The sequence below is a fragment of the Haemaphysalis longicornis genome, unplaced genomic scaffold (genome assembly GCF_048455015.1).
Source record: "Haemaphysalis longicornis isolate Haplotype H1 unplaced genomic scaffold, Haemaphysalis longicornis Haplotype H1 scaffold_8, whole genome shotgun sequence".
NCBI lineage: Eukaryota > Metazoa > Arthropoda > Arachnida > Ixodida > Ixodidae > Haemaphysalis > Haemaphysalis longicornis.
The window spans coordinates 168,356,308-168,479,717 of NW_027526445.1; the positions used below are offsets into that span (position 1 = coordinate 168,356,308).

Here is a 123,410-nt window from a genome sequence, read left to right on the forward strand (position 1 = left end):
GTTTTTGTCAGCGATGAGAATGCCTCCCCCTCTACGACCGATTCGGCCGCCGTGATGCAGGGTGAAGTAAGCGGTAATATTTCGCGGTCAAGAAAATCGTCATGTAGCCACGTTTCGGTTAGGATGACTATGTCTGCGTTCGCACATGAAACTCTCTAGGCGGTCACGTTTTGGTATTAGGCTGCGTATGTTTGTGAATGCAACACTAAAGTTCAAGTATGGCAAATGCCAGGGTGGTGGGGCGATTTACGTCATTTACTGTTTTCGATCAGGCGAGTAATTCATTCGTCGTATTCTGTTAGATTTTCAAGCGGGCTGGTACATCTTAGGGTGAAGTCGAAGGGGGCACCGTAATAGTAGCATTTTTTCCCGACATGCGGCCTTTCAAGTCGAAGTTTAACTGCACATTGCACCGGCGTGATGAGTTTGATAAGCTTTGAGCGAGCAAGACAAGTGGCAGAAGAAAAGTCCCCTCTTATTGCAAAGTTTTAGTTTAGTTTAGGGCTGCAGGACAGTGTTTCCTCTCGTCTTAAAGTTCATGAATTTAACGATTATGGGTCGCTTTTTGCCAGGGGAAGGTGTTCCGATGCGCTCCCTGGATACTGTTCGGAAATATGTTTAATGTTTATGTTTAACGAAGACTGGTCGTAATGCAAGGAAGATGCGTCTACAATACCTGATGTATTTTGTGTTTTCTACTTACCCCTAGGTGCTGATATACGTGTTTTGTTTTAGTTGCGAATAATTGTCCTGACTTTCTGATTGTTAACCAGTACTGATTAGGTTTCCCTGGTGTTATTAACACTGTTTGTTTGATGAGAATATGGCCAAAATAAAATTTCAGACCTCACTTATCCAATGTTGAAGTTTAATCACGCCGCCAATCGAAGGTTTAAATACACGTTCTGTAATATCCGGCGTAATCAATTATCTCATAAGCCCTCACCTCTAGATGTCTTTTTCAATTAACCACATTTTTAATAATGGAACCACGTGCATTAATTATGTTCCTGTAGAGTATTATTACATTAACGTTATTAAAATTTGAATGTTGCCTTGCAAGCGTATATCCTTTCGGCTGCTGTACTAAGGGTGTATAGTCCCGAAAAATTATGCGATAAATTTATGCAAATGTCTACACCTGACTCTTGTAGTGCCGCAATTAGCTGTGGCGTGTTTGGAGAAGTTTCTCCAGAAATATAACGGGCCACAGCCACGGGAATTACTTAATCAAAACGTTGTTTAGTGCTTGCCTTCCTCAGCCGTAGTTGCTCGAGCAATTCAACCCCGATCAGTATTAGGTTGCGTAATATAACTCTATATGAACGCTCGGTCTAACTTACTCCCACACCATTACATGCAGTTTCGGCAAACGGGCAGCGAGGCCGACACAATGCTCCCGTCACGGCTCATCATCGCTCTCCTCGTGCTTACCACTCTGGCGACGCTTCCGGCGCCGTCGGAGGGCACGCTGGGCGCCCTGCTCGTTCCGGCCGCCCTGTTCGGCTTCCCCATCAGCCAGCTGGCGTTGGGCCTGGGCATCACGGGCGTCAAGATCGCCATCGCCACGCGCATCCTGGGCTTCCTAGCCGGCCTCATCTTCCGCGGCCGCGGCGCCGACCGCGGCATCAGCGTCAAGAAGGAGTTCGTCCACGTCCCGTCGAGACATCTGGAGGCGCCTCCGGTGGTGGCGCCACCTCGCTCTGACACGGCCAGGGTTCTCGTGGCGCCCCCGCCGCCGCTGCAGCCAGGTTTCTTTCGTGCGGCACCCCAGTCCCCCTTCAGCCTACCTCGGCCTTACGCCGCTCCTGGCCGTACTGTGGTGGCTGAGCCACCACCACCGCTACACTTCGTCGCTAGTAGGCCTCAAGTGGCTCCGACAGCCAGCTTCTACGCCCGGAGTCGGTTCCCCCAGTTTCAGGTGTGTCTGTACTGCTGACGACGCAGTCCTGGTTTCTCGGGAACATTTGTGGTTTCGCCGTGACGAGATTCTTTTGCTGGCGCTCTATAGCCTGTGTAATTTAGCAGGCCATTGATTTAGATCTGACGGCGTAACTGAAGTGATATTCAATTCAATTCAATGCTTTATCTGTCTTTCATGAACAATGAAAGAAAGGAAGAACCACATAAGCTACTGCGACCAGTAGCTTGGCGAGGTGACTGTCCCCTTAGGACAGCAACGTTCACTGCGCAGGACGTAGCACATAATTTTTCAAAAAAGTTATCTTGGTAGGTCAGTCGGCATCGAGTTCAGCGATAAAGTAGATGTGGAACTAAAGTAACTTCCATATCTTACCCGCCGCGGTGGCTCAGTGGCTAAGGCGTTGCGCTGCTGAGTACGAGGTCGCGGGTTCGATTCCCGGCCGCGGCGGCCGCTTTTCTGATGGAGGCGCAAAGCAAAAACGCCCGTGTGTACGAGATTTCGGCGCACGATAAAGATCCCCAGGTGGTCAAAATTAATCCGGAGCCCTCCACTACGGCGCGCCTCATCGCCTGCGTTGCGTCGGCGGGTTAAACCCCACAATCAATCAACTTCCATATCTTAAAAGAATCTGTCTATGCCTTACAATCGCGGGGATCACTTTATGGTGAAACTACGAATAGAAGCCAACAGCAATATAAACATCCAGCAATGGAAAGCAAAACACATCACTTAGCGCATATAAGTGATAACAGCAGCAATAACAGTGCTAATGCCGATAGATATCACGACTCCGTGGGCAGTCCACACATGGTCATTTGAAGGGGGTGGGAGGGGGGGGGGTTCAAAATTTTAAATATGCCTGAATGTAGGGTCAGTGGTCGGAAATCGTGTCGTTCAGCGAAGGAGTTTGCGCAGGGCTACCTGCATTTTTTGTATCCGTCAACAAATTTGGGGCGACAGAAACGCCTTGCGGCAACGCCAGCTGCATTGCGAATGCTAATCAAAAAACGTCTGTAGCTCTCGTTTAATCAAAACTTTCCCGAAACAATTGTGACCATTAGCCACTAAGATGACTCCGTCGTTACTACGACTTTCATCAACTTGTAAGAATTAGTTCACAGTATTAGCGTAACCAAATTTTCGCCTGCCTACATGGCCGCCTACGGAGGAAGTATGAATATATAAAACGGCTGTAACTCTTTTTTGCTCGAGCGTGTGAGAAGTTTTTTATGATCTCAAAAGACCTCCGACATCACAACTATGAAGTCAGAGAATATTTGGTTTATTAAGGCGGACACTTTGGGCACTGGGAAACACTGGGCACGGGCTGCCCATATATCACTTGAACCAGGAGCTACCTTTATCAGCACGATTTATGGTTCAAGTGAAGACAATAACGTAAAGTGTGTATTGCTATCATTTGCAATAACAACGAAATTGCACCATTTCGGTTATCTGTCACCAGCCCATTGAGCCGCCCGGGCTCGATGCGAGTAGACACGCGTAGACAATATTTTTTTAGCGCACAGAAATACGTGCTGCCTTCTCTTCTTTAATTTTTGAAGGTTCGGGATACTTTGTCTGTCGATAGATGGGGTTAAATGTCGGAGAAATCACGGAGTGCGAGAGGAGGAGGAGCACGAGGCAAAACGTTTTATTGAGCAAAAAAAAAAAAAAAAAAGAAGAGGGTGGGTGGCATCCTCAGTTCAGGAAGCCGCGCTTCCGCAGCCCGGGTGGCCCGGTTGATCAGGCGTTGCTGGTCCTCCGGGTGCAGGCTGGTCAGGGCGCGTTCCCACCGCTCAGGGGACGGGGACCGGAGGGGATCGGGATGGTGCCGGCAAAACCATACAAGATGGGCTGTTGTGGCGGGCAGGTTGCAGGAATGGCCGAAGTAGGAGAATGTGGTAGGGGAGATGTGCGACAGTACGGTACAGTTGAAGTATGTGCCTAGATTAAAAAAAAAAATATTGTTTCAACCATTCACCCTTGGCAACCCAGGGCATCAAAGGGTTAATGCCGAGTTTAATTTACTTGTAAATATAGTCGAACCTCGATTTAACGAAGTCACCGGGATCCCCGAATTCTTTCGTAAATCGGTAACTTCTTAAAATCGAGAGAAGGACAAATTTATTGCCTAAAGCTCGTGATTTTCGCCTGCGCGCGCTTCGTGAGCAGCGGGAGCACATACTTCTCGTAGCTGGCCAGTGAAGTAAGTGTCCCCGGCACCTAGCGTCACTAAATAAGCAACGCTTAAGAGAACCGCCACTTCGCGCAACCGGAAGCGTCTCGGGTCCATTTTGTTTCTGGCCCGCAGTGTTGCCATCTCTCCCAACGAAGCCGCCGCCGGTTGTGACGGGCAGAGTGCGACCGTCCGCTCCAGCGTCCGCGCGGCAGGGAGAGAGAGAGAGAGGAGATCCGCCCAAAAAAAAAAACAAAATGGCTGCGCCCATATGTAAACAAATATCACGTGGTGCTGACGGACCAATGAAAATCCTGGCGGGCACATAACAATGAGAGAAAATAGTGCCGATACTCTAAAGCTTTTATTTAGTGACGCTTTTCGTGTGCCGAGGGGGCCTGGTGGAACTGACCCAAAGCCTGGAAAGAAATGCGCAGTCTATCGTTCCGTGCAATATCGGTTGGTAGTTTTGTGAGAACCAAAACGACAATGCCTCCGCTGCGTCGATTGTACCGCTCCTACGCTGGCAGCACACTGCCAGACATTCTAGACGCCATTAAGTCGGAAAAACCTCTTTTTATATGCAACTTTTCCCCCTAAATGCTTCGTTAAATCGAGTTTGGCGGCGAAGTTTTTTTCGTTATTTCGAGTTCGTAAAAGCATTAAGCTTATGGGAAACTGCTAGGGGAATATGAATGTGTTCGTCCATAAATTCGTAAAATCGGTTTTCGTAAAATCGAGTTTCAACTAGTTCGTTCCAGGTGAAGCTACCTTATGGAACAGCGTGTGCAACACCTGCACGGGCTTCCACGGGAGGAACACGGACAGCCCCATGTTTGTCTGCTGGGGTAAAACTCCAGTCATTGCAAATTTCATTAAGTAACCACAAAGTTGTGGTCACTACCCGTACAAATTGAGCAGGAAAACGACTACGTGTACAATCTCCAACAGTGTGTGTAATGTGTATTCTACAAAGATTCTCTCGTAATCCACCTCGTAATCCACCTTTGATTGGCTACTATTTTTTTTACTCGCACGTTTGGCTGCATCTGTTATTTTAGTGTTAGGTGATTGTGCCCATCAAGCAATTTCTGTGGCCAGCACGAGTACTTGTCACGCAAGAGCTTGTACATGAATGCTATCAAACCAGGGGCTATAAATGCGTCAATTTTCTCCCGCAGGCGTCTTTCCCGCAGGTTATACCGGAACAAATCCACTTCGTACTGCCACCCCCTCCTGCGTTGGCGATTCCGGCACCCCCCGCATCAGATTCAAAAGCCTCATCCAAGAACCCGCTACCCGGCGCACAGCCGGCCACCGGCGGCACCTTCGACCAGATCCTGCGGATCGCCCAGTCTCCGGCCGTGTCCACCATCGTGAGCAACAACCCCGACCTCATCGTCAGGTTCATCCAGGGCATCGCCGGCGTCAAGCCCCTGCCGCACACTCCCCTCGGGACGGCGCACAGCAATGCGGGGCTCACAGCCGCCAAGGTGGGCAACGGGGACGTCGAGGCCCTCCTCAACTTCGCGCGCCAGGACCCGAACCTGGTGCGCAACATTGTCAGGGCCGACCCCGGCTTCGTACCGAGCATCGTTAACAACATCCTGGGTATTTCCGGCCAGGGTGGCCAACAGCCGACCCCCGCGCCACCCGCCAACTTCTCGGACTTCGACTTCAAGGACAAAGAAAACGACACTGCCGACAAGTCTTCCGACGTTCCAGCTCACGTGCCCATCGACGAGACCTCCGAGACCCCGCCACCGTCTGAACGCAAGCCAACAGTAGCCAATCCACCACCGCAAGCGTACCTTCCACCTGTCGGTAGTCACCCGTTGCTAGGATATCCGTCGACGTTCTACACCATTCGCAACTACCAGCCGTCGCCGTACGAAGCTTACGGGTTCCCAGCCGGGGGCACCGAGACAGCAGAGCGACCAGTTGTTTTCTCGAGCCTGCCTTGGAACACGGCCACGGTTCTCGACGTTCTTAACATGTCTAAGCTTGCGGCCCACCTGAACCGGGGGTCACAAGGCCCGTACACCAGCAATGGTGTGGCCGAGCAGCTTCCAAGTGAGCCGGCTGCACTTCCGGTGAACGTACCGAGTACGAAGGATGAACCACAGCCTTCTTACGGAGCGGATGTCACCAATGAGGCGGCGGAACCCCCGGCAGTCCAGGCGTACGGCCCAAGTATAACAGAGAAGCCGGAGCCTTCCTACGAAAGTGCAAGTGAACAGGGCCCTATACAACCGGAAGTCAGCCAGGACGTCACAGCCGTCGAAGAACCGTTGCTCGAACCAGATTTACCCAACGCAGTGGACGCCGAGGCTGACGTCTACTCATCAGTCCAGCAGCCTTCTCTCTCTGTCGACCAGTCGCAGCACAAAAGTCTGCCCGCCGAAAAGGAAACGGCCGTTCCTCCTCCCGTGAGGTTCGTCTTCAGGCCAGTCACGGGAAAGTTGGATGCTGTTCACGAGAGTGGTCGAGCGGTCAACATGGGCAGCTTCCCCGCCGGCGTGTATGATCCCACAGCTCTGGCCACGGAGATCAAGAAGAGCAAGTGAGTTTGCACATGCTTTTATCGTTAACTATGCATTTATATGTATTGTACCACATGTTGCAGTTGACACTCTATCGATGCAAGGGGCTACTGCCATTAACTTAACGTTTCGCGGAGAACTCGGGTGGCACTTCATTTTTATTAAAGGCGGTATGCTTCTGGTTCAATTTGTCACACTCACCAGATAAAGCAAGCGATTGCCGAATCGCCTCGCGGTCCCTTCACCTTACCCAGGATTCCTTCGCGATGCCGTAAACAAAAATAGTTATCGCTACACCTGGCCGTGTGAGAAGGGTATTTTTTTCTCGCATTCTCTTGCCTTACTGTACATGCTCGAGTCCTTGGCCACCTTCCCTTCCCTTTCTGATCTTTTACAATTCCCCTCTGTCTTTTAGGGGCGAAGGCTGTTTGGGGCTCGGGCTGTCGGCGTCTCCTGTCGTGGTCGTTATGGTCGTAAACGTCGTCTCATGAAGCCACGGTACTAAAACACCGGAACAGTTGTTACGGCTCACGCTAAAACATAGCCCACACTAAAAAAATAAACACCGGGACACTCGTGTAGGCCTCGCGCTGAAACTCTCCGTGCTTCAAAGACACGAGACTTCTGCAGCAACGCTGTATGCCTCTACTCTCAACGGTTTCATCTCCGTTGGCGAAAGCGCCAAGGCGCCAAGAATACACTTATACACTGCATGCTTTCCCCTCCCCAGGTTTCCCGTTATTGGAGATGGCTCGGGATTTTTCATTCATTTTGAGCAACGGCTGTTTTCGCATAGTGTACCGTATACGCAACAAGTGAGATGCAACGATGAGCGTTTATGCAATGTAATATTCTGCTCTTTCCAGTGCAAACAACCAGTTTTAGTCCGGCGCATCATTTTTTTAAACAGAATTGTGTTTTATGCCCGGGTACACCAAGATCTCACCGCTGTCATATCCGTCGCGGAAATGACATCACCACAAAGAGTAGCATTGATGCGGCTCCGACCGGATTCGAACTCCGAACCCGCTCACCGCAACGGGACGTACACCCTTGGTGAAGATTTTGTGGGCCAACCCTAAGCCTCCTCGACCACAGAGAATTCAAAGAATCGGCTTTACCTTGAAATGTGACAAATATCTTAAGGCAGTGAGAAAGAAAGGTGTTTTCTCTAGCTTTCCTGCATAAAACGTTTCAGCCTCGCTCGGGACGTAAGCTTCTACATTGAATTTTTGCAGCCTGCGCGTTTCCGGCTTGGCCCACAAAATTTTGACAAAGACTGAAGATACCGATGTGCCAACTGCTCTATGAATTCAAGCGCAAGAAGGCTTACGAACGCTCCTTATATATTTCCCACTAGCTTGCTTATTCTGATGGTACTGCCGTCTAGGAGAGGCGAAGCGATGTAGTTCACCATGATGCTAACAAGCCCCGACACTTAGCTCCTCGATGCCAGCGTCTTCGTGTACGCGGGACGCGGGTGAACTGAGGCACCCTCCGCCACCTGCTGCTTTCGGTTTCGGTTTTGGTTCCGTTTTGTTCGCATGCTTTTCAAGGGGCTGTGGTTTCACTCGGATTTACGCAATGTTCCGCCGCGTGGAATCCAGTGTAACGTTTATGCGTCTAGGGGTGCCATACCGACGTAATATAAATAGCGATGGGCAAGTTCTTATGGATGAACAATAAACATTTAAATGCTTCTGTGGAGGCACATTTAACTTTCGTGTTTTACCGATTCCTATGAAAGAGGCATATGTCACTTGATGCCCTGTGTGATGTCAGCCTTGATTTGCGTTGCGTATTTGTGTCTGATCTTTTTCTTTGGTTCTGTTTTCGCGTTTTCAGTTCGACCAAAGCTGATGCGCTGGAGCCCATCTTAAGCCGCAGGAGGCGCCGCACTGAGGAGAGCCCGCTGTCCCAGTACCTCAACACCATGCGCACGGTGGACTCCCGCAAGTGCGTCTTCAAGATGGTCTGCTTCATCGGTGCCAACGACCAGTCGTTTGGCCGGTACGGAGAGAACGTCTCCGGCCTCTTCAGGTACCTCGCCCGTTTCTTCTACCGGTATTGACGCTCTCGGAGGCGAAACCAAGCTCCAAGAAAGTGCAGATACATGCTGACATAGATGACAGGGTTCGGCTACGAAAGGGGGATCGACTTGATTGTTGTTCGATGACACCGTGGAAAGGTTGACTCCCTGATGGGTATTTAGCGTCTGTTTTGTTGCTTGTTTTCTGACCGTCCTCGAAGAGTTAGCATGAACATGGGCGTCTTAAAACAGTATCGGAACTAATGTGTGCACAGAATACTATTATTACGATGAAATCGCTGTATTAGATTTCTCGATTTATTCGAATTTCAACTGCGCGGTATGGAAAGTAAATCATCACCTGTTTAAATGAAGCACCGATTATAGCGTAATTAGTCTCTTGACCCAAATTCGTCGTGGCGAGGGTTTACGACACCTGTGAATGTATACAGCTAAGGGGATTTAAGGAGAGCTGCCCAACGCATACCTCTAAGGCGATGGCATGATTTCAAAGTTGTGCATAAAAATATCGCAATATCGCTCGCCATTGCGATACCTAATTCTGTTTCTTCAGAGAGGGTAAACAGTAAAGCAGTTCACTTTGTTTTTTGTCTTGAAGTCTTATTTACATGTGAATGCAAACTCCGTCGCGGATTGGATACCACCACAAGCGTCGGGAAGAGATTTTCCAACTGCGATGACAACTTTCCCCCTCCAGTGTTACTCTCCGCTTCCCATGGGGACTTAAACGAAGCATTTGAGGTGTTTGCATATATCGCGCGACACGAGTGCAAGCTACGAATCTGCACCTGGCCGTTGTGAATCACTATATCGGTGTCGTGTATAATGGAAATAATATAACAGGAAGAGCCAGCAAGGGGAATATGCACGACGAAAAACGTGGCGACAAATGCTGCTTCCAGCTATGGTACAGCGTTATAAAACCACTGCTACACGATAGTTATTGCGCGTGCGAAATTAGCCCATGGTGCCATCTCGATGGGCGGTCATCTTGGTGCCATCATTGTGATAGATGTTGCGCAAGCATTTCTATTCCGGTTGCGTACCACTGGTTACTGAAAGCCTTAAAAAGGACCCTGCAGCAGTTTCGATAAACGCTTTCATCCTTTCCTTCGCGTCTGAGGCCACTGCGAAAGCTGCCGTTATCGCCAGCACGAAGAGGCGCTGCGTGATTTGCTCGTCGCACCAGATACGCCTTCCGTTTCTGCTTTGTTTTGTGGCTTTATTTTTAAAGTATCTATCAAAAAGCGTTCATTGCTGCAACTGAAGGAAAACCATTCATCTGCCGCTACATGGCCTCAGTGACGTAATTCGGGCAGTCGAAGAACGTCAAGACTGGGAAAGAGAGAAAAATTTTTTAGCGAGTTTCCAAGTTATCTGATGAGCGCGGAGCAGTGATTTTTGGCTGAGTTACTTTTCAGCCCCCTAATCTAAGTACTGGGTGTGTTGGGTGACAACGTTCAGCAAGCGTTTAAGATTTTAAAAAAAGTTAAAAAGAGGGCTGCAGGGTGCCTTTACTGTACTTTCCTCACCCTCTTGCACTACCACCCCCAACCTCTCAACCCTATTCAGCTTTTCCTCTTCCCCTCCCTTCAACCACGCCCCACTTCCTCAACTCTCCTCGTAACTGCCATCCTGTAAATATCGCCCTAAGCTTCACACACAACTGCCTCAGCTTATCACGCTGGACGCGCACGTTTCATCCTAGTCCTCTTGTGCTTTCTCGTACCATCCCTCCATTCCCTGAATCCCCTCTGTCCCCTTATCATCGTGTCCACTTTTTTAAACAATGGCGTATGAAACGGCGAGGAAGAAGGAGGCGTACTGAACAATCGCCGACTTACAACTGGTTTATGCGTCGATTTAACAAAAAGTATAATAATCAATGTTTGCAGACTGTGTTGAATGTACGTATAAACCTCTTGAGTCTGCGCTTGTTTTCTACAATTCCTTCATCCGTGTAGTTAGGTTTAAAAACTTCGTGCAATAGACATATGGATAAACCAGCTAGTGGACGCCCGTTCGGTACACTTCCTTCTTCCGGTGGGTGGGGCTAATCTCGTCAGCATTCCTTAAACGAGCACTGACACGAAAATTTTATGTTACACTTTTATTGCTTTTATCGATGCTTAATGGTCTGGCGAACCTGAAGCAGCGCTTCAAATACTTCAGCGCACGATAGTTAATTACATTGAACGGCCTGAAAATAATTTGTTTCAACTTCCCGCGCTTTCATCCCGAACGGCGCATATGACAGAATCCCGGCCTGACCTCACCGCTTTGTGCGGACGTCACCGGCGCCCGCTTGAGAGGGTGTTGCACCCGCTCGCCGCTCGTGGGGTCGCGCGCGTGAAGTGACGTCACGAGTTTTTGACGAGCGCTGTCGCGTCACTTTTTCCTCTCCTGGTGTGATGTCCCGCTGATGTCCATTTGCTGAGTGCCGCTCCGCGCGCTGCTCCATCGGCGCAATGAATGAGATCCAATTGAATTATGTTCTTCGCGTCGCAGGCCGCTCATATTTCAGCCAGGGTATTCTGTTGAGTGAAGGAAGCAAAACTGTGCAATAATATTAACCCCGAAAATTGATGTCAGTGCTCCTTTAAACATTTCGCCCTCTCTTCCTCCCCGACTTTTTTTTTTTACCGTGAAGCTGTAATCCTCTCGTTGAAAGAAATTTTTCGCGCCATAAAAGAAAAAGACAGGCAGGACCCAGCAGTTCTTGCCCAAGAGGTTGAGCGCATGCGTCAGGATAATCCAGCACGCAGCAGAAATCTCAGTATGTCTGCAAAAAAATACAAAACCACGTGATGGATCATAAGGCGCCTGTGAACAATGGGACCCCCCTCCCCCCTATGTGTTCCTGGTAAAGATTAGGGCTGCAGCCGCTCTCTCAAAGGGGTGTTGACATCATTCGGTGGGGAGCGCATGCGTCAGGCTAGGCAGGACCCAGCCCTTGCCATCAGAGAAGCAGAGTGCAAGTGACAAGTCCGCCGAGACGACGAGAAACATTTCATACCCTGCACTATTACCATGTGTAGTGGTTCATAAAAGCTTTGCTCCACATCCACTTTCGCAGGGCGGGATGGCGGGCATTTTTTAAATGCGAATGCATTTCTTAGTCGAGCCATGTCAGGCGCCGTGCGGCGTCCACGCGCCCGCAGGTGTTATCTCTCCGCTCTCACCCCCTCTCCCATAGCAACAGCTGCGAGCGCGCGCTCCTCCTCTCCCCTAGTAACCGGAGCAGGTGGTGCGGGCGGATCAGCGGCGAGTGAGTGGAGAGGAGGAGCGCGCTCGGGCGTGTGAGGGCGCTCGCATCGCGGGAGCTCGCCGGAGCTCCCGCGTGTATGGGAGAGTGTAGGCGAGGGTAGGCGCGGTGCTTCGGTGCTTCTCCTCTCGACGCTCGCCCCACTCTCCCGTTCGCTCAGTCGATCCTCAGGTGAAGAGGCGCGAGGCCGAGACCAAGCGGCAGCGGCAGCGGCACCGGGCCGATCCCGGTGCATTCGCATATTCTCACGATTCCCTTCGGGGACGTGGGGTGAATTTTTTGGCCAGTGTTTAGATGCCACCGTACGAACTTGGCCAGCTAACCGCACTGCTTTACAGTTCATCGGAACCACTTTTACGGACGCATCTCGCACAGATGGCTCAATGGAAAAAACAAGACAGGGCAAAGCTGCACTGTACTGGTTCTCGTTGTTCCCATTTCTGTTTATTAAAGCGAGAGCTTTCTTAGTGGGTACGATGGGTTCCTGTAAAACAACTAATGCAATTCCCCAAAAACCGGTTGGTCTACCAAAAAGCTCTAATCAGCTCTGGACACATAGCGCGTGCGTGAAACCAGACTTCCATCGTGCCAAATCGGTCAGTGGAAAATCGTGACTAGGGACTGTTCTAGGTAGACAATGCACGCTTCGATTTTGAAGGAGTAGAATGGTACACCTTGATTTCATAGAGCAGGTAGCGGTATACATTTAGATCATTCGTAGATGCGTTTACTTAGCGCGCGAAAAACCCGCACACGTGTTTGTTCTTCGTTTGCGAGTAGGGTCTTTGACGGTTTTTAGATGGATTGGACACTTTCAGCGGAGGACGTTGGGCTCACCTTTAGCGAATGCTTTTACGCAATTTTGACGAGTTGTGTCTGTTAGGCCGCTTTGGCGCTTCTATCAACGTTCTTTAGGAAGGGGTGGCAAATTTTTGGCGTACTTCGCACACGGCGTGCGGATTGTAATGCAGCCTCTTTGTTACAGGACGAGCACCTGCACGCGTTAGTTTCGCGGATATTTTCGCCAATGCGGCTTTCCCCGGAAGAATGAGTTGATGCCCCTAATAAAATCAGCTGGCTTTTGTCGGCTCGACTGACTACTTTGTACAAAAGAAGGATAACCTTGACGGACTCTGCTGTTGCACCGTATTGCAGAAACGTCGACTCGTTCTTGGGCTCCGTGCTGGCAGCCGACTACAGCGAAGCCTACCAGGTCGGGCGCACGCACGGTGGCGACGGCTGCCGCATCAAGTACAACACCTGTCCCATGAGTGTCGTCGACCTGGTCAGCTTGTCCGCCAACTTCGGTTGAAACACGTTTCGTCATCGAACCGCAGCGGAATGCACAAGGGCTTCATAATATTACATATGGTAGAGGAAGCAATCGTGTATTTTTTGCAGAACGCTATGCCGCCGTCTTCTTCTGTGATGTTACCGTGAAAGCAAACTCAAGAATGCAGCAGTGAACGTTTGCGGGACTAGCTTATATAAATTATGACTTAAGATGGTCGGAGCGCTATCTGCTGGCCATGATATATTTTTTGTGTGTTGACAGAAGTGGTAGTTGCAATGCGATGGCATAGTTCATAGTGCCTTCCATGATTTAAACATTTCGGCAAAGCAACTTCTAGCCCAAACTTGCCGTGACAGTTCAATGGAAAAGCGGTCAGTCGTCGCTAGCCGTACTCTTCCAGCGAGTACTTTGAGGAAGGAAACGTTTATTAGCTTTACAAACCACCCCTATCTAACAAAGGCAAGACCAATCGCAATTCATGCCTGCGATGGCTTGGTGTCCTGTCGCCGAGCTCTGGGACTGACAAAAGTTCCATATTCACACGAAGTGTATGCGCTGAGCAGCTCCGACCTTGCCCTCATCTTGTAAGGCAGCTTGAAGATTTAGACTGGTTCAGTTATTGTGATCACTGTACTGCCGTGAAGCGGGAAGTTGTAACGCATATTTATTTGCCTCATGACATGACTGCCACTCCTATCTGATTTGTCATGTTTGTATATAATAGTCAATAAAATACATATGGGAAATCTCTTGTGTTGTTGTTGAGCCTTGAATCCTGTTAGGGGCTCCTATTAACCCCAAAGTAGACTGGCTAGAAAATCTAAATCACTTGTGGACGTCACAAAAGCCATCCACTGATAACGCACCAGTTTCTGCAAAATATTTTTGTTTGGTAACAGTGGTAACGAAAGCAGCTTTCACCTTCTTCAATATTGCTGACACAATGCCTTCACATTGACTGTGAGTGTAGTCGGTGGAATTACGTTTTCTTTTTGTCTTTTTCTAGTTTCTAATAGAATGGAGCGCTTTCAACGAATGAGCCAAAATTTCTACGGTCTATGTATTTGTGTGGATTGGTATATTTAAACATATAAAACGAAATATTAATTGAAAAGCCTCCAAAGTTCTGTGTCACGACCATAAGTGTGCTCGTAACCCGTGTGCTGGAGGTGGACCTCTATGTACCCGTTTTCAAAACGTGAATTTCGCTTTTTTGCCTAAATTTACCGCCCACACAACAAATTATATTCCTCTGAAACAGGAACTGCAGCAGTTACCTCGATGGACATGCGTTGTAAGCGTATACCAAGGCGCACGTACTTACGTCGGATAGTTTTCTTCACATCTTTAGTAGTGCAAGCGCAAACCGAGGAGTGGTGTGATTTTTCTCTCTTAAAATGCTTCTTTTTCTAGAAAGTCGAAAGCAGCTAAAGCATGCTTTTTAGTGTCACCTGAAGGTACTAACTTGTGCTTTCTAGTACGTTAGGCCTATGATTTAGTGCAATCATCTTCGATTTGTAGCATGCAAATATCTTCAGGTTATCATTACTCATCCAATTATTTAATCATGCCACGACAGCATGCATTAGTGGAGGCACGTATCAGCTCAGTAATGAAACAAAGTATGTATAGAGCAACTCAGTATAGTGACACGTGGCCGAGGACGACGCAGGTTTCTTCATGGAACAAAGCTATGTTGGAACGACCTTGCGCTCAGCTAAGAGCTCAAAAGATTACGCAGCGATGTAGAAGTAGTCACCAACGTCATGTACAGTCGGTAAAACGCTTGTCTATAACAGCGATTTCAACTTCAACCAGCTACATCCAAAAACTTCCGAAACATACTCGTTCCAAATATGTCGGAGGCAAAAGCGAAGGGCTAGTACTTCATAATTCCGCAGTAGTTTTATTCAAATCCCGCTCCGGCGGGGCAGGATAGGGCTGAGAGTACGAAGGCTGCGTTATAGACAAGCCTTTTACCGGCTGTACACAGGCGAGTGTCGCCGAATCAAATGCCGTGTTTCTGTTCTGCGGGCAATTATCTCTCGGCGTTATTGTTTCAAGAACCGTCAAATTACATCGAGAACACTGGTGATCAAAGATTATTCTATACTACTAACGACAGGGCAAACCAATCTCCCTATTAAATGCGATAACTCATGCGGCATTAAAAAGAATGGAACACGTGCTTTGCTTGACACAGCGAACACAGCCTGGTGCGGCCAGGCGGTAAAAACAAAACGCATAGATAAACAAATCAAATGCGTGGTTCGCGGTAATATAACGAAAATCTGTAAGCATTTTGCAGGACATGCTTCGCGTGGAATGTTATACGAATGAGAGTATGCAGTTTACAGGTGGTGAATTAACTTACAAAGCCGTGGTGCAATGCCAGGGTTCTGGGCAGCTCCTGTTGTGGACGGGCTCTACAAAACCGCGCTGTATGTTGATTTGCTCGAGATTCGGGGCGCACGTTGAATTACCGGTACATTTGATCGAATAGTCGTCATCTTCCGCTTTGAGACCCCAGTTTAGCTGTTGTGATTCGCAGGCGCAGCGATGTTCGCTAATTAAAATGTGGTACAAATCATACCTCTTGGTTAACAGGCGCGCGGATCATCGCGGGCGTTTAGTATATAACATAATCCGGGGAAATGACTAAGCTAGAAGAGTACGGGCGCTAAAAGTTACCGAGGAAGTTTAAACTACAACCGTGCGGTATAACTCAATTTAAACTAGTTTCAAGCCTTGCACGCGCGAGTAAGCTCAGAAAGGGGACTTTTTAACATCGAAATTAGCATATGAGCGCGCCGTCCCGAACTGCCAACGTCAGGGCTCCTGTGATGGAAAAAAAAATTCCCGCGCCTTCCCGCGAGGGGAACACGAGTAAATGCAGAGCATTGGGGCCTCAGTACTGGTTGAAGGAAGTGTTGCTTCCATCGCTTCTTCCGTGATGCTGGAGTAGCAGACACGAGTAAACGTGGGAGCGAGCGTCAACCAAGGAAGGAAGGAGCAACGCAGTGACTGAAGCACGAGCGACCGCTAGCGGCTTTATATTAAGTACGAATGTACTTTATAAGCGACCCCGAACCTTCCGCCGTCCGCAGTGCGCCTCCTCCTCTCCCCTAGCAACGGCGCGAGGAGCGGAGGGGAGCGTCTGTAGCAACGGCGCAGCGACGTCACACCCCACGTGACTGCGCGCGCTCCGCCCTCCCGCGCCGTAGCTGCGCGCGCCCCGCACCGGCTCCGCACCGCTCCTCGCGCCGTGACGTCACACTCCACCCTCCCCCTCGCGCCGTGACATCACGTGCTCTGCAGCTGGCGCGCCTCTCCCCCCGCTAGGTTTGCACTCATCCTCGGCGCGTGCCTCTCCCCCTCGCGTGACATCTCCTCCTCGCCGGTACTGCGCCTTCGCGCGCGTCTCTCCCGCCGTCCGCGCTCCCCCTCTCCCCTAGCAACGGCGCGGAGGAGGAGAGAGAGCGTGCGTAGCAACGGTCTCGGCGTAGCAACGGTCTCCTGCTCGGCTTAGCTGCGGGCGGCGCGCCGCTGTGCCGGTTCGCTTCGCGTTCCGTCCGCGTGAGGGCGCTCGCTCGTCGGCTCCGCATTCCGACGCTCGAGGGCGCTTTCCCAAGCATTTACCAAGTGAGAGGTACGTAACGTGCGAATGCCAAAGACTTTAACATAGCGCCCCTCCGGATCAAATCGGGTAACTTCGGGTAACTTCGGGCAAACTCGGGCATTCGTACTTTGCCATCTTCCCTCTTACTTGGGAAATGCTTGACTTTTTGCAGCGCGCGCAGTAGAGGGAGAGTGGTACGGGGGGAGAGCGCGCATGCGCAAGCAGCGCGCGCTCTTCTACGCCCCACCGCGCTGCTATCACGCACCTGTTACGCCGAGACACGGCCGGACTGGAGGAGCGTTCCGGGGGTGACGAGCGAACGGGCTGACTACGACGCATGCGCGCACCTGCTGCGGACGCGGAGCTGTGGACGCCGTCCGACGCAGGAAGAGGCGAGGCTAAGAAATGCTCTGCATTTAAAAGGTGGCTGATGGTGGCGCGCGCTGCTCCGCCTTAATTGTCCATTGCCTCACAGGCCTGGGACTGGCGTTATGCTGCCCGCGAGCGTGGAACCACTGCCGCTCTGAACGCACGCATGCGCGTCCAAACTGGCCGCTGTGTGACGAGAAGGGTGATGCCATGCGCGCCTTCCCGGCAAGGCGGCATCCTTGGTGCTCGTATCGTTGAAACCATAGAGTTTCTTAGTAAGTATATTAGAGAGGAAACTGCGCCTCCTAAGCCATGTCCTCGGGGGGGTTTATGGGAAGACCCCCCTTTTTGGCTTGGGCTTGGCACGACAATTACATTTTTCAGCGGTTTTGGGGGTTTGCTTTCTTCACTATGCATTAACACGTTTAACAGCTACAAGGAAGCCGAAAGCCTCCCTGTTCTGTGGTAGCCATGTTCGGTGAAACAGCAGGCAGTGCGTGATAGCACCTGACGTTGGTCATGCCGCAGTCGAAGGACGTATGTACGACTGACCGGGTAATATGCTGCCGCGAAATTTGTAGCTGACGAAAAGAAGAAAAGAAACGTACTTCGACGAAGACAAGATATGACAGATGCGGGCGCTTGTAAGCGTCCTATCTTGACATCGTCCACGACTGTTTAACGCCACGTTTTCTTTTTTCTTGTTAAACTAGCTGGCGGTCGGTGCACCGGTTCACCACAAAGGCAGTGTTTACATAGGCACGCTCAAAATACTTTCAAACTTTTCAAACAACTTATTATTTGAAATAATGGTGAAACTAATAAAATCAGAGTCTCTAATAAGTCAGCCCCCCCCCCCCCCCCCCCAAATATTAACATTGTTCGTAACTACAACCTTGGCCTGCGGAATAGCAGGCACAACCGTTCCGGCACAAATATGCTTTACTTCCTTTTTGCTTAGTTTTAAAACAGTCGGTTTTTATTTTCCACTTTCATAATTTCACACTATTCTTCACGTTTTTGCGGCCCATTGTTTAAATTTGCGGTCACTAAAACGTTTCAATCCAAGCCAATGATGAAACTAAGGCGAGTGCATGTTATAATGGCGGTCCATGACGACACAGACGGCCTTGATATGAGCCGCATAGACGCTAGCGCCAGATTCCTTTCTAGTGTATATTGTAAGAAACTCTACGGTTGAAACTTGAACTGACACAAATAAACGAGGCTGCAAATAAATATAAACGCTGCGATTGACCATCTAATGTGCCGTTCTATGATTACTGGCTGGTAGGCACTAGTATAGCAGCAAAAAAAGAAAACGTAACACGAACATTTCCTGTCAGTACACTGACAGTACTCCTTTAACCCAAAGTCATTTTTATAATAGCGCAAATGTTCTTTTTTCTGTCGTAGGAAGAAATCACACAGCAGTGGCGTAGGAGTTCCTAGGCATTACTGGAGAATTTCAAGAACTCCACCCCTTTACGATAGCAAACAGAGTGGAAGAAAGCGCTCTTACAGTGTGAATCGAACCTGCTCCTTCGACGCCTTCGGTGCCGTACCGATTGGGTTTTCTGGGAGGCTGTGTTCTCCCCCATCTTCCGTGGTATATATGTTTATTGCAACTGTATGTTTTGCTTGTGGGTGGTAGCGAACGCAGCTTCGACAACTCGGGGTGAAAGGGACCTTTAATATAGACACTGGGGCTGGATAGCACCCTCAAATATAATATTTAAGAAACTAGCCGTCAACACAATTGCCAAGATACCTCATTTAGATAGGGCGTCAAAGGAGTAATCCGAAGTCGTAGGTTCGGTATCCAATATTAGCGTGTGTTTTCCCACCCTTTCTTTATTCACAATGCAAATTATTGAAAATCTGAGGACTGTCTAGTAAAGTTTGCTCATTCTTACACCGCTTGTTTTGATTTAACGTTCGTTTTCTACCATAGCAGGTGTTGCAGATGCAGCGCTATATTTAGTTTGCATTGAAGCCACTGCGGCTGCAATGTTGAAGAACTACTGGCGCAGTGGAGGAAGACTGTGGACTTATCTGCCGCTTTTATCTCGGACAGCACTGCGGAAGCTGACAGCAGTACACCAGAGAGTGCTCTGTTGATGTAAAAAATGCAGGCTACGTATAGTCGTGGTACATGTGCTGCTGCGTTGCCAAGCGGTAGTGCCTACCTGATCGGCGGCTGGAGGTGCAGGCCGTGCAGGCCCTTCGTCTTTCGGATGCTCGCGTGGTGTTCTCTCTCAAAGCCAATGGTGAGGCGCTCTCGTTGACCTTCACCGGCATGCGTACGGCTTCGCAGTGATGTTTTGCAATGGAGAGAAAAGTCCCTATTTCTAGGTTCTGAAATTCCCTGTTTTGTTCCATTTTTCCCCACAGGTTTCTCACGAATTCCCGATAAACCCCTGAATTGTCTTTTTGTAACTAATAGATCTTTACGGCGGTTCCTGTTCGGTTTTGGGAGTTAGCCAGCGCCAGCCATGCCTAGTTTACGTAGTCTTCAGGTCGCAGACGCCGTTCAGAAAATCAGTTTCCCCTTAAAAAAATTATACTACACCTGTCACTTAGCAGCATTTGACTGCATTTCACCTTTTATACCAAACAGCTTCCTAACTTTGCATTATAAAGCTCTAAGGTAAAAGCGCCCACCAGAAAAGAACAAGACATCGTTGGGTATGTAAGCTAACTTTTGCTCAGCGCCAGGACTGCGTGTCACCATCTTTTGTTGACAGCTCACGGACTACGCCGCACCCGAAATACTTCTTCTGCATATTGCGCAGGAATGCATGTGAACAGGCTTCAGCCCTACAGCCGCAGCCGCTTCACACTATACATTAAAAACTCGTTAATTTGAACTCGAAGGGGACAATAAAATTGTTCGAAGTAAGCGGAGTTCGAATTAGCGAGCGGGTGCCAGAATGAATGGAAATCGCGCCACACTGCGCAGGCAGAACACAAATGAGCCACCTCTGTATTCGTTATCGCGAATTAGGCGCTACTACAGGTTTGTGGCGGCTTATTTTGCAAATAATGTTTCGTAAATAATAATGGCATGCGCCGGAGCACTGGCGCCGGTGGCGCGGCCCCCTCTGTAGAAAAGAAATAATCTGTTGCAGGAGCGTAGCGTGCATGCCACGCTGTTATTTTTCTGTTTCGTTGTTGTGCATCTTGGTAAATTTGGTTTGTTTTGGATTTCCAACGCTTTGTAATCACTCTGCGCTGACTTCTTCTGCCAGGAACGATGCAAACTATAGGGGGTCATAGTTCGAATCAACCGTTCTGGATAGCGACGCGTTCGTATTATCGGGAGTTTTTTTTTTTTTTTTTCAATTAAATATACAGGGCTGTGCCGGGACCAGGGCCTGAGTTCGAATTACCGGAAATTTCGAATTAACCGAGCTCGAACTAATTAGCTTTTAGTGTGATAGCTCTTTCTGAGGGCATATTCTTTCCTCTGTTCTGCGTATTTTATGAACTGGATTGGAAGCGGTCTTGGATGCTTGTGGCTTGCGGGAGCACGACTACGTAATCCGAACGTAAATCCGACGACGTGTTAAAAGAATTTTTAAAAATAAAACGACGTAACCAATGTCGCAAGTACCGGTTTACTGACATTCTTTCTCCTTTTTACTCCACGACTCCTCAAATTATCTTCATCGAATAAATATTCCCCTTTTTCCCTTTCGGCCGAAATTACAGCTAAAAGTTCTCCGAAAAAGGCGAAATTCCTCGCACGGAACATCACTGCAGCTGCTTGGCCCTTTTTTGAGACTAAAATATTTCTTGGGCTGCTTAGACTGTAAAATTTTTGTCTGCCTGTGTGCATGTCTGTGACTCAGGCTTTGGGCCAAAAGTTAAAGAATACTTGAACGAGAGGTTTACATAGTCAAAACTTTCACAAACTACAAAATCTTGGAAACACACTTCCTATTTGTTAACACCGTCCAGGAAAAAGAAGAAATTGGGTATATTGGGGGTGAAACATCAATACATGAGTGGTATTTGCGTTATATTCCTTTAATAAATATGCATTGGCTGCTTGACTTTTGGCATAGCAAATAAGAAATTTGCGTTAAGGCGATTGTCTTGACTGAAAAAGAAAAACTGTGGTTGATTCTTCTGTGATAGGAATCGGTAAAACACGAAAGTGAAATGTGCAGCGAATTCTGCGGCTGCGCATGATTTGCGGGTCCGCAGTGTCTTGTGGCTGTGCTTGGCGAGTGACGTCCTGCTTGCGGGTCGCTTAGGCAAAGGTGTACTGGTATCATTTCCGTGACGGATATGACGTCAGTGAAATCTTATTGTATCCCGGCATAAACACTTTCGTGTTAAAATATAAAACCAGAAAACAAACAGCCCTAAGTATAACGTACTGTTTAGTACTAAACGTTGCTTCCCGCAAGAAGATCCTGTGTGCAGGGGTGCACCCTTTACAGGCCGATTGCTTCGTTTACTGCCGTAATCTGAGTGACAGATATGACGTCATTGAAATCTTTGTGTATCCGGGAATGAAACACTTTCGTGTTAAAATAAAAAAGCGCTCTCACCCATGGCTCCAGCCTTGTAGCCGCATTCCAAAAGGTCCCACAGCAACGAAATGTTCTAGTAGATGCCGCGCGAGGAGTAAAACGCACCAAGAGTACAAAACATAGGTATATAAGTCCTTTTGGTCAGATGACTTGTCATCACCCCACAAGAAAGGGGAAACCAATAGCAGTCATCACTATCTCCAGCGGTAAAATAGAATCGACTGGCGCGAAACATCACCGTGTTTACCATGAGAGGAGCGAGACGGGAGCGAAAGAGCGTAACAGGTGGTAGGGGGAGAGGGGAGCCGTTGAGGTGGCAGTGGTGGCACAAGATCTTTTTTGTACTTTGCACCAAAGGCAGCACATATGCGGCGAATGTTTTGCTTGTTTTTTTTTTTTTTGCTTTACGGTGGAAGGCGAACGGCTGCATCAAGTTTTTTTCTCTTCGCTGCTATCTCCTTTCTGCACACAGGTGAGGCAAATAATCCCTATCAATGAGATGTTAACCGCTTTGCTCTAAAAAAGACATGGAGGTAACATGTCCGAATACAACTCAGCGGTTTTGCGCCATGTCTGTTATTAGGCTTAACTTCAGGTATACAGCTTAACGTAAAACACTGTACGCGAAATTGCGGTATCTGTTCACCTCGTTAGTCCTCAAAGCCTAACATTTGGCGTACGGTCAAGTTGTCTCATACCTGCTACAGCGAAACGAAAAAGACCAATGGCAAGTATTTGCCGCACCAATTAGCTTGCATGTGGTGAGCACGTTGATAATATCGCTTTTCGCACGTACGAAACAAAGAAATGCTGTGCTTAGAGTTGCATCTGACATGCTATAAGCACTCCACTCAAGTGACGTCCACCGTCGTTTCGATAAAAAGATGACGTGTACCGCGCTACTTCGCCCCCCCCCCTGTACTCAACGTAACGTTAACTAACCTAACGGTCAAGTTGTCTCATACCTGCTACAGCGAAACGAAAAAGACCAATGGCAAGTATTTGCCGCACCAATCGGCTTGCATGTGGTGAGCACGTTGATAATATCGCTTTTCGCACGTACGAAACAAAGAAATGCTGTGCTTAGAGTTGCATCTGACATGCTATAAGCACTCCACTCAAGTGACGTCCACCGTCGTTTCGATAAAAAGATGACGTGTACCGCGCTACTTCGCCCCCCCCCCCCTGTACTTAACGTAACGTTAACTAACCTAACATAACCTAACGAACAAAAAACAATCATTTAAAACACAAAAACTTACCTAATCCATGAGAATTATAACAAAATCTTCAATACGCAAATAAATAATAAAAAAGGCAAGTGCCGGACTCTAACCACCGCCCTTAGTAACATGAAGCTAGCTAGGACGTAAGCTCTACACCACCAGGGCGGACGCTCTGGCCTATGTCAGCCCTGTATTAAATATTCGAGTGTTGTTGAACGGCGCACTATAGGCATGGCTATAGCGCTAAGCAAGAGTGCCGTCGCACGGCATTCTAGACACTGCAAACAAAAAATCCCGGGCTTGGGAGGCGTGTACCATAGGGAGGTATATTGTGCGATTCATGCGATTTCTCGCTTTTGCGATCATTCCCCGGCATTTCGCCGGTATCAGTTAGTTTTTTCAGGGGCCATTTTTCTGTTTACTTGCCCCCTCCCCCCCCTGCAGATAATAAAGCCTCCCAAGGCCGTTTTCTCATTTTTTAAACCTAAAGCTACGCCCGACGCCGCGAACAATGCAATATGCTTGAAGGAGGAAGCAGGGAAGCACATGTTTTCTCCGGTGTTGCAGGTGTTTTCTCCTAGAGACGGTTCATTCTAAAGGCATGTTATTAACAGCGAAGCAACTTAGCGATTCGCGGATTCCGGCGTTTCACAAAACTCAATATAACAGTGTAAAGAAAACAAACCACTGGCGCCGCCAGTATCTGGCAGATCCACGTAGTTAGAGTCAGTCGTCTTACCCACTTGGCTACTACCGTGAGTTAGTACTCGAGAGTAAAACGGCTTACTCACTCGGCTGTGGCTCTGTGGAAAGAAATCACGCCTACTTCTAGACACAGAACACGTGATAGTGTACACGTTGCACTTGCGGGTTCCTAGTTTATGCGTGCGCGTTCCGTCGTTCGTTCAGTTTCCTCGATTTGCTTCTTCTTCGCCGTAATAGCAACAAACCTGGAGTAAAGGTCGTTGCGGTGACGAAGAAGAAGAAGAAAGCGGCTGCTATGCAAAACTCAGTTAAAAAGATTAAAAAAGCGTCGTAATCTTGGTAATATCACTGGTGTAAACGAAAAGATTTGAGAGATTGCAACTAAGCTAAAAGAGCAAATCTATATTGACAAAGAGCGGTATTATGGCGATAACTACCAAACTTTATTAAAACGTGCCCTGAGAGATTTCGGTGGACCATTAGGCCTACATCTACTGAATTCAGTGTTTTTGTAGTTGATGGAGTTTATGTTCATGATGGCAGGTTTATTTCGAATGCCTTTTAATCAACAATTCCAATCGGTTTTCACCATTGACAACAATGTTCTTACCATGTTTCATGAAGATTACCCGCCTAAACGTGGCGTTGTTGTCAGTGAGCTAGGCATTTTCAACATGCTTCTTAAACGCAATGTTACAAAGATACCTGGTCCGGATAACATTCCAAACGCATTCTTAAAGCGACATGCCGAATGGATCGCCAAATATCTGTATGTTTTATTTTCAAAATAACTACGTGAAGGCCGAGTACCAGATGATTGGAAGGCCGGCAGAGACAAGCCTCTTTATAAGTCTGGTAAAAAGCAACTCATCTCGAATTATCATCCTATTTCATTAACGTGAACTACCTGTACGCTTCTAGAACACATCGTTCATACGCATATCTCTGAGTTTTGTAGTAAGCATAACATGCTAACAAAACAGCAGCACGGATTCAGAAAAGGTTATTCAACCTGTACTCAACTTGTGGAGGCAATACACGATTTCGCAACTTCAATTTACAATGAGACGGAAACTGATGCCATCTTTATGGACTTTGCAAAAACGTTTGACAAAGCCTCACACAAAAAATTACTTTTTGAATGAGAGAAACCACTTAAAAATCCGCGCCTAATAAAATGGATAGCAGACTACCTTATGAACCGTATACAATTTGTTGTTTTTAACGAATACTGTTCAGAAGAGGCAACCGTTGACTCTGACGTTCCACAGGGTATTGTTCTGGGACCCCTTTTGTTTCTCGATTGATTGAGGGGTTTAACGCGCCGACGCAACGCAGGCGATGAGGCGCGCCGTAGTGGAGGGCTCCGGATTAATTTTGACCACCTGGTGATCTTTATCGTGCGCCGAAATCTCGTACACACGGGCGTTTTTGCTTTTCGCCTCCATCAGAAAAGCGGCCGCCGCGGCCGGGAATCGAACCCGCGACCTCGTGCTCAGCAGCACAACGCCTTAGCCACTGAGCCACCGCGGCGGGTCCCCTTTTGTTTCTCATTTTTTTCAATGATAATGTGAATGACGTTCCTGCAAAAATAAAGTTGTACGCTAATGACTGTCTGATATATTTTGAGATATCCAATGTAACTGATCAAAACGTTCTAAATAGTGCCTTTCATAGAATTTTTGAGTGGTGTGATTTACGGAAGGTGTCAATTAACTTCGATAGAACAGTATTTATGGGAATAACCCACAAGAAAAACCCTTACTATTTAATTATCCCACCACAAGCTTCACCCTTTCTGAGGTAACTAGAATTAAGTATCTTGGATTTAGATTACCAATAACCTTAACTGGAATAAACATAATAGGCAGTTTTAGCATAACGGTACCGTGTTTGCGTTACCGTTTACCGTGTGAGTGCACAGTGCGAGAGTTACCGCGAAAGGTAACTTACCGGCACAGCCTTCACCATCGCCAGCGGCTTCCGGTAAGACGGTAAACGGTAACGCAAACACCGTAACGATATGCTAAAACTGCCTAATGACTCCATAATTACAAACGTTAACCAAAAACTATTCTTTTGTCGAAGAGCATTAAAACATTCTAATTCCGCTGTGTGGACTGTACCGTACAAAACTATCATTCGCCTAATGTTAGATATGGAGTGATTGTTTGGCACCCCTTCACTAAAGTTAACATAACTAAATTGAAAAACGCGCGGACGCACCTCTATAACTTAACTCTTACATCCCGCCAATGAGCCTTACTGGCCGAAAGAAATCGTTTGTTACGACTAAAATGTTTTACCAATTAATTAAAGGGCATTACAAGCCTAATGTTTCCGATATCATTTCATTTTCATCTGAATACGCCACACGCCAAAAGGCATCAACTGACAATAACCCTTCTCGGTCGTGAAATAACTCCTTCAAATATTCCGTTTTTCCGCCCACGGTAACTCAGTAGAATGAACTAATAACCAAGTCATGGATCCATCCTTATTGTCGTTCGCAGCAAAGTTGACCTGATTATTCATAGCTTGTTGTTGTATTTGTTTTTGTTCGCTTTCTGGTATGTATTCTAGAGTGCCAACATTGTAAAAAATTATGTCTGTAACCACACTGCTAAAATCCCTGTAATGGGGATTGCAGTATCAGTAAATAAATAAATAAAATCTGTACTTAAGCAGTCGGGATGGTCGTAAAGCTTGCGTATAGCTTCGCTACCTTCAAGTCTTACGCGTTAGTGTGAGCTCCCTTCATTTCTTTTTTTATTCAGTCCATTAAGGCCCTCACCATTGTCTTTATCCCAGACAGAAACACGACACTTCAATACTGCCATTTTATTATTGCCTATTACATCGTTTCCGTGCGATTGTGAACTTTGCAGGTCAGTCGTTAGCCAGTGTGTGAAAGACGATCCACGGACCCCTCGTTGGTGTCGAGACAGCGCCGTACTGGCTCAGCTCCATTGTTCCCTAGAAATGGGAACAACAAATAACAGTGTTTTTTCTGATTTCTAATGTGCTATCAGTCATTATTAGCGACGATGTTTTACTGCTAAGCACGTACAAAGCATTCCCGAACAGCAGTTAAAAGGCTGTTATTTTAAATACAAGAAGCTACAAAGTAGGCCGTGTAGTCAGATAGTTATTCACCAGTTTAAAAATTTGCTAATGCTTCCTCAAAGCTTTTTTCACTTTCCTTCCGCGTCACGCCCGTCGGCATTCCTTTCCGGAACTTAGCCTGTTTCTCCCAGTGAGCGTGCGCTGGCGCCAGCCGGTTACCCTTTCCATGTACACCGGTCCTGTGGAAACTGAGCTACGGCTATTTCGCTGGCAGCCAGTGCATGATGTTAGTGGCATGCTTACTGGTTCGCAATAAATTTTTGCCCTGTTGTAATGCCTTTAGCCATAGTATCACCTGTGAATGCCTTCATTTCCCGTCTGTGTCTACCCTTCCCGTAGGGAATGCTGCACACCCACAGGCGACAACCATACATAAGAAGGAGGCAATAAATTGTGTCCAAAAACAACCCGCTTCAGAAACTTTACCTGTGAAAGCATTGAAAAGACTTGTAGAGCAACGCAATAAAACAGGTGCCTTTGCAGTGCACAGGGTGCATCAGGATGCTGTCTGAGTTGTTGGAAATCTAGGCTGTCGCTTATACGGTAACTATTACTTTGGCAAACAGCTTGTTTAGGACGGAGAGCCGTGTGAGAGGTCTGCAATTTTTTTGCTCTTTACTATCTCCCTTCTTGTAAATCAGAATTCTGTCGGCGTTTCTCCAGGCTACGGGCACTTTTATAGTCTTTAGGAATCCTTAAAATAGTGCAGCAAAGATTTCCAGTACATGTCTCCTCCCTCTTTTAAAAGATCTGTGGTTATGCCCAACGTTACTAGCTTATTCTAGTAACGTTGGTTATGCCGTCGTCACCTTACGATTTTTTCTTTTTTCATGCCCTTGAGAGCCTTTCCTACTTCTTCCGCTACTAATTGGACTTCGCGAGCTAAGCATGCACTCTTAGTTGTGTCCCCTGGTGTAACGTCGCATGCACATAGCCTGGTGTAAAATCGGTGTGCTACTTCGATTATCTGGCGCTCTTTGCCCCAGCTGGCCTTGCGCCAAAAAAACTCTAACCATCATCATACTTCGATTATCTGGTACACGTTGCGTGTAATGTTACCCTGCGCGTCTCTGAGTACGCATATTTTGTCTATGCCTATAGCTAGCTTATTTTGATTTCCTGTTAAGCTTCATCCTACTTCAAGAGTTTGTTTGATCACTGCGATGTGGCCAGGCACGAGTGTCGTTCGTTTTAGTTCTGCTAATTTCGACATCTCCGCTAATTCCTTGTGATCCATCGTACTGGATACTTTCATGTTTTTATGTTTCGCAGCCTGTTTGTTTTTGGGTTAGTTTTTCAGTGTGTTCCTGCATTCTCCTTCCGCCACAGCTGCTGGAGACTGTGATTGCCGTTGCTAGGTGGTCATATAGCGTGTCTACACTACCCTCCTTGTCACAGCGAATATGTTAGCAAGGGTTATTTGAAACGCCTGCGTCGTGACCCTGACTGACAACATGCCAGGTTTTTTTTACGTTTCACGAGTTTAATTTTTTCTCTTTGAACATTCAGCCTTACTTTTCACCTAACCAACCTATGTTAGGCACTCCTAATTTTTCCTAGCACCCCCACGTTCTGCGCAATAGCTGGGTTGTCACTTCCACCAATTCCGTTTTAGAGCGCAAGCTTTTAAGCGCCCACTCCTGTGGTTTCGCGGGGCCGTCGGCCTCGTAGTTACCAAGCGACCGAAGAGGACACCGAAAACACGACCTCGAGTGAGCAGGAAAGCGGTGGATCAAAGTATGAGAGAAAGTATGGCGAAAGTTTGAGCGGGAGTATGGGATATGTCGAGGCCGCACGAGACATTAGCGGCGATTGCAAGGAGGTGCGAGATAACACCAGGGTAGCGCATTGCGTCGTGCGTAGATGTTGACGCGATCGCTTCCTGAGACAACGGAAATGCTTCGTCTGCCTCTGCAACCATGGAGGAAAAAAAGAGAGGTGACGGCATGATGTCATGCAGCCAGCCTACCTAAGACCACCTTCGTTGACTTCGTCCCCTCACTTTTTGTTTTTACCGGGCTGCTGCAGAGTCCTCCCAGCATGTGACCACGCATGTGACCCGCGATACTTTTTTCTTGTACTTTTACGCCGGTGTTTGGTTAGTTCGGTTGGAGCCGGCGCGCGCCGTCAAGGCGGGGTCACGTGGTGGCGCAGTGACAACCACGAGGACACTGATTTTACTTCTTATGACTATTCTTCCCGCTTCTCCGGTTGCGCCGTCTCCTGCCTTGTTTTCCGCCATGGCTGCAGCTAAACGAGCCACCGAGCGAAGGTTCAGCACCGCCAACGCCAGAATCCAGAAATGAGCGCCGCTGAAGCAGCACTTCTGCGTGTCGCAGAGACCCCAACAGAGCGGCAGAGTAGCTATCTACTTGCGTATAGGGGTCTGTTAGCAGCGCCCATTGGAAGTTTTGGTACGTCTGATGAAGTTGGCGAGCTGTGTGTCGCCAAGGTGCACAGCGGCTTGCTGGTAGTATATAGCTGTCTACTTCTTGCCTACTGCGCTCATTCAAGACGTAGTGTAGTCGGGGACTTTACGGTAGACATCAAGACAAACAGTTTTTGCCACAACTTGTGCGCAAGGACATCCCGTTACTCTCCGTCGTAACACCTCCCAAGACTGCCACCACCCCGTGAAATACTTGCATAGACACCGTCTGTTGGAATCAGGATTTGGTGCAGCAAGTTTTACTTATATGAACCCTTCTTCAATGCTGATTCAACATGTTCGCAGAAACTGCCTACGGCCTTACCATCGTAGCGGGCTTTTGGCACTTAGGCTTGCACTATCTTTAACCTGTATCGCTTGTTTAGAACGACTGTGACTCTTTCGTCAAAACTGAAGGTTCCCTCCACGTACGTTACTATTTCTCTGTGGATTAAAAATAACGCTTTGTGCTCTTCTTTTTCTTTAGGTCCTCGGTTGTAGATAAAAGGACCGCTAGTCAGCGCTATCAATCCTTCTTTTCTCCTGACCTCGTTGATCCCTATAATATCCCACTTTATGTCTCAGAGCTTCTCTAATAGTACTGTTTAACTTCCTTCGCTACACAGGTTTTGCGCGTTGAACGTTACCATGCTCAGGTTCCAATGGCGGCCTGTCCGGACCCAGAGATTCTTTGCACCCTTTGCTGCATCGCTGACCTGGCCGTCGCCGTGTTTGGGTGCTCTACAGCTGCTGGGGACTGAGGGCCGAGAGTTTCATTCGTGAGTCATGGAAGGTGGCGACAACTACTACATGAAGGTGACCAGATATTTCTTTCCTGAGGGAGTGCTGTTTGCGTCCCAGAGAGCCTTCCTAGCATAGCTGCACCTATCTCGTTTAGCGTCTGAGGTATCCGGGATTATGGTTACTCAAGGAGCAGACAGCACTCGATATCTGCATTCGTTATGCTCGGGGTGCCGAACGAAGAAAGGGTCGCACACTAATCTTTACATTAAATCTATTTTTAATAGTAATTTTAAAAGCGCAAAAGTGTGTCGTCGTTTCTGAGATCTGGTTAGTCTCCCGATCACCCAAAAACTGGAGGTGTGTTGGTGGTGTCATTTTAAGACCCTTCGTGGTTTAACAGTTAAAATAGTCGTACCAGGGCCCATTTAACGGTGACCACGGGTTAGTGCCAGCGAATAAAGTGAACTGACCTGAAGAAGCGCTGTGGGTATATTTTTATACTGGCTGATTGAAAGATGGTGCGTGTAGTCCTTGTACGGAGGCGATGGGCGTATCGCTTTGAGATTTGTGGGGATTTTCCCCTGTGAACTGTCGCGTTGCTGCGTTCGAATTACCGCGCGCTACCTCTCCTGCCATGTAGGGACAAACTGTGAAAAAATTGTGCTATGGAAGGGGGGCGTGGCACGTATACTTCGGACATTAAATAAGGGCAGCGGCGCTTAACCAGCGCAGGCAGTCGCCAAACAGGACCGCCGCCAGCCAGGAGAGACCAGCCGTTGCCAGCCACCTTCAAGGAGCCCGGACGACAGCAAGCGGACAGCCGTTCATCCCGCCATGCCGTAAGCCTCCAGACATTGAAGTGGTGTGGCGAATGCCTCTCCTGTGCCGTTTATGTTTTGTTTCCACTGCTCAAGTAAAGCCCATGTTCCGGCTTGCAACGTTCTGTGCGGTAGTGTTTTGGCAAGGCTGTTGCCTGAACCCCGTCGGTAGGCAGGAATGCCTTCAGATTCTACACTACGTTGCAGCACGAAAGAATACTCAACAATGGATTGTATCCGTGTCGTTACCGAAAATGTAGAAAAATTCCGTGTTAATAAATCCCTACACATGGCGTTTCTTGACATTAAAAGCGTTTGATTAAGTAGACCATGCGGCGGGGCAAAAAGCATTACGAGAACAGGGAAGAGAGCAGACCTACGTAATACTCCTAGACTACGTGTGTAAGGAACGTATGGACAGGATAATTCTTTACAAAGCGACAAATTCTCGATCCAAAAGGGCGTACGACACGGAAATAGCATCTCGCCAAAACTGTTAAGAACATGTCAAGAGGAGTTATTCGAGAAGCTTGACTGAGAAAACAATACCTGAGCCATTTGCGGTTTGCAGACGACATAATCTTGTTAAGTGAGTCTACACAACCCCTGCAAAAATGCTTGGGAAATACAATCAGAAAACTTGTCCGTGGGACTAAAAATAAATATGAATAAATCTAAAGTAAGGATGAATACGCCTGCCACAATCTCCCACTGTGTCGTGTGTGCCGAAACGCTACGAGTAGAAGAATTAAACTACCTCGGACAGGATGTTTGTGCTGATACCAACCACGGAAAAAAAAGACGCAGAACAGGCATGGGCAGACGTGCAATCGGCAAGTATTCCAAAAGAATGAGAAGTACGCTACCTCTATGACTTAAAAGAATAGTATGAAACCAATAAATCCTGTCGGTGGTGACACGTGGAGCGGAAACTCGGCGCCTGTCAAGACAACTGTAAAGCAATCCTAGGTCGGCTCAAAAGGCCATGAGGAGATGGGAGGTAGTACTATCACTTGGACAAGAAACGACCTTCCTGGACCATTGACAAACTCGAGCAGAGGATGCAGTTCAAATAAAGAAAAAGAAATCGACTTGAGCTGGCAATATACGGAGACCAAATGACAAGCGTTGGGCTACCAGGGTAACAGAAAGAATCAAGAAAGACTGGTCTAGAAGAAGGGTAAGGGCAATATCTCGATGGAGAGACGAAATAAGAAAACCTGGATGCAAAGACTGGATTCCAGCAGTTCAGAACAAGGGAGTCTAAAGGTCACTGGGAGAGCCTTTCGTCCTACAGTGGACTTAAATTGGTTGCTGCTACTGCTGCTGCTGATGATAATGAAGTTGCGCGAAGAAAAAGCAGTCACAGTAATACGCTGGCCATCTGATAAAAACTTGAAAATGCAGCCTGGCGAGAAACTGGGAGTTTGAAATCTGGCCCTAAGTTCACTTGGCATCTTTTCTTTCAGGTACCACTCTTTCCTACCACGGCTTTACAAGCTTCAGAGCGGCTTTACGAGCTTCAGACAGGCCCACAGTTACGTAACCCTACCGTTTACAGCAACACGAAGCTAATTTATTCGGAGCTATCTTAAGTTACGTGCTCAAGCTCATTACACAGTGCGCAATAAAAACTGCCGCGGACACTGCGACCCTCCAGACTCTTCTGAACGTTTCTGAAAACAGCTGCGAGTCTGTCCCCCTCGTTCATTGTCTTTCCACCCTCTACTACACGGATTTTCACTGTTCAACGGACCATGTGCACACCCGAACACCATGAAGGCACGTGCATGCCGGTTAACCGGTCCTTCGCGAGTGGCCTAAGTAGATTTACGTTAAACATTCAGTGATCTCAGTGGTGCTGCCAGCATTTGAATTTTATTATCTGGGATGGTAACACCTACTCTTCTTGTAACAATAGCCGACAATGGTGAATGCAGTTTAAATTTCGCTTTCAAGGCTGTTCCTTTACGTTGTTATGTACCTACTGTAAGACAAAAGTAGGTAAAATTTAAAGGGTTCGTGTAACGCTTACCATCGACTACTCGAAATGTATTTTGGGGTAAAGTCTAGTGTCCAAGCAATCTCCTCCCTCAAGAATTATGAAAATTTGTTCTCTATTACCTACACTACGCGCGATGAAAAATCGCGCATAATTGCTCTCTCTCTCAACTTGACCGCGGAAAACACGATGAAAGCTGCGCGCTCTCTTCCAGAGACGGGGGCGGATCGCGGCGTTCTCTTCAGCTGCCTTCGATATATCACATGCCGGGGAGTTTTCTCCTTTTCTCCGCAACGTAGAGGGGTCTATTTCTGGTTTGGTGCAACAAAAAACAAGCATGGCTGCCTGCTCGCAAGCGCGCGCTCAGGCTAGTAGGGCGTTTTTGAAGCAATAAGCGTTTTTTGTCGAGTGGTCTCGTTGAAAGAGGAGTATTAAGTCCGTCATTCAAACTCCACGCGCACTCAAAACAGAAAAGAAACAGCAAAACTGTGCGTAAAGATTCAGACAGAGAAGATGGTTCGTACACAGGCAGACGACGGTGGATGGTCTCAGGGAGTGAGAAATAAGCCGCGAAGTTGACCAGCGATAGCCAACAGGACAGCGATGGCCCAAATGACGTCGTTTAGGCCATGCTAGGGGGGCATAATGAGGAGAATTGAAGAGGGCGCAGTTTGTTTTATTCGCGTCTTTCACAGCGATTTGCGCGCTAACCGCTTCAAGTGCACGTGTTACATTTGGCTCAGGTATTCCTGGTAGAGAAATCAAAACCTCGCGCAAGTTTACTTGCACTGCACAAAGAGTGGTGCAGGGCCCTTTAAAGCGGCAATCCTAAGCCCATTGCAATCAATCCCACAACATACCTTTTGAGACGGTCCGAGCTCCAGGCGGTACTTCAGTAATAATCTGGCAATCGTGTATCTTATCTTCAACAGCGCCAGCCTCATTCCTACGCAATTGCGTGGCCCCACACCGAACGGCATGTGCCTCACAATGGCATCATGTTCAACAGAGAACCTGCACATAGGTAAAGATGCAGTCAGTTGTGGCGAAAACTGGGTAGATGTATAATACACACAAGCGCTTGGTGCATAGATACTCTGCTAGAAGTTAGGGGAGTGCCTAAAAATTCATTAAGTATGCAACAACATCGTATAAATAGCTAACCTCAAATTAGACACCCTGACGTTGGTGACCCAAATTAAACGCCGTCTCAATAACGTTGCCTGTCGCGTTAGCGGAAGACGACTAAAACAACGCTTGCATATTGCTCTCCTCTTCCCTTTTCAAGGCTATATATAGCCTCCGCTTGTGCTTCTGTATCATGCAGTCACTAGGTTGGCAACGCCGCTTTCTGGAAACTATGCGAAACAATCTGCAGGGCTTGGTCATCCTTTGTGAGGTGGAGCTCGTACGCATCTGTGTTATCTGGACGCGTACTAGCCTCATACGAAAGCCCACTTCCACCCGCCACACCACGGATGAGCCGCTGAACTAGGCGCCTTTATTATCCAATTGGATAGCGGGTGACGTTAACAGCAGTAGTATAGAGGAGGCGTTGTTCAAGTTATTGCTTTACGCGCCGCTACTTTTCTAGTTACAATTTTTAAACCCGATAGTATTCTTTTTACTTAAGGCGATTTTGACTTGCCTTTCATCCAATAAAAAGTCAGTCTCCCACATTCGCACTGCCCGCGCTCGGCAACAGCCCAGATGGGGCAGAGAGCAGTAAACTGAACGGGTGTGGCAGATCTGGTCTGCGGTCAGCCCCAGCCGCAGGGACTGTGCCGCATCGCGATGCAGTATGGCAAGCTACCGTCACGTGGAAATGAGACACCACTGTTGAGGAAACAGCATGGTTCAGTTGCACTATCTCTTTTTATATCAGTATGTCCCATTCACCGCTCTACGTAGCAATGATATCGCATTTTAGGACACCACACCTAGCGGTTCTGCAAATCATATTTTATTGGATGCTAAATGAACAAGCCTGCAGACGATAAAGTCAAGACGTCAGTAAATAATTAAGTTAGTTTCCCCCAACACTGGCTGGCTCACTCAACCCCCCCCCCCCCCCCTATACTTTTTCAGAAAGTAAAACACAGAAAAAATACTTTGTACCTCTCCGGATCAAAGTCCAAGGGGTTGGTACAGTATCTGGGATCCCTCTGAACGTGGTACTGCGGCACAATAAAACAGGTCCCCGCCTGGAATTTGATGCCGTTCCATTGGAAATCTTCTTTCGCGCGCCGCGTCGAAAACCTGTGGGAGAAGCGTATTTTCAACGAAAAAAAATGCTGCTCTAACAAGTGCGTTTTTGTGATCGCTAAAGACCGAATTTTAGGAAAACGTCCATTTTGTTTCATGCGCTACTATCGCCTAACTTTGATATATGAGCAGAAATTAGAGGCTAAAAAGAGCTGTTGTGGTGTTTTTTGTAGTGCCTATAAATACCGATTTGGAGTTTGTGCCTAAATGTCTATGGTTCCCTATAAATGACTATTTTCGAAGGCGGCGCCATTATGAATATTAATTCGCCTCAAGTTTCACTTATTAGGCCAGTTTGAGATCGTTATTCATGTTACCAGGCAGCACTGGCTGTTTGGAAGTCTATGCGGCGTAACCTATATTCCTCTAGTTAAACCTAGATCCGACCAGAAAAAGCTACTGTTGCCACGAGTGGGACCGTTTCCAGGTCGACTTCAGTGTACTCCGGCTAAGGCAGGATTCATGTACACCTCTGCGGCTTCTTCAGCCACCTGGGCTACTGAGTCCTGGGTCGGGTCATGGGGTCTGCAGTGTGCTGAGCAGCGCGGCCTCCCACTGCTCCTAGTTCGTAATTGGTAACAAAATGGGGTGCTTTTTAATAGTTTTAGTGAGTTTTCTTCGCAACACCAAATCACGTGTGGTGGGTCTGCATATTTGTGGCAAAGAGGGCATTGGTTCGAGCGCGACTCGGTGTAGTAGAGTAATAGGAGGGCAGGTATGCGAAATGTGGGTGTTTGAAGCTGGCGCCATACAACAGCGTGGCGGCGGGAGAAAGAGGGTTCGGGCTGTGGGAAGCGAGCTCTGGACAGTCGGTAGTGATTGAGTACCGATCGGTAGGTCAAGAGGCAGTCCCTGTGGAAGAACTGTTGAGGAGATTCTGCAGCGTCACTGGGCTCTCGGATTACCAGTTCTCGAGCCACCCCTTGCACCGATTCATTTCCAGGGAGTTCAGAGTGGCCCGGTGCCCAAACTATACATATTTCTCGTTTCGCGAATTGGCGTGCCTGCAGGAGTAGGCGACTCACGGGAAACAATCGCTAGCAGCAGAGTAATGGGACGCCCATTCTCAGTGGCAAGACTCACAATTTGGAATCCAGACATCTGGAGGTGGTGCCACTTTGCTGTTGATTCGCGCAATTTTTCGCAGTGATTCTTCGATTGTTTTCCGCGTGCTCTTTAAGAAAATTTCTTCAAACAGGCGTACGCGCATGCGACGTTTGATAATCAAACGCACTTTCGTTACCAGATCTTTACTATATTTAAGGGCCAGCGTCGAATCGTAACTGCGGAGCAGGCTTGCCTTACAGATTAAAATTCACTCGGCCGACGGGGTTTACAAGATGCTTTTCTATCAAAAATCTGTTCGGCTGATAAACACCTTTTGAAAAGTGCATTAGAAGGAGGGACAGCTGGGCGAGTTGGAAGGGGTTCATATTCAAAATTTAACTGCGCGAAAGACGGATACAAGAAAGACGGATACAAGCGCTCGTCCGTGGCCTTTCTTGTATCCGTCTTTCGCGCAGTTAAATTTTGAATATGAACCTTTTGAAAAATTCTCTTCGAATATGTGGACGTGTATTTGCTAGCGTTCGGACGTCTTGCCGGAACGAATGCGATATCATTGTATATAAGAAAATTTGTAGACATTTTCGTGACAGTCCTCGTATAAGAGCATGTACATTTCTGGATAAATAGTTGTCTCTCTTGCGTTTATTATGTACGTTTGTTTTTTTCTTGTGTCGTAATTGAATTGATAAAACAAAGAAGCGCTGGGTATATTAAGTATTCCCAGCCTTGAAGTATTCTTTTTATGCATATTTCACTGGATGCGACGCTTGAACAATCTAAAGTGGCCATTGAACATGTATTTCAGCAGTGCATTCGTTGAATTCACGAGTGGGTAGCCATTAGTCCAGCAGTATCACGGGACAAATTCACGACTATCTTCGACTGTTGGCGCCTTAGTGCTATCATAAGCGATAACGTTTTTGCTTTTCCTGTCATTGACACAGGGCACGCACGCCTTCGTTTGACATTATTTCTATTTATGTAAATATCTATCGTGCCAATATTTGAGACACTGTTGGCTTTTTTGCTGCCTGTTTTTTGCGCTTAGAGCTCGCCTTTTTAATGCTCAAATACCGGACCTCTTGCTATCATTAATATTAATCTTAAAGGTCGAAGATTCCGAAAATGACGCAACTTCGTACGTAAGGTTTCCTCGCAGACTTACAATGTAAGGGGCAGAGCTAGATGCAGTGCTTAGTTTACATCAACCTTTCGATCAAACGGCTGTTCATTAACACACAAAAACACTCTAACGGTGCTCTCCATGGTCGTGGTAAAATTTGCAAGAACCAACTAGTCGGATCTACGCGTCTTCCAGATATCGCAGAATTGCATGCTCGTTTCGATAAACATTGCCTTTGGATCAACGGAGTTTGTTCATGCCGGAACCTTTGCACTACGGTTTATCTTTTTAGCGCTGGTCATAAAAACTGCATTCCTCGCCACACGTACTTTACTGCTACTCTGGACGTGACGGCGATAAAACATTAGGAGCGCAACCAGGTGTTTTACCTGGTTCGAAAGACCCTGCGTTGGTTTAGCCAAAGCTGGCCTGCATCTCGTCGCTATTATTTCGAAAGCGAATAATGCGTGCCTTCCGGGCTCCGTGTGGCGATGTAATTAAAACCCCTCGAGAGTTTCCGCGGCAATAGTGTAAACACTTTGGCGATACGGACGCCCGCTCTTCCCCCCAGAGCCCAATGGGGCAAACAAAAACCCTGGGTGGTACTGCCGGTTGTGCAAAAAGGGGTGGAGCACACCGTCACAGAGGGTTTATGCATAGGGTGTATTTACTCGGGTATCAGCGTGGTGTTGGAGATGTTTGCGCCAAATATGGTATGATCGATGTGTTCCAGCTTCACAAGCGCCAGCTTGCGATGTACATGTATTCACACATAAAGGAAAGTCGGGAGGAGTTTGAAGATGCATATCTAACCAGAAATCAGTTTTTCGAATTAGAACTAGTAATTATAAAACGCCGAAGATCCGCACCAATTACGGCTTTCAATGTTTACACCACCTAATTCCTGTCCTCTTGAATAAAAACAAGGACTTAATGGACATAATTGATCAGTGCCCATCTCTTAGTTGCTTCAAGAAATCATTGACTTCGTTTGTATTTTCTGTGTGATGCTGTCTGCTTACGTTTTTGTTTTGCAATGTAACCGCGATTTTGTATATTAGATACGTTTTTTTCTATATATAATGCCTAGTACCTATTCATACTGTGTGTACTTTTTCTGTGCTTCTATTGTAGTTGAGCTTGTTTCTGTTTCCCTGTTATGCAGAATGCATGGAGTCAGGAACCCAGACAGGTGCAGTTTGGCACCTTTTGTTCCTGTTCCTTTAGTTTGCTATATGTAAGAAAGTGAGTGTAATTTTTCAAAAACCCGTTGATTACTGCTGGAAGGCACTGTGTAAGTTAACAACAGAAAAGAATGGCTAGGAGCGTAGAGGCAGAGTTTCATACAATAATATTGAACTTTATGGGTAGAGTGAGTGGAGCGATGGGGGAAGTAAGGAGGTGTAGGAAACACGGATGGTTACCATCTACGTGAAGGTAAAGTGGGGAACTGAAATTTCACCACGTTCAATACAAATTTGATCCATAGCCTGAATATAACTGCTGATGCAGGACATCCGGATTTCTTCAGTAGGATCACCTATCAGTTTATTGCTTAATTCCCAGGTGTCCGAAATGTGTAACAGCCGGTACCTGAACTCAAAAATATACGTTGTTTGGGCATTTCAATGTTATCCGATCGTACATCGCATGTGACCATGATTAACCGTTGTTTTTCACAACTGAGACCAGTCGAAGAACACTGGGTCTTACATTTACAGGGACAATTTGTCTGGCCATCACAAGCGACAACGCCCAAAGGACCAGGTTTTGCATTATTCACGAAAGATGGAAAGCAGCGTTCTAAGTGAGAGTGAAAACGATGGTGGTGTGGCAGTGTTGTCAGCCCTGTTATGTTTATTTATGAAGCGTCGGACCGGCGCGTTTACCATGAAACACGAATGTGTCCTGTTTGCTAATTGCATTCCGCTGATCGTTTACTCACGTGACCGCTGGTGGGTAAAGCCGTAATGCCTCGTCCACTACTTGTGCCAAGTACTTCGTTTTCTTCATTGTTGTTTCAAAGTCTAGGACGCCCTGCTAAACATAGAAAACCCCAGTGACGCAAGCGATGTTAGTTTGAGCCCTAGTTACCCTTGAAAGGCTGTACTTGTCACGCACAACGTGGAATGCATTTGAAATCTGGGTTTAATCAAGGTGTCAAGAAGCAAAGGAGAGCTGAGTGGACACCTGCAGGCAGTGGGGACTCTTTTCGGAATAGTCAAGATAACAATGCACTCGCGATTCCCCATGAAAGATCTGCTTGGTCGTTGCATCGCCCTACAATTGAATTTAAAGGCACATATTATAGCTGTGGCTGTAACAATACAGCTACAACAATACAATACTTGTCGAGTTTTTTACATTCACACATTTGGATTATTGACGCTTCTCAAGTGGGTTATTGATTAGGGCGAAAGTAAACGTTGCGCTTGTGTCTTAAATAAAATTTTGAGGGAACTCTTTTCTTACTCAGAACTCAGAACTATGTTTATTACATGAAAAACAGGTACAGAAAATGGGTGAAAAGTCATCTGGATCCTTAGCCGACATGGCTAGTCATGGATCCATAACATAATAACTACAATAAACAAAAAAACAATCCAAACAAATTTTTTTACAATAATTACATATAATGTGAGCTAGGTTAATATATTTAGCTATGTGTTAACAGGGTGAGGTATAATGTTCAGACATGAAAAATTCTCTTAAGGAACGAGTGTTATTTGGTTTCATTTTTATATTCACTGGCACGTTGTTCCATAGTTTGGCACTTAGGTAAGAAATAGTGCGGCGACCGTACACATTATGTATTTTTGGTAAATTACGATTACATTTGTGAGCATGTCTGGTGTTTCGTTTAGGTTCTATTACAACGGATGATCGATTGGATTTATTTAGTGCTCTTTGAACTAGTAATGTTGTTTTGTAGTCCCTTGCTACATTAAATGGCATAATGTTAAGGTCTGAAAACATTGGGGACAAGTAAATAAAGCAAAACCTCATTTTAAATATTTAGCATTTCCCCAACCAGGGTGCTCGATCAACGTGTACTCACAAAATGCCCATTTTGGTTTGCATGCAGACACATATTCGCTTACGTTAGCAGCGACTGCATCCACAATTTCTCGTCGAAGTCTTTCTTGCACTTCCGGGTACTTCGCCACGACAAATGTAACGTAGCTTAGTGCAGTTGCCGTGGTTTCAAATCTACAGTGAGAAGAACAAAGACTGCTTTCAAAAACAGTTACAACTTTAGAAGAATATATTGCATTACCTTGTTGAAGTGCTTTACAAGGTTTCGTAAGCTTTCCTCTCGAAAAAGTTTTCTCCAGAAAAGAACACTACCCCGCCATACAGTTGCAAGTAGCAAATAATGCTTAAAATAAAAATGATGCTATTCAGCGGAATAGTTGACTTACAACTAATTTATACATAACGCGGCCCCTTTGGAGTTATGGCAGGATGAGGAGGGGGGGGGGGGGGGGTTAAGTAAAGCAAGAACTCGGAACACCACTGGAAAAAATTAGCTGGGGGACATTTAAAAAAAGAAAAACCGAGAAAAAAGAGCCCAGACGACGTGTAACCTAAATTATTGAACAAGAGCCCCGAAAAAGTCAGTAAGCAAAGGCTTCGAATTAAGATCGTACTGCCTCATAAGCATCGGCATGAAAACCTTAATGCGTGTTAAGCTGGGTGAAAACCCGAGAGTTATTCAGGCAGGAAGTAGGTCGAATAACATTGGTATGTCTGTTTCATCCTTTCATGACGCGTGTAAAAAAGTTGCATTTCAATGTGTTCGCGTGCGCGAAGTGGAGGATCCTATTTAACAAATGATTACTGAGCTGTTGGAATATGCCGACAGCTCTCGCTGGATAGCAGTGTTTTCTGAAAGATATTTCAAAATTTAGGCTCAAATATACCTTTTTCGCATCAGTGTACACTTCTAATAGCAAGGTTTTTGTTACATGTGAGACTAGCGCCATCGGTCGTCATGTGGGGAAGCTTCACGAGAGACTGCCGCGCGAAGCAGGGAAGAGGACATCACGGGACCATAAGCTACAAAAGACAAACTTGCTCGCCGAGAGTTGAGTAAATGTTTTAACGCGCAATCTGTAACTATCGCTAATAAATAGAGTTGTTTCCAATCATCTACTGCGCCATCATGTGCGTGAACCACTGACATGGAGACGAGGACCTGTTAACAGCAGCAACGCGGACAAGCGATCGGAAATTGCCTGACTCAATGCGAGTGAACGACTACGGACATGGCGACTGACATGGTGGGCCCCCAGCCATATCGCGATTAAGCCAGTACCGCTGATGTAACAACGGCCTGAGGACAAGTTGAATGATGCAAGCTGAAAACGAGGCAAGCTGAACGACGCGGGATTCGGCGAATCGGAACGTCCCTGGCCTCCACGGTATCAGCGAACGAAGAAGACCCATACCCGAAACTTAGCACGGCGCCCAAAAAGCGACCATTAACGGCCATGGCGGATCGAGACGACTAACCGAAGTCCTCAACGCTCAACAATGAGTACAGGAGTGACGATTCGCACAGAGACCCGCGAGGAAGAATTTCTCCCGAAACGCCTACGATAACACCAACGGTAAAGTCTAACGGCACAACAGAGGTGGCACTGCTCACGATGACGATGCAAAGGATGCCGCAGCTGCTGGAACGACAAATAGTATCGCAAGTCAATCTGGTCAACGCGGTCAACGCCGGCGGCACTACACAACCGGTCAACGAAAGCGCTGAAATTCAGGTCACCACGATGCCCGACCTCACAGCAACTCTACCGACATCCTCCGGAAAAGACGAGATCCAAGGCAAATGAACCAGTACAGTATAGACTATGCGTGACCGCTGTTCATGAAGCGACATGACTATGCTGAATGCAGGAATTTCCAAATTTCGTGGACTCGGAGCAGCTTCTCATCATACGGGCGGCGCAAACCTCAAGAGTTCGACAACTTCGGCAGCAGCCCTACGGAAGGAGTTCGACAGGTTTTAGGATGCACGACGAAGGAAAAAACTTCAATGCATGACGAATGAAAAAAGACGAGACCGATACTGATTACATCTACAGCCCACATCAATGTATAAACCGCGGAAAGAACACCATAGGTGACGACCATATCATGGACTGGTTGATTCAAGGTGTGCAACCGGAAGTTCAAACACTGTACTACCGGCTTTCCGCGACCTGAGCAAAGGGAGCGTGTCGGAATTCAACTACACTCGACAAATCGATAGGCACATGACTCCGGCGAAAATGACAGCACACACGTGAAGCCACAGCCTCCGAATGAGGCTCGGGAAAGTGGACTGAAAGGCGCTAGCCGGCAGCAAGGCAAGCCCACGACACTTCTTCAGAAAGTCTTCGCTCATTGCTTTCAACAGGGGCACCACGCAAAAGGTTGTCCGAAACTCGACACACGCACTAAGGAGGAGAAGGTATACCCACCGCGTGTCGGAAACAAGAACGAACGGCAGGTGAGCAGCGCACCAACTCAGGGGCGTAGCCAGTAAGGGGGAGCACAGCGGACACCTGCCGCCTCAGTGGACATGTCATTGTGTACATGGATGTATGCATCTTCACTAATGACATCGAGCAGTATATCTGAACCCTGAACGACGTTTTTAGGATACTGACAGACCTGAACCTATGAGTGGGCTTCGGGAAGTGCCCTTTGGCAGCTGACTGCATCATATCAGCCTACTAAGGCACATAATTTCTACAGAAGGAGTTGCCATAGACCCAGACCTTATGAGTGCCATGAACAAGTGCGGGAAACCACGCTCCAAGCGGCAGTGCGGTCATTCGTAGAACTGACGTAGCACTACAGGAAGTACATCACAGATTACGCGAAAATTACTCATCTAGTGACGAAGCTGACGCAGAAGGACGCACTGCTCACACGGACCGCCGAAGGCCACACAGCAATGGACACGGTGAAAAAATGCCGGGCCATTCCCACTAACGTGAAATTTAGGGAGGGGCGAAGCATGCACTGTATGTGTTTATTCTTTGTGCCTTGGCGCTTTTGCCAGGGGAGATGAAACTTCTGGGGGGTTGAGGTATACAGCTTTTCTGTAAAAGTCTCGTGTCTTTGAAGCAAAAAGCGTCCTTGCGCAAGGCGTTGAAAAAGAGTGTCAGGGTGTTCTTTTAGAACGTGTTACGATCTAGCGCGAGGCGTGAACGATTCCATGGGGGCAGATGCTTGTCTTATCCGGCAACCGCAAACAGACAGCCTTCCAACCCCGCACATACTACATCGATTAGAAAGCCATCGCAGCCCTGCACGGTGCTCATAGTGTTCTGGCTTTCCCAACACGCCGCATGTTCTTTGGGACTTTTCTGCTTCGCAACGATCACTCTCAGCTCATCTTAAATCCTTTTCACCTCCTCCCTCTTCTCTCCAAGACTGGCTCGCACCGCCGGAGAAACCGGACCGAGCGGCCTGGTAGCGAGCTCTGGCGGCTCACATTCATCAGGTCCTCCCGTTTGTATAGACAATTATTTACTCCTCAGAACCCCGGACTTTGGAGGTCTTTTTTGCGTGTGTGTGTGTGTGTGTCAATAAAGTTTACCAACAACAATACCGTCACTACATTTACGTTGAGATGAGACCCCGATGACGTCCTAGCGCGAGGATAAAAGATTGTCCCGGTGTTTAATGCTGTCACTACACTGGCGATAAAATTAGACGACTACAGTGTTCTAGTGTGAGGTGTAAACGATTATCGTGGAGTTTTAGTACCGTCACTACATCGACGATGAGATGAGATGAAGACAGCCCCAGCCCCTAGGGGGCTTCGCCCCTATAAACGACTGACTAAAGCATTAGCACTCACATTCTGCGACCCAGCTATTGTAACACAAGTTCACGTCGATGCGTCATACACCATGTTGGGGGCTGTACATTCGCAGAAACACTGCGACGAAGTACGCATTGTGGAATACGGAAGAACCAAGGAGCCCGGGTCGGATAAGCACAAACAGTGAACTGACTTGGAGGCAATTAGGGGCACACGACCCTAACAGACCAATTTCGCCAATACCTCCAATGGCTACAACACTACAAAAACACTTCAAAATATATAGAGCCACAACTGAGTGGTAGCGCTCACCATTTCGATGAAGAATCCACAAAGGCTATTCGTACGCATAGAGCTCGACCTGATGCCGTACAATTTTATAATTCCTCACACACCAGGCAAGATCAATGTCATCGCAGATGCGCTATCGCGAGGGCCAGAGAAGACGCAGCCCATATTCGTTCCGAAGGCTGAGTGCAACCGACTCAACAGTGCACAAAGAGATGATCCAACCATTGCTCCGATTATCGATCAAGCTCAAACGGAAACAATGATAACAATGTACAGAACCGTACAAGTCATACTTGTATACGTAACCACCGACAGAGAACGAAACAAATACCAGATCGTAAAACAATAAAGCTTAAAGCAGGCTGTTCTGACATCGTGCCACGATGAGGATGGCCACGGCAATGCTTTTCAGACGTGTAGAAAAATCCAGCAGCGCTACTTCACGTAAAGCCAGAAGTGTGGTATTGAGTGCTCGCGAGATGCCAAACGCGTTAGAGGTACAAACGCGTAGACAGGAAGACAAACCGGTTTGCTATACACTCGCATGCCAAAGCAGGAACCAGTCAACACCATTTTCATGGGCTACTTTTGGCCAATTCACACGGAAGACACCAACAAGTACTTCATAACGGCAGTTGATGTCGCCCCGAGATTCGTCAATACGCGCGCTGCACCAGACAAGTCAACGGAACACGTAATACGCTTCCTCTACGAGGACATGTACTTCCGTTCGGGATTAGAGAAATTGAGGCAACAGACAACTCCAGAGTGTTCAAATTCGTGAGTTATAGCACGTTACTTCACATAGAGAGCATCCTCCACAGACTGACTGTGCCCTACGCGTACAAAATAAACGGTCCTTCCGAATTTGCAAAAATGCAAAAAACAGTTTCAGCGCTCAGAAAGAACCTTAACGCCAACGTGAACCACTGGACTGTATACCTCAAGCGAACAACGTTCAAAGTAAACAATCAGCTATACGTTGGTTAGCCAACGTCACCATTTTAACTTTTGCACAACTACGCGCACCGTCGGCGTGCCAAGAACGAGCTGTCAGCACCAAAGGAACCACATGACCATTCAGAAGCAAAACGCGAAGAAGTAAGAACTACGCTAAGCAACTAACTGCAAGAGTTCAAGCGCAAGTACGACGCCAAACACATACCACCATCTTTTAACGTGGGACATGAAGTTTGGTACCCCAAGGATAAGACACCAACAAAAGTAGGACCAATGTGAGATGGGACCCCACACATTTCACAGCGTTGGAAAAGGAAACATACACCGTTTTGAACAAGTGTACAGAGAAAACAAATGCTTCCTACAGCCAGACAGCTAGAGCCTCTACAAACGTAACGTAACTTCGACGAGACACAGTTGCGAGCCGATTGGGAAGAATCAAACGTGGACTCTAACGAACGTGATCAAGACGTTCCAACGCAATCTGAGGTGCGCCAAACTAGACGTAAACAAATGTGAAGAGATGCCGCTCCAAACTGCTCACGACCAACCACGTCAAAGTTACCGCTGCCGCCACGAAGGCTCGAAGATTACCTCACGGATATAGCGAGGACACAATAGAATGAAGACCTGACCGTGTAAGCTGAAAGGCTAGCGACATCTATCGTCAAGAGGAGAAGCAAGAGTGGCGCACCAAGAGGGGAAGCAGAGATCATGTGAATACGGGCGGCCGAAAGAGAACGCACTTGCTGACAGCTGAACGAATCTTTTAACGTGCAATTTTTAATCATCGTTAATAAATAGTTGGTTTAAATCATCTACCGCGTCATAATGTGCGCCAACCCCGAACAGTTTGCTACTCAGTCGCCCTTGAGAACCCTTTTTTTGGGTGAGGAGGCTTTTCAAATTGTGCTCTTTTTCTCTATTCAAACAGAAACACTTCGGTAAAGACCGAGGACTGCAAAGTAACGGTATTAGTAGAACGTAACGATGAAAATCTGCCCGGGTCATGCATCGTTATGTCCACTAAGCGTTCTCAACGGGGGTACATTTTTATCCTGACCTTTCCATCCAATCCGCTTAAGCGATGTGGTTGGAGAATCATGCAAGGCATCTTCAACTTCATAAACCTTGCCCGCTAACACGGTACTGTAAGCTGTAAGTGCTACATCGTCGGAGAACAAGGAGCATGTCAAATTCCCTACATTATCATTTTTATTAAGCTAACAGAAGGGTATACCTTACCCCGCAACGAAGAGTGCTGAAGCAGTGGTGATAATTTCTTCTGTGCTTAGACCTCTGGACCGGGTAGCTCCTGCCAAATAAGGACAAAGTGGATGCCTATACTCTTCCGGAGGCAACCAACCACATCAAAGCTGCACAACAGTGGACACCACTCGGAAGGACGCACAAGCTGTTTCAAGATTCGATTGGTATCGCTACCGGTGACATTCCATTTTCGAGTCAGTGCAGACCGGACACTTCACGGGCTATGCACAACTTAAATTAGAAATGGCAATATCCTCCTCGGTGCACCTTAACCGACCTAAAAAATATTAAGCCACCCTTATTTACGAAGCATTGTGCCGAATTATCTAAATACCTTTTTTTTATAGAAGAAATTTTGGAAATATAAAAATTGAAAGCACTTCCTTAAGACAAAGATGGTTAGAACGCGAAGCTATATTTTATGCAACTTGAATCAAAGTCCCAAATCTAAACTGCTTCGAATGTGTCGGAACGGGCAATCGGATAGACGTCTGATTCATAAAGCGTGACGCACACGATGAAGAAATCCAGTTTCTTTGGCCCGCGGAGCACGCTCACGCGACCGGTTTTAGGCTCCGCCCCTCGGCTGGGAAGGCCGGCGGAGGTTCCGGGAGAAAAAATTCCTCCGCATGTTTTCGCTCGACCGCGGCGGCCCGTCGCGGGGAGTGGAACGTGTTTTTCGCATTGCGGCCACGCGGTTTTAGGTTGTACCAAATGCGAGGGCGGCTTTTCCGACGCAGTGTGGTCGACACGCGTGGAAGTGAAAACTGCCGGCGCCGGAGAAGCGTGCCATTGCGTTTGGGGGGCGCTGTGGGCGGTCGAGAGCTGGGGTGCCTGGATTCGTGCCTGTGAAGAGCCTCCTGGCTTCCTCCGCTCTGTCGTCTACTAGTCGCTCCGCACGTGTGGATGCGCCGCCACGCCGGACCATCCGGTGAAACGCTGTGTTGACGTCACATATCCGTCCGCTTCCGCAGGCCCCCTCGTCCGTCGTGTGAATCACTCTTAAAGCGGGATTCAGACGACGGAGGAACAGGCGCGCGGAGGCGGACGGATATGTGACGTCAACAGCACGTGACCAAATTATCCGGCCTGGCGGCGCATCCACACGTGCGGAGCTACGCGGAGTGACTATACTCGGACTCTCGGTGACAACTTAAGAACGGCACCGGAAGTTGCCGCTGTGCCATCACCGTAGCCGGATGTTTCTCCGCGCGGTGCAAGTAGGGCGTTACTGGGAATATTTTGAACATGGTGTGAGGCGTTCCCGTGATTTTTTGGACTTAATATGCTTATAAACGACTCCAGTGACGACAAAAAAACTTCGTGAGACAAGGCAGACGATATCACGCATTCATAGTAAACCCCTTTCAAAACACGCGCGCACTGACGTCACGGGTCCGGCGCTTTGGCGGAGTGATACACTACATGAGGTGGTGCCGTTCTTGAGTTGTAACCGAGTATAGCAGACGACAGCGCCGAGGAACAGGTTCCATTCCCCGCCGAGGGCCACCGCCGTCGAGCGAAAACATGCGGAGGCCTTTTCTTTCGCGGAGCCTCCGCGGGCTATCCCCACCGAGGGGCGGAGCCTAAAACCGGTCACGTGAGCGGGTCCCGCGGGCCAAAAAGAGAGGGTTTCTCCGTCGTGTGCATTCCGCTTAACGCGAGCACCCCGGATCGATTCCGGCCACGGGAACCTTTTTAATGCGAAGTTTTCTGTGTCTCACTTATGGCGCCGTTGTCCCTAAATGCAGTGCAGGAAAGCCAAGTTTCTCTGTCGATGACTATGATCGTGGGTGAAGTAAAAGATGGTTGAAATGCTTACTCTGGTCAAAAGCCAATATCTTCAAAGTCTAAAGTCAAAGTCCACAATCCCAATAGTTACTACAAACTTCAGGAAGGCCAACTTGCACAATCGGTTACCACAAAGGCATGTCAAACGCCTAAAAAAAATCGGCCGCGTATCTGCTGACGTCGCTGCAAATGTCGCCGGAAGACAATAGCCTTGTGCCGCCACTGCATGCAAATGCCCCTCTGTCCGGATGCGCCCCCTTTCACGCTCGTCCCATGGCAAGCACGGACGAGATTTGCTGCATCCAATTCATTATCGCGCAGTCCACTGCTGGCGCGCCATCTACATAACCATTACGTTACTGTTGAACGTGGAACGCTGCCACTAGGTACACGCTCGTCGCCTACTTTCTTTCTGTTGTCGCGTCAAAGTAGTGTTTTCCGCAACGTTTTCTTAATTTTTTTTCAAACATAAAGCAAATATTTATTTTTACCAAAAGAGCGCTACGAGTTGCAGTTGTGTATTGGTGTTTTGCCTCCATAAGCTTGTATTTTATATTGCTTATAATGTTGACGAGTATAAATTTATTTTCAGATTTAGTGGTTTAGAAATGCTTTTCCTATATAAACCTATCATTCAAGTATTCCTCTAACTTCTGGCAGGAAGCCTAAATAGAGGGACATACAGAAAAAAAGACGTAACTTGTCGGGTGCAAAGCCGACGCCTATCCGAATGGGCCATTCTGACTCGACAGGAGCGGTTTGAATTTTGGAGTCACTTTAACTCAGATTGCATCATTGAACAACTCTTCGCGTTTTAACCATGTCTCTCTCACTGAAGAGGGCGTGTTTTCTTGAGGCATTTCATGTTGGTTGATTGATTGTGGGGTTTAACGCGCCGACGGTACCCAGGCGATGAGGCGCGCCGTAGCGGAGGGCTCCGGATTTATTTCGACCACCTTGCGATCTTTAACGTGCGCCAAAAATCTTGAAACACATGGACGTCTCTCCTTTACGCCTCCATCAGAAAAGCGGGCGCCCCGGCCGGTAATCGAACCGGCCGGGGCTAAGCAGCACTACACCTAAGCCACCAAACCACCGCGCCGGGTAGCGCTTGATGTGCGTCTGTGGTAAACCATTTTTTATGTTGGCTTTTTGTAGCGTGAGCTACACTGGCCGAGGTGGAGCAGTTTCGCGTGATTCCTGGAGAGCCGTGCTGCACATGCGTGAGGAGCAGTGACGTCACACGGCGCACAGAACGTTGGTCGCTGCCCGGCATCTCTCACACACCCCACGCGCCCAGCGTCTTCGCCGACCTCTGTTCCGAACGTGGCGGCCCGGTCCACTTGATGATCATGCGAGGGTTGGCCGGGTGTGGAACCGATGGCTCGTGCGTGGCAGAAACACCGGCTTGCGCCTGTGGAACCAACTTAGCTCTGGGGCGATTGGTTACGCTTCGCCGGAGCCGCTTGATAAATATGCATGTGTCACATAATGCGTATACCTTGCGTGTGTCATTGAAGCAGCAGTAAGCATGATAACCAAGCTAATCCTAGACAACCCTGAAAGCTAAGAATAACTAGATGAACCTTAGCTCCCATATATTCCTGGCATAGCCGAGTTAAGCCACTGCTAATTTTTTTTTTTTTTTTGCAGAGCATTTTGGGCGTAATGATTTGCATTTTGGATTTCAAATTTGGACTTCGAAGGTATTGGCTTTCGTCCGGAGAAATTTTCCCGTTTCAACCATCTTTCACTTCACTCACAATCATCATTGTCATGGGAGAAAGTTGGCTTGCCTGCAGCGCGTTTTGGTGTGGACGGTCGCCATCAGTGAGGCGAAGAAGGCTTCGCTTTAAAAAAGGGGAACTGTGGGGTATCGAACCCAGCATTTATGCGTTCAAAGCCGTGACGCAACCGGCTTGGCGAGAGGTCGAACACCAGCCTCATCTTAGCACTTCATCATGAAAAATGCGGCAGCGTTCAAAGCTAACCAGCAGACGGCACATGGTGTAAGACGTGCCTGGTTTGCTCTGCCTCGAAAAAGAAAAAAAGAATGCCGTGGCCTACGAGATTGCTATAAGGGCTGTGTATAACTCAAATCTGCAACGAACCCAACAGTTGCGGCTGCTGGTTTATCATACTACTGGACTCCCACAGAGTAGAACATACCTGCAATTGTTGCATTCGGTAACTTTTTTCTCGTACGTTTGATAAAGCCGTAAACGAAAAATAATGAGGCTGACAATAAAAGGGCACATTCGCCAATTGGGCAAAATGCCTTCTGAGTCACATAATAAAGAATGATTAGGTTTTAATGTTTTTTATACATAAAAAAAAGTGTTCCTTTCGAAAGCGAGTAGAATAAATCAGTCATTTTTTTTAAACGGAGTAAGGGACGAAAGTATATGGGGGTAAAATTCTTGCATGACATTGAAAGTATTCTGTGCGGAGATAAACCAGGTAATATACAAAATCTGCAAATTTAAGGATAACTGCATATACAAAAGATGCTAATTTCATAGTAAATACTGAACTAACAGCCCATCTTGAAAGTTTGCGAAGCAAGTCTCGACGGCGAAGATTTCGTATATCAATAAATGCCCGTGTTACCGTCTGACTGGCTTGATTCATCGTTGTGTTCCGTCTCAACGTATTCGACGTCAAGAAGGTTTTGCAAGATGTCCGGTTTTCGAAACTAAAGAAGAGAGAAAGAAAGAGAGTAAAAAGAAAGAGCAAATGGTAAGTCTGTTTTAGGCAGGTCAACAGATTCATCGCGACCAAACAGATGAGATAGCGTAGCAACTTCCGGATAAAATGTCTGCTGTAATACCAGCCTAACATTCCCGACCTGTTTCTAGGTTATATGTTCGATTCCTTTGCAACTAGGCATTGTCAGTTGAGCTCAATCTAGAATGTAGTGGTTCAAATTGGAGGCGGCTGCGCTTACCGAAGGATTTTGCTTTCGCATTTCAATGACCTTGGCAGTCTGGTCGTTAATCGGTTGGTACGAAGATTCTCCGAAGTGCACTGACAGCCTGTAAAGTGGCTTCATAAAAACTCCAAGCGTGCTTGTGCACTCTAAAAGAAGAAAGAAAACAATCAGCATGCGTTTCAGGAAGGCATTTTAACTAGGCCTCTTGAACACACGCTTCTAGTTATAAGCAAGGCACAACATCAGCTCGACAAGAAGCAGCCCCACAGCTTCTTAGGAAGATGTAAGATAAAGTCGTACGTACAAGCAAATCACGGACGGACTGTGTGCCTTCAACAAGATCAGAACGTGGAGTAGTTTGTTAGATGCCCTGCCATACGGTATGACAGCAAAACCCAGATGATGAAACACATGTCACTGACAAAGTCAAAATAAAAAATATGTTTATGGATCCCTCCGTGTTCCTTGTTCTCAATCTTAAGGTCTTCTCTTGGTCGCTTACTGATTTTGCATATTTCGTAGGATTACAAAGTAGAGGTTGAAGGGAAAAAATTCAAAGAGAGGCAGTTTCTCGGGTGCAAAGTAATTTTTCTCCAGCATGATCTCAGCAGCTGTAAGCTGTTCGTACTGGTGTAACACCACTCGTTAATTATGTGCAAAGCAACGCATATACTAAGCCGTCAGACGGCCGAAGCAATCATTTTAACAGTTAATGTGGACTTCTGCCCCGGACTTAAAACATCCCTCTTGTTATTCAAGACGCGTAAAAATCTGTATTGACAGTAAAACTGGCCATCTGCTAGCCAGTTCTACATGTTGCACTTGTTGCAAAAGATACTCCGGCAGGTTAGCCATCAAAACCAGTTCGGCCTTGGCTGTTTCTTCCCCCCCCCCCCCCAACAAAAATATGCAAAAACAATGTAGACGCAGAAAAAGTCAGAAAAAAAAGTAAACTCGCGGGGCAGAATGCAGTCCTTTTGAGGGACATCATCTCAGACTGAGGACACCGTCGATTAACCGAGAAAACTGTAGGAAAGTGACGGGGAGTTGCATAAGAGACAAATTATGACTGCCAAGTGCCGTAACAGGGAAAAAAATCCCGGGCCATCTCCACTAACGTGAAACCTGGGGAGGTGCGAAGAACTCAGTGTATACGTGGTCTCTTGGCGCCTTGGCATTTTTGCAAACGGAGATGACACCGTAACGTGAAACCTGTGTAGGGGCGAAACATTCAGTGTATAGCTGCATTATTGGCGTCTTGGCGTTTTTGGCCAGGGAGATTAACCGGTTGTTGGGTAGAGGTATACACATATGCTGTAAGTCTCGTGTCTCAAGCACAAAGCGTTCTAGCGCGGGGCGTTGGAAAACGAGTATCTCTGTGTTCTTGTAGTTCGTGTTTTTTACACGGAGATGAAACGTTCTAGCGAAAGGCGCTGAGAAAAGAGTGTGCTGGCGTTTTAGTACCATGACTACATGATATTACGACGGCATGAGATGACGATGACGACGTGAGACGCCGACAGCCCGAGCCCCTAAGGGGCTTAGCCCACAATAAACCCTTTGCAAAATGGCCAAATCGTTGGCGGAAAAGCAGCAAGCCACTCTGGCAACGCTGTGCACCCACTGCGCCGCCATCAGAAAGGAAGCGAAAAGGCTGCGAGCGCAGAGTTTCTTTGGAGTAGCTACCGTCCACCGTCCACGTAATTGCATACGCGTCCCGCGAAGTGGTGTTTCCCACTGCAGGATGGGAAAATAACTTTGACGCCCTTCCTTCGATAGAAGAGTGGCATATTCAGGATTTTTATCCTTCGAGGTCGACCACTGAAAGGTCCTACGAGTACGAGCGATCATACGTCAGCGTGGAGTCCTACGTTACGCCATCGTCAGTGTTGACAAACAGCAGCAAGCAAAGGTAGGATTTGTTGCTAATAAAGAATAGCCTTAGCGCTGCCTCCTTGTTGGTTGTCGAGTTTTAATTGTGTTTAATCGATGCGCCCTTGCCCCGTGGTAGCGGTGGCTGGCCGCTATGAACGGGCTATGAAGGGTCCGTCTCTGCTGAGCGCTCACTTTGCGTATGTTCAAATTTTCAAAACTATTCGCGAAAATGACCAAAGCATGCATAATGAAACTGATTTTGATGTCTCTGCTAGAGGCCATGTTTGCGATTCCCCGCCTCTGTACTTGTGGCGCTTAATTTTTCCGTCGGTGAATGCGGTGCTAATGCGGGAGCGATAGGTCGCACGCGTGCGTCAGCAGCGAGCAGAGGCAGTCGACCTGAAGGAACAAGCACAGAGGAAGGAACAAACACAGAAGAAATAGGAGAAAAGAAGGGCACGTCTCTACTCGCCCCAGACGAGCCGTTGTGCAGCGGGGTAGATAAGCGGAAGCGATTTGACCAGCGTTAATCTTCGAAAGGTAGCGCAAAACACCACTTTAGGAGAGAAACATGACTACGGCGATGGGGCAACAGAGTCGTGAAGCCGTGGGCGAAAACGTGCAACCGCAACGTCGTTGCTACGACCTGCTTCCTTTCTAATGGCGTCGTCGCGTTCACCACCAGTGTTACCACCGCTGAATTCTCAGTGTTGTCCGCCTTTTTGCAAAGGGCCTATAGAGACGCTCTTTTGCAACGCAGGATAAGATAGCCGGGTGCGGCGTGGCGCTGGTAACAAAACGTAAACAAATGGGTACAAAAGTATGGTTCACAGCCAACATTGAGCCGATGTTATAAATTTAGGACTGGGAGCTTCAACACCAAATTCCTTTCTACAGCGCTTCAAGCATAGCGTGTGTTTTCGCAAGGGTAACAGTCGCCGAATTGAACGTATTGAACGCGACCGAATAAATTTATAGCAGCGCATTAAGTGCAGTTGGTTGGTGGTGCCTGCGGCGTTTCCCTCTAACGGTGTGCAAGTGTTGGCTAGAAAACTTTGGTATACTGTTCGAGAGTACCCTACTCCGTTTACAGTTTCATCAGGCATGAGCTCATCGGAAAAAATGCTTACTTACGGGCTATCATGTGCAAAGGGCCAATCATGGCACCACGAAGTGTCGCTTTCGCAACAGCCATTGCGGGGTGGTCGGGCTTTCCCTGGAAGCGCTCATCAATGCCGAACGAGCCTCGAGCAATGTAATCCATGGACAACTCTTCGAACTTTCGCAGCATGTGCACTTCCTCGCCGGAGTTGGCATACGTCTCCAAGGACTTCATGAATATGTCCGCATCTTCTTCGATGTGGGGCATCATCTATGAAAGGAGCTGCGAGTTCATTTACTTGTATACCGGCTCGTGAGCGTTAAGGGTCCTTGAATACAAAATACAAATTAATTTAACTAAAAAGACTGCCTTTTCCCCGTCACAACGATACTAATTTTACTGCAGACCTCAAAGGGTCTTTCTAGACATTAAAGAAAAGACATGAGGCATACATGACTCCCACCCCCCTTCCTGGCAAGGTCTCGATGACTTTGCAGAACCTTGTTCGCGCAAATGGCGGCTGAAGGCCAAAGCCGACGCCAAGAAAGATGACTGGGCTCGATAAAAATATCGTAGCTGATCTGATCAGGCAAAGCCAACAAGGCCTCCAAAAAATCCTTCGACATAACTGCGCAATTTTCGTTTTGTGGTACTGCCGTGCAATTTCACCCTGATAACTATGAGTGGTTTCTTCTACTGCGTCACTGGTGACTTCGTGCTGCACGAAAGTTGAGTGTTTTTGAATTTTGCTGTTGTTTGTATCGGTTAGAAGACTTCTTTCGTCACTGGAAGTTAGGTTAATTATTTGCAAAAGCCTGGTCCTTACGAATTGAACAAGGTTGTATTCTTTCTTCTTGGCCCCTTTAAAGAAATCGCTCAGTTTTTCCTTCCAGCCCATAACGATATCTTGATGGGGTTTTGAATGCGTAGCAAAAGCACGGCAAGGCGTCAACGAACTAAATTGGCTTGCACAACGACAGATAGAAATAACGCCCGCTTATCAACCTAATAAATATACTTGCGGCTTCCGCATGCGTTTATATGGAAACTGTGATAATTGCATGGAAATTGATTGATTGACTGCGGTGTTTAACGCGCCGACGCAACGCAGGCTGCGGAATAATTTTGAACACCTGGAGATCTATAACGTGCGCCAAAATCTCGAACACACGGGCGTTCTTGCTTTTCGCCTTTATCAGAAAAGCGGCCGCCGCGGCCAGGAATCGAACCCGCGACCTCGTGCTCAGCACCGCAACGCCTTAGCCACTGAGCCACCGCGGCGGGTTAATTGCATGGAAATGGCACTTGGTAAAAACGTACGAGTTTCAGCTTGGTTGCGCTCATCCCGTATGCCACAGCCGTGCGGATATTTTTCCACGGATATCCAGCAACGTGAATTAGGGAGTTCTTGAAAACAGGATGCATCTGGTCATCCAACATTGTGAACTGAAAAGTAATAAAGGTGAGATTTTACAGCAGCAAAACAAAAGCCTACAACTTTTTAAAGCTGGAAGCATTCGACAATGAGCTTATGGCCAAACGGTTCAAGCAGCCACAAAAAAATGTTCGAGGACATCTAGACACTTTGTATGAGTTGCGAATTTGAAAGCACGAACGTTCACTTGAACAGCTGAGACGCCTTGCCTCCTCCGGCAATTGCAGTGCTTTGTAATCTTGCGGCTTGGAAAATTTTGCTGAGTTTTCAGTCTTATGGGTTCAAATTGCTTCGATCCGTATTCTGCGGGTTGCGCCTCTGGTCTCTCCTCCCGACGTGTAATGCAAGAGCTGGCGACGGGGGTGCATATCGCTGCTTGTCTGTTCTCTCGTTTGGCTGCGTTCTTCCCTTCCCTTCGTCGGTGGTGTAGTGTTGTGGTGTGGTACGCCGCATTCCCAAGGGTTGACGATTGGGCGATGCTGCGTGACGGCAGTTGGGTGATCCGAAGGAATTTATTATACTCCAGCTCCTTTCCTTGTATTTGTGTACTGTCAACGAGCACATACAAATGGAGTTTTAGGTCAGCTCTGTGGTTGCCTTTTCCGTTGTATTGCTCGCGTTTGCACTGCTCTGATTTGGCACTTTTCGCTACTGCCGACTTCAGTCTCGCGTTATGACACGTCTGGCGCTACAGAATGTCGTGTTCTATAAAACGCCTCGTGCTATTAAGCACTTCCCAAGGAGCCGTTTAGCTGTACGAGACGCCGACGCCAAGGTCTGATTTTTTAATCGCCCATTTATATTCCCGGCACTGCGTGGGCTGTAAAGATAGCTTGTTGACTATCGCGTTCTCCTGTATTAAATTCCAGTCAGTTTTCCTGGCTACTCCACCGGCGATCGTGTTCTCTGTGGCGTCGGGTGGCACATTGCGCTGGGCGCTGTTATGGGTGAACCGCATGGCGCGTTTTTGCACGCGATTCGTGTGCGTCGGCGTTGAGCGTGCGATTTTTTGACGCCCGCGTCGACGATTCCGCGCAGGGGCAGCATCTGCCTCGCTCAGAAAATGACGCGCGTCGTGGTTGGCAATGGGAGGAGCCTGAAGACTTGCGTCAATGGGAAGGCGCGCGCCTCATGGCGGCAGTTTCGAAGCGCTCGAGACAGCCGGCTGGCTCCGCTAGGAATGGTTACTACAACCCCGGCAGGTACTGCTTGGGCGCTTTCACTAGCGGCGCGGATTATGTTTTCTAGTATCGTTTTCGCCTACATTATAAGCTCCTTTACCGCACAAGCATCTTCGTGCGTGCCTTGAGCGCCATTTGAGAGAGCGCTAACAAGCGGTCGCTCCAGCTCCCAACAGCACTTCGCTGCCGAAGCCTCCGCCATGTTTGCGCAGTCGGCCGCGCCGCGCGCAGCGTGCGGGTGGTTCCGCGGCAGCGTGAGCGGCGTGTTTTCGCGAGCAGAAAAAGCTCCATGCGGTTCACGCGTTAGGGATGACTGTATACGTGTTGCTGGGCGAGTTGATTCATATTACAGAAATAATATTTAGCGCAGCGAAAGACACGGACTGTGAAAAGGACGCCCGTCACGACCTTTTCACCGTCCGTGTCTTTCGCTGCTCTAATTCTTATCTCTGTAGGGATGACTGTGTTTCGTTTAAGTGCTGGCGATGCATTAAAAATGCGCAAAGCGATTCGCCGCTGCCCGGTAGTGGGCGGAGACACGCGGAAGACGGCTCAGGCCTGTGTATACTGTGGCGAAGACCGCAGGGCGACAGCGTCCAGCTTATCATACCCAGAGTCCTTCAATGCTTCTGTGGTCTTGAAACTCCCGGCCAAGTTTAGTACGGGGACAAAGGCGACCGCGAGTGGCGCTACCGCAGATCTGAGGGCATCGGGCGGTCGCCGCTGCTCTGTAGCCAGACCGGCAGGCAGGAACGGAGTAGCAGCACGCCCGTTCGCACCAAATTTTTTCGCCAGTCACAATATGACAAGTCCATAAAGCGAGAGCGCAGTGTTGATAAGCCGGCGAGCGTCTGTTTTATCTTACTCCGTGCTCCGTTCCCTGCCAAACGCGCGCTGACCACGCCCCCGGCTGCCCTCCGATCAACACCAGCGCCGCGGCGCGGCAGCGTACGAAGCTCTTCCATAGCGTGATGGCGAAGTTTCATGACCAGAAAGGCATTGAAGGACTCTGTCATAACGCGTCGCCGCACGCAGTGGCTCTTGCCAGCGAAACGAAATACCGTGCTGATCTTGCGCGCTGTCCTGCGCGCCTGCTCGTGGCCGTTGAATTAGCGGTTCTCCGAACGAAAATGTTGTTTTCCGAACTGCTACTTGGCACTCCTTTAAAACCTTGTTCGGCGTTAATTTTTGGAGTTTGAATTTGCGCTCAAAAAAAAGAAGAATGGCGAAATGGGCTGCTTAGAATACAAGTGCTATTTGACAGAACTCGAGAGTTGGGGCTATGCCAATTCGGGTTCGTATGTAGTCGCGCCTCAGTGTGGCTTGAAGTTATGCTCTTCACCTCGCCATGATACAATAGTCTTAATCACTCCAAGTCCTCCTTTTTCTATCGGAGGCAACCCGAGACTGAAAGCAGCCCGCCGTTTATGATACCTCGACTCGGGCAGACATCGTCAGCTTTGGGTGTGGGGTGCCACGACCAAAACAAATAAAAATAAAACACATATGCTCAGAAGAGAGGGTACGTTATATTGCAAACGCAGACTACCTTGCTCACACTGAAGGACTGTTCACTCGCTAACACATATCGCTGATTAACACTGTGTACGAATATTGTTCAGCTGTAATATATAAGCGGCGTATCCATCCCAACCAAATTAGTTTTGTTTGAGATAACCGGCCTCAGACAAAACCTCTCGAAATATTCTTTTCGCAAGAAGGAAACTTGACCAATTCCTTTCAATCGTACAGTCCTGGGACAACAAATACTTGAACAAACCCAGCCTTCTCCTTGGAATTAAGTATTACCAAGGGGAGCAATTCCCGAAACATGTTCACTAGTTGACCTTGGAAGTGCATTATTTGTCTAATCCTTGCATTTTCAATGTTGTGTTTGCATATTTTTTCCATTTTGCCATGCATGCTTGCTTTGAGTTTTTTTCAGTGTTTGTTTTATGTTATGTTGTTGGCTTGTTTATATGCTTTGATTATATATTGTGTTGTTCTTGTAAATACTGAGGATAATGATGTCATATACGCACTGTGCCAGGCTTCCACTTTGCTTGTGGACCGGGTTCTATACCGGCCGTATTTTTATTACGACTCATACAAATTTTTCCGAAAACGTAAGCTATGACTACACAAACACGGTCATGAAAACGACCGTGCTGCTAATGCCACTTGGTCAGTGCTGTGTGAGACAAGCCCAACGCGTCCGACGGCTGTGTTAGGCAGTGTCAGTCGGCAAAGTGCCGCACTAACTGCTTCGGCGTCTACTTGTTCGTTCGTAACATTGATTGTTCTCCCCCCCTTAGTGCTTTAAAAAGAATGTGCTCTAATTTTAAGCGCGAAACGATCGCTGGGAAAGCTTATAAGCCCTGCTTAATTTGCGTTTACTTTTGCGGGCCGCCGCCAATTGCACAGAGGTTCGGTTGCGGGAAATGAGCTATAGTGGGTCGCATGGCCATTCCTTTTTTTTCCTAATTACATAGCTTATTTGAGCGAAGTGTGCGTTAACAGTGGTGTCAGTGTGATTCTAACGAGGCAATCTGTCGAATGAACCAAACTTGGGTTTTGCCTGTATGGCTCCTTTACACGGGAAGAAAGCGGCCTGTTTTCTTCACTTTCACATAGATACCTTGAAGACGCTGTTCTTGAATGTTTCGTTTGGTTCCTGTACCTTTTTTGTGTGCTCCACGAGCCAGGACAATGTCGGAGACATCGCAGTAGCGTTCATTTTTAGTTTCGTTGTCTTGTGAGAAAATATATTGTAAGGACATTTTAACAGCCTTCAGTTTCCCAATGCCACATAGTTCTCTGTCCTGTTGTCTTGAACGGAAGGCTTACACAGCAGACAGTGTGCGAAGTGGGCGTAGTATTCTTCTAATCTTACGAATTTCGAAAACGCCATATTGCAGAGTGCATTGGCACAAGTTAGAAAAAAAGAGTAAACAAAAACAGGCAGCACTCACGCCTCTGTCAACGAAGTTCTGGAAGTTGCGGACAAAAACCTCTTCGATAAGTTTGAGGTCACTGACCACCACAAAAGGGACGTCACCGTTGAAGAACCTATGGGAAACAAATACATCACCATTGTTAAGGGACGATTGTACTTCCAGCACTGCTTAAGAATTAAAATGTGTCCACTTTGTGTTCTTCTCGAAAAACATTAGGTATAAAAGGGTTTAAATTACAACATTCCCTTCTGGCTGTTGTCTTACCCAAATACGTCACCGTACTGCATTCGCCATTTTCCGAGCACCTTGTACAGCTCCTGTTGGGAGAAAACGGCCTCAAATTATAGGTAACGTTGTGTTCTGTAAAACGTAGCAGTTTATGCAATATTGAGCAAAGCATTTCATTTCTTATTTTCAATTTTACCCTAGGGCCCCTCGACCCGGTTGCCATTTGCTATTCACTGTGCTCATCGAAACAGTTTTCATAAAACGTATGGCCTACCTGGAGCGTCTATCCACAACGAAGACTGGAAGAAAGATCCTAGAGGAACTGGTGTATGGAGGTGTACGGAGCGGAGGTGACAACAAGCTCACCATCACGGATGAGATACGTAACCGGATCTGGGTAGATCTTCTACCGGAAAACATGCACCCCGACTACACCAACGGCAGGAGGGCGGCAAGGGCTGAAGCCCTCATCGACTTGCACGCCCAGAATACGCACGCTCGCTATGTAGATGCGGCGGAATATCAACCTGAAGCCTTCGCTGCAGTTGTCATAAAGGCAACTACCGGAGACACTGTGACGGCGGTAAGCGCGTCAAGGGCACCGAGGCAGAACGCGCAGAAGAGGTTGCCATCGCCCTGGCCATTACCCACGCAGGCTGCCAGTCGGTTATCAGCGGCTCACGAACGGCAGTTCGGAACTACGCCAAGGGACGCATCTGCAAAGAAGCTTTGCAGGTGCTACGCAATGCGCGTCTAGAAGGTCCAAGAACTGTTCGAGTCAAGTGGATTCCGGCGCATGCGCGCGGGCAAGGACGCGCCGAGTAAGAACGCAAACCACAATGAGACGGCCACGCGGAGGCGCGAGCACTCACAAAGCGCGCCCCCGCAACTGACCGTCCAAAGTGGTTCGGTGCCAAGGACCGAATGACAGACTATAGCGAAATCAACTAAGCCTACCGCCTGGCTCGTAGGACCTTCCCACCTCAGGACCCGGGGTTGAGCAGGGCGGCGGCAGTGCTACTAAGGCAGCTTCAAACCGGGTCCCTACCTACCCCGGCTCTGATGCACAGAATGTATCCCGACGCGTAGCCGACCGACAAGTGCCAGCCTGGCTGCAGGGAGACTGCAGACCAGAAGCACATCTTACTGTGTCACGAACCCTGTGGAAGCGACGGCAAGAACCATCCCGCCACGGCTTGCAGAAGCCGCAAGGAGCTACGCCTACGAACATCAACACTGCGCTGTCAAGCAGATCTTGCGGGTGCTCGAAAGGCATGAGACTCGCGAGTCGGCAACGGCGAGCTCACGTCTCCAATGAGTAGCCACCAGGACGACGCCGAGGCCCACGGCGCGGCGCGTAAAATCGTCGTTCTGCCGGCTTAAATAATGTTAATTCAATCCAAATTCAGAATAACGAGACCATGCAGTTTCATAATGATTATAACTCACGGAAAATTTTTTGCTGTAGTCACATGCGCTCATTGATGCTGCCTAGCAGATGGAAGCATTGTGTGCGTACTTGACTTGTCTTGCAACATACCTTGCGGCCTCATAGGCTAACAAAAACGGCGCCATTTTTGTTCTGGTTCAAATTCTTAGAAGCTCTCAATATTTTTGGCGAGAAAGTTCTGTTGCTGTGCCTTTACAATGTGCAATAACTTCACCAATGCTTTAGAAAAAATAATTGCGCTTGGCGCAGCTTGTTGGGGAGCCATGCATGGTAACGATGGAGCGCTTCTCCGCGGTACATGACCACAGGCGCGTAGAAACGCGGCTGCCGTGAAGTGGTGCCAGTGTTGTACGGAACGGCGTTACAAGGAACGGCGTTCCTGGAACTAGTTCCTTTTTGGAGGAACGGAGGAACGCCACCGTTCCATTAAGGGTAGGTGGAACTGTAACGGTAACTCGTTAGGTTTTTGAAGCACCGGCAGGAACGGCGTTCCTGCCGTTACATCGCTAGGATTTGGCTGTTTTTGATGCCAAGGCTCGAGTACAAAAATCCACAAGTCGCTACTGCGTTTCTCTTTCTATAAGCTGGTAAATTTGCCCGCCCTTCAGCCGTAAGTGCTTCTTCGAAGGTCAAAGGCAGACGAATAACCACGCAGCAGGCCGCAGCTTGTGCTTGCTTTCACGCTGGTTGAACTTACGCGGCGTTCGACGGGTGAATAGCGTAGCCGCGAGAATGCTTCTTACCTTTCATCGTTTGCCTGGGGAGGCCAGGACACGCGTCTGGCCGATAGAATTGGTCCCTGGCGGGGAAAGATTGTCTAATACGGGATACGGAGATTTCGGTGTCGGACCTTTAGGTGCAGGACGTTTCGGTGCGGACATTTCTGTGCACGGACATTTTGATGCACGACGTCTTGGCCCAGACATTTTGAGTCACGGATGTCCCAGGCATTCTTTGAACATTTTAGCTTTAATATTGTAATTTCGTGACTTGATATGATTTTACGTTCGAGTCTAGTGCTTGCGCCGCCGTGCGTGGAAACTAACGCTAAACCCTCGCGGAGCATTGTCACGTAAAACCCAATTTCTGTAGTAGATGGTAAAAATTAACGTGGTTAACTTGCGTGCGTTTAACCTTTTTTTTATTTTAACATTCATGGTAACAACCCTACTACTTTAAGTGTTACCGAAGCGCTTTGCTTTCACTTCAGCCAACGGTGCAAGACGCTGCTGCTTTTAGTCCCCCTCCCCCTCCACACACACACACACACAACAAAACATCCGCGAAAAAAAAGCAACAGAAAAACGAGGTAGATTAAGCGCGTGTGCATTCCGTTTAATTATTTTCTCCATCAATGTCGTATTCGTTGCATTCGGTGTCGGTTCTACTTACAACTAACCAACCAACGATCGCACTTACCGTGGCGTTACTTAGGGGAGGGGAAGGCTGAGCCCCGCCGGCTACAAGCCCCCTTGGTAGAGAGAGAGGGGTGTCACTTGTGGTTCACCATTGCGTCAACGGGACTTCGAAAACTTGAAGACGACTGTTGCCGCTCTCGTCACACTACCATATTCAATTTTTTCGCTCCTTATAATGCAAGAAAGCAATGTATGCCTGGGGTGTCCATGATATGCGTGACTTGAAGAGTTGATTCCCAATGGGGAGACTGAAGGCGAAGAGAGAGCGATTCCTGGAGTTGGGGCGCCATCGGTATGACCGCGACGCGCGGAAGAGCTTTTTGGGTGGCTTTTTGTTGCACAATATAGAGGTTTCGTGAGCTCCTGGTGATTGTAAAGCTTTTTCCTGTAGCACTGCGGTGAGGCTTCGGAGACCGTGAACTCCGCCATGCCTGTAGGATTTTCAGGGGAAATTGAAAATAATGTGACTGAACAAGAAGTGTGGTCGAGATTCGAGCGTGCAGGCGAGAAGGGGGGGGGGGGGGGCTAGGGCATAGAATTAAAATGTGGAGAATGTAGGCATGTAAACATAAAATGAAGGTTGGTTTGCCCGAACAGGATGGGTGGAATTTGTATGCACAACCCGTACGCCCTTAATCAATATTTAGGACATTAGAAGCTGCGGCTGTTTTCAAAAAGGCCCGTTCTTCCTCCACGACAATATCCTAGACCAGTGTTCGCAAATTCATTTCAGCAAGGCAGCCCAGCCTACGTAATACCCTTCATAAGGTTTTCTGCATTCTGGGGGGCTAGCTAATGTTTAAGTTTTGGATATTGAGAGTGTGCATGTAATTTATGTAATTTTGGGGGTGTTTAATTTTTATAAAATACAAAAAAGGCATCGGACCATCGTAAACACCGGTCTTCGATAAAAAAGAGCGAATATAAATTAACAACCAATGGTGAATGAAAAAAAAAAACGTGTTTTAAAGAATTCAATCGGCTGCATAACAGGTGTCCCCAGGAATAGGTATTAAACAAAAAATATATAAATGCAGAATTTCTAAAAATACCTTGCAAAGAATAAACATGGCATCAGTCAATTAATAATTTCACTGTTCCAGATTGTTGTCCATAACCCACGTTAAGCGGAAATAAAAATATAACGGTTCTCGCAAACAGGCAAGCACCGGATAATTTGGTCGCCGAAAAGTTTGCGCACCGAAATGTCCGTACACCGAAATGTCCGAGCACGGAAACACCCGTACACCGATATGTGCGTACACCGAAATTTCCACACCAAAACATCCTGCACCGAAATGTCCTAGCGCCGCCTGCAGTTTGTCCGGTGCTCTCTGAAAAAATTCGCCTAGGTGATTTTCTTTTGATTATTTTTATCTCCAGATAATCTGCTACCGGCGGTGTTATTATTCGTATAATATACGTAGTTCGATGTGAGTTTTAAATTTCTCACTTAATTTCACCCCAGGATTATTCGAAACTATATTTTAATTTAAAAACCTAATTGTAACGTTAATGTAACGACACGTTCCAATTTTCGAAGTGGAACTGGAACGAGTTCCTTTCGCAATAAATGAACTTGTAACGGGAACTCGTTTCAAAATGGGGAAGGAACGAGGAACGAGCTTTCGTTCCTATTTTAGAGGAACGTGTACAACACTGAGTGGTGCCTTATCTGCCTCAGCAAATATTAGTGGGCAACTCTCTAGCGGATAGCAGTCAGAGCGTACACAATGTTTTGTTCAACCGTTTCTAATTAGGCTAAACTTGAGCATAACCAAGGAAAGGGTAACGAGGAGGATGAAGTGGGCTGAAGCGCCAGATGACGTTTGCAAGAAGACATAATTTAAGCTCTAAAAAGTCTGATCGCAAAGACATGGCGTTGAACCAACAAAATTTGTGCACAGGAATAATTGTGCAGTCTGTATTCATTCTTGCCGCAAAGGAGTGGAGATTTTGTTGCTAAAGATAGTTTGCGCAGGCGGCAACAGACACGAAAGACTCAGCTGTTATAAAAAGGCAATCACACTCACTATGGTCGAACCCGAAGCTTTCTCGTTAGGGATTCCTGGTGTGTCGTCTGAGTTTGGACTTTGAGTTCGACTATCACGCCGTTGGGACGTTTGATCAATGCTGGTTTGACTTACTCTTCGATTTCCAGAGAAGAAAGCTACGCGTTAACCCGTCGTCTTCATTGGACATGTGGTGCATGATGCTTTCACTTAAAGGCGTTGCGCTACTGAGCACGAGGACGCGGGATCGATTCCTGGCCACGGCGGCCACTTTTCTGATGGAGGCCGAAAGCAAAAACATTCGTGTCTACTAGATTTCGACACGCGTTAAGGATCCCCAGGTGGTCAAAATTAATCCGGACCCCTCCACTACGCCGCGTTGCGTCGGCGGGTTAAACCCTACAATGAATAAATCAATCGATCGATCTCTTCACTTAATTTTGCACGTCCACGCACCACTCCAAATCCGAACTGCTTCAAACGTGCGGCAGTGCAGCAATCGGATAGACGTCGGCGGCATTATGAGAGGGAACCTGGTTCGATTCCAACCGCGGGAAGCGTTTTTTTTTTATTCACTTCAGTCGCGATCATCCCCCCATCAGATAAATTTGGCTTTCCTGCAGGTCGCTTTGGACGGGGGATACGCCATCAATGAAAAATGAAAAGTTTCGCTTTAATAGAAATATTGCATCAACTGCTTGTTCCAGAGTAATGATTATATACCACTGGCTATATTCCCGGTTACAAAGACAGCTCCCAGTGGTGTGCACCAGGTCTCGTTTGAAATTTTCAGCCCTCTAGCGCTTGAGAGCTGGTGATGGCGTTCGAGAACTGGGTCGTTCCGCTGATTGACTGCGTTTTGCTCGCCGATGGTTCATTGTTACCTATGCCCAAAGATGCCTCGCTGTAAAATGAAGCAGGCTGGTATGAACGAACACTAATCGTACCCATCATATGCGTTTTACCAAATGGGACTAAGGACGGCTGACCGCAGGTGTCTTTACCCAACTGAATAAGGCTCTTGCCAAGAGGTCTCTGCTGAGCAACCATTGGCAAGTCTAATTCTTACAGTTGCTCTCCTCCGCTGCTAGATTGTGTTGCCTTTTTCATGCGTTAACTTAGCAGTCCTTCCAAAGCAGAAATACAGCTTTTAACAAGCCACTTAACAAGATGGCCACAGCATGTCCGGACCCTGATGACGAATCACATGAGTGTACCAATAAATAAAACAATAACTAAAACATTACACACAGCTGATTTTATTTGTTATATTTTTTCAATCGTGGTGGTTCCCTTGATGCACACTCATTTATTTGCAAATAGGACATTGTTTTGACCATGCATGCGACCCACGTTTGTTCTTGTTAGTGCCGACCACCACCTCGCGTTGAATTCTGTATTTGCAATTTAAAACCTTCGTGTAAACCTCCCAAGGAGCCCTCTACGCTATAATAATTGAGGGTTATTATAATAAGGCTAAAATAACCAACTTTGACAGACAAGGAGGATGATGCTCACCTTAGAGTGGTACTCTTTAATGTTCCCCCAGATGAGATTCGGCTTAGGGCCTGGGATGCCAATTCTTTCGAAGTAGGAGAAGTGTCGACGCCGCCATCTAGTGGGAGAAGACAGAAAGGTTTTCGCATTTCATGAGAAATTCAGGGCGAGTACCATGCGAACACCATTGCATGTACGGGTGCTGTCTAAAGCAAATTGAAAGCAGTATTATCTGTATATACATATTTCTCCCGTCTTTTCTGGTCTAACTCTTTTTACGTCAATCGAGGACAGTCCTTCCTAACGAAGGAACCAAATCGAGGCTCACTTATGGTACAGACATCATGGCACTATAATACCATAGTTGCACGTTCACACTTAACCATGGTTAAGTTAACAAACCGCGGTTAGACCAAACCGCAGTTTACAACGTAACACGACAGAAGAAACTGCGGGTATTCAGATAACCATCGTTAACGGAAACCGAGCTTTGCATGCTCAGTTGCGTCACGCTAACTGCAGTCGCCGCAGCCGCTGTGTTCAAAGTCCCGCCAGTCAGTTCGGACACAAGTGTCGGTGCATCAGCGGAGGCGAAAAAAAGAATCACCTGGGGTGCGGAGGAGACCAATAGCCGCGAAGAGTCGAAATAGCGGGCGCCCCAAAGCTGGCCCCTAGAGAAGCTTGAGGCTCTTGCCTTGCTCTCGAAGCCAGCGCGACTGGACGTGACCACGACGGAAGCGAAAGCTGCGGCCCGTTGGCCGGTCCACCAGATCAAATACTACAATAGCTATGCTAAATTTATAAATATCGCGCGTCGCTCGCAAGAAATGTATGAAGCAGGAGCGTTTTCAGCACTCGGAAGCGTTTTCAGCACTCGGAAACGATCCGAGCGCACGCGGGCCGAGCCGGCAAACACTCCGGCATGCCTTCCCGCCCCGCCCACGAAGCGGGTCGAACTGCCCCAGACCACGGCAGCAACAGCTTGTCGCCGCTCTTCGAAATCAATCTGATCACGTACGGGACTTCCACATGCGAGAAAGTGGATGCGAGTGTGGTGAAAAATTGTGCTATGGATTCGAATTCGCACTTGTAGAGATAGCGGCGGTAAATATCGACCGCGATGCTAAGCTATAAGCCTAAAGTTCCTAAAACGAGCCGACCCGCAAGCCGGTTGCGAGCTGTTGGGGAAGCCCCTCTCCTGAAACTTGCCGCGCGCGAATGCGTTGCGTTTGGGTCTATAGACTGACTATACACTGATATGACTATAGACTGGGTGTGTTGTTTATGCACGTTGTTCAGGATAGCATGTGTAAAACAAAGTGTATGCTCATTGACAGGGCCGAAATAGGTTTATATTAGGGGTGTGCGAATATTCGAAACTTCGAATATTCGATTCGAATTTTTTGGTATTCGATTCGATTCGAACGACACTTTTATTGTTCGAAATATTCGAACCACCCAAAACTAAAAAAAAAAAAATTCAGAGCATGTCTGTATCGGTGTTTATGTACAGTGGACTTTCGATGGTACGAATCTGGGGGTGCGAATTTCGGGATGATACGAATTTCCGAAAAGTCCCGGCGAAATTGCATCGTTTGCAATGGGAAAAATTTCGGCTGTTACGAACGGACCTGCGCGGCCCGGCGGAAGATACGAACAAGCCGGCGAGGCACCCGACTGCCGAACGAGCAAGTGACGGCTCTCACTCCCCTGTTTGTCACTCTTTCTCCAGAAACGGCCGGACTGTTGTTTTCTGCTCGCGAAAACGCTCTGCGCACGCCCAACGCGCTGACACCGCCGCGAAACCACCCCCACGCTGCGCGCGGCGCGGCCGGCGGCGTCAACATGGCGTCGGCTCCAGCCGCGAAGTGGCGCGGGCGCTCGGGCGACCGCTTCTAACCGCTCTTTAAAACGCGGCTCAAGGGAGACACGAAGTTGCTTGTGCGGTAAAGGAGCTGATAATGCATGCGAAAACGGTACTATAAAACATCATCCGCGCCGCTAATAAAAGCGCCCATAAAATATTTGCCGGGGTGCTAAGCCTAACCATCTCCGGCGGAGCCAAGCTGGCTGTCTCAATCTCATCGCAAGTAATCAGGCTCCTCCATTCTGCCGCGCGCATCGTGCGTAATTTTCTGACCGAGGTAGGCGCTACCGCGTGCGCGAAATCGTCGATGTGGGCGTGAAAATACAGCGCTCGCAGAGCCGAGGCGAGCGAATCGCGCGCAAAAACGCACCATGCGGTTCACGCTTGACTGTTGCTTCGTGTAGCGAGCTTGGGTACAGCGAGTGAGGAGACGAGCGCGAAGCTTTACGTGCTCCAGAAAGGGCTGCTTTGCGACATGGGGGTTAAAAAAAGCAGAAAAAATCACGAATTTCTTCACGCGAAAGTAAGAAAAGAAATAAACGAAAACTTTTTTTCAGCGCCCAATTTTTTGGTCTGTGTTGGCTAATAGGAATTTCGGATGATACGAATATTTTTCGCGGTCCCGCGAGATTAGCATCATCGAGGTTTTACTGTATCAGCGTGCGGCAATGTGCACGGGCTCGGGCATGCCAGCCACTAGTGTCTCAAGTGAGCGGCTGTTTTCGGTATCTGGTGGAGTCGTGACGAGCAGGAGGTTGTCACTGCTCCCCGAACATGTAGAGCAGTTAACCTTTCTCCATGTTAACATTTAAGTGAGTGCAGACCTTAACCTGTTGAGTGCAATGGTATTGTGTAATTCCTAATTTTACTTTGTGTGATTTGTTGTGAAATAAAGTTGCAGTTTTTGTGTCTCTAGATGGTGAAAACATTAATTTTACAAAAAACAATAAGTATTCGTATTCGAAAAATATTCGAAAAATATTCGATTCGATTCGAACTTTGTTTTTATTATTCGAATTCGCTTCGAAATTAAAAAATTGATATTCGCACACCCCTAGTTTATATCTGTCGCTTCGCCGGCAATAATAACTCTGGGTCATCTCACGCGTTGACGCTACCACGAATAATCTCCAGGCGCAATAAGGCGGATTTCCTTTGCCTATTCAATATTATTCAGCGCTTAGTGCCTTGTGAAGTGCTTCTACAGCATATTCTACTCTATGTGCCACAGAAGTTCACCAAGGAACATGATGCTGTTTGCATGTTTTTGCATAGCGCATTTGTTTTTTGTTGAAGTTGATTTATTTGTTTTTGAAGTATTTTTTTCTATGCTGAATTTACCATTTGTGCGCTGTAACGCTCACTGCTCCGCGAGCGAGTTCGCTGAAACCGTGCAGACTGGCACTAACCCGCTGGTGAGTTCTCGTTGGCGCGCTGTTCACATAAGCCCCGACGGCTTGCGGGCACAACAGTCCCGAATCAGCCGACCCTTGGCCTCGTCAAAACACGCCGCTTACGATACCGGCACGCGCCAAGCAAGCTTCAAAAACTGCGCATTTTTTTGCAGGGTATCTTTTATACTTTCTTTTCAATTTTTATTTGTCTGACATTTTGTACGATCAATTGCGTCCATTCACGCTATAAAGATGAATAATTAAACGCGATAACTCCATCAATTACACATTTTTTTTGCAAATCCCTGGCGTTGAAGATTGGTCAGCTTTCACGGTTTTTTGTTCATGGTTTTTTATTTTAGTATAAATAATTTTTGCTTGTGGGGCTTAGCGCGCCGACGCAACGCAGGCGATGAGGCGCGCCGTAGTGGAGGGCTCCGGATTAATTTTGACCACCTGGGATTCTTTAACGTGCGCCGAAATATCGTACACACGGGCGTTTTTGCTTTTCGCCGCCGTCAGAAAAGCGGCCGCCGCGGCTGGGAATCGAACCCGTGACCTCATGCTCAGCAGCGCAACGCCTTAGCCTCTGAGCCACCGCGGCGGGTTTTTATATATTGTGAGCGTGAATGTCGCGTCACCATGGCCTGGACACTCCCAGGGACTGTTCATACACTCTGGGCAATCTCCCGCATTCCCTCCTCGCCGTAACATTATCATTCTCATTAACATTACCCAATCCTCTCCCCTCGTGCATCATCATCATCGCTCTCGGTACGGTGTTCGGAACCCACTGGATCGCCGAATAAACGTCCTGGTTCACCCGTTGCTCAAGGGCCTTACAATATTATTGGTGTTTCCTTCACTAACTTTTTCGCGGTTTTTTATTCTTGTCTTCGCTTTGAACAGGAGATGTATTGGGGGCATATTTTTGATTTCGTAAGTTCACTTCTTCAAATTATCTAATAAGTCTTCACAGTTCGTTCTGGTAGCTGGTGGCTAACTTTGGCCTTCACTGATAGGGTTGGCCGGCGAACACGCCGTGCCCTTCACTGCCAGCTTAAGGGTGGATCGAATTTTCCTCAGAAGGCGGCTGAGCTTTATTGGTTACATATGCACCATTATTTTCCCCCTATCTCGAAGAGTTGCTTAGTGTTTTGTAGCCTGAAAACTTTATTTTTTAGAACGACTGGATCTCTGCTTACAACGAATGTCCCTATACCGAACTACCGTACACCACCAATTGTAACCAATTACCAAATTACGAAATTCCCTATTAGGAATTGTCTTCCGACGAACGGCGCGAATCCCAGTGCTTTCATTGCACTCAATAAAGCGTTTTGTCAGATGTAGGATGGCAGCTGCTGAAGTTGCCTGAATTAGGTCCCATGTAAAGCGGCCGTACTTGTCGCAAGCAAGTCCTTCTCATTTCGTAAGGTGTCCCGCATCTGCATTTACGGTGCGTGTTATTATTTTTGGAGTGGAGGCAATGCCACCCAGGCACACGTTCGCGTGTTATACACAAGCCATATGCGAGCCATATCGCGGACCATATGTGAGGCATATGCACATGAATCAAGATGATGCAGTTAAGAAAAGCGAACGAAAGAGAAGAAATAAAGTTAGGCAGACACGTGGCTTGAGACAGACAGACAGACAGAAAGACAGACAGAAAGACAGACAGACAGAAAGACAGACAGAAAGACAGACACGTGGCTTGAGAGACCAGGTAAAAAATGGTGGGTAAAAGGTACGGGTAATTCGCTCCCGCTGACGAAAGAAGATGACAAATAGCAAGACCGACATTCATTTTGGATTGCACCATAGCCAGCACATCCTAATTATACATGGCAAAGAATAATTTTAAGCTTGGAGAACGTCAAGCTTCCACATTTAATGCTAACTTGCATGAAGCGGGGTAGATGATATGGCTTTTCGGCAGTTAGGCCACGATAGCAAAGCACAGCGACAAGGATTCCAAGAGTGACTAAGACGGTAGCAAATACGAAATAGGCCTACACAAAGCTCCACGACATGACAAGTTTGCCAAATGTAGAAGTGGGATGAAAAACAATTTCAACCACAAATGAAGATGATCTGGTTTTTTTCCGCGTGGCTAACCTTTTTGTGTTTCATAAATATTCTATATTTCATGAATGCAGCGTAATATACAATAAATTATAAGAGGGGCGTCAGGAAAGTGGTTGAAATGTTTACAAAGATGTGCGCTAAAAAACCACTTTGGGGGATATCAATAGTGCAAGCTAGGAAAGTATTGAGCTGCGAAAATGGAGCTTATAATGAAGCTTTCACATCTTGGCTGGTTTCAGCCCACCACAAGTTCCAATTCTTTGTCAAGTAGCTGTGTGACCTGTGCGCAAGTACCCAATTGGCTCCAACCCAAGCTGTTCAGATGTGTTTGGACCAAAACATAAGTGAGCGCATCCCCATAACCCGTTCGAACGAAACGTCGAATTGAAGCGTTACGCGATCACTAATTCGTGAAGGCAAATAATTGTATGCATGCTTGATTAAGCGGCAGTTTCGTCACAGCATCAGGCATTCTAAAAAAGACAAGAGAAACTGGCTGCAAAGTCAGCTCGCTGCCATCGCGCACTAATATGGAGTATATATGCAAGCTGACCTTGGTTAATCAAACCAGCGCCCCCAGGAAATGTTTAGCTTTCTGTCGTCCTTTTGCTCTTTCTCCGGTAACACTTTCACACATATGGTACGAGTGAACCAGGAAAGATTCACTTACCCTTGGAACGCGGTCAGCGTTGGAAAAACACGGTGAAAGCCATATACTTACATGACCAGTGCCAGCAGCAGCGACGTGGATAGAATTAGGAGAGCACTCGTAAGCAGCACCATGTAGTCTCCCGTTCTGATACACAGCTGCTCGCGACTACTTTCGCTATAAGCCACCAGGGGTGAGGCTACGGGCGTTACTCTATGGTGCCTGATTGTTCTAGGCACCCTCACGCAACTCTGCGGGTGGTGCTCTTCTCGAAGCTCGCGACTCCGTTTTGTGCGCTCGCCAATATGCGGCTGTCGCGAACGCATCCGGCTTTGTAGATAGCTGTAAAACCGGTCGTGGTCGCGAGCACGGTGGTCGCGAGTGTCGCGCTTATCCGGTCCGGTTACAGACTTCTCCGTGGCACAGCGCGCTTGTTTATTCTCGTAACGGCGTAGCCATCGAGATGCCGCCGAAAGGACTGCCAAAGAAAAAAAAAAGCGGACGTGTAAGGAGTTTTCTTGCGTCTTCTTCTGTGTATCGGTATGATTGAAGGACAGAATTGTATCTCTTCGCAGCATCCTGCGAGAAGCAGACGACGCACACCACAGGGCACTGCAGACATGGAACATACGGATTTGAAAAAAAGTGACCATCACGTGAAAGTTTTCTCGAAGGGCTTCGCTCAAGACGACTGCTTCGTTCCAAGTCAGCAGCCACTTCGTTTTAGAAGAAGTTGTTGGGCGAGTTCGTGCATCTTGGTGGATAAACACGAGGTTTGCGCGAAAAATATATAGCCAAAAGAGAAAGGACGGGACAGAACACACAAATATAAGTACAGTTGTTATCAGGTCGCTCAGGCGCACCTCCTATAACCATAGCAACCGCTATGGTTGTAGGGAGTGCGTATGGGCGACCTGATAACAAGTGTACTTATATTTGTGTGGTGTGTCCAATAAAAGTTATTTGAGAGTTTGCGCTCGTCCCGTTCTTTCTGGTTGTACTGTTTTTTTTTCGCGCAAAGCCCGTGTTTATTCACAAAGCCATGTTTTTATTATTATAATGAAGCCGCACTGCATGCGCACGGCGTACATCCTATAGTCCCGTTTTTATCTCGTGCTCTGCTCACGCATGTACAGGCGCTCCGAAAGTTAACCAAACAACGGGAGGGCGGGGGCTGGAATTGGCAAAGCTGCGTGCCAGCGTAATCTGAATAGATAGCCGCAGATAGTGAGGGTGGCGAGGGTGCGTGGGCACATCCAGCTGTCCCAACACAACGTTCTTACGATCACCTTATCGTCGGCTGAAACGAAGCCACGGCCGGACTGGAGGAGCGGCGAGCGCAGTGCGCGCTCGCCGCTCCTCCAGTGCGCGCCCGCCGCTCATCCAGCCCGGCCGTGACGAAGCCGCGCTGAGACCATCCCTGCTCACCGGGGGCGCTTCCGATGCTTTACGCACGAATCGGTCTGCCCGACGCGCTTCTGGGGAGGTCTAAAAATCATAAGTGTAGTTTTTGATGGATTAATTATTAGGTTGCTTACGTAACTGCAAATGTATCGTCAAAAGTAAGTCTTGTGCCACCGCTGTCAGGTAAGTGCTTCTCTGTTCTCCGCCGCCAATTTGTCCTGCTCTTCCCTGCCGTCTCGCTCCTCCCGTGGTTGTCTGCTCCAGTCAATTCAATTTTATCACGTTCCACTGCGCGCGCATAATTGACAGGAAACTTTGCATTTTCGTTGTCTTCTCGCATAGTTTAGTTGCTACACTTTCCGTCGTAGCAATATGAATAAATCGTAAGTGAGGATGAATAAAGACGCCCACAGCACCTTTTCAGTATATGCAACAAAAGACGATAACAAGTACAACAATATAACTACCTCGGACATGTTGTCGGTGATGAACCCAACAACGAGAGAGAAATCCGGCGTCGAATACGTACGGGCTTAGGTTCACTCTGCAAACACTCCAAATAATAAGAGGTATAACTAGCTCTTAAACTGAAAAGAATCGTATACAACCGATGAGTCCTGCCGATCATGACATATGGAGCAGAAAGCTCGCGTCTTACTAGGCAACTTGAAAGCAACCTTAGGGCGGCTCAGCGGCCCATGGATAGAAGAATGATAGGAGTCACGTTAAGAGAGAGAAAACGAGCTTCTTGAATCCGAGAAAAAATTATCGGATATCATAGTTCAGAGTAGAGGATATCATAATTCAAATAACGAAAAAGAAATGGACTTGGACTGAGCACGTGGCTAGGCGAAACAGCAACCGGTGGACCACGAGGGTAACAGAGGGGATAGCGAGAGACCGGTCTAACAGAAGGGGAAGCCAAGTAAGTCGATAGAAAGACGAAATAAGTACCGTATTTACCCGATTCTAACGCGCACTTTTTTCCCGAAAAAATAGGCCAAAAAATCGCATGCGCGTTAGAATCGGATACAAAACCTAAACTGCCGAAACAGCGGAAATTTCATCCCACCCATCGCCGTCGCCATCTCAAGATGGCGCCAAAGCTTTTAGCAACAATTTTTCGGACGCAGTAAGCCTAGGCGCCTAGGCTTTTCTATCAGAGTTCACACAAATCGTCAAATCGTTTCACTTGCGCGCTTGATAAGAGAAATGGCAGCAGCGGCTCCCACGCGTTCAAAACGAGCGGTCGGCTGAAGCGTGCACCTTTGGAGAAGCTCTCGGGATGGGCGTGCGAGGCGTGGGTCACGATCCCACAGACCATGGTTGAACGTTCGTTCAGAAGTGTGGCATCGCGAACGCGCTTGAAGGCACCGAGGCCGAGATGTTGTGGTCAGCGGAGAGCGACGAGGATTGAGATGAGTGAGATTACTTCGGGAAATAAATCGCCCGTTTCTCTCTCATTCATTTGTCTGGGTCACAAAGTCCCGTGCGCGTTACAATCGGAGGTGCAAGTTTTTTCGGTTTTTTAGCCAGGAAAATCGGGTGCGCGTTAGAATCGGGTAAAAAATAATGGACTTGAACGGCGCAGGAGAGGCGCGGTTGGAGGTCGATGGGAGGGGGCTTCGTCCTGCACTGGATGTAGTGTGCAGTTGATGATTATTATGATGATTCCTTTCCCTTTATGTGTTTTTGTCCTGTATTCGTTACTACAGCTTAGAAGCTTGGCCATTCGCCCTTTGTGCCCAGTTGTCTTAAATACACTTAGGTAGCCATTTAATGGCTCTGTCTCTTTATTCGCTGGGTGACATTGTTGCCGTAGGCCGCAGTACATTCAAAGTGGATGTCCACAGCCAATTTGTAATGCCGCGCTTTATTCTGCTGGAATCATAAGGTGTAGTGGTACCTGGATTCCCCGCTCGTTCAGTATTCGTGAGGGCTCTGGCTTTAATACCACCGTGAGCTACGTATACCCATTTTTTTTGGAGCTCTATTATTTAATTCGATTAATTAAGCTCGCCTGAGATATATGCCATCATTTCGTACATTCATTTTATTTTTTAGCAGTGGGCCATTCTCTGGGCCATGGACGCTATATTTCCGCAAACATAGTTATCATGCTTTAGCATTAAAATGCACTGCTTGTGCTTGGCAATCTGGCATTAATGTTTCCTGCCTGTAGCAACATCAGCCTATGACGGCCAAAAACCTGTGAAATTACGTTTAGATGTTCCTTCCGGTTTCCGTTCTCGCTCTAGTGGCTGCGTAGAAGGCAGATTGTGAGCCTCAATGGCAAATTTAATCAAAGCTCAGGCGGCCTTTTTTAAAACGATAGTCTTTCTTGGGCTACTTGAACGCAGAAACTTTGGTTTGTCTGTCTGGCTGTCCGTCTTATGTCTGTCCCTTTATTCATCCACTCCGCCAAAGTTAAGGCAGTTGGTGAACGCGACGTTTATACAGCCCCATTGCCATTTCCAGACATCTATGTTCCCATTTGTTCTCACCTATTCCCTTTCATTCTCCCTCTCCCCTTCCCCCGGACTGGTTGGAATGCTGGTGAACTCCCAAATGAAGTCAAAATATCCCCAGTCCTGAAAGGATAAATTTATTATCAAAAAATCCTGGTATCAATGATACAACGTAACAACCACAAACAAATTAAACAAGTTCAGCGCCGGTTGCTACAAAACTAATAGAGCGCGAAGGCTGCAAGTAACAGACGCTTACAGAAACACATAAACAGCTTCAAGTTGATTGTAGACAAAAGATTAACATACTGTGAGGCCGTAGATAGCAGGCGACCAGACCGTGGCTTCGTAGCTCCTTTATTCGGAGGCGAGTCGACTAGAACGCAAGATGGCGATCAGGCCCCAGCACTGATGATGATCTCTGAAGAAGCGGGCTCGTCGATGATGATGAGTTTGTACAGGAAATGAAGAAGTTATCACCTCAAGCCGGTGGTGATGATAGTGGGCAATTGCTACCTATGGTGGCATACAGGCTGTAGCCTCAAACAAAGCTCACACTAATGCCCCCTCTTGGGAAAAGCGGCCGCCTGGCCGCGGATTAGGCAGGATCACGGCGAGTGAAGGCCTTAAGCCGGGACACGTGTACAATCTCTGTACCGCGACGACGACGGTCCGAAGTTCCACAAACTGGGGTGACGCGATAATTGACGGGTGAGGTCGCCTCGAGAATCTTGTAAGGACCAAGGAAGCGGTGTAAAAATTTCTCGCAGAGGCCGGGAACGCGGACCGGTGTCCAGATCAAGACTTCGTCACCAGGGGAGAAGTAAACAGATCGATGAGCAGTGTCATAGCGTTGTTTGCGGTCCTGTTGACTAGCTTCAGTGCGCGTGCGAGCAAGCTGGCGGCAATGTGCGATGCGAGAAACGAATTGTTCGGGGGACGATGCAGAAGGGGAAACCGGAGCGGTAAAGAAGCAGGTATCCAAAGTGTGTGAAGGGTGCCGACCGTACACAAGGTAGAATGGGGTGTATCCTGTGGTGCGTTGAACTGCGGTGTTGAAGGCAAAAGTAACAAAAGGTAGGATAGTGTCCCAATTTCTGTGATCAGGCTGTATGTACATCGAGAGCATGTCGGAAAGAGTGCGGTGAAAGCGTTCCGTAAGTCCGTTAGTTTGAGGATGGTAACTCGATGTCATCCTGTGAGAGGTGTTAGCAGCTTGAAGTACATCGGAGAGGACCTGCGACAGGAAGCTCTTGCCCCGGTCACTAAGGAGGACGCGAGGTGCGCCATGGCGAAGTAAGATATTGTGCAAGAAAAAGTGAGCGACGTCAGCAGCGCTGGCCGAACGAAGTGGAGCCGTCTCCGCGTAGCGAGTTAGATGGTCAACGGCCGTGACGATCCAGCGGTGACCAGTGGCCGTCATAGGCAATGGACCGTAAAGGTCAATACCGACCACTTCAAACGGTGTAGCTGGGCATGGAACCGGCTGCAATAGACCGGCGGGTGGAGACGTAGATCTCTTGCGCTGTTGACATGGCGGGCAGGAGGCGACGTATTTGGCGACACTGGTAGACAGTCCCGGCCAAAAGAAGCGACCTCGAATGCGCTCGTATGTCTTGTGAAATCCAAGGTGGCCAGCGGTTGCGTCATCATGGAAAGCTTGCAAGATGCTTGAACGAAGGGAACGAGGCACAACTGGAACCCATCCGGCACCATCGGTGTGGTGGTTGATACGGTGAAGCGCGCCATCAACCAACCGGAAATTTCGTAGTTGCCGACGTAGGCGGCTATTAGGTGGTTGCGTCGAACCGGTGAGCCGATCGATTATGTTTCGGCAGTAGCTGTCGGCGCGTTGACGGGCAACCAAGTCGCGGAGATCAGCAGACGTGACATCTATGGGTGCAATGGGCAGGTGGAGCTCATGGGTGGGTGTCACCAAGTCGTCCGACGACTGCGTGAGCGGGCACCGTGAAAGCGCGTCTGCGTCGAGGTGCTTGACTCCGGACTTGTACGTAACCGTAAAGTCGTATTCTTGCAAGCGCAGCACCCACCGACCAAGTCGCCCAGACAGGTTCTTCAATGAAGACAGCCAGCACAATGCGTGATGGTCTGTAACGACCGTGAAATGTCGGCCGTAGAGATATGGCCGGAATTTTTGTACAGCCCATACAACCGCCAGACACTCTTGCTCAGTGATTGTATAGTTCTGTTCCGATTGTGTCAGAGAGCGGCTCGCATAAGCTACGACTCGTTCACGCAACTGGGCATCTCGCTGTAGCAAAACGGCGCCGATGCCTTGCCTACAAGCATCGGTATGGAGTATGGCGGGTTTTGTGTCATCGAAATGACATAGTACTGGTCCGGAAGTAAGTGCCTGCTTGAGGTCTTCAAAAGCTTTTTCGCAGTCATCAGTCCAGACGAAGGAGGTTCCGGAATGCAGTAGCTGGTTGAGGGGCGAAGCCAGAGTGGAGAAATTACGGACGAAACGACGAAAATATGATGCTAGACCGAGGAAACTGCGAAGGGCTTTTTGGTGTTGGGGGCGAGGAAAATTGGCGACTGCGGAAATTTTGTCTGGGTCGGGCCGGATACCATCCTTGCTGACGACGTGACCGAGAACCTTGATAGATTTTTGGGCGAAGTGACATTTTTTGGTGTTCAAAGTCAGGTTGGCGTTAGCCAGACTAGTCAATACTTCATCAAGTCGTAGGAGATGTTCAGAAAAACTCGACGAAAAAATTACGATGTCGTCAAGGTAACATAGGCATGTCTTCCATTTAAGGCCGCGAAGGACTGTGTCTATCATGCGCTCAAATGTAGCAGGGGCATTGCACAACCCAAAAGGCATTACGTTAAATTCGTATAAGCCATCTGGAGTTGCAAACGCTGTCTTCTGTTTGTCAGACTCGTGCATGGGGATCTGCCAATAGCCAGATCGCAAATCCAAGCTCGAAAAATATTGAGCGCCTTGCAAACAGTCGAGCGCATCATCTATGCGCGGCATCGGGTAGACATCCTTTCTTGTGATCTTATTCAAAGCCCGATAATCGACACAAAAACGTACTGAACCATCCTTTTTCCTCACCAGGACGACGGGGGAAGACCACGGGCTGGAGGACGGACGAATAATGTTGCGTTGAAGCATGTCCCCAACGTTTTCTTCAATCACTTTTCGTTCCGACGAAGACACGCGGTACGGGCGACGACGAACGATTTGTGTCCCTTCCGTCTCAATACGATGTGCTGCCACGGATGTTTGTCCTAATTTGCTGGAAAAGCAGTCAAAGGAGTCCTTGTGTTTTTCCAGGAGCTGAAGAAGGAGTTGTGTTTCCCTTTCTGTGAGGTCTGTGCTTATAGTGGCCGCCAGTGGGGAAAGTGATTGTCCAGAATTTGAAGGCCGTGAAACAGGGAATACCGAGCAGAGGGGAAGAAGGGACACGGCTTCTCCATTCACAACAGAAGCAACGTTGGTGCCTTCGGGGAGCCTAATCGGCTCGGAAGTGGCATTGGTAGCTAACAGCGTCGCCGAGCCTTCCGTGAATCGTACGAGACACGTTGCGATGACGACTCCTTTGGACATAAAACGCGGAGATGGAACTATCATCACGTCACCGTCCCTGATCTGCGCCGAACGAACACAAAGTAATGTTTCCTGGTCTGGATATAAAACGCAGTCGGCACTGGCTGTTAGGTGCATAGTAGGTTGCACCTCCGAAATGCTGGGATGCTCAGTATCTGTCATTGCAATTTGGGGTTGGTGACAAGAAATGACGGCGGAGGCGGAAGACAGAAAATCCCAACCCAAAATCAAATGATAAGCACAGGGAGACAACACTGCACACGGAATATGATGGCGAAGGGCACCGATGAAAACCCGCACCGTGCATTGTCCGGAGGGCCTAATCACACTGCTGTTGGCTCCTTGTAAAGAAGGTCCGTTGTATGGTGTTCGTACCTTGCGTAAGCGTGCACACAATTCCGCGCTTATGACTGAAACACTAGCACCAGTGTCAATTAGGGCATCGATGCGAACACCTTCCACTAAAACAGACAGCAAGTTCGACGGACGCTCTGGAGGACTTGTAAGATTCGCAGGAGATGCAGTTTTCCCTCCCAAAACTGCATTAACTAGTTTTCCGGGCGGTGGTCGGAGACGTAAGACGCAGGGCGAAGAGGCGATACCGAGCGGCGACCTGGTGAAGGCGAGCGGGGTCGTTGTCCACGGGAGTTGCGGGGAACGTCGCTCGACTGAGGCGGAGACGGGGAACGGCGGGAAGGCGACAGGTACGCACGCGGCCGGTAGCCGTAGTAATTCGGCGCCAGGTGTTCGCGTTCATAGGCGGCGTAGCCACGTCGTTCATCCCGTTGGCGACGTCGGCAAAACCGGGAGACGTGACCTCGAATGCCGCAATAGTAGCACACGGGGCGGTTGATGGCGGCATCCTGGCGGGCCGGAAAGTAGGGCGGCGAGCTCGGCACACGAGGCATGGCCGCCACATAGCCAGACGACGGGTGAGTCGTGAGTTGGGACAGCGGCAGGGGTGTCCGTCCAGCGACCTCAGAGTAAGACGGCGTTGAAGGAGCCACAGGATGAACAGGAGGCAATAGCACCGGCATGGCGGCAAGCTCCTCTTTAACCATCTCGCGAAGGCCAGGAGCAGGAGATGTTGAGGGGACACCATGTGTGCAGTGAGAGACGTCGCCATACATTTCCTCGCGAACTATAGCGCGAATCATCGCACGAAGTTGTTGTTCGTCTCCGAGATGATGAGTAGACGCCATGTCCCGTGGAAGGCGGATCGACTGACGTTCGTCGAGACGCTGACAGGTAGAGATCACGTCAGATACAGTGTCCAGGTTCTGAAGGACAAGTGCGTTGAACGCGAACTCGCCGATCCCCTTCAGAATGTGACGGACACGGTCGGACTCCTGCATATCATTGTCGACGCGGCGGCACAGTGCTAGAACATCTTCGATGTACGAGGTATAGGTCTCGTTAGCTTGCTGCTTGCGGACATCCAGTATCCTCTTTGCGTTGTCGCTCCGAGCTTTAGTGGAGCCAAAAATCTTTCGCAGCTCCGTAGTGAAGCCAGCCCAGTCGGCAAAGTCGTGTCGGTGGTTTAAATACCATGTCTCAGCGACTTGCTTAAGAGAGAAGCCAACGTTCAACAGTTTGTTGTGATCATCCCACCTATTGAACTGGCTGACGCGGGTGTAACTGTCCAGCCACTCCTCCACGTCTTCTCCCCGAAGACCATAGAAGTGGGGCGGGTCGCGCTGGGGGCTGGTCACGATGCAGTGCAGGGGCGCTGAGACAGCGCCACTGGGAGTATCTTGCGACATGGGCATTGGTCCCGAGGGCAAGCGGCGACCGGAACGGAGCTCCAGGGGTGTCGAAGGAGAGGTACAGGTCGGGATCGAGTTGCAGCTCCACCACTTGTGAGGCCGTAGATAGCAGGCGACCAGACCGTGGCTTCGTAGCTCCTTTATTCGGAGGCGAGTCGACTAGAACGCAAGATGGCGATCAGGCCCCAGCACTGATGATGATCTCTGAAGAAGCGGGCTTGTCGATGATGATGAGTTTGTACAGGAAATGAAGAAGTTATCACCTCAAGCCGGTGGTGATGATAGTGGGCAATTGCTACCTATGGTGGCATACAGGCTGTAGCCTCAAACAAAGCTCACAATACAAACAATTTATAGTTGCTTACAACCAAAAGATTAACATGCGTGGTAAACAATGATACAAAAACATTCGCTTCAAGAATGCAGCAATATACAGAACAGGTTTGGTTTTATGTTACAACGGGTACTGTACCGCACTAACACATAATTCTAACACCAAAATCACTTGTTACAACGAAAATCCCTAAGGACACAGGTCTAGAAAACTGGCATGAATGATAATCCTTTTGTTCGAAACCTTAATAAACCGGGTCGGAGAAACTCTTCCTCACCCAAAAGGGTCAACTCGCCGTCAGAAAGGTCACGAGGGGTTGTCTGAAAAAGGAAAGCAGGGGCCACTGCATACGTAGCCTGCGATTCTGTGCTACAGCCCTGCAGCGATTACGCCATAGTATATAAACGCCAATTACTACGAATAGTTTGCCTAGGGGAGTGTCAGGGCACTGTTCTCTCAGTTGATACCGTGCAAGCCCCAAACTTGGAGCGGCACGGTGTATGATGCGCCAAAAGCAACGCGCAACACTGCAGCTTGAGAAAGTGTGAGCCGTGGATTCTGGTTGACCGCAGTTGGGACAGGAAGAGTTCTGTGTTACTCCCCGGCGAAATAATCTGTCTTTTGTGGGAAGAATTCGCCACGCTTTTTGCCACTGGATGTTTTTGGCGTCCTTGGGCAGCCTACCTGAAGTCAGCCGTAACCAGGGGAAATCTGGTGGATCCACACGTCTGCCCGATCTCGCAGTAACTATGTTTTCACACAGCCGGGCAGGTTGTTCATTCACAAAATCGAGATCAGCATCCAGTGCACGAATTTCCTTAGCTAAAGTAATGACGGCCTTTAAGAGTCTTGACAGGATAGCTGCACTGGGGTGCAGGTTTCTGGCCAGACTTAAACAAAGAGCCCGTCTAGAAGGACCGAGAAAGTACAGGATCAAAGGTCTGCCCGGAGCTCCTACATTACTGAGAAGTGAAGAGACGACTCTAAGGGCCAACAACTGGCTCATGAGGTCGATGCAAGGTAGACATAACCCCCAGAGTGGCGTGGGAGGCGCAGGGCATCCCTCGCTAAACGCTCCGTGCTTCCATCCCAAAAGAAAGAAAAAATGCCGCGGGACACTTTGTGCGTAACAGGATTGGGAGGCAGCATAATCCTGGAGACAAAAGAAAATTTAGCAAGAAAAACGCATTTAATCCGATACGATTTCTCCGAAAAAGAGAGGTTGAAAGACCTAGCCCTGGCAATATTCTTTTGAATATCACCAACTAACTAGGGCCACATGTCTGGAGAAACACCTTCTTCGGTAAATCTGACGCCGAGAATCTTGAGGTCTCGAACTATTTTTAAGTTATGGATGGGGACGAGTGTAGCGTTTTCCAGAGGGAGGACAGAACTTTTTGTGACATTTAACTCGGCACCTGAAAGTCGAGCATAAGACTCGAAGTCCCCCGCAGCCGTGAGGCTATCAGGGTCCCGGATAAAAATAGTCACGTCATCTGCGTACGCAGACACTTTAACCGAGCCTTGTCCGGGCAGGGGGAGACCCCTAATTTTGGGATTATCAATGAGTTTTCTAATGAAGGGGTCTAGACATAAGACAAAAACAAGTGGCGTCAAGGGGCATCCTTGTCTGACTGACACCTCTATGAATTGCAATTTCACCCTGTACCACACCATTAATGACCAGGTCACTGGATAAATTATCATACAATTCTCGGAGAAGCTGAACAAATTCAGGGGAAACCCATATGCCTGAAATATGGCAAGCAGGTATGAATGATTGACCCTATCAAATGCCTGTTTTTGGTCTAAAGAGACACACAGGCCAGCAATACCAGCTTGGTGCGCATAGGCTAGTATGTCTCGGGTTAGGCTAAATGCCGAAAAAATATTTCTGTATGGGACCGAGCCAACCTGTTGGAGTGAGAGGAGGTCCGGCCAAAAAAGAGCTTTAATTCTGGACACCAAAAGGGAAGTAAAAATCTTGTATTCCGAATTCAAAACGGCTATTGGTCTGTAAGAACTCGGTAGAAAGGGGTCTTTTCCTTCTTTCAAAAGTAAGATTAGGGACGGCCTCTCTTGAACGAGTTTGGAAGCTGCTGATCTGCTAGGATTGAATTTATAAGTTGCACTAAGGAAGAGCCTAATTCTGGCCAGCAACGCTTGTAGAATTTCGTTGGCAAACCATCCGGACCAGGCGCCGATCCGGTTTTCATTTCTCTTAAAATGTCGTAGAGCTCGGAACAGGTTACGTCCTTCAGTATTTGGGAGTGTATGCTTTGTGGAACCTGAGGTAGGGAATTTGAAGCAGAACATAGTTGTGCTACCATGTGCCTTTCATCTACCTCGAGCGAATCTCCTGCAAAGACCTTGGAAAAGAATGAAAGAAACCCTGATTTTATAGCTGATGGCTCTGTGGAGATGGTGTTATCCGGGCAGCGCACACACTCTATAATGTCTGGAGCTTTACGCGTCGCCAAAAATCTTTGAATTTCTAAACTACCGTTGCAAGGACCATGAATATTGTAGGAAGCGGATGGTTGCATTGTTTCATTTATTTGGCGTTTGTACCGCTCCCTAAGGATGCCAAGATATTCGCTCATTAAAGGCGTTAGTGCTTTATCATATCTAACTATCCGGATACGCTTGAGCGTGTTGTTAAGCTCAGCTGTGTCACGGACCTTTTTTTGTTTGCCAACTGTTTGAGCTAGTTGCCTCCATATGGATTTTAAACTGTCCCAGTGTTGTATGCTAACTACGACCGGTAGGGAAGAAGAAATATCTGTTTTGAATCACAATAAAGCAACATCATCTTGCAGTATTCTAGTATCAACCCTCCAGTGTCGGGCGCCATCAAGTCTACGGTGACCTGTAAATAAAGACAGGAACACTGTGTAATAGTCGGAAATGTAACCGGCCATACTAGGGAATTGATTTACTCCTATGTTTGAAACAGCGGTGATTAGGTCTGGAGTTATATAAAACCTGTCTAGTCGGGACATTGAGAAACCGCGCTTCCACGTGGGAGAGAAATAATTCCCGCAATGGAGCAGCCATACATCCTCCATGTGAAAGTCTTTCACTAGGAACCCAAGTTCGCGTGCGTTCCACGTCGGTCGTCCCTGACCCGGCCCGCGTACATCACGCATACTATCAAGGACGCAGTTGAAATCTCCGCAAAGAATTGTGGACACGCGCTCCAAAAGGTAAACCCCTAGGCAACGAAAGAAGTTGTTTGTAGCTGTGACGTGTCTGACTTCTTCTCCACTTTCCATTTAAATCCCTCCATACTCCCTCACTCACTTCCTCACTCACTCCCTCACTCACTCCAGACATCTAGATCTGGGGCCCAATTCTCTAAAATGACGGGGCGTCGCTTTGAAACGACGGGGTAGCGCCATGCAAATGCATGTGTTCTGGGGTCGGGGCCGTCGCTTTGAGCTGTTCCAGGACGGGGAAGCCTACACCCACTGCCCCCGCCGCTTCGCTTGTCGCTTCGTGACCTTGCCACAGTGCTTTTCTGCAGGGCTTCTCCGTCCTGGAACAGCTCAAAGCGACGGCCCCGACCCCAGAAAACATGCATTTGCATGGCGCTACCCCGTCGTTTCAAAGCGACGCCCCGTTGTTTCAGAGAATTCGGCCCCTGGTGGCTGTGTTTCTACTTGTAAACATTTTTGATCAAAAACAACGTCACGCATATCTGAGGCACAACATCATTACATAAGTGGTATTTGCAGTGTTAATATAAAAATACACGGAGGATTGATTTTGAAGACCCTAATGTATTATTTTTGTGCTGAGATGACAAATCAAATTTAAGCCCTGTAGGGATGCGAAACGCGGAGCTCTGGCGGAAGGAATAGCCCTCCGAGGTGGATATGGTGCCGCCACCTAGCAGTTGCCCTGGGAAGCAATTCCGCACAAATTTCGTAAAAGTACTTTCTTTTTATTTTGACATTATTTTTTATTTATTTTGTTTGTATTTTTTTGGCGAGGCGATTGTACAGGGGCGTTGCGACTAAGACCGCTGTGCAACGCCACCCCGTTACAAAGGGGAAGCTACTAAGCATCATCATCATCATCACCTACGCGCTGGAAAGAACGGCACCAGTTGATACGGCTTTCCGCCCTTCAGTGGTCAGTGGTCATGAAGTTCCAGATGTAGACGCGAAGATATGCCAAGACAAGTCTAGGATGCTGCATTGGCGGCACAAGACTATTGTCTCTCGACGACATCTAAAGCGAAGCGAGCACATGTGCGGCCAATTTTTCTGCTCTATTTTTTCCTTCATGAACCAGTGTCAAGGAAACTGCGCGAACAAAAAGGAAGTAATCCAGGTGAAAATGTGTTTTTCTCTAGCTGGAATTTTTAACCAGAAATGTCCTCTAGCCAGAAATATTCTAGCCAGAAATAGTAGAATTTCTGGCTAGAAATTCAGTTTCTAGATTATTTCTAGCTGGATTCAGATTTACTTAAGCTAACATTTTCAGTCCAGCTGAAGAAAAAAAAGCAAGCTGGAAATAACCGTCTCTAGCTAGACAAGGAATTTTTCTAGTTAGATACTGTCGACTCCAGCTAGAATCTAATAATCGAGTCAGAAATCAAGCAGGAAATTATGATTTCTTGCTAGAAATGCTCTTTCCATTTTGACGGGGGAATATCTTGACTGAGACATGTATCTGCTCAGATCTCAAGTGTTTTGTACAAGAACAGCTCGGGTGAGCCACCAGATGCAAGCACTTGGGGTTCTGTTTTCTCATGAGGCAGAAGCGCGATTTCTCAGTGAAAACATGGCGTTCGGTCTCGGCAACAGATCAATAGCTGGCGCCTCTACCAGAAAACGAAGCGTTTCATCTTCATCATCTCCCGATAAAAACGATTCATATGCCGATGTTTATCTTGCGTTCGGAGGTGAACAAGACCGCGATGACGCCTGGAAAAGCAGTTCTGTAGCTGGTGGACATCTCTCAAGCAAACCTTGTGAGTGCTCGTCAGCCGCTCTGTGCCATTCCCTGCTTTGAAATTTAACATACCGATGCGACCCAAGTGAAATAGCGAGCCCTACACAAGTGAAGAATGATGAAGCACTTGCGGCCGTTTTCTCTTGTGGTTTGTATGGGCAGCTGATTTCCTGAGCAATGTCCAAACATATACAGCACCGCGCTGACTTAATTTCGTATGTGGCCTATACTCATCGTCATTCGGTAGTTACTTCTCAACACAATAAAAGTCAAAATAAGCAATAAAAACTAGGAGTGGCTTAGCTCGGCCATGCCGGGATGTACGTAGCGTGAGCTAAGGTTCAGCTGGTGATTCCTAGCTTTGCTGGTTGTCTAGGATTAGCTTGACTGTCATGCTTAATGCTGCTTCAATGACACACACATGTGACACATGTATATTTGTCAAGCGGCTCCAGCACCGCGTCACCAATCGCCCCAGAGCTAAGCTGGTTCCAGAGGCGCACGCCGGTGTTGCTGCGACGCACCAGCCATCGGTTCCACACCCGGCCACCCCTCGCATGATCATCAAGTGGACCGGGCCGCCACGTGCGGAACGGAGGTCGGCGAAGACACTGTGCGCGTGGTGCGTGTGAGAGACGCCGGGCAGCGAGCAACGTTCTGTGCGCCGTGTGACGTCACTCCTCTACGGGCATGCGCAGCACGGCTCTCCAGGAGCCACGCGAAACCGCTCAACCTCGGTCAGTGTAGGGGGGCGCTGCGGTCGCCGGAGCGAGCGTTCGTGCCTTGCATCGGCTCCGTGAAATATGCCAAATTTCGGCGGTCCATCTCACCCCACCTGGCCCACTTCGACACGTGAGTGTTCCGTTTGATCTCCGGAACCCGTGGACACCAAGTTTGGGCCATTTCGCCCATTTTTGGCGAATTAGCGAGTGTTTTCGTGTGTGAGGCGAGGCCGGCCCGACTAAGCCTAACGTCGACACCGGCCACGGCGGCCACGTGTACGGTCGCCGCCGCTACCGGGGAGGCCTCGCGCCTCGCCCCGGCGGGCTCCGCGGATTTTCGCGGAGCCATGGAGAACGAAGACAACGAGTTCCAAGAAATGGACACTACGCCCGCTGCCACGACGACGACGGATCCGACTCGCAAGTGTCGCCGCGACCCGACCGGCCGCGACGACGCAGGCAACGCGGCGAGGAAGACGGTCGCCATTACTGCTCCTACCTCTCGCCGGACCGCTACCGGGGGTGCCGCCAGCGTCGACGACGACGACTCCGTTGCCGCCGCCGCCGTGACACTCGCCGACGACGCGGAAGGTGGGGAGGACTCTGTGGTGTTGTGTGCCGGGTGGACTCAAGTGGTTTCCCGCCGCGCAAAGAAGAATTTGAAGGCATCGGGAGCCCCGTCGCAGCAGGGCTCCTCGCAACCAGGTAAGCCGAGCACCTTGGGCTCAGCTTCGAATTCTAATAGCAACGCGCGCGCGGTCGGAAGACAGCAGCCCACGCGGGCTCAGTTCGCCGCTAAGGTGAATGCCGAGATGGCGAGGGCGGCTCGCATGCCGAGCTTCGCGTCTCGCGACGAGATCCGCGTGGTCGTCCGGCCGCGCGGCGGGTTGGTTATCGCTAAAACACCGATGACTGCGTTGCGGGGAGCCATCTTCGCCGCGGCGGGAGTCGGTGAAGAGGAGGCGGACGAGGATTCTGTGTCCCCGAATGCCGCCCAAAATATTATCGTCATCAGTACGCCCAGTGAGAAGCGGGCTAACCAGTACGGATCGACCCGAGCGATCACAGTCGGGGAAGTGATGTACGAAACGTACGCGTACTGGGCCACCCCCGAGAACACGTCCCGCGGCGTTATACGCGGCGTAGGCCACGAGGAATCGGAGGAAGACATCCGGCGCCGCGTGGTCAATGCTCACAACCCCACGGCCATGGCCGCGCACCGCCTGGGTGGGTCCACCTCGGTGGTGATTCTGTTTGAAGGCCAAAAGGTGCCGCATTACGTCAAGTACGGCGGCTTTATTACCAAATGCACCCTGTACCGCCAACACCGAGAAGTCTGTAAGACCTGCGGACAGGTGGGGCACAGAAAGGACGTGTGTCCTACGCCAAACGCCCAGGTGTGTTTCGCCTGCGGCAGGAGAAATCCGGGCGCGGACCACGCCGAATATTGCCGACCAAGATGCAGACTGTGCGGCGGCGCGCACGTTACGGGCGCCGGCAGCTGCAAGAACAAATTTAAGACGCCGCTGCAGATCAAGAAACGGCAGTGGGCCCGACAGCAGGCCGAAGAGCGAACGACCACCAAGATGGCGCCGGCGCCCTTGCAACCGGCCCTGAAGGTCAGACTTTCCAGAAGGGACGAGTTCCGGAAACTGGAGAGGAACCACAGGGACGGGAGCAGGGCGGAGAGCCGCGATTGGCGCAAACTGACACCAGGAGAAGGCGGCCCCACGTGGGCCGACATCACTACCGGAGGGGCGGCGATGACTGCGACCGCAGCGCCGCGACGGCAGCGCTCCGCATCGCGGCGGCGGCAGCAGCAGGGAGCGGGGAAGAAGAGCTCCGGCGGCACGGCTGCAGCTGCGACAAGAGCAGAACAATGGGAAAGAGAGAGGTCCGCGCCGAGGGGAAGAGGCGTCAGCAGTTCCGGCCCGACGTCGCGCCGCGCTGGCAATAAAAGCGGCGGCGGCGGAGGCAGCAGCAGCGACGAAGACCACAGAGCAGCCATGGAGGAGATGCGGGAAGCCATGAAAGAAATGCGCGCAGCCATGCAGCGCCAATAAGCGAAGATAAACACGATGCAGCTGACGATCAATCAGCAGCGCAACACCATCACGCAACTCAAGGCGGGCAAGAGCCCGGGCCCAGCCGTCGCAACGACTGCGGCGGTCCAACAACAACAGAAGAAGCCGGCGATGGCGGTTGTAACGAGGGATTCTACCTCGGGTGCACCGTCACCGCAACCGACCACGTCAAGGGCCTTCCAATTCACCGCAACCGTATCGTCTTCCAAGAAGAAGGAGACGGAGCGGGAGGACAGGAGGAAGGTAGAAGACCAAGAAGAAGACGACGAGGAGGTGTTCAGCGCAAGCGACGACGATGGCGGGGACGCCGCTGCCAGGACGTCGACGTCGTCGGCAGCGATGGCGAAGACTGCGGTCGATGCCGCGGCCGCGAAACAGCCCCTGGGCTACGCGGGCCTGAACAACCGCATCCGTCAACTGACCAACATCACAAACTACTGGGGGAAGAATCTCGAGAACCTCGAGCACCGTCTCCTCAACAAGATCACCCAAGTCATGCAGCAACAGCAACAACAGCTGCAACAGCAGATGCAACAGCAGTTCCAGCAATTCCAACAGCAGATCCAACAGCAAATTAGCCCCGAGAGGTTGCAGGCGCTCGTCGACACCGCCGTGCAACGTTACTGCAACGCATCCGAGTCTCCACTGCCATCGCCATAATGGGGGGTCGCCGTGGAGAAGGAGTGCTACGCGTCTGGCACTGGAACGCCAACGGCTTTCGGTGTCGGAAGGCAGTACTGCAGCAGCACCTGCGCTCGCTGGATCCGTCGGAGCTTCCCGACGTGATAGCGGTGCAGGAAACGCACGCCGAAGACCCGAAGGTGATGACTTTGCCCGGCTACCGTGCGCACGCCAGCCCGCCGAGCGCCCGCGCATGCGGGAAGGGGGCGGCGCAGGGCGTGTGCACGTTCGTCCGCAAGGGCATCGCCTGTATCAAGCACGAGAAGTTCCTGGGCAACAAGGACACCGCCATCGAGCTCTGCGTCACCGAGCTGGTGCTAGCCGGCAGGAACAGCAGAGGTCGAGACAAGAACGCTAAAGGGAGGAAGACGACGACGACCACGGTCTTCGTCGCGAACGTCTACAGCAACCCGCAGCACGGCAAGCAGAAGTTCAAGACCCTGCTGCACAAGATCAGAGACGCGGTCCACCAGTCCGGGAGAGACGGAGTGGGAGGAGGAGACGCCGCGGCGATCGTCTGCGGCGACTTCAACGCGCAACACATGGAGTTGGGCTACACGCGCACGACGGCCAAGGGCAAATGCCTGCTGGACGACGCGAGCGAGGCCGACTTCACGTTACTGACGAACCCGGCGCACCCGACGCGCATAGGGACGTCGACTGCTCGGGACACCAACCCGGACCTCGCCTTCGCGCTCCTGCCTGACGGCGGCGTGGCGCGGTGGCGGAACACGGGCCACAACCTGGGCAGCGACCACTACATCGTGGAGGTGACGGTGCCGCTGAGCCATCCCCGCGAGGGCAGTGGCTACGGCGGTGGCGCCGGCACGAACATCAAGCATCGACTGACCGACTGGCACAAGTTCCGGGACGCGGAGCTGGGCGAAGTCGAAGACGTGGAGAAGTGGACGGCTGACTTGGTGGCCGCGACTGAGGGCGCGACGACCGAGATCGAGACGTCGAACGACACGGAGAGCGTGGACCCTCGCCTCGCGCACCTGCTGGAGGCCAGGCGTTCGCTGCAGCGCCGCTGGAAGCTCCAGCGCCACAACCGCACGCTGCGCAAGCGGGTGGCGGCTCTCGGTCGCGAGATCGAGCGTTACAGCCGTCAACTGAGCGCGCAGCAGTGGTTCGCGCTGTGCAGCGAGGCCGACGGACAGCTCCACCGCGGAGGCACGTGGAAGCTGTTGCGCCACTTAATGGACGAGAGCAAGAGCAAGGAATATCAGCGCAACCGCATGGCGCAGATCTTACACACGGCGACCAAGCAGCTGGGCGAAGAAGAGATGCACAAGCGCCTGAACGAGCGCTACCTCCCTTCGACCCCGCACGAAGACCACCCGGAATACGCGGGCCCGCCGAACCCCGCCCTCGACCGAGACATCGAGGAGTGGGAAGTGAGGCAGGCGACGCAGTCCCTGAACTGTCGATCGGCCGCCGGCCCCGACAGGGCGACCAACAAGGCGCTCCGGAACCTGAGTGATGCGGCCATCTCGTCGCTGACCCGGTACTTCAACGAGTGCTGGCGCAGCGGCCGTCTCCCGCGCCAGTGGAAGACGGCCACGACCATCCTGCTACCGAAGCCGAACAAGCCGCCGGGCATCGAGAACCTGCGCCCCATCTCGCTCACGTCGTGCGTGGGCAAGGTGTTGGAGCACGTCCTGAACACCCGGTGGCAGAGGTACCTGGAGCAAGAGGAGTTGTACCCGGACGCGATGCTGGGCTTCCGCGCGAAGCTTGGCACCCAGGACGCCATGTTACTGCTACAGCGGGAGGTCCTGGAGCCCCCCGGGGGACTCCCGAAGAAGGACAATCGTGCGATTCTGGGCCTGGACCTGCAGAGCGCCTTCGACAAGGTGCGGCACTCTGCGATCCTGGCTCAGGCGTCGCGCCTCGGTCTGGGGCGCCGTTCCTACGAGTACATCCGTTCGTTCCTGTCCCGGCGCACGGCGCGGCTGGAGGTCGGCGGAGCGAAGCTGGAGGAGCGCGAGCTGGGCAGCGTGGGGACCCCGCAAGGCTCGGTGATCTCGCCGCTCCTCTTCAATCTAGTCATGATCGAGGTGGCGCGGCGACTGGAGGAGCTCGGGCCGGCCATCAAGTACTGCATCTACGCGGACGACGTGACTATCTGGGCAACGGGCGGCAGCGACGGCGACGTCGAGGCCGGGCTGCAGTCGGCGGTGGACGCCGTGGAGGCCGCGCTCTCGGGCACGGGCCTTCGGTGTTCGCCGCAGAAGTCGCAGCTCCTGATCCTGCCCCCGCCCGGTCGGTGGAGGAAGCGGGCCGCCGAGGAGGCGGAACGCACCATCGTGGTTCGTGCCGGCGACGGGGCGTCAATCCCGCACTTCTCGGGCCTTCGGGTCCTGGGCATGTTCGTGGACGCGCACCGGACCAACGGCACGGCGGTCAAGCACATCGTGACGAAGATGGGCATCGCGACGCGCCTGGTGAAGCGGGTGTCTTCCCGCTCGCGAGGCATGCGGGAGGCGAGTCTCCTGCGGCTGCTGCAGGCCTTCGTGGTCAGCCACGCGGCGTACGCGGGGGCCTTTCACCGCTGGACCAAGGGGGAGCGGCAGCGCATCGACGCGGCCATCCGCAAGGCCTACACGGGGGCCTTGGGGCTCCTGAACGGCACGAAGACGTCGGCCTTGCTGTCTCTGGGGGTGCACAACACCCTGTCGGAGATTAGCGAGGCGCAACGAGCATCGCAACTGGCGCGCCTGGGCAGCACTGCCGTGGGACGCCGTATCCTGGCACGAGCGGGCCTACAGCCTCCTGACACGGGTGGCTGCGGAGGGCCCACGGCATCATCGGCTGCCGGCGGCGTTTCGGAGGCGGACGAGCTGGTCCCTCTTCGGGACGAGATCGCCAGAAGTTTGATCGTGTACCCGCTCCCGAGGAACGTGGACCCAGAGAGGGATGCCGGCAGACGGGCCGCGCGCGCGCGCGCGCTGGCTCACCAGTACAGCGAGGACGACGGTGCGGTGTTTGTGGACGCGGCCAAGTGCCGTGGGCGACCGTGCACGTTCGTGGCGGTGGCCGCGCGGGCCTGCACCGGTGAACTACTGACGGCGGGCAGCGTGTGCGCCCGGTCGGCGAGCCAGGCAGAGGAGGCGGCGATCGCCTTGGCCCTGGGCCTGCCCGGTGTGCGCACGGTGCTCAGTGACTCAAAGACAGCCATCCGCAACTTTGCTCGCGGCGTGGTGTGTGGTGGCACTGCGCGGCTCCTGGAGTCCTGGCGGACGACGGGGGCTGCAGCGCAGGGGGTCACGAAGACTACGATCATCAAGTGGTTCCCGGCCCACGCGGGCCGGGAGCTGGCACCCGGACTATGCAACCGCAACGAGGAGGCGGACGCTGCGGCCCGTGGTCTGGCCACGTGCCGGGTCGCGACATCCCGTCCGCTGTCGTCATCCCTCGAGGACTGCGGTGAAACAACTGTCATCGACGATGACGAAGAAGCGGAGCCCCTCACCGACTACGGCGGGGTGCTTCGTTGGCATCGGGACCAGAGGCGTGCTTTTCCGCTCCCGCACCGGGACCTGTCTCGGGCGGAGGCGGTGAAGCTCAGGCAATTACAAACAGAGACTGTTCTGACGCCGGCGCTCGCGCGGCACGTATGTCCGGACCTCTACGAGAGTGCTCGGTGCAGTGTGTGTGAACGCGAAACTGCGACCCTGACCCATATCATGTGGGGCTGTGACTGTGCAGTGCGCGACGGTGGGGGGGATAGACAGGACCCACAGGACCCGTACCCACCGGACGTGCGCGAATGCGTGGGCTCTGCGGAGCCCCAACAACAGAGGAGGGCCATCCAGCGGCTCGAGGCGGCTCTGGCTCTGCAAAAGCGAAAGGGGGCCCCGCGCCCGCCCGTCCCTCCCGGCACTCCGCCCTCCCATGCGGGAGGTGGGGGTCGGGGGCCGACGGTGGCGGCCGGGAGCGCTCCGAGTAGCTCGAGCGGACGCCGAGACCAACCGCCTCGGGGTCTAAGCCCGACGCCCTAGGACTTTTGCGACTTAGGGTGGTTAGATAGAGGGGATGCGACCGAGCCCTGCGTGGCCGGGAATCGTGTCCTTTGCACGCCGGATGCCTGAATAAAGTTCCATCTCTCTCTCTCGGTCAGTGTAGCTCACGCTACAAACATTCGCACTTTGTTGAAAAATCAGGATACCTTTGGGCTTACCGTATGCGTTCAACATATCTGTTTACAGTGCAGAACCCATGTTCATTGATTTTAGGTTGGCAGGAGTGCAATGGATTGCTATCGAACTTTTATTGAAGTTTTTTTTACCGGTAGAACGAATTAAACTGGACACAGGTTGGCGAAGTTTTGGCGCTGACGCTATGGTTGGCGCTCTGGCCCCGAGAACAATGCAGCGAAGAAGCCCAGGACAGTGGTAGTGATGGCGACCTAGACGGCTGTGACTCATGAGCCCAACCCAAGCTGACTGGCGACGAAGCCAAGCAGGTTGGCACGTATGATGAGAGCACGAGCATTCCATGGTCCAGCGCAGGTATCGTCACCACGGTGGTGAGCACGATGAGAGCGGTGATGAGCTGTGAGGGGCCCCGCATCGTCCCGCCGGAATTCGGGTCTATGAAGATAGCACAAGTAACTGTAAGGAACGTGCTGCTCAGGTGTCGCACAATAATGTATTGCATAATTATTCGTGGTTTGTTGTGTCATAACATTTTTTTGTTCAAGAAACCTTTTAACCAATATTTAGGTTTAATATTTCTCGAAATATTGGTCGATTGTCCGTGTTTTACGTGCCTATAAGCTACACCAGCACTAAGCGGAATGCCATTGTGGAGGGCTTTGGTTTATTTTGGCCCACTTGAGATCTTTTTAAAGTGAGCCGAAATATTGACACACGGGTGTTTCTGCTTTTCGCTTAGCTGCCGCCGCGGCCGGTACATTTTTCTACGGTGGTTGCGGTGCGTGCTTTGAGGCATGTGATTTGCTGCTGTCCGGGTGTTTGACACGCCTGAAAACTTCACCGCTGCTGTTTTATTGCAAACTTCATCAAAACGTTTACGTTTCGTTATATTGCGTGATTGTTGCATTGACTCATATACGCCGATGTGCGTACCTTTCGCAAGCAAACGAAGTAAGCTCGCCTTACCATCACCTCACATGTATTTGTCATGATGACTCGCCAACAGCACCCCTTCGTTTAGTTCCCTGTCTCCCTCTGAAGTTTGTGCATCCGTTAGTGCAGATTCACAAGAACCGTACGTTATGTCTGACTCCTCATTCGCCTTATCGAATCGCGGAGTTCGAATCGTTACTGTTGCGTGCATTTTGTGAAATATATATTTCATATCTTCAGATCGCGAAAGGTAAGATACTCGCTGTTCGCGCTGCTCTGTTGTCATCGACTGTCATTTACCATTACGCTTGTAAATTTGCCTGCCCAAGTTGAATTTGGGGCCTGGGCTCCCGCATTTTGCTTTTTTTTTTTCATTCTGTCCGTTCACGGCCGCCAACCAGCTAGTTATGAAGGAGAAATTGCTTCTGGTGCTTTATTTTCGTATTTAGCGTTATGGTCAGCCCAAACACTGTAGTCCCCGTCATGCTTGCTGCGCTGATTCGCTGAAAAGGGCTTCGCAGTCTAGTGTTCCTCATATTTTGTGCCGCGTATGTAGATCGTCGTCCGCGTGCCGATGGCGCGCAGACTAGCGGAGGGGTACTGTGTGCACCTGTGGGGTGTGACGACTAGTACCCGTTCTCGGCAGTCGGATAGTGTAATTTGTAAGTGGGTGAGTGAGTGAATGAGTGTGTCTGCGTGCGTGCGTGCGTGCGAGTTCGTATGTGTGCGCGTGCGTGCGGGTGTTCAAGTGCGTTGGTGTGTGTGTGTGCGTGCATGTGCGTTTGTGTGCGTGCGCGCGTGTATCTGTGTTGCGTGCGTGTTCGTGCTTGTGTGCGTACGTGTGCGTGTGTGTCCGATGACTCCATTCTCCCCGTTATCTCGTATAAACTTTCGACGTGACCTTGTCTCGGTGCCCGGTGCGGGCGCATGACGGTGTAGTTTAGGATCAAGCTGCGGTTTTGCTCTGTGGCAGGTTGGCGCCATTTAGAAAGGGGGCGAGGAGGGAGGCGGGCGCCAGGCAACTCGTCTCCATGAGGATGTCCGCGCTGAAGGCAGGCCGCGCCGTTTTGGCGCGAAAACGCGGCGCCGCCTCTCTCCCTCGCCTGGTCTCTGCCAAGCGCTGAAGGCCAAGCGCTCCAAGTAGCCTTCCTCCACATTGCTTGCCGTTTTCAATCTTTTCGTGGCGGTGTTTTGTTGGACACTCTCGCTCTGCGCCCTTTTCACCTGAAATTACTCTTTAAATAAACCGTTTGGAGGGTTGTCCAGAGCGAATTGAGTGCGCAATTTTAGTGGCTCGGATAGCGCGCTTCGAGATATGAATATTTGCGCGCGCTAGCCCGCATTTTGATAGATGCAACAGCTTTTCTAAGCTTTTCTTCCGAACTGGACTATTTCTTTTATTTTTGCCACCACTATCAGAATTTTCAGTGTTCCTTCTGTTTTGTAAAATCTGAGCGAAACAGCATAGACAATATTAAAAAGTTATGATGAATGGCTTCAGGCAAATTTGCGAGAATTTGTTCATTTCGTGAAAGAGTCCAGCGATGATTACCGCTTTGAAAGTAACATATAAAGACATGTGCTTATAATAACCTAATACATACTTAGCGAAAATTGAGACCCCATTTCTGAGAAAGGTACATTTCAGGTAAAATCAGTAAGTATTTCATGCCCGAAAATATTTGTACTGCCGACAGCAAATACGACGAATGCCGCTCATAACAAAATCGACGCATAATTACTTGTAAGAATCATAACCTACTTTAACGCCGACACAATCAAAGTACGGGAAAATAAAATCACGGCCTATTGATGACCACGCGAGGTAGGACATGACAGATAGGACGTGACGCTTCACGTAACATAATGGTGTCTGTGTCAATAGGGCCGCATTGAAGATTTCCGCAAAATGGAACGGTTCATGTGGTTTACAATAAAGGCGAAGTTTAAACTCCCGTGCTGTAAAAAAACAAAGTCAGTTGGAATGTGAATTAGCGGTGGCTGTGAGTGAGCATGAGTGGGTGACGGGAGGGGAGAGTGCGTGTGATGGAGGAAGCGAGTGAGTGTGAGTGGCCATTGCAAGTGGTGAGTGCGAGGGAGTGTAAGCGGCGAATGCGAGTGGTGAGCGTGAGCGCGGATGAGTGCGAGTGGTGACAATGAGTGGTGAACGTGAGCGCGGATGAGTGCGAGTGGTGACGATGAGTGGTGAGCGTGAGCGCGAGTGAGTGTGAGTGGTGGGGATGAGTGGTGAGCATGAGCGCAAGTGAGTGAGAGTTGTGACGACGAGTGATGAGCGTGAGCGGGAGTGAGTGCGAGTGGTGAGGGCCGAGTGGGCAGCGTGAAGCGAGTGAGTGCGAATGGTGACGACGAGTGGTGAGCGTGAACGGGAGTGAGTGTGAGTAGTGAGGCCCGAGTGGCGAGCGTGAGTGCGAATGATGGGGCGGAGGAGTGAGCGTAAACGTGAGTGAGTGCGAGTGGTGGGGACGAGTGGCCAGCTTGAGCACGAGTGAGCGGGAGTAGTAAGGGCGGAGTGGCGAGCGTGAGTGCGAGTGGTGAGGACGAGTGGCAAGCGTGCGCGGGAGTGAGTGCGAGTGGTGAGGGCGGAGTGGGGAGTGTGAACTCGAGTGAGTGCGAATGGTGACGACGAGTGGTGAGCGTGAACGGGAGTGAGTGTGAGTAGTGAGGCCCGAGTGGTGAGCATGAGTGCGAGTGAGTGCGAGTGATGGGGCGTAGGGGTGAGCGTAAACGTGAGTGAGTGCGAGTGGTGGGGGCGAGTGGCCAGCGTGAGCGCGAGTGAGCGGGAGTAGTAAGGGCGGAGTGGCGAGCGTGAGTGCGAGTGAGTGCGCGTGATGAGGGCGGAGTGGCGAGTGTGAGTGCGAGTGAGTGCGTTAGGATAAATACATTTTTTTGAGTGAGTGTGAGTCAGTGGCATCCACTTTTGCCGAGCTATGGTGACAACGCTTCGATACGCCAGCGTCGAACAGCGGAATCCTCGCTTCGAGAACGAGAAGCCGCAAAACGTTCCCCACTACTCGATAAATAACGAAGACATTTAATACGCTACTACACGTGTCCTTACTGTAACAACCAATTAACACGCTACTACTCCACGGCTTTGCATCCCCTCAGGGTTCCCACGTGGGAAGATGGTGTAATTTCTTGCTTAAAGGGGTCCTGAAATACCTTCCGCCGATGCGTGGATGTACATGTAACCAAATAAAGCAATGTATTAGCAATCTCCTCCTGCAAGAATTTTGTTAAAGCGATGAGTATTAGCTGAGAAATCGTAAATCAAAAACCGCGCATTATCGCCGAGCCGCGTTTCCTCCTCGTTTCAACGTACTCTCCGCTGTTGACGGCACGCGAGGCTTCCCTCCCATGATGCTGCGCTCCTCGGCGGTGACGTACTTCCGCTATTGCGCTGCTCACACTGCATGCCGTCTGCTACGGGCAAGCTTTGTTGACAGCATGAATCCCGCACTACGCTAAAGGCTGGAAAAGCGAACGAAAAATCTGGCCGCATGTGTGCGGCGGCCTGGCCTTGCCCTTTCGCGGTGTACGTTGCTGCAGAACTTTGCTATCGGCGGCACGTGACTTTTTATCGCGGCGAACTCGCAGCCGCACGGGGGGATCGTGCGCTCGCTCCCTTGGATGAACAGCGCACTGTTTATCCAAAAAGCGCCGTATCAGATGTGGCCCCGCTGGTGCCGGGTCTTATTTTGTGGCGGCGGTAATTCCTGACGGCGGCATGTGAAAAAGACATTTTAAACCGATACAGAACCCGTGCACAAAACGCCAGTTCAGCTTGGGGCGACGCGTGGTGGAGAGCGGCAACGTTGGCAAAGCATGCTCTGCCGCGGCTGTGAGCTCTTTAGCCATGGAGGAAAGAATTTTCCTCCTCCATGTTTTTAGCGCTGGAGCCAGCGCCATTTATTTGACAATATCAAACATCGGTTGCCCTGGCAACAAGGCACAAACCGCTCTAGAAGTCAGTTACGGTTGCGTGATCCCGGTTCAGCTTGGGGCACCACCTCGCGGCATATGGGCACTGCAGGCATACTACCACCGTGCATACTACTCACTCTCATTTGGAAGTGCGAGATGCGTTTGGCATTACAGGAGGCGATGGTGTGTGTGTTGTGGACGCCTTTGTTTCGCGATGAAATGCGACGTTGTGCTTCTGCGGGTGGATAGTGCTTCCCATGGTTTGGATTATCTTTCTCGAGCGGCGTACGACTCAACCTCGCATGGGGTATGTGCAGTGTGCGTGGCTAAAAGCCATCTCGGCTTGCGCGCCAGAGTTAAGTGACTTGCTGTTCGTCCCCGCAAACCGCGCGCGAGGTGAGTGCCGAATTTACGACGGGCAGGAGGAGGCAACCTATCGTCTGTCAATCGCGGTTCAGACTTGCAACGCATGTTGTGACGTTGTGTTCGTTCGAAACACATCTCTGGATTGTTTTGAAGTGGAATAAAATGTATCCGTCAAACCCGGGCATTCGGCTCAGGGCGTTCTCTGCGATTGCACGAAAGAAGTGCCACGGGGCTTCAACGCTTTCTTTACGGAACGTACTCAGGTAAGAGAATATCCATGTCGTGTTATGGCCGTGTTGCATTCAATACGAACGGTTAAGCGTTTGTTTACACTTGTTTCGTTTGTCGTAAAATGTCCAAGCACTCCGGCACTCCGCTGGCAGATCAGCCGGCGAGCCGACGCAGAGCAGACGACTCATCTCTTTGCCGGAAGTGCGTGAAAAAGCCGCCCAATAGCAGGATGTCTAGCTCATGACGAACATCTGGGAATCGATGATGTAGACATGGGAAGATGGCGGCGTCCAAAAACTCGAAGGGAAGGGTGAGAAAAAAGCGACAAACTTTGCAACGAAAGTGTGAGCTTTCCGCTGCGCGTAAAAGAGTAATACTTGGCCCAGATGACCTTGACGACCCAATCTAACGATTGCGCTACTTCATTTAGTGTGCTCAAAATGCCTTTCAGGGCCCCTTTAAGCTAAAGTCTCGATAATTGAAGTTCAAGAATCGACAATAACTGCTCATAAACGACTTCACCAGGATGGCATACGTGTCCAGCAACGCCCGCCGACGCAGCGACTGGCGAGCGACTTCGCCGGTCTCATGCGGTTACTCGCCCTTCCTGCGGGCCCGCGCGTTGAAGCCGACGCTGGCGCGACGCGTGATTTCGCGTCCATGTGGCTAGGGCTTAAAACTACTCATACAGCCGGTTACCGGGACCCGAGTGCGCATGTGCGTAGAGGGAGGGCGAGGAGGTTGCCCTGGGCGGAGCGAATGCGCGGGCATGGCGAAGGCCGGCCAGCGGAATTAATCCATCCTACTAAAACGAATCAGCAAGTGGCCAGTCCAGTACGGGTCCCCGCCGCCGCTAGTAGCGGAGGCTACCCGCTGTGCTAAAAACTAGCGTTTTCAGTCTTACGGAAAGGGTTACCGCTCACATTCCCTTGCGTCGGTGGAACTGCGCATGCGCAGCACCAAAAGTTGGTTTTGCATTAAGTGGCCTAGACGAGTGCGCGCTATTTCAGCAAAGTAGCGTGCGTACGATACCGCCCTTGCGTGTCCCTCTGTTTACAACATGGCGGCAGGTAGAGCGGAGCACCTAAACGTTTTCGTTCCTCCGTGTGCAGCAGTTTGCGTCTTATAGAATAAGTGTTTTGATCCTGCACCCTAAATAGCTCCGGTTTGTACGTTGCTTTCGTGGTGAGCGACACTAACGTGACGTCGCTGACTACCCGAACAAAGCTCCTGTAGGCCGGCGTCGGATGCTGTGTGTGTGCTGTTGCGAGTTCTTGTGCTCCTGTGGGTGAAATGGGCTTGCTATGCTCGAAATTAGTAATCACTAGCGGCGCCTCAACTCAGTGTGTGTGGTTAAAAGCTTTCTGGGTTTGCGCCAGAGTGACGGGACATGCTGGTCGACCCCGCAAATCGCTTGAAGTCAGTGCGATGTTTACGACGGGCTGGATGCAAAAGATCGCATTTTATTATTGTGCCTCCGCCCTGCAGTGCAATCGTTACGTCGCGTGTGTTCGAAACGGATTTATGGATTGTTTTCGAGTCGAATAAAATGTATACGTGAAACCCTGTCCTTTGGTTCTGTGCGTTGTGTGCGATCGTCAAAACTAAGTAACCTCGGGGCTTCAGTGCGTCCGCTATAGAGTGTGCTTATGTAGAAGAATGTATCGATCATGTTGTGCACGTTTTGCATTTAATACCAAGGGGAAGACTTTTGATTCAGCTGGTTGGGTAGTCGTGCGAAATTCCGGGTGCTCACTGCTCGTTCGGCCAGATGAGTGCCGCTTCGCATTCAGTTAATGCTAGGTTCAACAGATGGCGCCATAAGCGTTAGCGGGCCGCAAAGCAAAACTCACGAAACGCTGTACTAAAAGTCCCCGTTCGGTGCCGACCTAGCGTGCCGCAAAAATTTAACGTTTAACGTACGCAAAGGCAGAAAACGCTATACTAAAACTCTCTATTATCTCTACCTAGCAATCGTGCGTATCCTTCGTCTTGGACGTAGAGATAAGGACACTCTCCTTATAATTCAGTATAGCAAACACCCAATATAGCGATACCCCAACGTAGCGAATCCAACCAGGGCGCCAGATCCACTGAACTTCCCTCTGCAGAGGTTAAAAGGGCTCAGATTTTTTTTCTACTACTTGCATCTCACAGTTACCGCGAAAGGTCAATCATCGCTGAGACGGCCGAGACACTTAGAAACGTGTCCAGCCGGGCTACAGTGTCTTCTCATTACCGTCGTTATGCGCTACCTTTTTCCCTTCGCGTCGTTTCGTTCCCTCTGTGACTGGGAGGGCTAGGCTTAGCCGACCATCCTTGTTACCAATACATAGGTGCTTTTTGCGTAAGCATGCTTTGCGAGTTTACTCCGGTCAAACTGTAGTGGGGAAGTAAGGCAATTCTGTTATGACCCTCGTCTTCTTTTCTCCCTTGCAACAATTTGTCGTATTCTGTTTTCGTCCTCACCCATAAGCGGTACGTATGCGCTATTAGCGGGGACTTGCTTTTCAACTTCTGTTATTAACAACCTCGAATTTCTGCTGTACGCCTCAGTATATGTCTCGAAAACCCGTCTCTAAGCGGAAGGCCACAACGCATCCACTAAATCAGCTTTCTGTTAACAACGTAGGCTATAATGAAGGTTGACGCATGTTGGTCTGGTGTTCATTGGGCCCCAGGTCCAAAGACCGCGCACAAATAAATACACTTTGCTTTTTTTTTGTACTTCGCTGTCTGCCATTTTTACATTCACCTTTTCGTCACAACAACGTCGGACGCCGTATGTTCGTGTAATGGGGCATTTTTGAGATGGGAATAATATTTTTATATTTTACGCCCCGCCTGGAATCACGTGGACTGATCCTCCACCACCTGTTCCATTATTACCAGTCAGTGATGCTTTCGTGTACGGCGTCTTTTCTGGGAACACAAGTGCACTCTCGGGGCATTTTGTACGTAATATTTCCAAGCTGAATGCTTCTTACACCCGTAAAGTATAGCCGACAAAAATATGTATACATACGATTAGTGTTGCACGCGCAGTTCGGTCCTTCGCAGACCGTGACGTTCCCCAGGTTGTAGCTGGTATTGCAGTCGTCGCCGCAGACGCTCACCGTGCATGAGCTGAGCAGCCTAGAAAGCGGAGGAATTTTCTCAAGTCACCGATGTTAACTGATGTCTGGTGCGCAAATCACGCGGTGTTGTATGCGAGAAGCGTCACTTTATGTCAGGTCGAGATAGCACTGTGATATCAACTTGGCATTCAGTACATAGCGCTTCCAAGTAAAATCGAAGACTGCCAACGCAGCGGTACAGTTATAACGCGCACCTTCTGACGCGAAAACTCATCCCGAGTTTCTACCTGCGCTGAAAGCGCTACCCCATCCGAATGCCCCGTATGCCCTACGCATATTATGGTGGCAGTGGAAAACGGGTATATGGTGTCGGGGCATGCAACATCGAGGCTGCACAGACATGGTCAAGCGACAAATGTATGGAAATTTATCGTTTTCGCGGATATCACATAAAAAAACTGTGGTTGATTGCTCTGCCATAGGAATCGGTAAAACACGAAAGTGAAATGTACAGCGAAATCTGCGGCTGAGCATGATTTGCGGGTCGGCGGCTGTCTTGTGGGTGCGTTTGGCGAGCGATGTCATTCTGGCCGGTCGCTTCGGCAAAGGTGTACTGGCGTCATTTCCGTGAAGGATATGACGTCAGTGAAATCTTGGTGTATTCCGGCATAAAACACTTTCGTGTTACAATATAAAATTAGAAAATGAACAACCCTAAGTATAACGTACTGTTAAGTACTAAAGGTTGCTTCCCTGCAAGAAGACCCTGTGTGTAGGGGTGCACCCTTTACAGGCCGCTTGTTTCTTTGTAATGACGTCACTTCCGTAACGGATATGACGTCACCGACATCTTGGTATATCCGGGAATAAAACACCTTCGTGTTGATTAAACGTCATCTGAATGCTGCTTTCAATATTGAAAGGACCGTAGGAATGCCACAATCAGGCAAGGATATGCTGTTTTGGGGCCTCAAAATGGCACGGAAGAGAACACAGACCGCGGCGTCCAATCAAAAGCGTCCGCCTGAGTCATCGTATGCGATCGAATAAGCTTTCTGCGCCTCACCACTGCAACAAAACTAAAGTTATTTCTAGCTGCATGACTCAATTGCGATAATCACGCATATCGTCGATCGGAACACTACCCAGGATATAGGCAAATTGAGGTGACGAACGCAACATTTGTGGCAGCCATTCAGTTGTGTGCGTCTTTCTAAACTGAAAATTTAGCAAGAATCGAGCGTAGGAATGTTTTGTGGACGACTTCACAGATACACCTGCCTGTGTGGGTAGCTGTCGACATGTACGGGACGCGTAAAACCAAAGCCCTTTCACGCAAGGAAAACTAGCGCACCTGTATGCGTCATGAACACGTATTTCAGAGCGATTTTGCTTCCTTACAGAACGCAGTCGCTGGTGATCACATATTTGTGAGGGCAAGGAAGGGGGAGGGCTATTCACGAAATACTCAGCCTTGCAGCTGAGAGGGCTGATATTATAACACGTGAACAGCAACGTACGTCATGACGGGGTAGTCTTTAGCGTATATAGGGTGTTCAAAATTAAGTCGACAGGTTTTTTGAAAATACGTGCTGAGGTTTACATGAAGACCACCTCTACAGTCAGATTTTGCAGCCATGGGGACACCGAATTAGGTCGTAATTATTGATGTGGGTGGCTTGAATAACAAAAATTGAATAATGAACTTTTTCGTGGGTGCAATCAGCAGGCATGTTTATATTGGAAAGTTAGACGCAATCGTGTTTCTACGCAGTTTCGTTCGGCACAATTCTCCTAGCGCATCCCCACTCCGAGATATCGAACTGCGAAGTTCAATTGCCGTTCGCATGATTACGCATGTCAGACAGTGAGGCCAGACGCAAAGCTCCTCCCTTTTGTTCTGTGTTTTGATAGCGGTTCCAAGTACTGCAGATTGCGATAATGCCAGCCAAGACTACAAGGGTGCCAGTTATCACTTCTTCCTATGCCTCCACCCTACTGTCCAACCACACACCGTACACAGCAGGCGCGTCACAAAAGGGAGGAGCGTTGCGCCGGACTTCACTGTCTTACATGCGCAATCATACGAACGGCAATTAAACTTTGCCGTTCGATATCTCAGAGTACGGATGCGCTAGAAGTATTCTGCTAAATAAAACTTCGTGGAAACAAAATTGCGTCCACCTTTTCAATACGAACATGCCTGCTTTGATTGATTGTAGGGTTTAACGCGCCGACGCAACCAAGGCGATGAGGCGCGCCGTAGTGGAGGGCTCCGGATTAACTTTGACCACCTGGGGATCTTTAACGTGCGCCGAAATCTCGTACACACGGGCGTTTTTGCTTTTCGCCTCCATCATAAAAGCGGCCGCCGCGTCCGGGAATCGAACCCGCGACCTCGTGCTCAGCAGCGCAACGCCTTAGCCACTGAGCCACCGCGGCGGGTGAACATGCCTGCTTACTGCAGCCACTAAAAGTTAATTATTAAATCTTAGTTATTAAACCACCGAGATCAATAATTACCACCTCATTCTGTGCCCCCCTGGGCGCATAACCTCGATGTAGAGGCGGTCTTCACGCAAATCTAAGTGGCATAATTTACAAAAAAACCTGTCGGCTGAACATTCATCACCCTGTTTATAAATGCTATTGCGGAGTGGTTTTTCGGGATGGCGTATCTCAGTCGTATGGAGCACTACGTGAGTAACATCTCGGTGAGGAGGACGGGGGGGGGGGGGGAAGGGGGGGGGGGGCGTCAAATTTTGGGCAGGGTTTCGTTGGCCTCCCAAATGGTTATGCGCCTCTCGCACTTCTGCCCACGAGCCTGTTATGAGCTGGCGAGTACTGCATAAATGAGACAGGCCTGCCCCGGAAGGCCTCCCTGTTGAGCATTTCCGGTAGCGCAGATTACGGTCAGCCACTGTAAGCCTGCGTTCATCCTTTGGCGATGTATGATATAACATTTGGTCGCCCTCAGTGGGGCTGGAAGTCTTACCCGGCCCATTTCTGCTGCCAAAAACATTGCAACGGTGGGTCATGCCGATTCTTCAACAATCGCAAATTCGCAATTAAAGACAACTTTTGGAACCTACGTACGGCCATGTTGCTCACAACCGAGATCAAAACTGGTTTGCACGGCTCTCCACAAATTAAACCATAAGATTCACATCCCAACACATATGCTTGTTCCAAATAGCACACAAGTCTCTCCCAAAGAAAAAAAAACACTGCGTGCACTGAAATACAAGTGCGTACGCAGGAATAATCAGGTATTGGTTATCGTCCTATCACCCCGCCATAGAAGTTTGTCATCTCACGTCAATATTGCAGCTGCAGCTGCAGCCGCAGTCTTTGTGTGGTACTTCTTCTTTTTTCGAGGTTTTTATAATCAATACTGGTTTAACGACCTGGTTAAACCATGAGAAGCATGTATATTTGAACCCGTCTACGCAATGCAAACACACGCGACAGGTTCGAAAATTCTCGTCGCTTTCATAAGGCTGCATACATACTTAAGGTTAACGGCGCTTACTTTTCGTCAGCGGCGGCGTTCGGGGTAACGGTGACCTGGAACAAGACGAACGCAGAACGAACGAGACGACGAAGCATGGTGCGCTCTGTGGGCGTCGTTCCTTCTCGTTCGACTAGACAACTGCAAAAATAAAGTAATTAGCAGTGGCTTAGCTCGCCTATGCCAGGATATATACGTAGCGTGAGCTAAGGTTCAACTGGTTATTATTAGCTTTCCTGGTTGTCTAGGATTACCTTGATTATGATGCTTGCTGCTGCTTCAATGACACACACCCGGTATACGCATGATGTGACACATGTATATTTTTGAAGCGGCTCCGGCGCAGCGTCACCAATCGCCCCAGAGTTAAGCTGGTTAATGCAGGCAGACGCCGGTGTTGCTGCGACTCACGAGCCATTGGTTCCAAACCCGGGCACCCCTCGCATTATCAAGTGAACCGGACCGCTACGTGCTGAGCGGAGGTCGGCGAAGGGGCTGGGCGCATGGGGCGTGTGAGAGGCGCAGGGCAGCTTCTGTGCGCCGTGTGACGTCACTGCTCCTCGCGCATGCGGAGCACGGCTCTCCAGAATCCACGCGGAACTGCTCAACCCCGGCCAGTGTAGCTCGCGTTACAAAAGAATCGAATATGAGCCCCGAACCGCCGCGGTGGCTCAGTTGTTAAGGCGTTGTGCTGCTGTGTCTAATGACGCGGGTTCGATTACGAGCCCCTGCGGCCGCTTTTATGATGGAGGAAAATGCGAAAACACCCGTGTGTTTGAGATATCGGCGCTCGTTAAAGGGACGTAGAACAATTTTTGTCGAGCATATTTTCTCTCCCAAATGAAGGGGCACCACATTAAACACGTCAACACGAAACGGGTTTACTCATAGCGCTGTAGAGCTGTCGGAATCGGGATTTTTTAGCCATTCGTGGCTTCCAAGAGGAATGCTGGCAGCCATGACAATAAACCGAGCGGCAACATACTTGTAACAATACGCGAGATGAAAAAAGGTCTTTAAAACCTTGCACCCGGCTAAAATAAATGTAATGTACAGCCTTCCCTATTCGTTTTGCGATTTTTGAATCATGCGTTGAAACTGACGGCGTTGTTGTAACATGTACGACAGTGTCACGTCTAGGCACAAGATGGCGCTACCTTTCGGGCTTTAGAATGTTACGCGTCAAACGAAAATTATTTCTGCCTGCTAATTGAGAATTTCCTTGTGGGTGCCCCAGTATATAAAATGCTGGCTCTCGTATGAACTAGAGGACATACGCTCCACAAAAATCCGTTCTCTGTAAAGGGGACATGCGGACCAAAGGCAAGTTTGTTTTATTAGAAAGATTTTGTGTTTTATAGTGCCCCCAGCGCTTTTCCGGTAAGAAACGATGCTTTATTCACCGAGAAAAAATAATCAATTTAAGTTAAAATTTCGACTTTCCCCCCATAAAGTGTGGTTTCGCGACGCCTGCAATGACATCACAAGAACCGCTCTGCAGCCGATTGTGGAGCCTCGTTTACCGTTAGTCAAGCTATATGGCGCCACCATACCGCGAAGGGCTGTTTTCTGCATTTGCTTTGTTTTTTACCGTATTTGTACCTGTCTTGTTTTTGTTTAGGTAGAAAATAATCGTTTCGTGGAACATGGTGTTCGCTCAGCAAGTATGGTCACCGACCAGATTTAGGGAAAATGCCCAAGGTGGAGTAAGTTTTCTGCGAAGGTATTTTTACCATCCGCCTGAATGCAGCCGTACGGCTCAAAAGGAAAACTGTACAGCTTTCTCAGAAACTGCGCAGTTGAAGAAAAATGTGTTTGGTTCTAGCGCCTAACCGGATCAGTCGCTCTACCAACTGAGCTAACCAGGAGGCCAGCAGTTAGTAGCGCGAGAGCGAATTGATCAACAACTCGACCAGAAGGACAGGTGATCGACGAGATTTAGGGGAAATCCCCAAGGTGGAGTAGGTTTTGCATTCAGGTGATTGTAAAATTTCCCTGTAGTTTTCTGTAGTCAGTAAGATGACAATAAAATGAGCTCCCGACAACATATCGCAAAGATGAACGGCGCCGTTGCGCTCGTAAGCGCATGCCGCACGCTACCACACACCGCCAAAAATCGTGCCGCTCACTCGGAGCACAGAGCAAGGCGCCGCCGCGTGCCAACATTAAAAAGAAACGAAGCGCTGCGGCCGAGATCGAGAAAACTGACATGCATTGACTGGACTGGAACAGGCATTCGCCCTCACCTATCTCGAAAGCAGGCGCTCGGCCCGAAGGCGTCGCGCCGGTAGTTATCGGGCACCGCTCCCTTGGTCCGGTTTATTTTGTGAGTGACAGTGCGTCCAACTGCGGCTATAGGTTTGGGAAGTTGGGCCTCAAAGTTGCTGTTATTATCCCAGCAAAGTGGGACACATTACAGAGTTGTCCACACCATCTGCTTTTTATTGTACAACTCCTTAAAGGAAGACATGCGCGCAGCTGCATCAGCGCGTTTCAACGGCCAGGGCCGCCGTATGGCATCCTGGGGTACGCTCTGTGGCGTTTTCTTGCACCGGATAGAGAAATAGCCCGGGGAAAGATGAGGACGAATCAATGAGGACGCCCTGGGTAGAACACACGAACGAAGAGAAAGGAGGCGAGGAACCCTCGGAAGGCATGCTTATAGTATCAAGGAATTTAATCTGATGGGAATACAGTTGTATTTCTTTCTTGGGCCTTGAGACTCCTTTTTCTACATGCTCTAAGTAACCAATAAATCAATCAACGAATTAAAGCGCAAATTTTATGAGTGTCGACCACAAGACAGCTGCAGGGCTGTCTGCCGTGTTCTATGCATACTGCATGTTAAGTCTAAAGCCGACCACAGTTTTACATAGCACTAGAGCAGCACAAACCCGCATCGGAGTATTGTGTAGCACTTTATTTGCATACTGCTTTCGCACAATATTTCATGGTCGTCGCAGACCAACGTATTTTTTACGTAGTTTCTATTATCACAGCGACCGTGAGAATTACCGTCAGAAATTTCTCACGCCAGTTTCTTCTTAGTGGTTAAGTACGCCACCCAGAGATTCTCTGGGACGAATATTCCCTAAAAACGTCTTCCTGCAGCTGCTCCTGTGGCGCTGTGGTACAGCACTCGCTTCGAAACGAGAATGCTCGGGTCCGGCATGGTGGATGATTTCTTTCAGCTTTCGGAATTATTTAAGTTTCTGCTCATCCTGATTTTGTTATGCTTTCTTTTTTTTGTTACGGGTATTACTATATCAAGAGATCAGTGCACTTCTGGAATTTGGTCGGAGTGGCTTAAAGGGGTCCTGAAAAAGGTTTTACCAGCACATGGTGTTCACATTTTCATGTAACTCAATGTCCCATTAATCACCTCCTTCAAGAATTTTCTTGAAGCGAGGAGTATTAGTGCAATGATTGTCAATCAAAACAGGGCATTTTCGCCCGCGCCGCAATTTCCCTTCTTTTCGTCCACCTCCTCGCCCCGCGCGAGCGCGACTGCCCATGATGCCTCGCTTCTCGGTGACGTCTGCCAGAACACCCGGTGGAAGCGTCGCCTGTTGCGATATTCTGCGCCGCAGGATCGCTTTGGCACGAGCCGCCTGACTTACGGCGTTCCGTTTGGGCCGTCTTTTTATCATTGTATTATTCCCCCATTTCGCTCACGACTGGAAACGCTGATGGAAGGAATGGGGCGGTACTTTTACTATTCCACAACACGCAGAGAGACCACGCGAACAGTTAACGAGCCTTCCACCGCGCGTTCACGGCGACGACGTGTCTCGGTACATATTGGAGTCTAAAATGGGTGAGCGAATGACGAAAAAAATTACGCCCCCCTCCCCTCGCGGGAACCCTGGTGTGATGCGACGCTGAGGGGGGGTTCAAGCGCAACGGAGAGCAACCGTCGACCGAAAGGCTGCCGGAGAGCGGCACACCGGTTATATGCGCAGCGCGGCCGAAGGTGAGGAGACCGCGGAGAGAGAGAGAGTACTGCACATGCGCAGCACCCCACGCAGCACCGCCCACCGGCGGAGTGAGAGCGCGCTGGGCCGCACACCCGCAGATTTGAGAGAGTGTGTTCGCTCTTACTTGGGCACGCGCCGGCGCCAGTGTGTCTGCCACGGCTATGACGCAACACAATCCAACACAATCCACTTTAATCAAATCCACTCCAAATCCAAGCCAAGCCAATCCAATCCAATCCAATGCCCCTCGCGAGAGAGTGGAAAGGCTGCGGACATGGAGGAAAGAAAAGGTTAGGAGAGGCCCTGACGTCACATTTGTGAAGCCGAGTCCCGCCATGACTTGAGCCCACGGAGCCCAGCACTCTATCCCATCATCCTTTGCTATCTCCGGTTTGATATGACTAACATGGCGTCGCCCTGCCCTCCCGCTTCGAAGCGAAAACAGCTTCGTCGCTAATTCCTTGGTGCGATGTCATGTTCTAAGCTGTTGATTTCGCCTTCAATTTGCCCATTCTAACCCTCAACCAAAGTTTCAATCGAAAAACAGCCTTCGCTTTTGAGATAGAAGGACGATTTTTCAGCTCTTAAGCCTGGCAAAGTAGCGTTTGTCGTCGCCATAGCGACAGGCTCGCGGGATGGCGAACGCACACGACGGGAGCATTGTTTGGGGTGGTACATCACTGCGGACTTTGCGCGCTACGTCTCAGCAGCGATAAATTTCACTTCACTTCACAACGAAGAAACACAGTGAGCAAAGAACGAACTGTGGCTCTCGCCAACGCTGAGCGAAGGGAATTTTCCCGGCACGTCGCCGGCGGCGGCAGCGGCTCGCTCCGCCGATCTCGACGCGACGTAAGCGCCGCTGCGGGGTATGAGTTAAGGCCGCCTCCGACGGCGGAGTTTTCAAACTGGCCTAGTCTAAAAACGTTTGTCGTAGCGACTGCGCTAGTTTGCAAGCGTATCGAGGCAGCCACATACCAAGCGCCTTAAAAATTTGTCGGTTTTATTCGCCCAAACTTGGCCGCCACAGTTGTAAACAAGTAAGCAACATTGTCCATGGGCTCAAGAAAAATGACATCACTTCCTCCACACTTTTCGCAATGCATTGGGATGCTAGGGGCCTCTCCTGAGTATTGTTTCCTCCATGGCTGCGGACAACAACGGACGCACGCAGGAAGGACGAACAACAACGGACGCACGCAGGAAGGACAGGGCCGCCGACAAGAGATGCTCTCAGCGTCGCATCTAAAATCGCCCCAAAATTTGGTACAGTAAGCACGTTAAGAACCGACTTCGGTTTGTGCATTTCCTCTTTGGCCGCTCGTTCGCGCCAATCTCGAGCTTGGTCGTGCTGTCGCGTACACAGGCAGTCGTAGTGTTCCATTCCGTTATTCTGGCGGTTGTAATTTAGAACCGTAAAAAAAGCAGCCGAACGATTTCACTGGTGCGGCAGAGGGACGTTTCTTAGAGTGCGCCATGCAAGTTCCCCCCTTCCCCCTTACTTTGCGGGAAACTTCTGTGCGACCTTGTGTTTATCAACTATTGGACAAGTACAGCGTAACAGATATTACGAGCGGTCCTGGAAGAGTAGTGTGAGTTTTGGGGCTGCGTGCCCAGCCTCTTTGTTCTACTATGCAGATGATAGCACAAAAAAATTATTCCACTCGCGCTTCTTGCCCTGATTGCCTGAAGCACCCTTTGTCTCTATAAAGGTTCCTCGTTAGTTTTCTACGTGGTCAGGGGTTCCGACCGACATAGGTGGATTGTTTCGTTGCAGGCCGCTGCCCTATATTTCCTCTTTCCCCCATTTCCAAGCCTACCTTGTGTCTTGTTTAAGTGAATGGGAGGACGCTTTGCTTACTTTATATAAAGAAAAATCATTTTGCAAGATACACGCACTAGTATTTCGTGCTCAGAAAGTGCAATTGCCCTGTTACATATACAGCACGAGTTTAAAACTGAAGAAATAGTGGCAATGACTTCAACAATGCATTTAAATTTGATATCGTAGTTCGACAGTTCAACCAAAAAGGTTTGTTTCGGACTCGCGAATACGATTCGCTAACTATGCCCCTTGGAAGCCAGAAAAAAAAAAAAATTGTTCCACTCACTGTGAAAGCTGTTGGAAGTACAGAGCAGTGATTCGCCATTATGGGCTGCAGCGCCGTCATCCGCTCACTGCTGCATTCCAATTTTGCCGCCTTCGCAGGGGCCGCGCGCCCCCTACCTGAAACTGCGCCAACTCGAGCTCTGTTCATTTTGCGCTTGCTTTAATGTCGCATGCTGGAGCTTTTGTGCGTCATTTCGAACGCGCAATTTTGTTTCTTGCGTGGCTGGAGCCTTTCTGCGTCATTTTGAACAGGCCATTTCTTTCTTTCGCTGCCGCTTTTTTCGCTTACTATCGCAGAAACTAACCCAACGAGCGTTCCCAACTAAAAGAACGTGGGGGCTGCCGGTTATATACACATATTTTGCCTGAAACATCCCTGCAGTTTTTTTTGCACTAAATAACGGGTATATGTATAACAAGCGCCAGCGGTTCACGAGGTTTGAACGGTTAGGACTATTCAAACCACGTGGTTTTCGAAGCCTCCCCGCGACTCCCTGACGCACATACAGAAGGCTCTACTTGGGTCAGTTATCTCGCTGCGCTGCCTGATTCCGGCAATCGCATCTACCGTTAGCGAGCTAAGGTGGCTGCGGCGACAAATCTAGCCCTGAACTTTAAAAAATGACACCATCTTCCCACGTGGGAACCCTGAGGAGATGCAAAGCCGTGCAAACTCGGGCAAACTCGAGATGCTTTGCATCTCCTCAGGGTTCCCACGTGGGAAGATGGTGTAATTTTTTTGTTTTTCGCCTCCATCAGAAGTGCGGCCGCCGCGGCCGGGAATCGAACCCGCGACCTCGTGCTCAGCAGCGCAACGCCTTAGCCAAAGAGCCACCGCGGCGGGTCACTGCCAGGATCGTTGGCGTCCATTGTCAGCTCATCGGACGGCGCAGACCGAAGCAGCAACTGAAGGGAGCAGCGGCGCGAACCTGATTTATCGGAAGTGGCGAGCATAGGTCGGCGTACTCACTCGTGAGTACACTCATTTGTACTCATTTGTACTCAAACTCACGAGTGAGTACGATGATGAGTGATCACACACCCAGAAAAAAACAGTGAGTACGATGACGAGTGAGTACAGGGGTAAGTCCACTACTCGTGAATACAGTACTCATGAGTACACTACTCATGAGTATGAGTACTCATGAGTACAGTATTCATGAGTATGAGTACTCATGAGTTTGAGAACTAATGAGTATGAGTACTCATGAGTACACAGTACTCATGAGTACACAGTACTCACGAATACACAGTACTCATGAGTACACAGTACTCATGAGTATACAGTACTCATGAATACACAGTACTCATGAGTACACAGTACTCATGAGTATACAGTACTCATGAGTACACAGTACTCATGAGTACACAGCACTCATGAGTACAATACTCATGAATACTGTGTAATCATGAGTACTGTGTATTCATGAGTATATGCACTCCTGAGTACAGAGGGGCAAACAAGTTTTATCACGAGCTCGAGTCCGGACGCGCGTGTACGAGTCGCAAACATTTAGCGGTGCCACTGTGCAGCTTAACTGTCAAGGATGGTAAAATTAGGCAACGAAAACTGCACCTCCCTCCTTTCCCGGTCCCTGTTTGGCGCTGTAAGCGTTTTTCGGCGGTCGCTCGCAAAGGGGTCACGGTGAAGAGGGAAAAAGGAGGGGGTGAGGGCCCGGCGGGAAACGCGGCCGCAGTTGCTCTTCTCTGATGGGACTTGTTGACTGCCGCAGTTATTTTTGTTGCCGCGGCCTGTGAACGCGTGGCGGCTTCATTGCGCTTGCTCCCTTCCAATTGTTTTAGGGGAGAGGCGGTGGAGGCTGCTAACAACGCACGAACTAGGCGTACTGAAGTCCCTCTTTTTCGGTCTTCAGAAGTTTCCGTAGACGCATGTCACGCTGTGTAGTCGTTTCGTGAGCCGAACCGCTCATTTCAACAGTCGCAGTTAATTTACGTAACTCGCGTCAAACCGACTGCGTGGTTTGTAACGTTCGCTGTGCGTATTCAAGCGACAGTTTGGCTGATGTACGTGCGCCCATATGATTTTATTAGGTTCCCGTTTTGAAACATTTTTCTCAGGTTCGCTAGTAATGTGGTCTCGTGTAGTGCCATTTACAAGTGAGCATATAGCCCCACCGTGCACTACGGCGTGCAGGCGCGGTGGTGGAATTTGCCTCAGTAATGGAAATAAAATATCCGAGTACACCTAAGCACGTTTGTGAGTTGTGAATCGGACATATAATATCCAGTTCAACGCGTGCGGCGCCTTGTTTAGCCTCGCATATTTCGTCGAAGAGCTCTGTCATCTTGCCGCTGGAGGAGCGTTTTGCTTTCGAATGGCTTTACTTTCGAGTGGCAACCCGATTCGCCGCTTCTCGTTTATGCCACTGTGTAATGAGGGCGCTGACGATGATGGCGAATTTCGGTGGTTGTTATTCCCCTACCTTCACTACTGTTTACAGGCGGGGCGACCACCCCTCGCTTGCAACTATACCGCCGAGTTTAAGCTCGCACTGTGAGAGGCCTCGAGAAGGAATTGTTTCGAATTGATGAACGCCACCGCCAGACGCCGCTTAAGCTCGCTTAAGCTCGCATCTTGGAACGTCTCGTAAAACATGTAGATTGCACATAGTACGACGTCACCGCACTTTTTGATTGATCGCTGTCAGCTTCATCCGCGTTGCTCGAGATAAGAGCTGCAGATTTCCACTGTGCAACCAACCCACCAACACGGCAATACAGTGACGTCAGTGCAAGCTATCACGCCTCCGAAAAACGCGTCTACAAACTTTGTTCTCGAGTACACAAAGCACGGCAGAGCAGTTCTACGCTGCGCTGCTGTACCGGCACCAACTGGGTGCCCTGCGGCCCTCGACTGCGACCGATACCCTCTTCACGCCCCCCCCCCCCCCCCCCCCGAACACACACACACACACACACTGTTGGAACTGGGCCATTCTAGCTCAGTCACCACTGTTCGATTCACTTCACTTTATTTCCTTAAAGACCCCTCAGGGGGGTGTTACATAAGGGGCGCGTTGTACAACATAGATACAAAAGCCACAGGTTAACAATACAGATGCATAGGTGTTGCGATGTTGCCCTGCTCAGTCCGCCATCGACGCGGCGCAGAGGAGAGCGATGAAGTTGTCGAGCCGACGGTGATTTTAAGCTGCATTCATATACAATATATACAAAGCTAGCAAGAGCGTTACATGGCTCGCACAAAGGCACTTCTCAACTCAGTGCCTCCGATGAAATGCCGCCGCACAGCCGCTGCTTCAGAGCTGGTTTTATACCCCCGGGGTTCCGCCGCAGCCGCGTGCAGTTCGAATCTTTCCAATCAGTACTATCACTGGCCGCAGTTTGAATCCGGCGAATGCAGGCGAAGTGATTGCGTCAGCCGAGCCACGAATGGGAAAGGGGAGGCGACTCAGCGGCGCCGTCTCCAGAGTCAACTCGTCGCTGCGTGTCTTTTGCGGGCCGGTCGTCCCAAGCATGATTTGGTGCGGCCGTCTCGATGGGAAAAGGAGAGTAGACTCGGCGGCGCCGTGTGCCGCCAGTTGCGGCACGTCTGCCGCGGGCTGGCTGACCGAGGCGCGAATCGGGCCCACCGTCGGCGCGTCACCAGGTGCAGCAAATTTGTGTCGGGTGCTCTGGGTAACCGCACACACACGAATAGAAAAATTAGTAAGATCAGACCTGTGTGGGTTTTGGCCTAGCTGTTAACGGAAATAGACACAACGACGCGTAGCGCCCGTGCTGTCCCTTTTTCGCGGCGGGACCTCCCTCTTTGGCTTTTCGCGCGCTAGCCGGTTTTCGCCTTTCTGTTTATCTCTTAATTTGCGGGCTGGCGGCGGTTGCGAGGGGTACGGTTGCGCAATGTTCGCAGAATTCGGAACAGCGGCGGCAGCGTCTCTTTCCAGATGGTTTTAAAGACGATAGTCTTTCTTTGGCCACTTGAGCGCGACAGTGTTGGCCTGTCAGTCTGTCTGTCTGTGTCCGTCATAAAGATAATTCATTATTGCAACTTAATATCACGCCCCGCTGTACACATGGGCGCTACTGGGGTCGCCGTTAAGTAGCTTCATGTACATAATGCGCCCTCTCTAGAACTGGCCAACTGCCCCGCGATTCAGCCGCGATTCAGCCCCCGATTCAGAACGCGAGTGCGTACGCCCCGTTTCGCTCTCTCCCGTGTACGTGCCTTCGCGCAGTGGGAAGCCCTACGACAACGCACCGTGTAAGACGTTTTCTTCTCGGGCTCCTCTGTCCTGATGTATATGTAATCTCAGTATTTCTAATTAGTTAGACATCTGTTTAGCCTTTCATTCGAGCCACGACCTAGCTAAGATGTTGCAGTCGACAGGATCATGATTTAAGGCCACGGGAGGACGAACGGACGAACCACCTGGACGGACCGCACCACGATTACGAGAGTGCAGCACGCAGACATGGGGCACCGACGCACTCCACGCCAGCGGTGGTCGACACAGTGCTGACTTCAACGGAACGCTACGTCCTATGCTCTACGAAGAAACAGCAGTTCGTGAGCGCACTACGATTACGAGGGCTACCCTGCTCTGGCCGTAAGGACGACATCCTCTTGCGTCTTCTAGAGGACAACGAAGAACGTCGCCATCTCTCCAAACGAACGAATGTGCCAACGCTACTTCAGGCTGCCTCCGACAACAAACGGCAGAGGACCCTGCAAGCGGCGCTGTTTGAGAGCAGAAGGCTGCGTGATGAATGAGAAAGTTTTCTGAGACAACTGGCGAGAGTCGGCCGCCCGTTTTCCACGGTGCCTGGACTGCACGAGATCCGAGCACAGGCAGAATGCACGACGCACGCACATGAACGAGACGACGCATGCAAAATTGTGATTGCGTGCTCACCGGACCTTTCCCAGGTAATCGCCACGATTACGGAGACGCATCGAAGGTCAGTGCGTTTCTGGCGAGATTACGAACACACGTTGCTCTGCTACATTGCCCACGAGCTACATCGCCCACGCGCTGATCATTCCAGCAACGAGCAACGAGACGCGCAACGTACGCAGGGCGCACGAGCCAGAAGGCACCACGTTCCTGGCACCCGCTCTTCCGCTACAGACGTACACGAACGGAACGCTGAGAGCAGGGAACGCAACGGAGCCGGTACGTACATTTTCCGCACGTGCTCTCCCGGCGCGGGTCCACGCAACCAACGACATCGCATCCGGATTGGTAGATATGGCCACGACAAGCGAGCAAGACGCACGGCGCCCGAAATGCACCATACGTGGCGAACGACCGCACCCCAATTATAGGGAAGTTTCCTAGATAAAACGAGACGCACAGCGCACGAAACGCACCAGAAGTGACGAACGACATCCAACTTGAACCAGTGGAGCTGACCACGGAGAACGAAATGCACAACGCACGGAACGCCACCAAGCCGCAACACACACGGAGGAAACTGCTGTTCGCGACATCCTCCGCTCCCACTGCAGGTGCTATCCGGACTTGGCCAGCGAATGTTACAACCGCAGAAATCACCTGGCCACAAGCAACAAAAGACCCAGCGCACGCGGTTCAACCCTACCGGAAAGTACGAGCTCTCCGACACCCGCGGCTCCCGCCCGAGTCCAGCGGACGAACGACATGACACTCGTGCAAGTAGGTCCGTCAACGAGCAACGACACGGCCACCGCATGCGGCATGTCCGAGCCAGAATTAACAAGATCACCGGCACCCGCGCTCCGATCGAGACTCACACGACAAACACCATTTCGTACAAGAGGACGCAACCGCGAGCAAGCGGACTCGCGATAAACGGATCCTGCTTGTATGGGAGACATAGCGATTATAGCATTCTCGAAACAACGGGCAAAAGACGAGGTCTTGAGCGACGACACGGACACGGTAAGAACGGCAACGAATGAACCTGATCCAGACGAAGCATCGAATGCACTGACGATGAAGCCACGCTTGCGACGCCGAGGAATGTGGGACCGAACGGACGGCACGAACTACGCCCGCTTCCCCACCACAACGGTTTCACTTCCGAAACAACCACGGCGACTACGAGCACGGAGCCGCAACGACTTTGACCGATCAGCCATGTCACCCTACGAAAACGCCCCGCTACCGCACACTAAACGAAAAGCCAAACGGCTCCCGCACCATACGCAACGCACGCGTCAATTCAAGCAACGTCCTCAACGCGCCGAACTATGCCATCCCTACACAGCGCAGCTCGCCACCGGACAAAACGCCCCCACATGCATCAAGCACGCGACGAGCTACACGAACACAATTGCCGACGGAAGCGGCGCAATCAACGCAACGCCGTAAACACTGTCAAGTTCAGGTCTGACGAAGTGAATCCCACGGCACACACACAATGAAAATCAAGTAGATTTGAAATTCACCGAAACTCAACGAGACGAACACCCTCTTAACGAAGTTTCTAGTATCTGGAACAACAAAAAACAAACGCCAGCATCCAGCATCTACGCCAGCATCTACGAACGGCATCTACGAACGCCAGCATCTACGAACGGACGTCAATCTACGCGAACGCTTCATCGTGCCTGGGGGCAGGCGCATTTCGGATTCAGAGCAGGATTAGAATACGTATCAGCGCGCCCGGAAACAAAAACGGACGACAAAAGCTGCCACCCGAAGACACACAGAAAAACGCAGTTTACGGCTTAGGCCGCACCGACAAGCCCCGAGCTCCCCTGAGCCCGACCCGGCCTGAGAACAAGACGAGACGCCAGGCGCAACGCGAGTGCTTACGTCCCGTTTCGCTTTCTCACATGTGCAGTGTACTTGCCTTCGCACAGTAAGTCGCCCAACGACAGTGCACCATGTCAGACGTTTCCTTCCTCTGTCCTGATTTATATGTAACCTGTGTTTTTCTAATCAATTAAACAATTTATTTTTTCTACTTACTTTCATTCGAGCTACGACCTAGCTAACAGTGCAGATAAGTTGATTATTCGTGACTAATACAAATTGAGTACTCATGAGTACTGATTGAGTACTCATGAGTGCAGAATGAGAGTACTCATGAGTGCAAAATGAGTAGTACTCGTGAGTGCAGAATGAGTAGTACTCGCGAGTGCAGAATGAGTATTACTCACGAGTAGTACTCATGAGTAGTAGTACTCATTGAGTACTCATGAGTACAGAGTGAGTACTCATGAGTACAGATTCAGTACTCGTGAGTACAGACTCAGTACGAATACTCGTGAGGACAAATGAGTTTGAGTACAAGTGAGTATACTCATGAGTACAGATTAAGTACTCATGAGTACAGAGTGAGTACTCATGAGTACAGATTCAGTACTCATGAGTACAGATTGAGTACGAATACTCGTGAGGACAAATGAGTTTGAGTACAAGTGAGTACGATTACAAATGAGTATTTGATGAGTGAGTACGAGTGATTTTGTGACCAGACGAACTTTTTGAGTCTGAGTTTGATTGAGTACAGCGTAAATAAAAAAAAGTGTGATTGAGTTTGAGTGAGTTCTTTCTGTTTTGCCGACCTATGGTGGCGAGGAGGAGGGGAGAGGAGGAGCAGCGCACACGGCTGTTGGGGAGAGGAGAAAGTGACGTTATCGCAGCTGGCGTGGAAAGGGGGAGAGGAGGAGCAGCCCACACAGGTGGTGTGGAGAGCATCAGGGGAGAGAGTGGCGTTATCCAACACCGACTAGTCGGTGTTGCGTTATCGCAGTCGGCGTGGAGAGGAGGAGAGGTGCGGATGGACGCCGGAAGAACAACGGACTTACCTCCGAGCAAGAGATGCTTTGCATCTAAAAAAAAAACGCCGAACATGCCGGGATTCGAAACCGTGACTTTGAAAGAGCAAGCGCGAGGCGTTAGTCCACTGCGGCACGGAGCAACGGCGGACGCGCGGAAATGACCTGTACACTGTACTTCATAGCTGACCGCTAGAAACGGCAGTTTTGGCTGCAACTGCGATTTCGCCTGGCGGGAATAGAGCTCCCCGCACTTTTGTTTTACGCTTTCCGCTAAAAACGCCGGTCGCTATTGATTCCTTATTACCTAATAGAAACCTTCCGTTACTCCTCTTCTGCTCTAACTAAGCTTATATTTTCTACAAGCTTTGCTTGTCGCACACGAATATGCAGTTTGCAACTAGAGGAAACGAATTGTTCAAAGCGAACGGCCGAAGCGTCGTAAGTCGAAATACGGATTACATTAGCGCTAGAGTGAGTTATATGAACTTCGTGAATCTTACTATGTCTATCAGTATTTATTTCAACCTAGGAACTAAGAGAACAGAGCCGCATTCATTACAGCACGAATGTTGTCGGAACGCATGCAGAGCGGTCGTCGGGAAGCATGCTCGATCGCTTCCAGACGACCGCTCGGCCGATCGGTACTGTCGGCGTCTTCGGTCAGCGAGCCAGTCACACCACGCGGGGTTGCGATGGGCCGACGTGTGCGTGTCACCGTCGGCGTCATATGACAATTGGCTTCCTGCGAACTTGGAAGTCGTGTCATCCCCGTGTCGGCCTAGCGACCGCGTCTTAACGAGATGCGTGGGGATAGAGCAAAAAATTAGCGGTGGCTTAGCTAGGCTATGCCAGGATATACGTAGCGTGAGCTAAGGTTCAGCTGGATATTCTTGCGTTTCCTGGTTGTCTAGGATTGGCTGATTATCATGCTTACTGCTCCTGAACTATTTCCAATCCAATCCAGTCCAATACAATCCAATCCTGTCCAGCCGAGTCACTGCTCCTCGCGCATGCGCAGCACGGCTCTCCAGGAGCCACGCGAAACGGCTATCAAGTGGCTCCAGCGCAGCGTCAGACTTTGCTATTGCAGGAGGCGCACAGCTGGGCACGCGCCAGCGCCAGTGGGTCTGCCACGGCTATGACGTCACTGCTCTGGAATGCACAGACCGGCAGACTCATCTCACAGAAAGCAGACCCAATTCTCTACACACCCGTACTCCAAATGGATTATCCAATCCAATACGATTCAATTTAACCCGATCCAAATCCAACCCAATCCAATCCAATCCAAGCCAATGCTCCACGCGCTTGCGCAGCATGGCCCTTTGACGTCCACGCGAAACTGCTAACCTCGGCCAGTGTAGCTTACGCTACAAAAAGATAAATATTTGCGCACACGATAGCGTTGAGCGTGCCGCAAGAAGCTCTGATTAACCAAAGGCGCCGCCGCAACCCGTCGACGCTGAGCAGGCGGCGCTTCTCTTAGCCGGAAGTGAGAGAAAAAGCCGCCCAATTGCATGATTTCTGCTGCGTGACGCGCATGTGGGAATCGATGACGTACACGCGGGAAGATGGCGGAGCCCAAAAAACACGCAGGAAAGGATGGGAACGTGGCAACAAACTTTGCAACGAAATTGTGAGCTTTCCGCTGCACGTAAAAAAGTTATACTTCGCACAGATGACGTTGACCACCCAACCTAACGATTGCGCTAGTTCATTTAGAGGGCTCAAAAGGCCTTTCAATGAATCAATCAATCAATCAATCAATCAATCAATCAATCAATCAATCAATCAATCAATGAACCGATCAATCAATCAATCAATCAGGGCCCCTGTCAGGGCCCCTTTAAAAATATTTTGTGTTCTATGTCGTTGGGCTGGGTTAAGTTAAGTTTGTTGCAGTTGGGCTGGATTTGGGAAGGGGAAGTTACGTTGAGTTAGGTTCGGTGAGGTTAGGTTATGTAAGGTTACCTTGCGAGGTAAGATTATCCAGCGAAGTTTGAACAAGCCAGCTTTTATGGAAGCTGCCGTCAGATTAGACGCAGCCTTTTCTTTAAATTGCTTTATTTTCAGTTGCCCAATCATCATGCAGTAATTGTGCAACCATATAACCTCAACGACAACGGTCTAATTAGTGTCGCACCATGGCGGCGATGGGAGTAGTCCCAGTTGATTTTAACCAACCGGCCGAGCCGCTTCCGCTCACTGACTAGCCAGAGTCACTTCTAAATATTAATAATGACTCTGGCTAGTCAGTGAGCGGCAGTGGTTTGTCCGGTTGGTGAAACCAAGACAGATTGATCAGTTTGCAGTTGCGAAACGACACCAGCGAGGATTGCTGTAATGGATGCTGTACCGGCCGGTTGGGTTAAATCAACCATAACTACTCCCATCGCCTCCATGATGCGACACTAATTAGACCGTTACCAGCTCGACGCCCTCACAAAAAAAAAAACATCTAGCTTGCAAGGCTCCTGAGAATAAGCGGCCGTCAGGAACTCCGCTTGGAGAAACTTTATTTCACAGGAGCATGTCGACGTCCCGTCACGTTAACATCCTTTAGGAGATATAAAAACCACCGGCTTCGTATACTAGGCGTTAGCGATTGGCGAATTAGTCTGTTATCAAAATGATCCTCACCTAAAACGATAGTTATGGAGAACAAAAGTAGACCAAGCGCTTAATAAAAAGCTACGTGGTAATGAAATAAGGGAAGGCAGCATACTGGGTGGCCAATAAGGCGAGGTGCACATTTTTAAGTGGTTCATGGACCAGAAACATTTCTATCCAACTCTAAGGCACCAATAACGCTGCATATACGCTGAA

At 49.5% G+C, this 123,410-nt stretch overlaps 3 protein-coding genes across 4 annotated transcripts; 1 reads left to right on the forward strand and 2 right to left on the reverse strand.

Annotated features, from left to right (window-relative positions):
* Nucleotides 1–1,385: 1,385 nt before the first annotated feature.
* LOC144149012 (uncharacterized) lies at nucleotides 1,386–13,945 on the forward strand. Its single transcript, XM_077680543.1, has 4 exons — nucleotides 1,386–1,921; nucleotides 5,285–6,666; nucleotides 8,492–8,686; nucleotides 13,117–13,945. The coding sequence occupies exons 1-4, from the start codon at nucleotides 1,394–1,396 to the stop codon at nucleotides 13,271–13,273; spliced, it is 2,262 nt and encodes a 753-aa protein (XP_077536669.1). The 5' UTR covers nucleotides 1,386–1,393; the 3' UTR covers nucleotides 13,274–13,945.
* Nucleotides 13,946–26,544: 12,599 nt separating this feature from the next.
* Nucleotides 26,545–72,936, reverse strand: LOC144150256 (cytochrome P450 3A5-like). 2 transcript variants are annotated; one of them, XM_077682114.1, is made up of 14 exons: nucleotides 72,593–72,936; nucleotides 66,541–66,637; nucleotides 60,179–60,231; nucleotides 59,930–60,026; nucleotides 55,662–55,787; nucleotides 54,374–54,611; nucleotides 51,380–51,510; nucleotides 51,043–51,127; nucleotides 46,618–46,687; nucleotides 40,394–40,502; nucleotides 39,238–39,329; nucleotides 34,955–35,095; nucleotides 33,697–33,850; nucleotides 26,545–26,694 (listed from the first exon to the last, which is right to left on the reverse strand). In XM_077682114.1, exons 1-14 carry the CDS (start codon nucleotides 72,844–72,846, stop codon nucleotides 26,608–26,610), a joined length of 1,734 nt encoding a protein of 577 aa, XP_077538240.1. In that variant the 5' UTR covers nucleotides 72,847–72,936; the 3' UTR covers nucleotides 26,545–26,607. The 2 variants fall into 2 exon arrangements, with proteins under 2 accessions (XP_077538240.1, XP_077538239.1); XM_077682113.1 differs by having other exon boundaries at nucleotides 39,238–39,332; nucleotides 72,593–72,934.
* Nucleotides 72,937–94,787: 21,851 nt separating this feature from the next.
* Nucleotides 94,788–107,262, reverse strand: LOC144149392 (uncharacterized). Its single transcript, XM_077680952.1, has 4 exons — nucleotides 106,999–107,262; nucleotides 106,766–106,885; nucleotides 103,182–103,291; nucleotides 94,788–95,116 (listed from the first exon to the last, which is right to left on the reverse strand). Exons 2-4 carry the CDS (start codon nucleotides 106,840–106,842, stop codon nucleotides 94,809–94,811), a joined length of 495 nt encoding a protein of 164 aa, XP_077537078.1. The 5' UTR covers nucleotides 106,843–106,885; nucleotides 106,999–107,262; the 3' UTR covers nucleotides 94,788–94,808.
* Between the last annotated feature and the right edge of the window lie 16,148 nt (nucleotides 107,263–123,410).

Coding starts and splice junctions, on each gene's coding strand:
- LOC144150256 (XM_077682113.1), bottom strand. CDS start 72,846: ATGCGTTCGCGACAGCCGCATATTGGCGAGCGCACAAAACGGAGTCGC. Junction 54,612..55,661: donor GCGCAACCAAGCTGAAACTC/GTACGTTTTTAC, acceptor CTCCTTTCATAG/ATGATGCCCCACATCGAAGA. Junction 51,128..51,379: donor TGCGAAAGCAAAATCCTTCG/GTAAGCGCAGCC, acceptor TCTCTTCTTTAG/TTTCGAAAACCGGACATCTT.
- LOC144149392 (XM_077680952.1), bottom strand. CDS start 106,842: ATGCTTCGTCGTCTCGTTCGTTCTGCGTTCGTCTTGTTCCAGGTCACC. Junction 103,292..106,765: donor AACGCCGCCGCTGACGAAAA/GTAAGCGCCGTT, acceptor TCCGCTTTCTAG/GCTGCTCAGCTCATGCACGG. Junction 95,117..103,181: donor CTGCGCGTGCAACACTAATC/GTATGTATACAT, acceptor CTATCTTCATAG/ACCCGAATTCCGGCGGGACG.
- LOC144149012 (XM_077680543.1), top strand. CDS start 1,394: ATGCTCCCGTCACGGCTCATCATCGCTCTCCTCGTGCTTACCACTCTG. Junction 1,922..5,284: donor GTCGGTTCCCCCAGTTTCAG/GTGTGTCTGTAC, acceptor TTTCTCCCGCAG/GCGTCTTTCCCGCAGGTTAT. Junction 8,687..13,116: donor AACGTCTCCGGCCTCTTCAG/GTACCTCGCCCG, acceptor ACCGTATTGCAG/AAACGTCGACTCGTTCTTGG.